The sequence below is a fragment of the Hydractinia symbiolongicarpus genome, chromosome 8 (genome assembly GCF_029227915.1).
Source record: "Hydractinia symbiolongicarpus strain clone_291-10 chromosome 8, HSymV2.1, whole genome shotgun sequence".
Taxonomy (NCBI): Eukaryota; Metazoa; Cnidaria; class Hydrozoa; order Anthoathecata; family Hydractiniidae; genus Hydractinia; species Hydractinia symbiolongicarpus.
The window spans coordinates 26,138,276-26,267,293 of NC_079882.1; the positions used below are offsets into that span (position 1 = coordinate 26,138,276).

At 33.3% G+C, this 129,018-nt stretch overlaps 12 protein-coding genes across 15 annotated transcripts; 5 read left to right on the forward strand and 7 right to left on the reverse strand.

The window, feature by feature from the left end:
• Window positions 1-1,049: 1,049 nt before the first annotated feature.
• Window positions 1,050-5,244, reverse strand: LOC130655765 (uncharacterized). The gene is made up of 2 exons (XM_057458555.1): window positions 5,167-5,244; window positions 1,050-4,339 (listed from the first exon to the last, which is right to left on the reverse strand). The coding sequence occupies exon 2, from the start codon at window positions 4,330-4,332 to the stop codon at window positions 1,531-1,533; it is 2,802 nt and encodes a 933-aa protein (XP_057314538.1). The 5' UTR covers window positions 4,333-4,339; window positions 5,167-5,244; the 3' UTR covers window positions 1,050-1,530.
• A 2,147-nt stretch (window positions 5,245-7,391) lies between these two features.
• On the reverse strand, window positions 7,392-14,355 carry LOC130654156 (uncharacterized). The gene is made up of 7 exons (XM_057456695.1): window positions 13,769-14,355; window positions 12,659-13,120; window positions 11,807-11,977; window positions 11,343-11,672; window positions 10,215-10,817; window positions 8,519-9,815; window positions 7,392-8,400 (listed from the first exon to the last, which is right to left on the reverse strand). The coding sequence occupies exons 2-7, from the start codon at window positions 13,067-13,069 to the stop codon at window positions 8,141-8,143; spliced, it is 3,072 nt and encodes a 1,023-aa protein (XP_057312678.1). The 5' UTR covers window positions 13,070-13,120; window positions 13,769-14,355; the 3' UTR covers window positions 7,392-8,140.
• A 2,181-nt stretch (window positions 14,356-16,536) lies between these two features.
• Window positions 16,537-27,447, reverse strand: LOC130654157 (ubiquitin-protein ligase E3A-like). The gene is made up of 13 exons (XM_057456696.1): window positions 27,257-27,447; window positions 26,020-26,077; window positions 25,890-25,916; window positions 25,463-25,647; window positions 24,205-25,358; window positions 23,448-23,592; window positions 23,170-23,375; window positions 22,542-22,703; window positions 21,712-21,765; window positions 21,322-21,423; window positions 20,465-20,538; window positions 17,257-17,400; window positions 16,537-16,824 (listed from the first exon to the last, which is right to left on the reverse strand). The coding sequence occupies exons 2-13, from the start codon at window positions 26,061-26,063 to the stop codon at window positions 16,704-16,706; spliced, it is 2,418 nt and encodes an 805-aa protein (XP_057312679.1). The 5' UTR covers window positions 26,064-26,077; window positions 27,257-27,447; the 3' UTR covers window positions 16,537-16,703.
• On the forward strand, window positions 17,626-19,962 carry LOC130654160 (carbohydrate sulfotransferase 11-like). The gene is made up of 2 exons (XM_057456699.1): window positions 17,626-17,945; window positions 18,867-19,962. The coding sequence occupies exons 1-2, from the start codon at window positions 17,787-17,789 to the stop codon at window positions 19,734-19,736; spliced, it is 1,029 nt and encodes a 342-aa protein (XP_057312682.1). The 5' UTR covers window positions 17,626-17,786; the 3' UTR covers window positions 19,737-19,962.
• A 1,562-nt stretch (window positions 27,448-29,009) lies between the features above and the next one.
• LOC130654153 (C2 domain-containing protein 3-like) lies at window positions 29,010-51,021 on the reverse strand. Of its 3 annotated transcripts, XM_057456692.1 has the most exons (27): window positions 50,897-51,021; window positions 46,131-46,325; window positions 45,935-46,038; window positions 44,316-44,424; window positions 43,009-43,097; window positions 42,796-42,920; window positions 42,220-42,436; window positions 41,410-41,563; window positions 40,329-41,337; window positions 39,629-40,081; window positions 39,422-39,523; window positions 36,524-36,610; window positions 35,965-36,069; window positions 35,827-35,894; window positions 35,709-35,746; window positions 35,117-35,233; window positions 34,798-35,018; window positions 34,045-34,284; window positions 33,374-33,633; window positions 33,131-33,216; window positions 32,676-33,020; window positions 32,489-32,600; window positions 31,899-32,057; window positions 30,973-31,529; window positions 30,269-30,667; window positions 29,542-30,196; window positions 29,010-29,435 (listed from the first exon to the last, which is right to left on the reverse strand). In XM_057456692.1, exons 2-27 carry the CDS (start codon window positions 46,292-46,294, stop codon window positions 29,144-29,146), a joined length of 6,267 nt encoding a protein of 2,088 aa, XP_057312675.1. In that variant the 5' UTR covers window positions 46,295-46,325; window positions 50,897-51,021; the 3' UTR covers window positions 29,010-29,143. The 3 variants fall into 3 exon arrangements, with proteins under 3 accessions (XP_057312675.1, XP_057312673.1, XP_057312674.1); XM_057456690.1 differs by having other exon boundaries at window positions 29,542-30,667; XM_057456691.1 differs by lacking the exon at window positions 50,897-51,021 and having other exon boundaries at window positions 29,542-30,667; window positions 46,131-50,874.
• LOC130654161 (octopamine receptor beta-2R-like) lies at window positions 37,449-39,419 on the forward strand. The gene is made up of 3 exons (XM_057456700.1): window positions 37,449-37,587; window positions 37,672-37,755; window positions 37,953-39,419. The coding sequence occupies exon 3, from the start codon at window positions 38,031-38,033 to the stop codon at window positions 38,973-38,975; it is 945 nt and encodes a 314-aa protein (XP_057312683.1). The 5' UTR covers window positions 37,449-37,587; window positions 37,672-37,755; window positions 37,953-38,030; the 3' UTR covers window positions 38,976-39,419.
• Window positions 51,022-51,179: 158 nt separating the features above from the next.
• LOC130654162 (uncharacterized) lies at window positions 51,180-53,451 on the forward strand. The gene has a single exon (XM_057456701.1). It carries the CDS (start codon window positions 51,292-51,294, stop codon window positions 52,087-52,089), a length of 798 nt encoding a protein of 265 aa, XP_057312684.1. The 5' UTR covers window positions 51,180-51,291; the 3' UTR covers window positions 52,090-53,451.
• A 550-nt stretch (window positions 53,452-54,001) lies between these two features.
• Window positions 54,002-61,831, reverse strand: LOC130654164 (NADH dehydrogenase [ubiquinone] 1 alpha subcomplex subunit 2-like). The gene is made up of 3 exons (XM_057456702.1): window positions 61,673-61,831; window positions 55,446-55,552; window positions 54,002-54,149 (listed from the first exon to the last, which is right to left on the reverse strand). Exons 1-3 carry the CDS (start codon window positions 61,768-61,770, stop codon window positions 54,061-54,063), a joined length of 294 nt encoding a protein of 97 aa, XP_057312685.1. The 5' UTR covers window positions 61,771-61,831; the 3' UTR covers window positions 54,002-54,060.
• A 4,924-nt stretch (window positions 61,832-66,755) lies between these two features.
• On the forward strand, window positions 66,756-80,574 carry LOC130654158 (uncharacterized). Its single transcript, XM_057456697.1, has 8 exons — window positions 66,756-66,915; window positions 74,303-74,614; window positions 75,309-75,357; window positions 75,432-76,336; window positions 76,453-76,554; window positions 76,632-76,688; window positions 78,956-79,041; window positions 80,256-80,574. Exons 2-8 carry the CDS (start codon window positions 74,309-74,311, stop codon window positions 80,311-80,313), a joined length of 1,563 nt encoding a protein of 520 aa, XP_057312680.1. The 5' UTR covers window positions 66,756-66,915; window positions 74,303-74,308; the 3' UTR covers window positions 80,314-80,574.
• A 2,173-nt stretch (window positions 80,575-82,747) lies between these two features.
• LOC130654159 (cyclin-I-like) lies at window positions 82,748-85,245 on the reverse strand. The gene is made up of 5 exons (XM_057456698.1): window positions 84,992-85,245; window positions 84,552-84,902; window positions 84,340-84,471; window positions 84,160-84,255; window positions 82,748-83,880 (listed from the first exon to the last, which is right to left on the reverse strand). The coding sequence occupies exons 1-5, from the start codon at window positions 85,091-85,093 to the stop codon at window positions 83,446-83,448; spliced, it is 1,116 nt and encodes a 371-aa protein (XP_057312681.1). The 5' UTR covers window positions 85,094-85,245; the 3' UTR covers window positions 82,748-83,445.
• Window positions 85,246-90,591: 5,346 nt separating this feature from the next.
• LOC130654154 (nuclear pore complex protein Nup98-Nup96-like) lies at window positions 90,592-112,432 on the forward strand. Of its 2 annotated transcripts, XM_057456693.1 has the most exons (37): window positions 90,592-90,764; window positions 93,005-93,136; window positions 94,570-94,692; window positions 94,768-94,866; window positions 95,547-95,587; window positions 95,721-95,828; window positions 96,395-96,518; window positions 96,771-96,937; window positions 98,695-98,796; window positions 99,020-99,326; window positions 100,285-100,354; window positions 100,520-100,646; window positions 100,773-100,847; window positions 101,216-101,278; window positions 102,051-102,155; window positions 102,250-102,593; window positions 102,668-102,825; window positions 102,916-103,058; window positions 103,137-103,250; window positions 103,521-103,649; window positions 103,800-104,013; window positions 104,091-104,486; window positions 104,585-104,946; window positions 105,325-105,463; window positions 105,557-105,637; window positions 105,736-105,851; window positions 105,941-106,120; window positions 108,691-108,827; window positions 108,947-109,010; window positions 109,090-109,277; window positions 109,373-109,528; window positions 109,635-109,776; window positions 110,244-110,367; window positions 110,480-110,619; window positions 110,840-110,943; window positions 111,016-111,079; window positions 111,858-112,432. In XM_057456693.1, exons 1-37 carry the CDS (start codon window positions 90,671-90,673, stop codon window positions 112,008-112,010), a joined length of 5,385 nt encoding a protein of 1,794 aa, XP_057312676.1. In that variant the 5' UTR covers window positions 90,592-90,670; the 3' UTR covers window positions 112,011-112,432. The 2 variants fall into 2 exon arrangements, with proteins under 2 accessions (XP_057312676.1, XP_057312677.1); XM_057456694.1 differs by lacking the exon at window positions 110,840-110,943 and having other exon boundaries at window positions 111,858-111,999.
• Window positions 112,433-115,657: 3,225 nt separating this feature from the next.
• Window positions 115,658-120,392, reverse strand: LOC130654109 (uncharacterized). Its single transcript, XM_057456639.1, has 5 exons — window positions 120,231-120,392; window positions 118,995-119,019; window positions 118,869-118,901; window positions 117,999-118,058; window positions 115,658-117,811 (listed from the first exon to the last, which is right to left on the reverse strand). Exons 1-5 carry the CDS (start codon window positions 120,240-120,242, stop codon window positions 117,483-117,485), a joined length of 459 nt encoding a protein of 152 aa, XP_057312622.1. The 5' UTR covers window positions 120,243-120,392; the 3' UTR covers window positions 115,658-117,482.
• Between the last annotated feature and the right edge of the window lie 8,626 nt (window positions 120,393-129,018).

The window sequence follows — 129,018 nt, forward strand, 5'->3', positions numbered from 1 at the left end:
ATTAGCAATAATCTGAAAAAGATAATAGCTATAATACATTATCTTTCACCAAAAATATCCAGCCTCAATAATTCCTCTTTAAATTAAAATTCATGAATAATTAATTAGTTATTATAGTAACTCGCCATAGAATAAATGCGGTAAAAAGTCAAATTTAAAAAACAAGTTTTAAAATAGCATAAGCTTTTCGGTTTAAACCATCCTCATTGCATACATAGATGTAACCGAAAAGCTTATGCTATTTTAAAACTTTTTATTTAAATTTTATTTTTTACCACAATTAATTTGTTCTGCTGAATATAGCTTTAGTATACGTGCTTGCGAAATTGTACAGAAGGAAATGACGTAATTATAAGACGATCTTCATTATGCTACACTGCACGAGCTTTAACTTTCGATAGCATAAAAACTTTTATGCTATCGAAAGGAAGAAAGGTTAGGATTCTTATTGGTTTAAAACTTATTTTAGCCTCGTTCTCAGAAAAAAATCTGTCAAAACGAGGATTTAAGCTTTAGCCTGGATAAGTTTTAGGCGTCCAGGCTCTGGGCTGTCTCTATCTATCTATCTCTCTCTCTACTTCCCAGGCGATTTTAAAGATTCCGCCTTCGTCGGCGGAAATCAAAAAAAAACTTTTTTGCTTTCCCGCTTAACAATTCAAATTTTCTCGTGTATTTTGCTGAACGAAAATGCTTCGATTTATCGCTACCACGGTTGATCCTGAAAAGGCGATAATAAAAATTTATAATAAATTCCAGGGCATATACTTTATATTTTATAAACTTAACAAGTATATGCTAACATTAGTTGGAAAAAGTCACTATTTTGGGGAATTTAGTTGGTAAAAAGTAACTAAATTATATTCAGGTAACTAATATTTTTACCGCCTTTTTTTACCATGGCTACATTCTTTCCAAATTGCATCAATGTTCAAGTATTATATTGTAGCGGCTAAAAACTAGCATAGACTCTCACACCCTGTTCTTCTTTGTAGATCATAATACCAGGAGAGAAGGGTAGGGAAGGAATACTTGACATTTATTGAAAATAATGTTTTTTAGCATAGTTAATCGTGAATATTTTGGTTTAAAAAGTGTTGACAGGAATAAGTTAATCTTTCGACAGTTCAAATGTTTTTGTTGTTGAAGCAAGGATATATTTCTCATTTAGGCTTAAATGGAAAAATAAGGTTTAGATTTTGAACATATCTTCCATCATCTTTCATCAATTATTTCCATAACGTTACCTTACTTTTTCATTTCTTTCTTTAATTTATTTTGTTTATCTTTGCGCGACTTGACAACCTCGTCCCATGGCTTTACGTCTATTACTTGCGCTGCGCTTATGGACGCCTTGGCGTCGTCAAATATATAAAAGAAGAGAAACAGATCTTGTGATCAAGGTTGCGTAACTTGATTCCTGTTAATGTGACATTGTCTCATGCCAATGTGTACATGTCAGAGGCTCGCTTGTTTCTCGCTTTGTACCTGACTAGTGCAAATAGTGTTCCTTTCAATAAAACTAGATTCTTTTCAAACGAATTGATCGATCCCATTTCTCGATTGAGCGAAAACGCTTTTTGGTTGAGTGAAATATGAATTACCTTTACTATACGTAGTGTAGGTGTCAGTATGGTCTGGAAAAAAGTTATTGTGGATATAAGGTGTTTCATTCCTCTCTTCGTATGTACCTCTTGAAAATTGTTGTAATGGAAAATCCAAACTGCTATAACTTCTTCTTCTTTTATGATAATCTGAAAAATCTTGTTCAAAACTTAGTTCGTACTCTGAACCAAGATCCATGTAGGTGATGTCACTGCTGATACTGCCAAAACTTCTTTCATCCATTTGAAAAGTCGGGGAATGTCCATAATGTTGGGCATCGTTAAACAAATGGGGTTGGTTTATCGCCGGATATCTAGGATTTTGATTTTCTTTCTCAATTTGATATCCTTCATGCTGTCCAAAACCATCTCGTATGGCAAAATCCAAATCGTTCCAACTGGGATCGTTTTCTTTTAGAACTGCTCTGCTGGTACTATTTCTTCTCTTCCGGAAGCTTTTTCTTCTTTCTGCTGCGTTGCCATTTATCCTTCGTGTGGTGAAAGGCTTATGTGCAGGATGATAAGTTTGCTCGAGTTTCATATCTACCGGATACTGTATTCGCTTAGGTACAGGATGTATTAAATCTTCTTCATAATAACCAGCCGTATAACTTTCGGAAGGATGTTGAGAGTATATTAATTCTGATGGGGATGTTGCTTTGTCCACATGGTAGTCAACAGGTTTTAGTTGATTCAAATAAAGGTGATCGTCATTCATCGTTGATGATACACTGGGACTTGACACATGCCCCTCGAGACGTGCTTGTTGTTGCCATGGCAACTCTTTATATTTTCGAGTAGGTTTGCGAAAAGCATTCTGTGTGTAGCTGGTCATGTTATCTTTTTCACTGTGAGGAACGAAATTTCTTGCGGAGTTGAAATTTTTATCATAAATAGCATTTGAGACTCCATGAGAAATTGTTGAATCATCATAGTACATATTTATGTCATCCATTTCATCGCCAATGTAAAATCGTGATTGAGACTTTTTTTTGTTTGCTTGTGTTCCGATAGGTACATCATAGCGAAAGTTTCCCGCCATCTGCCTTTTACGAGCTTGGCGTCGTTCTCTCAAAATGGCGGCAATATCTTTTCCAGTTGCAGCTAAGTTTTTCATAGAATTAATGACACTTTGACTTCTTGATCGATGAATTCCCGTAGACTCGGTAGACGTACCAACACTTACAGTTTTCTTAGGAGGCGTGATTCTGGGGCATGACCTTGAATTTAAATGGCCGAAATTTGTGCTACCTGCTTGAAAAGGTGTCGAGTGAAAATTATTATCTTCTCCATATGACTTTAACTTATCGACAGCAGTGCAAGACTGAGAAGAAAGTTTACGCCTTGTCTCTTCTGAAAAACGTCTATACGCACTGTTTTTATCGCTTTCGAACGCGGAGAATCGATTTGGACCCGATATATCGAAAAATGAAACCGATTTTCTCTTTGAATCTAGGAGTGGCAATACAGGTGAATACATCGTGGAAGAGCGTCTCAAATTTACTGCGCTCGAGGCAATGTTTTCTGGCAAATTGTCTCCATACCTATTTGTATTGTTTAGGTACGATGTAAGCGCATGCGCTCTTCCTTGATTGTTTAAACTATTTCTTAATCTTCGGTTATTTGTCAGACCGTTGGTGTTTGTGCGAATATCAAGCATTCTCGAGATCGGGTTGAGAGTCTTTTTGGAACGGGACAAAAGTTCGAGTTTGTTTTGAATACCCTGCGGTGTGTAGCGTTCAAGCAAGTTGGTAAGAAACATGCGCTTCTCATTTCTGGGAACTACTTGATTCCACTTGGGAGTGGTTGCGTACTGTGCATCCGCTTCTGTTTCAAAGCTACCATCCAAGCCACATGCTCGCTTGTATTCATTCATTTGTTCCTGAATACGAATCGACTCTTCTTTCAGTCTTTTCTCCTCTTGTTGACGCATCTTGTTTTGTCGTCTTCTAACACCTCGGAGAACATAACACGATATTGCAACTGGGATAAGAATAATACCGAAAAGAATCATAATAGGCGCAACAGTTTTTACCCATCCTATATTTTCTTTCTCTTCTTTCTCGGTCGGCTTCACGCACCCGCCTGTGAAATTCAAATTCGCAGATAGTAATTCAATGTTTGAGAGTTTTTTGATAAATTTACGCGATATTTCTTCGCCATCAAACATCTGTTTTTGTATTTGATCGATTTTCTCATAATCACAGCGTTTCTCATTTTCAATATGAAGAAAAGAGAACCAAAAACAGCCATCTTTATATCGCCTCACCTTGACGTTTTGTATGTCAGTATTTAAAAGATATTTAGCTATGTTGTCAATTAAAATATATCTCCTATCTAGATGGTTCAAAAACAAATCATTGGTTAGATTGGTACAGAGTTTGACTTCGTGAAGAAAATCATCACGCCATTCTCGTATTATAATAGGAATTTTCTTGGTACTTTTGTGTCCATTCACCTTCGAAGCGATGTAATACGTATATTTCCCTTTCTCATACAATGGCAAACCATATATTTCGTTGTGCCCATAATGTAACCTCACCCAGGTATCCTTAGGTAAAGTTTTCTTATCTTCAGTGAGCAGTTCATGGTAACCTTTTTCAGTGGAGATCAATTTGTAGCGGAAAGCAACGCCTAGAAAGCCGTTTACTTCTTTTTGAGGCGATTCAATTATAGAATTGCTAACAGAACATATTGCAGAAACAAAAAGGGTAATGCGTAACCACTCCATGTTCAACCTAAAAATTAAATAAAATAAATTATCTTTCCTAATAACTAGTTATTGACCTCCATCACGGCATCACAATTTCCAGGACTTATTTTGTTGAACTTCAGTGCTATGGTTTTGTAACTGATAAGAAATGCGATATTTAAATATCGTCAATGCCAATATGAAATCACAAGTATTCAGATACATAGTTTTTTTATAAGCAAGGGAAAATTTGAAAACAGCTTTGGATATGCTTATGCTGAAACAGACAACCAGGCTTAGCGTATGTTTACGTTATAAATAAAATTATAAACTTGCGTGCCGTTTTTCCCTTCAAAAGAACAGCAACAAAACTAAAGGTATAAGCCAAGTGGTGTTAATTCAGTCTTTTGTTATAAAGAATTAGAAAAGTCTGTGTCTTACTAAAATACTCATAACACAAGAAAAAAAACACATCACAAGGATTCATCAAGGCTTAGCAATATGTTTAGCATATATCTTACAAATTCCACTATCTTGCGTTATGTTTTTAATAAATAAAATATGTACTCGCTCTTGTGAAGAGCTGAAGAGTGAAGACGACAAATCAGTTAAAAATCGATGATTCACGGTATGACATAGTTGAATTTCCAAGGATTTAACCCCTCCTGAATGTCGAATTGTCGTTATATGTAGACTTTTATGAGTCACCCTTAGTCATCTTAATTAGTTGCTTTTATTTTTTTTAGCAATAAAAGTCGATTTAGTCAGAAGAGATTGATGGAAAGAAAAAGTTGAATTCTTCAGTGCAATCAGTGAACTTTATCAACAAATTAACGATGTTAATCAATATTAAAGCTGTAAGATAAACCATACCTTATTCATTCAACGATTGTCTTATGACACCTTCCCAAGACCAAGAACACCATAAAAATAAATCTCTCAAGCACAAACATAAATTTTTAAGAAATTTCTATTGATGAACCGTTCACAATACATTTGATTTTACAAATGTCTCACAAAAGAAAAAAAATCAGTTAAAATTAAATATTTGTTAGGACGCTGTATGACATTGAATGAACTATTTTCTATGGCTTTAATTGCAAACTGGTTTAGATAGGGTACCTTTAGAGGAGGCGGTGATGAAATTAGAACACAGATCATACTAACAGGCTAATGTGAATTAGTCACTGCTTGTCGCCTCGTCAAAAAATAAAAGCAAAAAACGAAGCGTCTTTAATCTTTTATCAAAATAGGGCACAAGCGCGAAATAGTATCAACCTTTTATACACACGGTATTTCGATTTTTCTGCAGTTTTTATTTTCGCCACTTTTACCAAATTAATAAAACGTCTCTCAAAACCTTCCATTCTCCCACGTCAATGCTGTCTCAAAATGTCTTTTTGATTGAAATAATTTGTATGAATTTGACATTGTTAAGTTGGAAGGAGATAATGGTCTAGTATCAGCAATTTTAAACATATATTTAAATGATTTGAAAATTTGTGACCACATTCTAACTTCATAAAGCAGCAGTTAAAACTAAATTCAACAAAAGATTCTTGGATTGGCATCTTCAAGCATAGTCCAATATGAACTAAAACTAAATTCAATCTAAAATACAAATACGAAAAAACGTTTAATAACACGATTCAACAATAGTGCTCAAAAACCGCAAATTGGCGAAAACATTTTAACATGTGGGTGGCGCGTGGTGAAAATCTATAGTCAGTGAACAGTCATTTAAAATAGCGAGATTTTAGCATATTTTACTTCAAGTCATCAATTTATTTTTTTAACGGAATCTTTGAAATTAGAAAAAGTATATGAGAAAAAACCTAACAAGCCTTGGGGACATGGCTGCAATGTAGTTTATGATTTTCCAACAGACGATAGATAAGATAACTTAAAGCAATAGGGTAAAGATGAGTATGAAATATTAAGTGCAAATATTTTTTTCTCTTGAACTAATTTTTCATTATTTCGTATTTCTGCTGACTGATTAAGATGTTGGAACCTGTAGTATGCGCTTAATGTATTTGTTTTTGTGGCATGTATAGGTAATTTGATCTACGTTAACTGAAGGAATAAATATTCGCAAATTTTACGCTATGATATCATGATAAAAACTGTCCCATCAAAGTACTATAGGAGAGTTGGAGACGAGGTTGAGAATTTCGGAAAAAGAGTATTTGGAAAATTATCCGGAAAATGTGAAGTTCTCGCAAATTCGAACTTTTAGGTCACGTTTTTGAAGAATTTTTACAGTTCACAAATGGGTGAACAATAACGCGTTTATTTTCTAAGTGTTATTTTCGCAAAAATTCCTTAGTTTGCCTTTAGCAAAATTTAAAAGAAAAAATCTTTCGTTTACGTTAGCGAGAACAAATTGTTGAGGAAATTTATTGCCCAAGGTATGTTTATAGCCTTTATAGGCTTGTTAAAAGAGAAAGGTGTACTTTAACTTTTCAAAAAAGAAACATAGACAAAAAACAAACTTTGCAGACCCTTTTGATCATGAGCTGAAAGTGTGAACTTTAATTCTGTTTAAATGTTTTCTGTTTAAATAAATTCTGTTTAATTATGTTTAAAAATACTGACTAACCAGGAGTTTACCAGTGGCAAAATAAATTCATATAGAGAACCCTGAAAATAAAGTTGTTGCAGTAAAATTTTTGATAATCACCAAATTCTTAACTGTTTAGGATATTAAAACCTAGATAGCTTCAGATTAAACTTTTACTTACTTTATCTAAATTAAATTAATAATCGAGGCTAAGTAATTTGAGAACATAGTTTCCTCTAAATAATCTCCAGAGCAGAGGCTTGGTATTATCACACGCCATCAGTCTCCTGATCGCAATCTACGAAGGAGTACTAAACAAAAACATAAGTGGTCAATTTGTTTGACAATGATGCAACGTAAACATGGTAGATAGATTATTTTTACGAGTTGTTTATTGAAATTGTGATCAACTTCTTGACACAAAAAAATAAAAAATCATGGATAGACGGTTTATTTTGTTGCAGTCTCAAGAAAAGAGAAGAAATGTGCCAGGTAATTTATAGAGGGATTTTATAGTACAAATAAAAATTCAATATTTCGATAAAGATTTTATTACTATAACGCCAACATACTAACGTATATATTCTGTCTACATTTTAAAATACAACCTACAGTCTTTAGAAGACCAAATTAGTCACATTTAATAACCTGTAAAATTCGCATGAATTTCCAACTGTTTTATCAACAAACTCATCTGTTTTTAGCTACCAAATTACTCGTTTTTAAATCTGCGATATTGAAATACTTTATATTTTATACATCGTATGTTTTTTTCATATATACTCTCTATACTTTTAAATATATCTATATAAATATCATTTTATGTACACACATATATCCATAATTTTTACACAAACTGCGGCTCCCAATTAGAACATAGGAAAAAATACTAAAAGGGCGCGCAACAGACAAAAAGGTTTACAATACTGACACGTTCACAGCTGTCTTAAATACAATCTAAAAATAGTACATAAAATAAATTTGGATAATAAATCACCACATATAATAGTTATTGATTCACTAACTGAATATGATAAGAATGCTTAAAAAATTCCAGAAAGAAATCTAAAAAAAACGACGTTTAAATTAGAAAATCAGAACCGTAACTTAAATGACCATTTCAAACGTCGAATCAATGTAGTATGAGAACTTATATCAAAAGCTCGATACGACTGCATTGCAACCATTAAACTGGTATAAATACGTAAAATTCAAATTTTATCCCCCCAAAAAAAAACAACTAAAGAATTGTATAAATTTACAAATACGAAGCACAAAATAATTTTATATGTTTTCACTGGATTGTTCTATTAAATAATCACCAGTTAAGGGTTGTTTATCTTCTTCCGTGTTCTCTGCTACAAGTAAAACTTCCTTTTCTTTTGGAGACTGGCTAATATTGCACACATCGACATCTTCTTCTGGAGTATTTGAAGCTGAAGATACAACTTTTCTGGGAACACATTGCTTTCTTTTACGTCCAGACTGTTTCATTGGTTCAATGTCAGGCTCAGTTTTCACGAGCGGTGGAGAAAATAGCATAGCTGAAAAAAAGAGATGACAATTTATTTCCTGATTTAGTTATGAATTCCTAAATCCAGAACTAGATATATTTTTTTGCGTAAGAAAAAAACCCAACAACACACAAATAAAAATACTTACAATAGGACTTCTTGTCACGTTTTGCAACATCCATCACTCTATGGAAACTATCGTATTTGTCCAAGTACATGCGGGATGAATGTTTATATTCTTCATGCATATGACTATGTCTGTGATGTATTGGGTAATCGTGTATGTATTTGTCCCCATGATATCCTGGAGCATCATGGTAAAAATGATGAAATTCATCCATCTCCTTATAAGATCGTGGTGAGGGATAGTAAAAGCGATTTTTGCCATGGAAGAGATAGTGTTCAGGATTAAAGCGTCCATACTTTTCATGAATGTGATGATTATCATACTTTCCCCTATGATGCACGTGGTGTGAGTGGACATCCTCTGAGTAAAGCGAGTCAGGCCTTGATGGTGTTACCTTGACCCGGCAGCCTTTTAATTGAGAATCTAAAAATGATTCATCGTGTACACCATTTGGCATTTTCAGCTTTTCTTTCATCTCATTACTTTCACTGGATGTATTTAACAGATCTGTACAATCCTCTGAGCTGTTTTGCATTTTTAGACGAGCTCTTCGTCTTCTTTGAGCCTCTCTATTTGACCTGCGACGTCTTTCCAATTGTTCACTTGTTAATTTTTCTCTACTCTTTTCCTCAAATGATTTGATAGATTCTGAACTTAACGCTTTAGGGTGTCCATTAATCTGATCTGTCTTCCCGCTTTCTTTGTTGTCCAATGAATCAACATTTGTAGTTCCATCTTTGTTTTCAAATTCTGTGTTAGGCTGTACAATTACTAACTTATCACCATCTTCATCTTCAATTTCTCCATTCCAATTGGGTGACTCTTTTTTAAGAGTGGAGCAAATATTTTCCAGAACACTCTTCTTTGAACAACTATCCGATGAAGGGGACATCTTCTCACTTTCTGGAGAAAAGTCTTGTGATTTCATATCTTCATAATCTCTAGTTTTGGGAACAACTTGAAGTAACTCTGAATCCTTACTACTTGTGAACTTGTTGTACTGTTTGTCAGATGGAATTGAAACAGCTAAGGCAGATTTTTCATTATGCATGCTTGGTATATAGTCATCATTGAAGTCCTCTGAATTACTTCCAACACAGCTTGGTGAATATTTGCAACCATCATAATGATCATCACCTTCATATCTGGGGAATACACGATGTGGTAACTTTTCCATTCTATGTACATGTGAAAGGAAATCATCATGATTTTTGTGAAGAGCATGTGGTTGATAAAGAGGTGAATGATAATATCTTGGCATACCATCTTCCTGTGAATTAGGATGTAGTTGATCGCTATGATTAGCTTGAGATTTTGCCTACAGAAAAATATATAAAATAAGCAACAAAAAACCTAACAAGATAACTATATTCTGATATTAGCCAACTGTAACAAGTCTGTTTATTTTATAACTTTGTATCCACATGCAAAAGATGTTGGATATTCCACAAAAATTAAGACTTCATTTCTATTATTGCTCATTGCAAAATAAAAACACATATAATTCTTCAACCAGGAAAGGAATTTAATTCAAGCTAAGCAGAAGAGCCAAAAAAATTATAAAAAAAAGATTTGGTGATAAAAAACGTTTCCATACTGGTGAAAAGTACACCCTTTTACATTCCATGTGCATTTAACTACATGTCAATGCCAGCCATATACACTTAAAAAACTGCTAAATTATTTATATACATATATTATGATGGCATAAAGTTACCTTTTCTAATCGTATTCTTGCTCTTCGTTCCCTTTGATAATCCCTCTCCCTTTTTCTTAAGTCCTCAAGCTCTTCCTCAGAAAGCTTTTTTCTGTCAACATTACGACTAATTAATCTTTTTTTCTCTGCCGAACTAGGTGGAGATGTGTTATCTGGGGATTTCCTTCCTTCAGGTGATATAGAGCGGTCAATGGTTGAATGTGGTTGATGAATTGGATGATACATATGGGGTGAGAGGTGATGGCTCTTGTGAAAATTATGTGGTAAGTGGAAATCTCTTTCTTTGTGACCATGTTGATCGTCAGAATGTAGCCTTGGGAGGTACATATCAGGGTAATGTCTTTCTCGGAAATAATGACTAGATGGAGAGTGGTGATGGCCAGGTGCATCTGGCATATACACGGCAGGATAATGCATGTGGTGATTTGAAGGAAGATGGTGTTGATGAGGTGACATCAAATGAAATTTCGGAGACAAATGGCTATTGGTATTTCTTTGTTCTTCTGATCTCTTTTGCTCTGGGGAAGCAGAATGGTGACTTTTGACGATTTTGTCTTGAGATTCTGTGTTTGAGTTAGGTGAAACATCATTTTCCTCCTTTACCTGGGAAATAATTTCAATGTGATAATTTCAGGTTTTATAGCTTTCTATGAAATTCATCAGTTGTGTAATAAATACATCAGGCAGGGAAACTACTAAGGGTGTACTGCTATTTAGGTGATAAGAGTAAGATGGAAGACTGAAAAGTGCCTATTTGGTGCTTCTGTTGATATTTACTAACATCAACAATTAGTTTTTTAAGGCACTTGAGTAATTTAAGGTGACTGCAACCAAAGATGCCCATGCTTGACACAGACAGAGCAAGCCTGACAGCCTAAATTCAGAATTTTTGGCTGACATAGTTTAAGGTCTGTAGCAGAATATAGGTAGATAGATAGATGGCTACCTCAAATCTTCGGGAAGATATACCCTTTCTATATTATTTCCTTATTTTCAGACTCAATTGTCCACACTCCACCAGACAATTTCCTTAACATGCAACAGCTTACAGTGTGCCACCTCACCCATTTACCTCCCAGATAGATAGACCAGCTGGGGTTGACCTGGGGCTATGGTAAAGCTACTTACAGAGAAGTTATCATTGTTTGCAAGTAGACGTGTTCTCTCCCTTTGTTTCCTTTTAGCATCTCTTTCCCGTTTTCTAAGTCTTTCTAGTTCATCAGTAGGTAGGAAATGTCTTCGACTTATTTTTTTCCCATTACTTATGAATTCTTTGTTTGAAGCATCCATGGAATTTTCATCCGAACTATACAGCATACTCTGGGTATCTTGATTACTACCACAGTTTGAATCAGTTTCATTTGATGTAGATACTTGCTTCTGAAATTTCCTATCCTCATCAATATTAACATCAATTTCACTTTCCTTCAACTTTGTTGTTGTAGCATCTGATACGAACTATGGTGGATATTGTAATTAAGTGAACAGCCAGGAAAAAAGTGTTAATTATAAGAACCATGGTGAAAAAAAATGAGATATACTAATAATTTGGAAATAATTTGTGACTTTTAACGTAAAGTACAAAAACTTACCTCATCTGTTGGAGCATTATTTGGCGACATATTACACACCATAGATGGAAGGTCGGATGATTGTTTCTTTGAAGATACTTTTTTTTTAGGTTTATCACTATCTGTGTTTTCAGTCTGGTCTAAAAAAGCTTCCCATGCAGCATCATCATCATGCCATCCTTGTGCTTGTCTCTGGTAAGAAATGTCAAAACAGTGTTATAAAATAAATTTATCTGCATAAATAGAAAATTATTCCCAAGATTACACAAAAAAAGAATGCAAAAGTAAAATATAAACTTGACAATAGTGTAGCTCAGAAAACATTGATAATATAGAAAATTGATGGATTTTTTATTTTTTATCATTTCATTACCAAATAAAATGCTAAGTTTAAATAAAAAGCAGCTGTCTTAAGTAAAAAAAAGGATTTCTCTTTTATTCTTTTGTCAATTTTTCAAACATATTGATGAGATATATAAAAAAACCTAGTACATATTCACTGATCAAAGAAAAGCCACCTGCTTCATATCTGAGAACAGGACAAAGGATTTTGATAAATTAAAGTGTTTTGTAACACAAAAGAATCACTTTTTATTGTGAAGGCCATCAATTAATGACATATGCTTCTATTTTTTGGTAGTATAAAGAAAATATATTATGCTATCTTAAGTAATAAAAGTTTTACACAATATTCACAATGACTGTTTTCTCCCACATAAAATGTCAAAAATGACTGTTGAGGAGTAACAAAAAAATTATGACTTATGCCTGTTTTCATTATTTTAGGATAAAATAATTTGGACTATCACATTTATGATGTAAATGAATATGTAACAGAATTAAATTTATAAAACAGTATATATATATATTTACCTTTTGTGCTCTAATGCGATCCCTACGACTTTGTTGGGCTTTTCTTTCTCTCTCCCTAAGTCTACGCAACTCTTCTGGGGACATGTCACAGCGGTTACGCTTGCGCACATTACGTTTTTTCTTTGCTTCTGCAACTCTTTTGCCATTGTTCATTACATCATGGTGAGTTATCTGTCTGGCAATGTTTTCTTTCATTTCATCACTTATCCCACCATTTGATAATTCATTATTGGTTTTGGATATAATACCTGACCTTTCATTATATGTGAAATTTTGTAAATCAAGATGATTTTTATCTTCTTGACAAGTTTCCTCACACACTTCTCTTATGTGATGTTCACTGATGGGGTAGGAAGATACATGATCCTTGTGAAAAGATATGGGATATGCTGAAACTGTTTCTGCTGCCATATTTGTTATGATGGTAACTGGACCCCAAACTAATATAATTACTAGCTATCCCTAAATAAAAAAAAAATAAAAAATATATATAAATAAAAATAAAAAAAAGTTTAAGTAAAATCCCACTGGTAAACGTTGAGTTTTCATTATATACAACGAAAAAATTTCTTTGACATGCTGAAGAAGTACCAGTCAACTAATAAATGATCAAAAGCTATCTTTTTTCCACATGACTGCCTCTGAGCATCACTTCGAAATATGTTTTTGTAAACAAAACTCACTAGCATCATTCAGAAGGAAGTTTTTTTGACGAAAAATAAAATTATCGCTACGAAGATTACTGTCATACAGTAGCTAATAATATAAATAACTGGCTTGCTATTATTCAAAAACAAAAATTTAAGCGGACAAAATTTAAAATAAAATCTCATAACAACCACGTGAATTTCAGATTTTTTTAATGTCAACTAAAATTAAAACAATTTTTAACGTAGCCGTTTCTCAGAAAGGTCTCGTAACATCTCCGAAAATAACCACAAATTATTGCTAGCTAAATAGCTACTATAGCTATGACTAAAAGAAGAAGTAACCAGAAATACAGAATAGTAGCAAAACTTGATATGGTCATTGTTTATGAGCAGTCAAGCTACGAAGATAGGTACAACACATATTAAACACATATTCTTACTTAAATATACATCTCCCTACCTCATCCCTCCATTTCTGTTTCTTCTTCACTTTTTCATTGGCAAGACAATATCGTATATCTAATGACACGGTCATTGTGTCACTGTTCTGCCCAGATTTCGAAAACGGCCTGTTTACAACCGGGACAGCCGGATTATGTACACATGATCCGATTATGTTTTTTTTGCACTGGTTATGTAGTGGTGACCGGATTATGAACGCTGATATAATGGCTGGCCAGGCAGGCTGTGATTGGCATTTTCTTCGAACTTTTGTGAATTAAACATTCTCTGGAAGATAGAACACCCCTAAAAACTAGAGATGGCGGAAGAAAAACTTCTCGACGTAATTCTTAGTTTAAAACTAATCTTGTAGTAAATACATTTCAGCATAATATACTTTGAAGTAACTAAATTTCACGGAACCTAAATTATTCTTTTTGCGGGAATTAAGTTTGGTGAAAAGTTATTAAACTTGCGAATCCCAAAATTTAGTATTTGCCGCGAAATTTCGTTTCATTTGAGAGCAACAACAACTTTGCCACCAGGGCTATTCGCTTTCAGAAGTGATGACGAATGATATAAAAGCGGTCGGCCCCGATTATATTTGTTCTATAAGTCCGGAATAATATTTGACTGTGTCATACATAAGTCGGCCTGCCTCGATTATGTTCGTTCTATAATAAATGAGAAATAATATTACACTGTCGTATATAAACTGGCCTGCCCTGATTATATGTCCCTTTTATAAGTGCCAAATAATATTTTTTGAGTAATAAGTTGGCCTGTCCTGATTATGTTGCCCTGATTATGTATTTTCTGCCCTGTTCTTAACCGGTGCAAGCTGCCGTACTTAATCAGGCCAATGTTCATTATCCGGGCAGAACATCACCAGCACGTCAATCGAATTCTTTATTCAGATTTGTGAATGTGAGTAACTAATAATACTGACCAGATTATGAATTAACAACATATTAATTTACGGACCTGAAACTTGGCCTTTTTTAAAAGTACTCGTATGGAATATAATGATTTTTTATCGCAATAAATAATCGATATTGTTTTAACACTATTCAAAAATACGTGTAGGCTTGTTAAATGAAATTTTTTATATATTTTTATTTTAAATTTGTAGATATTATTTTAGCTCAATCGTTTCAACATTCAAGATAACTTTCAGACAGAATCTGGTCAGTAAAATAATAATGCGTTAAAAATACAGGCGGACTGGAAACGGTTTTACACTAGTGTTGAAAGATCGAACCAATCACATGCGCCTAATTTTACAAAAACAAAGAGAAAATTGTGTCTTTGTTTAACCATGCTTGAACTTATTGTCATAAAATGCAGATTCTGTAATGTTTAAAAAACACCTGTCTCTTTTAGTTATAACGCGTTTTCAAGATTATTGATACTGGTGATAATATTTTAGTTGTCGGTGCTTTGATTACATTTTGTTATTAAGATGTCCCCGCAAAGCACATGTACGTCGAAATTGTCCACGTTTCAAATTTGACACTTTTGTCATGGATGACGCGTTTAGGGAAGATCAAAAATTTGCTACCAGTAAATCATTGCTCACATATACTCGATATATCGATGCATTTTTTTTCTGAACTATTTTAGTAACGACAAACCTGAAACAGTTTCTTTTGTGCTGCTGTTAGAAAAAATTTAAAATTTAACAACTAAAACATTTCGCTTGACATGTCACGTAGCAACGGCAGAAGTTTCCATAAAACATCTGTCGTAATCTTTACATACTGTTTTTTTTTCAAAACAAATATTAAGTCACTTTTCAGGCGCCATTTTTATTTTATTCAAATTTGATTTAATTTTTTTGTCATTGCCTAAAGGGAAGAGATAGAGAGTTTACTTCAACTATCGACAGGCGTTGACGTACATGCTCAAAAAAATGGTGTTTGATCCTTTTTCACATGGCCAACATGTATTTTCCGTTTAGAAAGTTTCTATTGAGAATAATTTTGTAATAACTTAAAAAAATATTTGATAAGGTTTGTCACAAAGCAATTATTTTAACTTCATCTGCCGCAGGAACGAAAATTTTCAGGACAACAAAAAGTAACAGCAATTCGTTTTGTCTATAAGAAATTCATACGAGGGTATTTTAGAACATAGAAAACTCCGTCATTAATTTCATCTTGACTGATCTCATCAAAAATTTAGATGTGAATTTAGAACGTGTTTTTTATTGTTCTGTTTTCTTTCCTTCGTTTTGGCGCTTGTGTTTAGCACCTCCATCACTTAGCAACACGCCGTAACACCCATTGTATTTTAAAGGTCAAGCGTTGTAGTCAATGAAGGTAGTGGGGTCCTTTAAATATCAAATACGAAAAGGTACATCTTAAGGTCATACGCAATTTAATGAAGTATTTTGTCTTTTCGATGCAATTTGACATTCTATTTATAACATTTGGAGTGCTTTTTAGTCAATCTAGAGGGTAAAAAATCTGCTTCGTAGCCCCTGTAATGGGTAGGGCCTCCCTAAATCACTTAATATGAAAAGGTCCATGGATTACAGACACGCACCTTTATCTGTTAACCTGTTACTACGACACCCTTAAATAAATCATTGTGGCTGGCTGTGTCTTGTTGCATTTTTTTTATGCCAGAACAAGACGAACCTTAAAAAACTAAATGTTGCTATCTTCCCACCAAATTTTAGCCTTTACCAGAATCTTCAATCTTGATAAAATCTGAGTCTGGAAGTTTTATAGAAATTGAACGTGTAATCGAGTGACTAATGGAGTAAGCGAATCTAACAATTAATTTATGGAAACTGAAATTATTCTAAGATATAAAGTTACATATGATTTAGAACATAAAACAAATTATTTAACCCGCTAATCTTCTGATAGTGTATTGCCACGATCCTCGTTTTTATCGCGAGTTTGTCGACTTTCCCGCGTTTTTATAGTGTTTCTTCCCGTAATTATTTACATGAGTCCAAAACCTTTTGCATTCGAAACAGCTTTGAGCAGCCGATCGCGAAGTTTTTCAACGCTGTTATATTCCGGCAGTAGTAAAACATTGAAGCATGTATGTGCGGTTGGAAGTCTGAAACATAAACAAATACAGGCTTACATAAGTGGGAGGCAATGGAAAGTCGCAAATCTTTGTATCTAGTATACGTTTTTTTGACTTTCTTTTACGTCAAACATTTTGACATTTATTTATTCTGTCATATTCAAAAAGTTTGCATCTGCTTTCGCATTGAAGTTTCTATTTTAACTGCGAATATGTTGAAAAAGAGTGGTGACGAGTTTGCTTTCACGTCATTATAATCTTTACAAGGTGTTGTAGTCGATACTGTTTTGATTGATTTCTTTTTTTATTTACGTTTGCTAAACGAACATTACCAATCCTTCTTATTGTGAAGAACGACAGTTCTGTTGTGAAAACTAATCGTTTCGAACAATAGATTATAAACGCATATCAATATAGTTGAATTTAGGAAGTGAAATGTACGAACAAAAGAGAAACAAACACCTGTCTGAATCTTCTCCATTTTTTGCAATGATCAACTTTAATTTCGCCAACCCACCAATAGGAACACGGTCACTTCCAGTCGTGAAGTTTAACAATTGTTTGAGCTCATCATGACTCATCTCATGGACGACTTCCCAAAAATATCTAGATGCACATAAAAAATTGCTAAGTTAAAAAAAAAGATGATACAAGTAAGAAATCATGGAAAACAAATAGCTTTTGGAGCGACGGTCGAAATAATCCCGCTATCCCGCTTAGAGTACCCGCGCATGAACTAATTTAAAGACCAGATTATCAGTTTGACGATAATAGTGAATGACGTCCAGTTGGTTTGTAAATTTCCGCTTTATAAAATATCTCTATCGTATTTGATTGAAAATTTTAGCGGTAAAATATATTAAAAAGCATGAATTAAAAAAACTAATAAAAAAATACTGCATAATTTAACATAGTTAAATGAGACCTGCCAGCATATTTATAATTTAGTTCAAAGTGAAATAAAATTGGCGAATTACAGAATATAATCGAAAATGAGCTGGCAAAATTCCATTCGCACGAAATGGATGACAGTTTTTATAACTTTTATAGTTTCTACGATAAGCGTACTTTATATATTTAGATCTACAGCTTTTGACAATTATTATGCCATAACTCAAAACAACTACTTTCAAGAAAAGAGAGGCAAAAAGGTGAGTATCTTAAGTTTGTGCAAAGTCTTAAGAACAGGTCAAGTTGTTTATACAACGATGTGAGTGATCAAAATTGCACCGTCACGTGACTAGTATAACTGCCATACCATGTTACCTGCATTTCGTACATGAGTTTATTTACACGTTGTTTTTATATGAGAAAGCACTTTATAAAAAACAACGAAGTCGCATTTCTTCGATTAGTAAAGTTTCACTAGTCGTAAAAATATAAAAGTTTTAATTAAGAAACTTTTGCCTCCCATTAATTTATGGCATTGGAATGGCATTTAGCTATTTCTACTTAGTATAAAAAGAGATTGGATGAAAATTGAGTAGGTTATCCGGACAAATTATTTTATTTTTTCTCGTATGTTAAAGGGGAAGTTTGGTCAAAAATTATATTTTCATATTCAATAGTCATAAAAGAAAAAAAACGGATACCATAATTCTTTTTAAGTAAAACCCTCTTTTTTTCTGAAATAATCTATGTTAAACACGCGTAAAAACAACTCCGTATATTGACCCCTTTACATATTTACGAAGACTGGGTCAAAATCATGTTTTTAATTGAACACTCCTATCACAGACAAATTTAAGAAGCTTGTTAAAAAACCACAGAATTTAAGAAACTTTTACTAATTGGCTTCTTATAAAAACAACGCAAATTACATTTGTATTTTTATTTTTTCTTACATTGTCCTGTCACAACACGTACAATGAAGTAAAAATAAGAAGATATTCACCAGTTATACACTAAATTTGGGCACAGGAGCTTGTTTTTCTCCAACTGTAGCAAGCAGCTGTTTCAGGGCTTACGCAAGAATTCACATTAACCTGGTATTATGTTCACCTCTGCTAACATGTTATGCTTAGTTGTTTAAAACTTTCTCTTATGTCAAATATTGCATTTCCCATCTCCAGGTGATTGCTCCCCGCTTGTTCACTCACAGCGCTAAACAAGAGAAACGTCTTAAACACCTGCGTGATTTCTGCATCTCAAGTCAACACACTTATGGTATCAGCAGCTTAATTCGTTTCTTACGTTCGTCCACAAGCAACAAAGCACATTTCTATGTCAGTCACAACATGAAACTGGTGTACTGCAGTGTACCGAAAATCGCAAGCACCAACTGGAAACGGTTGCTGATAATGTTCGAGCAAGCAACGAATGCTTCGTCAGTTAACTCAGTTGAAAAGAACAACGTACACGCATTACCACAAGTGAGATTGTTCAACATGATCAGTAAGGAAGGGATCAAACAGACTCTATTTCATTATTACAAATTTCTGTTTGTCCGACATCCATTCGAAAGGTTGGTGTCAGCTTATCGAAACAAATTTGAAGAAAATAATAAATTTTTCCATAAAACTTATGGATCACAAATACTACGTTTATATCGAGCTAACCTTACTGAGAAACAATACAGAAGAGGGAACGGCGTCAAATTTGAAGAGTTTATTCTCTGGATTCTACAAAAGCGAGTGTTTGATGGACATTGGTCTCCGATCGAGTCTATATGCCACCCGTGTGTGTTACCATACGACTTCATAGGTAAGATGGAAAGTCTAGTTGCAGACTCGGAACAAATTTTAAAAGATCTAGGAAGCCAAGAACACTTTCCAGCGCACTTAACTGACAAGCACAAAACATCTTTGACATCAAAACAATTAATTCAAAAACACTTCTCAGAATTAAGTGAAGAAACGATCCGTCAATTATATAAAAGATATAAAGTCGATTTTGAAGCGTTTGATTACAAACTACCGAACATTACTTGTAAGAACGGATGAAAAGACCAGATATAAGATAGATCACATTACGTCAGATGCTCGAACCACAATAAAAGAAGAGTTGTTTTAACAATCGCGCTAAAGACACAGTGTTACAATGTACTGTCATGGCACGAAAGTATTAAGTATCGACGCTAGTTTACTATTTGAATAACACTCTGATGTAAACTTAATTTAATTTTTGTTCAGGTCATTCTTTTACATAAAAAACAAAGTTTTCAGCTAATTATCTGCCTTTTGATTCTTTTTATCTGACAACTGAAATCCAACAACCCATATGTGATCTTTTAGTCTGTATACCGTTACATGTTAGCTAGCGTGTGTCTGTGTCTAATCGAACCGAAGCAGTGACAAACTAGGCCAGGCTAACTATGGACCACTGCTTGTACTATCTAATGGTAATGAACTCCTCATTTGCTGGCTGTGTATGTTATCCGAATATATTACCTAGAAGTAGGGTTTTTGGGAAAAAACGTGGGAAAAGTGAACTTTCGATATTCTTAAGTTGAAATGATGAAGGGATAGTGCAACGACGTTTTGATGGTACAGCTATTTACGTCTTCCATTTATACTTCAGAAGGATAAGAAAAGACAAGAATCCTCCAGAACTATGGCCGTTTGTTCATTAGTTTTATAAGCTTACACGACTGTTTTCCCCCCAGTACTCCATGGCCTTATAAATTTATTTAAGTTTAAATCGCATTTCATGAAAGCAGAAGTAATAATACCTTATGACTGGTGAGTCTTTAGTATAACCTCCATCATATTCAGTTGCATTTTGAAGCTCGTTTATATCAAATACCTAACAACAACAAAGTTAAATATTATTCGTATATAAGATTTGAGATACCAACACAATGTGTTAGGTATGCAATCAACCTTTACAGGCTTTCCACTGACATTCTAAATGACAATTCTCCAAAGTATAAAGGTTATATAAACTGCTTCTGATACTTTGGATAGGGTTGATACTTTGCATCTGTATTCACACAAAGGAAGTGGAGCGTGATTTAATAACGAGCAAAAACGAACAGGGGCGGGGGACAGGATGTATACGCTTTGTGCATTTTCGCTTTCTGAAAAAGATTTTTCTATTCTCTTTAATGTACTGGGTAATTTCAACAAGCAATTGAAAAAATGACCACCTATTTTTTTGAAGAGTGGCCAGTCTCAAATAGCCATCAGATTTAACCTTCGTTTTTCTTAGCTGTAATATACACATTCTAACAAATCAAGTACTGAATGATTGTGAGTCAGTAAAATACTTAAAAATTTGTTTTTTATAGCTTAGTTTTTCAGGTTCTGCTTACTAAATGGGTCAGAAATTTTAGGCTTTTTCAGGTTTATTAGGCACCCTTTTTAAGTTCCAGGCTATACAAGGTTTCCCAGGCTTAGTGGCAATCCAGCTTTAGCATTTACAACAACCTACTTTCTATGACAAAGAACGTTCACAGAGAAGTGATGGCAACATCGTGTTTACTTTTATTTATATTTTTTTAATATTTATATGTTAGTATGGGAAATTTTTGCAGTTGCAGGCTAAGAAGGAGAAAAAGGAAGAAAGAATAATAATAATAAATAATACCTGACTACCACATACTAACAACTCCAATTCATCAGCACGAAACAAGTTCTTTAAAATCGAATCACTTGTAACAATAACAAAACCTTTTTTGAAGGCTTCAAACTATAAAAAATAATGATTTTATGCACACAGATTGGAACTTTTTGTTCTCCCACAATTATCGATATGTCCGACCTTCATTTCTCATCTATTACCTCGAATTAATATCAAAACGAAAATATGTATAAATTATAAAAATGAAAGAATATAGTTAATTTCAATATAAATCTTGACTTTTCTTGGATTTGTTATGAGTTTTAGACAACTACTACTACAATGAGAAGAAATTTAATTTTTACTGCACAAACAGAACTTCATGTCATGCATACAACTTTTGAAGTATGTCAATACCTGTTTCCTAACAGATGCATTCAATAAAAAATCTGCATATCGAGCGACAAATTCCTGAAATAAACATAAATAAAGATTGACAGGAACCTGTTTCAAGAGATTACATATTTTGTAACAATGAGTTGTATTGCTTGAATGTAGTCTTGTAAATACAAGACAATAAAGAATACAATATTTCCAGATTAATTATCATGAAAAATCACATATCACAAAAATGTGAGCAACCTGCTCACATTTTTGTGAATACAGCAAAATATCTTTGCTAACACATGCAATATAATTACATAAGACTTATACCATAGCAAATATAATCACTTTAATATGCCAAAAAAATAAGGGATAGAAAATTTAGATGTTAAAATAAATTACCCTTTCCCAGCAGAAAATTAACACAGGATACAGGTTTGGACATATTTTTGGGCAGGGAAATTCAAATTAGGTCAAAGGTAAAACAAACAAACCCATATCCATACTTACAGCTCACCAATGCCACAATACTTACAATGTAGGTTTGGTATTGTATGATTTAGAAGGCTTCAATATTTTTTGTAGCATATATATTGTAGTTTAAACATTTTGCAAAATAAATTTTCAAAAAAATAACGTTGTTGTGTAACGCTTTGGGAAGGACATATTTAAAATAAAATATGTTAAATAGTTGAAAGCTTTAGAAAATTCCTAGGCAATTTTCCAAGCTCACATTATCAACTTGCTCTTTCGTAGGAGGTCTGCATAAATTAAATAATGAATGGATGAGATGTACAAAATTTTTTCATTACTGAAAACTATCAGGGATCTTCCAGAAAACTGTGTGTGTGTGTAACGCTAACCTTTCGATTATTATTTGTCACTTTAACATTCTTTCCATCTTTCACAAGTTCATATTTACAAGTTGATCCAAAAACTTCATAGCTTATCTCAAATGTTGTCATTATATCTTCGGTAACATCTCCATTATATGTCAATATCTCCTTCAGACTTTTAAAGATCACCTTTTGAAATAACAACAAGACACTTTATATAATATGAACATTAATTGTACAGGGTTAAGAAATTACGCTACTTCATTGCTAAAGGCATTGAAAATCGTTGGATCTGGTAATGCATGTAACAGTTTATTGTGATTATTCTCTCAGTGGGGGAGACTTGGCATTATCTTAATGTACCTGGCTGTTGCCAAACACATAAAGCCTAGTTCATTTACAATACCAGGAAACTCTCATCACTCTCGTCGGAGTCACTAAGGGGACTAGTGCCATGCATTGGGACTTCCTTGTATTTTACATATAAAAGTTAAGTATGCTTAATAACTTAATAATTTCATATAGATGTATAAAATATATTAATTGGAATATTGATTTGGGCTAATTCTTTTGTTTTTATAGAAGAAACTTTAAATGCAATTTTTCCAGCTGAAAACATCATTTTTGACAAATATCATATGAACACAAGACTCACTGGATGTGATTCTTGCAAATCTTCAAACTTTCCTTTTATTCCATACAATTTGCGGTACAACACAGGTGGAAAGTTGACATTGAGAATTACATTGTTATAAATTGCAATACCAAACAATAAACCAATTAATGTGAATTGATTTTCAGTTTCGAATGATGATGGATTAAACCAGCATAGATTTGTTTCCTTATTGAATTCAAACATGCCTAAAAATGACAATTATTTTATTATTTAAACTGGAAATTTTAAGATGCATTATAAGAAATTTTAACTCTTACCAAAATCAGGATTAAATAATTCTTCAATCACCAGTTGAAAAAACTCTTTACTCACTCCACCTTCGTCTATTCCCTGTTCTCCTTCAAATTCAACAAATAATTGCTTTTTAAAGTCATCTGGTTGGTCTTGTGCAACCATTTCCAGCTAGGAATAAAAATACGTTAGAAGTAGGTATTAGCGAGATAGTGTCTTACACAAAAAATCTTTAAATTAAGCAATTCGCATAAATAATTTTTTTTCTCCAGATATATACTGCAATTTTTTTGTATGCCTAACTATTTTTGGCTTACAAAAAGACCTACAAAAAGGATTTTTTACAGCAAGGACATAAATATAGTACATAAAGGTACATAAATATATAATTTAGAATTTCTTTCTTAGTTTGTATATAAATTAGAATTTTTTTACTCAGGGCTGGTCTTTTTTTGGTTGTGTAAAATAATAATACATATATATGATACTAAATTTCAGTTAAAACTCAATTTTTTAAAAATAATTTTTTTTGCTAGCTTAACTGTGATAAGAGCTTCCCTTTTAGTGTTAAATTGATTTAAAAATTTTTTTTTACTCAGTTAATCCTTGTGCATTTTTTTGCAAGTAACAAATTTTGACTGTTTACAAGCACAACATGCATTTTTGTATTATATTTTCTAAAGACCCTGCTTAGAGAATTCTCAGCTGCTAAGACACCATAATATGTGAAAATAAGATATCAATATGGTTCAGACTTTTAGTTTTTATAAATCCAATACTTACACGAACGAGCGAATCTTGGATCAAGTGATCTCTGCGTACCCGCAGTTTTAAATAAGGTGAAGGGATATGTCCCTGCATTAATCCATATAAAATAGTCATTCTCCTTTCACTATACATTCTAACACGGTTGTCATAAAATAAGCCAAGGCTTTTCGTAGTTGTACTCAAAACAAATGGATAATTAAGGAATGAAAATCTTATTCCACCATCTTTAAAGTACATAAAATCTCGATCCATTTCTATTGCATCGTTTAAACAGTCATTAACAAAATCATTATAAGGTATCTTAGGTTGACGAAATTCCATAACATTTATACCAAGCATGTCAACAAGTTCATCTTTAAAATCATTATCGTCACTCATTGCTACAGCCAGTAGATTTCTATCACGAGAATTCTCATTTGAGTCTTCCTCATCATTTATTGGAAGTTCAAGATTTTTGATTTCTTCAACTTCTCCACCCAAAATACTTGCATAATATATCAACTTCATGCATTTTACAGAGTTTGTAATAGGATGGTCATCATTCACAGGAAGTGATGTTGTTGCGTGTGGTCCAGTTAATATACGAACAGTAACCATTTGCTGAAAGACATCCAAAAGCTTTTGAAGATCTTCTGAAGAAAATTTTGACCAATATCGAACTAAAGTACATCGCAAGTCGAGAGGTAGTGCAGTCAGTGCACGTAATATATTCGGCAGTGCACTTTCCAAATATTCTGGACTGTGTAAATTAGGGTTTAAAAGGACTATAACAAATTGGTTTAAATCAGACTTTCCAAGAAGCTTATGACTTGATTTCAGCTCAATTTCAATGCTATTGCCTAAAGCATTAATTCCATTTATTATAGAATTTTCTACACTATCCTCATGTAAGCTAAAAAGCATATTATAAAACTGTATTACTTCTGCATGATTTACTGATATTTCAAAGGATGGATCGCTTTCGTCAACATTTTTATTTGTTAGAGGAAAGCTTTTGTTCAATAACTCAGGTGACGAAAACACTTTCCCAAGTATGCGTATTAATGGTTTATAATCTTTGTATTCCTTTTGGCAAGAGATAATCAATTGCTGCACGTATGATTGAGTAAGAATTGGATCTGGACTTAAAACTGCAGTTTCCACAGTTGCCTGAGACATGGCTCTCAACTCTAAAAAATTTAAAAAAAATTATAACTAACATAAAACAAAATATATCTATAAAAAATAAAAATTAAAAACATATAAATCATAGATAAAAAAATGAAAAAAGTACCTATTTGCTCGCTGCATATGTCTGCTTTGTCTATCAATAAGCGTAATGCCATAGCAGCTGCATCATCATTGCATAGTGGGACCCTTCCACCAGAAACACATTGCAGATTCGTACAATTTGTTTGTCCACACCCTACTGTTAACTGTTTAAAATAATGCCTAATCAGCACTTCGGGATTGGTATTTCTGTTAATAAAAAAATGTTTAAAATAAAACACAAACCATTCTAATCTTGTAAATAAAAATAGTAAAAAATATTTTAACCAAGTTAATAATGTCTAAGTCAAATATCTTTTTGTGCAAAGTTTAGTAAATTGTCAGATAATATCTCTGAAACATAGCTAAGAAAATTTCAATAGGATTTTAATTCTCTACTGTGTTTATACAGGTGAGAATTGTGGGAATTAGTAATATAAAAACTAACTTACAATTTTCCAGAGGCAGGATCTTTTAAACTATAAAAATATAAATTTAGTGCATAACTCATATTAGAATATATATATTATAATCATATTAGAAATGTTTTACTGTATCTACTTTAAAGACATATACATATACCTTATATTACTCTTCAGTTCTTTTGGGGGAACTCCAGATGACATAATTCGTGTTCTATCTGAAACAAAAACAGAGACGTCACCAGGTTACAAAAATGCTACATACATCCAACATGCACACAAATATAAATGTGTCAACAATTAGAGTGTGAAAAGTTATATTTAATTTCTTTACATAAGCACTTGTTAACAGCATATATATAAATTATATTATTTCGTAGATGATAAAGAAACATCATTCTCAGCTCAAAAGGCTTATTAACATAAATTTAATTATATAAAAAAATAAAAAATTGTCATTAGTTTTTATGCCAGGTGTACTTGACAAATTATCTTCAAATTACTCAATTTATTTATATATAATGATTTATACAATTTATACAAATTTTGTGCAAACAGTATATAATGTGAAAACAGGCACATATAGTAAAAACAACAAAATTCCTGCAACGAAATTAGGCTAATTGGAATTTCAATTGATGCCCAAAGTAAGTTTTTATATTTTTTGCAGTAGCATGGACACATTTTGGCCAAGGTCTTCTAGTTTACGTAAAAATGAGAATGAGATATTTGTATAAATTGCACACATGATGATTTATCTGCTTTTGTATTATACTTATCATTACAAAGAAAACATTCCATCACGATTTTAAAAAAAACATTAAAAAATGAGAGTTGGGAAAAACATTTTACAACATTGAAGGAATTTATACCTAATATGAAAATTTTGACAAGCAGACATATTGATGCATTGTTTTTACAGAAAGTAAAATTGATAGGATGTCATAAAAATCAGATCTAGCTAACTAATCAAGGAATATTTAGCAGGAAAAATTTAACTCTTAAGAGTTAAGTTTTAGTAATAATGCTTATATATGTATACAGATATGTTCAAAATATCAAATTGGATAGGTAAGAACATATTTACATTGCCAAATGCCTTGATAAACCCTCAAAATAAAACAGCACCTTATTTTATCTATCCCGTGGAATTAATTAGCCAACTTATTTCTTTTTGTGGGACAAATATATATAGTGCGTTATCAGAGCCTTTCAAACACTATGGCTTTCATTGATTTAGACTGTTGATCAGAGGGTTTAGCATGTATAGCTAGCTAGCTATACTTGTGGTCCTTGGATGTCATAAAGGAAATTTCCATCTCAGGAGAAATATCCCTGACATTTTAGGGGGTGGGTGTTTTACTAGCTAACTTATTACGCTAAAATAAACCGCGTACATGGATTTAATCTTTAACCTGTATCCTTGAATTAACCTGTTTCCTTGAATCGTGACATATATGGAACAAATTATTTAGCAGTTACGGTGGCTTTTCTCAGTGTGGTTGAGTTGAACTCATAAAAAATTGTAAACAAACTTCCCTGTTCGGCATCGTTAGAATTTTCAGATAGCCTCGTATAAATTTACGCACGCGATTGTATGAGGTGCCATTTTGTGGTAAAGTTCACAGTACTTTTTTTTAATTCTGCATATTATACGAATTCAACCTTACGACAAACCAAAAGGAAGACCGAAAACAATGTGTTTAAAAATGATGGATCAGCAACTGAAAGACACGCTGAACATTAACATCACAGAAGCACTTGAAATTGCAAAAAAACCAAAGAGATAGGCAAAACTTGCAAAATAGACCTGTCTCAAATGTAAATATATGCACGGCAATGTACACACTAACAGTTAAAGAGAAAAAAAAAAATCGAATGGAAGATGTTCAATCTTCTACCTGTAGTCGCTTCCGCTTCTTTGAGATATTGAAAACAGTATTGACTGTTTGTGATGTGCAACAATAGAAGACGAGATGTTTTGCAACGAATATGTTGTAGAGAGTTTTTAATCTAAGCAACAGCCTCGAAGCTTTAAATCTTATTTTTTGAAAGTTTCGTTCTCAAATTTTCTAGCAAAATCTCGAAAACAGCATTGTTTAAACGATGGAGATTTAGGAAAGCTTGAACTATCAGAAACAAGCCCAGAAGTTGTACAATAAAATAGTTGTAGAGATGACCGTAGAGTGTTTATCTTTACGACAGCTTCATAACAAATACGAATTTTGATTGTGACCGCAACTCTCGTTTTTCGGAAGTTATGATACATTTTCGGATTGTGTTTTTGATCCGTTAAAAAAATACAGTCCTTTTGCTTTGATAAGGTCTATTCCGCTCCTTGTGTTTTTAAGTTTCAGCATATAATCTTAACAAGCGCGAACGTGTAAAACTTAATCCCATCACTGTACTTGTGACAGTTTATAATTCTTCCTTTACCTAAAACGCCACCAAGTCAATTTATTTTAGTTGACATACATGTAAACATCTCATGAAATACAAACAAAACTAAAATCTCCCTTGAAAACGATTAAGGGGGCGTTCACATATTACGTAATCAAGTAAGTAGGAGGGGGATGGGAGGTCATCGAAATTACTTACGCTTGATTATGGGGGAGGGGGGAGGGGTCAAGTAGCTTGATGGCATAAGCAAATAAAAAAAATTAACAGCATATTTTACCATGAGGGTGAAAAATATCAACTTCTAAAGCGTTTGTATTCGACATACTCTATATCCAAATGATTACGACTGATTACATGGGGGAGGGGTGAGTAGAAAATAGGTGAAAAATTAAATACGTAATATGTGAACGCTCCCTAATTCTGGAAAATTGATTGAGATGACAGCTACTCTCAAAGAGCTCAAAAGCTGGACAGCTACCCTTAGAACCTTCCTACCAAAAAGATTGCATTTTATTGCTTTCGGACACTTGAGTCCATATGAACACTGGAAGAACACAAATTAACAAAAAGTAGAATGGAAAATTAAACATTTACTTTGCGAGGGGAACACAAACTTTATTTTATGGTTCTGTGAACATTCTATGACAAAATTTATCGCGAAACAAAGTGACAAAGCAACCCACAGACGGCCGTCCAATTTTCTTAGGCTTCGCCAAATTGTTGTCAAATTCCTTTAATAAACAAAACATGTCTAGGTACGGAACTTTTATTCATCTTGTCCTTCAATTTTTGATCAAATAATCTTGACTAAAAAACATTTATGCACAGAAATTACACGGCAACTTGCAGATAAACTTCATGTACATATCATAATTTATAACATATTAACTTGGCTTAGATAAAAATATACTGGAAATTCTTGCCATTTCAGAGGCTTCGACTGGAAGTTTGGTTCTAATACGCTCTTTAAAAGATTTATCGATGTTATGCTCAAGCTTCCGTCGCATTGGATTCTCTTCATCGCTACTTTTATAATCAGATTTATTCTCGGATACACTTCCTACTCGCGGAGAGCCTCTGAAGTTAGCTGCAATACGTAGCGCTTTTATTGAAGCTGCCATCTCCTGAGGACGCATAAAAAAGTTGGGTAATGTTGCTAAGTCATCCTGATGATTGCTAGAATCATTGTTAAAGAAAAACACACTCAGAGAAGGTAAAAAAATAAAATAGAAGGTCAGATAATATGTAATTTATGAAAGCAAGATCAATTAGAAAAAGATACAGATTTGTTGCACCAATATCCATTCCTTTCATCCCATCTTGAACATTTTTACCACAAGTACTAACTGGTTCATTTTTAGTCTCTAAATATTGGTCGTAGTGGTTGTTTGTAAGAACCTCAGTAGGACTATCAGTAGTTTTAATGTCCTCATTACTGGTCTCTTTACTACTAACATTAATCACTTCATCAATTTCTTCGTGTAGTCTATCAATGTTATGTGCATGAAAAATATTGTCAGAGTTCGACTTTTTTACCTCCCGGTCATTATAATCATCATCATTATCATTATCATCATCATCATCATCATTATGGTCACAGTCATCATCAGATAGGACAATTTGTTTTAAGTGTTCATATTTTCGTTCAAACTCTCGCAAATGTTCCATCAATTCGTCCGTACTATGCGATTTTTCTTCCTCGATTCTTTCTCCTGTCTCCACCACATCAATGAAGGAGAATTCGGAGTCCTCAGCGCTACCCTCTGCTTTAATTTTTTCTGAATCTTCAAAATTATTCACTTTTCCCCCATCTTGTCCTTTTTTAAATTCAACAAATGATTCGTTATCTGAAACAACACTATCATGTCGCGATAAATCTCTGCCAAGGTTTTTCACAGCGACAGGAAGAGATTGATCTACTGTTTTGCACCCTTCCTCTACAATAAAAGGTTCCATTTTCTTATTAACAGTCTTGTTAACACCATTAGTGTTATCATTGGTATACGCACCGTCTGTTTTTTCATTTACAGTAATATCAGCTGACCCCGATGACGTATGTGGATGTGGCTTACTTTCAACGGCCATTACCCCCCATTCTGAATCCACTCTTTTTCTAATGTTAGAAGTTAAATCACTGAGATCTTGTAAATTATGCTTCAGCTGCTCAAACAACATAGATTTTGATGTTTCAGGTATGCCACCAACAGATAAGCTATTTGTCGCATCTTGACATTTTGAAAAAAAAGCCATATCTAGGTTCACTGGTTGCATAAATTCAAACTGTTTAAAGAATTTTGCTGAACGTGAGGGTGATATCGCCACAGCGGGTATGACACCTACTTTCAGTTGACCAGCAGTTTGACCGTTAAAATCATGAATGTTATACCAACCGATTATTTGTTTCATTCCTGTTAGATAACAAGAAGAAAATATAGAAAATAAAGGACTCCACATACGAGTAAGAACATAAAGAAGTACAAAGGAATTTATTTCTGTAAAAAAGGTTTTGATTTTCACTATTTTCTTCTAACTAATAATTTGGGGTTCAATGACAAAAAGAAACATTTAAAAACGTTTTTAAATTTTATAAAACAGAACATGCACAGGTCCAAAAAAGCATACTAACTCTAGTACAAAATTTTCGGCTACTGCCACCTTAAAAAAATTCAACAAATACTCAACGTTTAAATAGGAGGTCGCAGGTCACACTTACCGTAAAAAAGGGCAGACACATCAACTTTTGCGACACCGATTAATATATCTTTTTCCGCATTTTGAATGTTAGATACACAACGCCATACTTTAAAGTCCAAATATTTATCATCAAATACTTCTCTGTGAACTTTTTCTAACTTCTGAAAATTAAACCTTGGCTTCGCTGACTTGTGATAAATATCAGTGAAGACAAGCCCCTTTTTTTCTAGTTCGTATGACACATAAACATCTGGCTCCATGCTCTCACTTTCTTTGAGGTATGTTGGAAGGTGTAATGCTTCTTCTATTTGGAATCGAATTGACAGTTTTCCGTCATCACTTTCTGTCACTTCTTGCAAGCCGTCATTTTGAGTTATTTTATTTCCACTGGTCTGCGTGCAAATATCGTTAAGTAGATTGCTTTCGTTCAACAGTGTAGCATCTTCAGAAGAGGAATCTAACGAGCCATTAGTCTTTGTATCCACTTCGGTGTATTTTTCGTTAAATGAAATGGAAATTCTTGCGCTGCAATCACAAATATTTTCAGCACCAGGCTTGAATAAGTTATACTCTCCACTAAGTTGAAAAAAATTTGCTTTAAAGAGCCAGTGTACGATTTCACACAATTAAGTTTTTAAAAGTAAGTAAGTAAGTTTAGTGTGGCTAAAAAATTAGCAAACATTTGTGTCGCAAATCGAACGAATTCATATATTTCGCTAAAATATATTTTTGCGAATAAACATTTTCTTTTGCGAAGAAAAAAAAAACAAATTTTATAAATGCAAGCAGGAGTGTCCACATTGAAACAAAACATGCTATTTTAACAACGGATTTAGAATTGAAAATTACTAAATAGTTGATGTTACTTTTAGATGTTTCTCTATGAATTAACGAAGGCCGTAGCAGCTTATGGAGCGCGTTTTCACAATAAACTTTCACACTTACCTAACTGAATGAACATTGAAAGGTGAAGTCGAAAATGAGCTCATATCGACATACACAGAACCGAGATGTTTATCACAGGATTGAGGTTGAGCACGTCTCGTCCACTCAGTTGCACAGCTCAACCAAAACTGAACTTCAAGTTTCTCTTCACGCAAGTACCTACAAAGAATTGCATGTGGAGGAAATTAGCACGATGGACCAGTTTTAATAAAATTTAAGCTGTTATAACAAATATATTCCATGGAATTAACGAAAAGTTAACCCTTAGAATACGCACCCATTTTTGAACCCTTTTTCGGCTAAAAAGTAATCAGCTGTCCAAAATTTGTAAAGTCGTAATTGCTGGCTAACGAAAAGACCTAGATATTTCATGTTTAGTACCGCTGGGTGGCCCAATTGATCCTCTTTATAAAACATGGTTTTATAAAGAGGATCAATTGGTTTAAGTGTTATGGCGGTGGCACAGTCGGGCTTTTCGGCACAGTGGGGATTTTTGCGCTTGTTTTGACCGCAGATCTACGTAACCCGTTGTCTAAGAGATGAAGCATTAGTGAATTTTTGCAGAGATATAAGAAACAAAAAAATCTCACCAAGCGAACGACGTTGTTGGCGAAACTTCATATGATTTCACATTAGACAACTTTATGACGTAATCTCTATCTTTATGTTGTTTGATAGCAAAATATTGACTACAAATGGCGGCTAAATGAGATAATTAAATAAAGTAAATAAAATTACCAAATCAAAATCAGTTAAACACACGATATATTTTTACACCTTTATTGTAAAACTTGTATCGCGCATAGACCTTCGTATACGGTATCTGCATTTCGTTAGAGTGTGTAAAAATACTCTTGAAAACATTATCTGGTAACAACAACTGATGAACAAGAATACGGATGAAGCAAGCGCCACCGTCCTTAACATCTGCAGGTGACAACCATTCTTCGTCACAACACTGCACATCAATTGCAGGGCGCCACCCGCATCCACGACCAGTATTAACAACAAGCTCACGATCTGTGTTTTGAGGAAATTTGACTTCGATTTCTATACCCCCAGCGCATTGTTTCATTTTTTGGTACTTTGAGGGTAAATTTAATGACCACCATCCTTTTAATCCTACAGAATGTAAATATATATTTTAAAACTTCGTGTACAATGCCTTCTTCAGAATCAAAACGAAAACACGTACGGTGAAAACGATATGAAATATTTATGCTTTCTCATACCTGTGGTGTGCGACAAGATATTACGTAAAGGAATATTCGTTTCGCCAAGTAATACATCATCTAATCCTTTTTCGCTATACGCATGGCTAAAAGTAAAAAATGCATAGATTAATTTGATTAACACCAAATGGCATTAACCCCCTTTGTAGCAAGCGTCGTTCTTTAAACAGCTTTGAATCATGAGAAGAAATTACTCGACGAGTGATTCGCCCATATGAGAAAACAGTATCAATCTTAACTTACAAAACATGACATGTGAGAAATCCATTCTCCATCAGTTCTGCTAAGCTAACTTCTTGGTTGGGATGATTTTCTTTTCGTACAGGTAACGGGAAGTCCGTATGATATGAAAATGCTGGCGCAAAACATTTCGCTGCGATGCGTGTCGAGCGAAAAGATGTATCACCCAGAAACGATAAGAAGAATTTTACGTAGACATTTAAACCAACGTCTGCGTAGTATGTTAACTTGGAATTGTACTGTGATAACTTTGATGCAGCCGTCTATAAAATATATATGCAGATAATTGATGAAATTGTTATTACCTTTTCTAAGTTAAAGTAGAGTTACTTTGTTTATCACTAACATACTGCCTTGCAATGAGCAAGATCAGATCGGCGGTTCCTAGTAATGGGAGTCGCAAGAGAATCCACTACATTAGGTGCGGTAATATGTTAACGACGCTTATCCGGGCGTATATATTCTCTACTGAGAATGGTCACCCCAATCGAATATCCGATCGTGTCGGGTGGATGTAAAAAAAAAAGTTCCCAAAATCTAGCAAAATTTTGTGAAATTAAAGTGAAAATCAGATGCATTTCCCTATTTATTTTTGTTAATTTACTATACAAAAACCACAAAAATAAGGACTTCTTATGAATATGAGAATATCAAACAGAAAGACGAGGTTTTACCTTTAATCCACACAATTTCAACACTGAAACAGACAAACATACGAGATTTCGCGGTTGTTCATACGTTACATCCATATCTCGGTCCACTTGGTACTTCACAAGCAAGTTCAACGCACTGCAGGCTTGAGCTTCTTCTGTCAAAATCACTGAGTTTAAAGGTAGATGGAATGTTTGTGTTGACAAATTGTTTTGACCGTGAAGTGTGATCATCGCACAAAGCTTTGCGAATGGTAAACCTGCCTAAAAGAAAACCGTAAAATGTGACAACTGATATAAAGTAGCGCCACTCACAAAGTTGTAACTTATTCGTACATTTTTCATAGACCTGGACGAAAAAAAAATTTCAAGTAAAAAACAAGCGAAATTTCAATAGACTTAACTGGATTAAAAATATCAACTTTTTTTGCCAACGAATCCGCCATTATTTTGCCGGAAAAAAAATTCTCAAAAACCTGACCGAAGTCATTTGGAGTCAAATGTGATTATTTTATGAATATTTTATTTATGGGCCTACCTATACCAAGTAGGTCCCCATAAATAAAATAAACATATGCGTGAAAATTATTAAAAAAAATTTAAGAGTACATTTTAATTGGTACAAATAACGAAAATTCTCAATTTTGATATTCCATAAAAAAAAAGGAAATGTTGAGCAATTCCATTTCTTACTTTTGAGTAATTACATGGACATTAATAGCGTTGGTCCATGTGATAGCAGCGGAATTTCTATAAGAACATAGAAACAAATCTTACCTTCGCTATCATTTGATCTCGCACATTTGGATAGTAATGTCTTTTCCACAGTTCAAAAATAACTTCACCGGGTGAAGAAGATGAATTAAACCCTTGCAATAAAATCCCCTGCAGGGGAGAGTGATTATCCATAGTAAAAGTATGGTTAGTGGAGTGGTTAAAAACAGGATTGGGTGTACATAATGTTGTCTTTGACTGGAAGCAGCTCAATTTTATGTCATCTATACACAAAGACAGTTTAAATTAAAAAAAAACATATGTCCACAACATAAATTTCAAACAGCAGAAAGTTGAGTACTTTATAAGCAGTAATAATTACCTCTTTTTTGTTCAGGGAAATAATATTGTATGTAACAATCTGTCTCTCCCCAGACCTCTTGATTCCCATGTAGCATACCATTGACACGTTCCAAAGTGATTTCTATTTGATGGTACACTAAGGAAAACAGAAGTTAGTTTCATATTTCAACAAACGCGTTATACTACGCCTTAGATGTGTATAAGCATTCTCGACAAACATTTAGTTAACAAAAAAATAGTTTTTTCCCTCATTATTAACTATATAATTTACCAATGTAGCATCAACACTCTCAAATATACCGAAAAAATTTAAAAACGATTTTTGAGAACAACTTTAGCCAATATTTAGGCTGTTTTCAACTACAGTGTTCGTGGCGACATCTTCCAGCGGTTAAACGTGGACGCTTAACATACTTAATTTACATAACATTAAACATGGCAGAGTTTTCTAAATTTTTATTGGTTGTTATAAAAACGCTTAGAAGTTAACTTGTCTCGACTTTTAAAGCTGCCTAAATACAGGCACAAATTCTAATAAGCAAAGACAGATACTAAACGCTGAAAACTGCTGTTAAAAACGCCCTAATGTAAAACAATCTTTCAGCACTTACTTTGATTAGGACCGATGTTCAACTTGTCTTCCACAGTTCTAGATGTAAATAAAGTTTGTACGAACGTTAATCCGTTGTGTGTTATCAAAAGTTGTCATTAAGAATACGATAGACATACCTTTGTCCATCTCTAGATCTAGATATTGTGTTTTTCTTCATGTTATGCATGTGTAGCAACTCCATTACCTGCACAAGACAATTGTAAGATTTACTTCTTTAACATAGGGATAGAAAATTATACAAAATGTTAACCGACCTGATCGTAACTTCCAAGTGCAAATATAATCTTTAAGCTTCCGTGTCTATCTCCAGTAAATAAATTAATAACAGGTATCCAATCATCACGTGATATTACTGGAAACTAAAATCAATCCAAAAATGTCAATGTGAAGTGGGATGAATCTTCTTCATAGAGACATTGACAAAAAAAATAGTACTTTTCAACAAAACAAATATATTCCCATTACATTTCTATTATAACTAGTAGAAGATAACACAAATAAACAGTGCCATGCCTTGTCATAGATCACAAGCTGGTTACATGGTCCATAATTAAAACCGTGTGCGTGATTACTGATTTTAGTATTTAAGAGCATAAACTCCCAGGAGTAAAATGTTTCGTTAAAATATCTTGAAAGATATAAATTAAACTTAAATGTAAACAGATAAAACGCCTTTTACGGCTACACTTGCTTTGGACCATGGTACAATAACTTAATAACGCCCGGGCGCAAATCTGTGGAGGCAGTCCTAAGAGGAAGGACAATAGTTCATGGCAAAGCCCGCCTCTTTATTAGATAAAACGCCCTAATTACCTTTGATTTTAAAATGGTTTCTGCCAATACAGGATCTTTAAAAGACATGTAGTAGTGGTGCAATGATAGTTTGCACATTCCAATTAACTATAACAAACAGTAAGAAAGTCAAATAATTTTTACAAAACTCGGCGTGACCATGGTATATGCATACGTGCAGCTTTTTGTTTGGAATTACAACGAAAACTTTTATTCAGAGAGCAAAATCTCAATTGTGCAACCCATTCGGTGAATGAGAATTTGTATATGAGATTGTAGATGAGATTATCAGGAACGTGAAACTGTGAGTAAAGGTACTCCTCCCTTGTGTTTTTTCTGATTATATTTATAAATTGTTAGTTTTGGGTAGAATTGTGTTGTCAAGGCAGAAATTCTTCACTGTAAAATATATCTTAAAATATGTTATATCTCCATTCCACAGAGCTCAAGAGAACATTTTTTTGTTCGAAAATGTTCTAGTGTTTAATCAGGTGTTGTAAAACGATAAAACTAATATTATAAATGTGTACGTTTTATACGAAACAAAAAATTACAGACCATTTTATGATAAAAAAAGAACGAATACATTATTAAATTTTTAATCAATTTTCAAAACCTATTAGCTTCAGCTAAGCGAGATTTTATATTCTACTCCCAACTAATTTTAAAGTACCTTAAGCAAAGAAATTTGGCGTCGATTTATAGTAAAATAAACAATAATCGTAAATACAAATAAAAATCACAAAGATAAAATAAAAATACGAAATAAAAGAACTAAAAAATAATTATATATGAGTTATGGAATTTTGGTAAAAATTAGATGTGAGTCACAGCAGATAAATATGTTGTAGATAACAGATGATTTTGATATTCTTATAGAAATGGAATAACCGTTTTGCGCACGAAGTTAACGAGTTTATCCTCTTGCGACATCAAATTGAATATTGCATTGTTACATTTTATAACATGTTGTGTATAAGAAAAATCTGTAAACCATTTTCAGCTTAATAAATATACACCCTATTTTTGAATGGTTATTTTTATCACAGTAAAAAATAGTAATCGTATGTAAAGACATTTAGTATGTAAGTATTTTTCTCAACTTTTGCTCCTTTTTATTAAGGTGTAACATGATATTTTAGTGGAATGTTTGTTTTTGTGTTTTTTAGTAATAACCTTGGAATATAAAGTTGGATATTTCGACATCAGAAAATATATTGGAAATAAACGTATTCTATATAAAAAATCGTAAGGTAAAAATATGATGTAAAACGATATTTTACAGAACAGAATGAGCTAGACTATTTTTACAAAAATGTTTTTCACAAAAGAAACTTCTTCGTGTTTCATGATTAATATTACATGAAGCATCCGTTTTTATTTCAGTTTAATAATAAATAATTGATTTTTTTCTTGAATGTTAATTTCATATTTTTTTTTAAATTTATAGGTTAAGCTTCCAAGGAAGAGATACAGTCGAATCATTAAAAAATTGAAATATGCTTTTTCAGATTGAAACTTTATAACAATGATGGTTGTACAGTCACCAGTATTGGGCACTTTTATATTTTTATTTGCTGTCATAGCCGCGACACTCAACATATTAACTTTATTTTTATTCATCAAACTCAAAGAATACCAACATGTCTCCTGTTATGCAACCATAAATATTGTAATAGTCAACATATTACAAGCTTTAATAACTATCCCATCCTTTGGTGCATTGCAATTCGACATAAGCAACAAAGCCAACGCTGTGATATGTGATATTTTCTCCTTCACCTACTTTGTCTTCATGCATTCAGTTATATTCAGCTTATTACTGACAACATTCGAGCATGTAGTGAGCATTGCAAAACCTTTAAATTATCGCTACATTATGAGATCAGAATACATCCTAAAATATATATTTGCTTCATGGGTATTTATTATTTTATTCGACGTTATCCCATTTTTTAATCAGACAGATTACTTGAGGTGTCACTATATACCGAGAAAACAATGGAGCGATACAGCACATATTGCTATGAGCTCCATACCCATGCTAGTTATTGTATTTTGCTGGATCTATATTATACAAGTATCTTTAAAACAACATCGCAAATTGTATCCAGAGTCAGTGAAACGCAATGCAGCTTATATAAAGGAAAAGACTACAAAATCAACAATACTGATTGTGTCAGTTTATCTACTTTGCTATGGAACAGACTCTTTGTATAACATGATGTATATACTATGCTATACTTCTTGTTTTCCGTCAGATTTTAAAGAGTCACACACTGATTCAAGCATACGTTTTGCAAGTAAAGTGTTAATACTTTTCTTTTCATTGGTCACACCAATAATTTTTTGTTGCAGAAAGGAACTGTTTCGAGAATATACAAAAAACTTGAAAGGGAAGATCAAAAGAGTTGAATTTTCATCTGTTTTTAAGTTCACTGAAGATGTCAATGCAGCGAGCACTAACGTTTAGTGTTTTCTAATCCAAACACTTTTATAAAGTAAAGTCACATGATAGAACAATAAATAAAAAATTTAAAAGAGAAATAAATAAATTAAAACAGAAAATGTTAACATATTAAATACGTTTTTTTGGAAGAAACCTAAGCAGTCAGTTGAGCCTAGAGCTTTTTTAACATTTCAATAATTTGAGTCTCATGTTTTTTAATTTTCCTTATTTGACCCAAAAAATCCCTTTTGTTTACAAGGCTCTTTTGGAATATAGTTTTGAAATATGTGAAGGATATTTGTTATGTACATATTCATTCTGTTATATGTACAAGTTTCTTAATTAGAGTTTTCTTAGCCTAGTAAAGTTTCTTAAATGTTGGCATTTCTTAGCCTACTGGTTTCTTATAAAAAACGTGCAAGTGTTATATCAACAGAACAAAAATAGCAAAAAATAAAAGTTAAGGATACCTTATCTCTATCTACTGTTGTTGATTTATTCCAGACTTCTATAATCATCAAATTGTTTCTCATTTTATTTATAGATTGTGTTGCCATAGAAACAGGTGTTACCTAAAAAAATTGCCCTCTCTGATAATTTTAAAAGTGTAGTTTATAATTAAAATTGAGTTTTCAAGAAATTTAAAAAAAAACTTTAAGAATACACTGAAAACTTACTTTCTGATATTCAAAAACAGGATTACTGGAATTCCAACATATCTTTGATTTCATCTCTTCTGTAGCCCAAAACACCCGACAAGCAAGATAAATATTACCAGTTTGCGAATCATTCATAGAAGAAGTAAGTATGTCCCTTCCTTCTTCAACTAAGATAATATTATACAAAGTTTTACTACTTCCATCACTTTCCATATTTGCCTCTCCTTTCTTTTCCAATTTGGAAAGTTTATCTTTCTCGGTTGGGTAGATTTTTTGGGGTCTAACTGTTTCTACTTTGACTTGTATTTTAGCTTCTTCATTTGTGCGGTTATTTATACTTTTTGTTTCTCGTGTCGATAAAACATTTGGTGTTAGTTTAGTTGTTTTTACTTTTGTTGATGGAATGTTTGATGCTCGATTGGTTGCGACATTCAAATTTTTTGTGCTATCTTGAAGCAGTTCAACAGTAACCTAGCCAAAGAAAATACATTACTATTATTATCATGATATGAAATTCGCATATCTACGTTACATAATTCTTCATTGGAGAATAGGATAAAATATTATAATAGAAATCGATAAAAAAACAGGTAAAAATATTAAGTTAAAAAAGGTATAAATATACCGAAATAAAATTATGTCTGAATAAGTCTGTCTTATTAAATTAAAACTTTGGATTCAAAGTAATAGAAGAAAATGGGGATAAAGCTGTTCATACCCAACATTTTCCAACAGTTCGAGATGGTTTATGAGCTTGACCAACAGGAAATATGGGCAGACTAAAGGTTGTGGAAAACATTTCATCCATTATCACTTTTCGAAGAATTATATGTCCTTCTCCAATTACCATCGGCTTTCGTTGCTGAGAAAACTTTGCCATAAGAGTCAAAACGACATGATTGTTCCACCAATATTCTACCATCTTTTCGTCAAAATAAATTGGAAAAATTGAGATCCTATCAAAGTTAACTTTCTCTCCTGATATATTACGACAAACCAATCTCACAATCTCCAGAGCTGGCTCATTGGAAGAAGCATTTGTAGAGACTGGAAATTTTAATTCTGTAAAATAACTAACAGCGTTTACTTTATGTAAATTCAATTCGTGCAGTGTAAATTTAACAGATTTAATACGACCTAAAGTTGTTAGCTGTTCAATGGATATTTGCTCCAGTAAAAGTTTCTTATATGAATCCTGCACGCTGCTACCAGTATTATCGACAGAATATTGCTGGGAAATTTCATCACTTGTTTCGAAAACATGATTAATATTATCATCCTCCTGTAAACTTTCTTGACTCTCTTTTTCATTCCCTTCAGTTTGTTCGTTGCACTTTTTGGGAGCTTTCAGGTTCTCAATTGATGCAGATTTAATAATCTTAACATCCTCATCATCAGAAAATAGTATTGAGCTTTCATCTATCTTTTTGTTTATTTTAGTGGTGTAGAACAAATCAGAAAGAAGTGACGAATCACGTAGGGGATCATTTTCATCACTTAATTCATCATTGTCATCATCGGAAATATTAAGTTTCCTCAAAAGGTTTTCAATCTTACTTTCTTCTCCCTCTCCCAAGACAATCTCAACAGCTCTTGCTTCAATGTTTTTATTTTCATTAACTCTTAGTCCTTTTTCAGATATATCTATTGTTTCTATTTCCTCATGTGTTAAATGACCTTCATCACGTAAAAGTTCTTTAATCAAATCACCAGATCCTGTTTCTTTTCTAAATGTAGAAAAAACATATGGTTCAACCTTATACAATTTCAGGAAAATTGTGCAACAGATAAAGTATTACCTAGACCGATATGACTGGACACCAGACTTAAGCATGGCATCACGTAGTTGCTGTCCTTTTAGTAACAAAGTGGAGAGAATATTATGTTGTTTCTCCTTTTCAAGGATGTCTTCTTGAACAGGATAATGCAGTTCATTTTCTAACTCCAGTTGACCTAAAATCGAAATATAAGAATCAGATAAAAGGGTTGAGTTAAATACACATTTTTTAAAAGAACTATTCCCTTTCAATGGAAGTGCTCTGCCAAACTAATGTTAAGCAAACTAAAAGACGTTTTTGTAGAGTGTGATAATAGAGAAAAACTATGTTTGTAAGAAAATATGTCCTTTACTTTCTACAGTATTGCATAAAAAGTTGAAAAGTTGTCAGGGTGGCCACAGATTTTAGGATAATTTTAGAGAAATTAGGAGGTTTGGGGGTCAATTGTATAAAAGGCATTCTATAGTTTAGGGTTTTTTGATTACTAGAATCAAGCCTTTCTTCATATACACTTTTCTGACACGTAATAATAAAAAATAGCTAATTAAAAATATTATTGTAGAAGGAATCAATATTTTTGCTTCAAATTTCAAGTTATTAAGAAGATTATAGGAGCTGTAGCAATCTTGAAAATATATTAAATATATTTTAAAGATTTTAACAGACAGTCTAAAAATAACAATAATACATATTAATTTCTGAAATCAATCCGAAGAACATAACACTTAAGGAAATTGATACAAGCTTAAATAATCTTTGTGACTTCATTGTAATCCTTGTTTAGAAAAATCTTTAAATTATATGTATATTTTTTAGGCTTTTAAAACATACCATACTTAGATGGTTTATCCACCTTCGTTTTCAAATCATCTTCTTTTGTATCTAATATCAAGTCAAAATCATCATCACCACCAATTGTTAAGGAAATTCCCTCCTTTATGTTTGTATGTCCAGGACCAACAACAAAACTGATATCTTTATCATCTTTTGAAATAGGACTAAGTACATTGTATATGATTCTGTCAGGAGAATCGGCAATCTTTACATGCTAAACAAATAAACAGGTAATTGCTCCTTATATTATTATCTGCTAACTTTGCCTTTATAAAATTTGGTCAATAACAAATATTAAACAGTAGGTATTGTGCTCGGTCTCAGGTACAATGATAAAGGGGAATAATATGAAAAATAACAGAAAGATAAAACCTACAAAATGTAAACAGTGCCATATTATACGTCATTGTGAAATTGTGAAAACACACTCATATAAAGATTTATTATCATCGTAATATGTTGCAAATTATGAAAATTTTACAAGAATGATTAAATTAAATGTAATAAGTATTTTAATATATTTTATATGTAGAAGACAATCCCCAATACGTAAATTTGATATTAAATTTTAACCTTCTGATTATTTAAATTTTTCTTAGTTTGTACTTTTTTCTTTGTCTTTTTCTTTTTGCTAGTAACATTTGGCATCGAAGTTTGATTTGTTAATTTAACTTCTGGAGCTGAATCATTATGTACATCTAAACAACACAACAATATATATAAACCCAATTTTGAAAAAAACGTTTATACCTTACAGATGAAATAATTTGAATCATACATATATACCTGATATAGATTTAAAACTCAGCAAAACAAAGAGTTTTCCCACTTCCTTGTGTTTAAAATCAGCAGTTGTACAAACAACAGGGTGATAGCTATAAGAAAGGTGTTGTATTGTTCCTTAAGTAAATATAGTAGGATGGTCCTTCGGACAATTCATTGTAATAATGAATTCAACAGATAGTATATATTCTTATGACTTTATTAATGACACAGTGCTATAATCAAAATTTGTCTTCTGCTGTAAACAGGTAAGAAGGCATTATATGAAGTCATTTAACCCAGATAGATTCTAACAAAATTTTAATTTCACAATAAAAGTAAGTACGAGAAGTTTGATTGATGATGGCATTATTTTATTTTAACGGATATATCGTCTTGTTACTACAAGACATTATCAACGTAAATTGTTACAATTATCTCACAAGTTTTTTATATATAATTTTCAACAACTACACAATAAAAAAAGGAAGTATAAAACAATACTTAACAAAACATATAACACATAACCGCAAACCCAAGGGTATATAAACTATATACCGTTGGTAAGGGTAACGTCTACCGCGCGGAGCACAAATGCACTCCTCCCCTTGTTGACTATAAATAATATTTACCTTAAAACATTTTTAATGGAACAGATAATTCCTGTACATTAAGCGTGGGACTGTTATCACAAATATACATGGCCTCAGCTGTTTTTCTCTTTTTAAAGTGGCAAACATTATCTATTAAAATACTAAAGTTCTTTGGTTCAGCAAGGGGGTGATGCTCAGTGACTGGATGTCTTAGGATGTGAGAGTTCTTATCGCGCTTTTGGTGATCTATCATTCTTTCATTCAGCCTATTCGCTGTTTCACCAATGTATGTAGCATCGCACGATTCCACCGGACAAGTATATTTGTGCACAACACCATGTTTATGTTCATCCTTGGTTCTATCTTTCCCAGAAAATAGCGAAGAGAACTTTCAATATTGATAAGAAATGTGTGGCTTGACATTGGCAGGTAGAAACTGTTTGAAAGTGCTATTTAGACGCTTTACTAAGCAGTTACCATGATGTCCTTTGTATGGTAGAACCATGAAAGGTGTTATTAGAGGTTCATTAGTGTCTTTATTAGAAACAGTGTCAGCATTTTGAATGTTGAAATTTCGCCGTGCGTCATTAATTACATTAGATACAACTGCTTCAAAATAATTTTGTTTGCCATTTTTAATTTTTATTTGCAATTGTGACCTGTGGCTCGAGGTTACAAAAAACAAACGATGAGAAACAAAACTATTGAGCATTTCCCTTGAACGACAAAAAGACATACCCTTGCAAAGATTTATTTGGAGATAAATTACCAATGTGGGGTACATCAACTTTTGCAAACTTCACACATGAAGGTCCATATAACAACTCAAAATGAAGCGAAACCATATCTTAAAAGAGTCATAAAAAATAAATATTAAACTAAGAAATACCTACATTATTAAGGTTCCCTAGGTAACCACCCATCAAATGTTCGGTTCCTTACTACAGGTGCTTAAAAAATTTTTTAAGTGGTAGGTCAAAAAAACTTTGTTGGCCATTTTCAATTTTATAGGAAAAACAGTAAAAAAACTTTTAGAAGAAGCTTAATATCACTATGTTTTGTTACAAGGTTTTCCCAATACATATGTCTTAACTTTTAATATTTAGCAAAAAGGTACTGCTAAAAATTTGATTGCATTTGTTGCTGGTTTTTGTGTGGCCAGGCCAACCTCCTTTTGCTATGCATCTTCCCACGAGCTAGAAGTGTGAGCGTACAAAAAGAACAAATGTATGCCAAATTTAAAGGGACACTGACGCCACACACCGAGACACCCAAATTAAAGTTCATGTCACTGTTTTTGCCAATGTGAAATTGTGGATTGCCAAGACGATTTAAGAAAAAAACAACGAAAATTCACAACAGCATTGTTTTTGCCAACATGAAAAGACTAAATGCTGACGCGAAACAGTATAATGAAGGTTAAGGATGCAAAAAAATTGGCTGTAGCTATATTTTTATTTTTATTTAACTTATGTGATTTAAGAAAGCCAACTGGAAAATAACTAAACAAAAACATGAAATAACATTGTTTTAATGTAAATTAGATGTCCTTGTAAACGTGCACTACCTAATACAAAAATATTAGTGTTTTTTATCATTGGTTCTCCCTGGACATCCCTAAGTGTAACCCAAATGGCTGGAACATTTGTTTACACATTTTTATTTCCATGAACTGTCACATAAAAAGAAATAACTCTCGGTTTGGTGTTCATAGCATTAAATAAAGCCCCTCCCTACAAATTCAAGAGAGAAAATTGCATTGGTACTAAACATGTTATTACCAAGTAACTTAACAGAATGGAGACTGATAAGCAATAAAATTGACAATTCCATTGCAAGAAAACCCTTAAACAATAACACACTTGCCATATTCCTTAACAAAGGTTACTAATTAAGGGTAAAGAATGTTCTTCACAATATTTTATCTTGGAAAAAAAATACACATATACAGTTTAAAGACTTAGCAAAAGCATATTAGAGTTAAACCAGTTTCACATGAAGAAAGAATGATACGTCTTCTTAACCATGGATTTCAGTTTTGACCTTGGACGCACAAAATATGTTTCAGGCTACGGTATTTATTTATTTTTGGTATTTATTTTAATAAGTACAGCCAGCACTAAATAGTGCTGGCATTGGGTGCAGTCCATCTTCATTACAATAATGTAATAAGGATGGTTTGTACCCAATGCTTTCACTTCAAGCTCGTAGGAAGAAGCATAGCAAGAGGTAGGTTTTCCTGGCTAATTTTTCTATAGGAATAAATTCACCCAGCCAGAAACAGAAAACACAGTCTGGCCAGCTAGTGCAACTTTAATGAAACAACAGCCACAATCCAAGTGAACTGTAATACTAACCTTCCAAATATGAAGAAATTTGATTTGGACCACAACGCACAGGAAAATTTGCTTCTGTTTTCTGTTTAGAAGCTACATAATTAGGGTCATTTACAACTTCAGGCCTAAAAAAATATTGCTACAAGTTCCACATAAGGCAAGGACAATGAACAGCTGCCACAATGATTTTTATATAGAAAAATGAGCGAAGTATTACCTCAGGAAAACTCCTTCTCCCTTTTCACCCCACCAAATCAGCTGTGTTTGGACATCTTTTGGAGGAGAGGGTATTGACCAAACTAATTCACCAACCTTAACAGACAAGAAGCAACGAAGCTGACCTTCAACCAATGGTGGAAGACTTGCTCCAATGAGGGACATAACTGAAATGGACTGAGATGATGAGTTTTAGCTAAAAAAAATAAAAAATTGACAGGTGGCAACAAAAAGTGAAACCATGGTAGTCATATTATTACATTTTACCAGGTTGAAAATAAATAAATTTAAAACAATATTTCTATAAAGTAATTTTTTATTGTCATGGGGTCAAATATTTTGATATTTTTTTGTGTTGCTGATACCAGTAGCTACAAGTCTTTTTTAAATGCTAAAAGTAACCTATTAGCTAGATATTGTGGTAAATACATCAAAATAGGGATAAACAACATTTGTGAAAAGTAAGCAAAAAATGATCTCTAGCTCCATATAAGCAGAAATTATTCTACAGTATAACACCAAAAGCTTCAAAAAACATTTTGTATTGATACTTTGAGAACTGATATATAGAGTCACATGGCATGCTTGTAAGATTTTTAAAATGAAGATGATATGACTGTGGCTTGGTTAATTCTTTAGAATAAAATTATTAATTATTATATAAATAAAAAGTAGACTCGTTAAAATGGTCCCTGTGTACATGAATGGTAAACTCAGAACGAAAAAAAACAAGAGCATAAACTCCTTATTAAAGTCTTGGAAAAGTCATACAATTCCTTTGATTGGGAGCAATACAAGAGAGCTCAAAATCAATTTCTACCTTTAGCAATGACAGAACACCTGACAAGGAAACGTTTAAAGGTACAGTACAGTGTAGGGAATCTAATAAATTTCGCCTTGATTTACGACGGCAACGCAATATTTACAACAGCAATTTTTTTTAGAGTGTCTTATAATATGCCTTTCTCCTCCATAACAACTGATAATATACATGTCAGATGAATTAAATTCCGATTGACCTACCTTCTCCTGGTGTACTTCGTTAAGTAAATAATAAGTTAAACAACTGTTATTTACGAACTGCAGGTCAGGGCACATTCATATCGTTTTGTTTGAAGGGCATACCAGTTGTTTAGTAGAGTTGTATACCGCAAACGTTGTCAGAGACATGCTTTAGAAATGCTAGTCGGGACACAGTTCCACAAAATAGAACTGTATAGGAGACTCAATGATAGAGTCCTTAATAGAACGTCTCCATGCAAAGCTGACGGCAGGTCGGACTCGTTGCCTACTGTGCAGTACGGGAGATTGAACTTTAAGGAGTATATATCATCCTGGACCTCTTTATTATACAATATATTGTATAAAAGAGGTCCAGGATGTACGAAATTTAGAGAAATTTCTCCATTCTTTTCAATTTTCATTGTGAAGTTATAGTGGTCTTACATACCATGAATTTTCTAGACCTTCAAAAATGCTTTTCACTAAGTGCATTTAGTCTCACATTGGCTGGAAACTGAAACTGCATAAAGTAAAAGCAATCAGAGATCCATAATGAACTTTGTCCCCAAGAAAGAGGACATGATATATTTATGGAATAAAGCAATATTTTTACAGTTTTCAATACAGTTCTTCATTTGAAGATGTCACTATGATGTTACGCACAAACGAACAAAACAAAAAAGGAACAGAAAGGATAAAGAAATTATTTATTATTCCACTTGTTTGCGATTTTGCCATTTTTTGTCTGTATTTTTTTGCCATCGCTGTGTTAGATTAGGTCAGCATTTACCTCGATATTTGTAAGGCTAGCCATGTATAATATGCACATCTACCCATCTATCTTGGTACACAAAAATCCCTAAAATGCTGAGCTTATGAATCAATGTTCATTACAAATTTACCTGTGTGAGAGATTAAACACTGTTTTTGAGATATTCTTAAACAATTTTAGTTTATTTTGTTTTAAGTTATAGCAATTTTCATATGAGTAGTTTCTTTTTCGCCATAATGTATATTAAAACAAAATAATAGAAGAAATAAACAGAAAGAAACAGAAATTAATAAACATGACTTATTACATGAAGCACTCAATAGTTATCACCCAAATATTAAATTAACCGTTGAGAAGAACCCAACGAAATTTCTTGATACACACATAATTAGAAAAGGTAATACATTTGAAACAATGGTATATCGAAATTAAATTAAATTAGCTACCTATTGAAAGTCGGCAGTCCTGATAAGATATAAAAGAAATGCTGTAAGTGGAGACCTTCACAGAGTACAAAAAATCTCTAGCAACTTTGGAGAGGAAGTAAAGTACATACAAGAGAAATATAAGAAAGCAAATTTCCCTTGCAAGTTTATATCAAGTGTCATTGATAATTTTAAAAATAACGAGGAGGTGGACATTATTCCTGATTGGTTATTTGAAGAAAAGAAAAAATTGTTTTTCAGGTTACCATTTTGTGATCAAAATGAAAAGGATTTTAAAAATTTATTAACAAACTTAATGAGTTTAATAATAACCGTTTTATTTTCATTGTATTATGGTCAACAAAGAAAATAAAATCTTTGTTTCATTAAAAAGACAGAAACAGATATCCATCCTGTGCTCGTGTTGCAAGAATTACATTGGCGAAACAATCCGTAATGCAGAAATCTGCTGGAGAGAGCATGATTCGATGAAAGAAAAGTCAGAGCCATCCATGCATGTTGTTACATATAGTGGTCACTCGTTTACGTGGAAAATAATTTCAAGGGCCTCAGGGTTTTCGTAAAAAGCATATTTATGCAGATACAGAACCCAACTTTAAATGAACAATTAGACTATAACATATTAACACTTTTTCATAATGGCATAACTTAAAAAAGTATAATTTTATGACAAATTAGATTTTATAAATCCCCTAGACGATGTTTTAATTATGTAATTTTTGTATATATATGAGCACACATTTTTAAGTTTTATACCTGATGATGTAAGCATACTTACGAAAAGCTTCGTTTTAATTTAATACAGATATATATTTTAACATGTCATTTTATTATACAATTTTCAAATGTTATTATAGTCAACCTAGGCCAAAATAGCCCTTGGTAACACCATATATCCTGTGAAGAATTCAAAATGTTTTTGTTACCTGTGTATATATCATTAAATTTACTATCAAGCACCTTTCGGGAATATGTGTGATTTATGTTACTTTTATTCATACCTCTTCCTCCAAAATTAAGAACATTTGAGAAGATTTTCAAAGTAATGTTATGAGCATAGAATAAATTGCTGTACCCATGTAGCTTTTGTACGTATTTTCCACACAGAATAAGATTTGAGGATGTATTTAAAAACCAAATTAAAAAGTTGTTTAGATGATTCTCAACTAGGCAGATATAGCTTCCCTGCTTTCTGCTTAGCTTGCCACTTTTTACAATGATTTATCATTTAGTAGTTATTTTCATTCTCTTCCCCCAACAAAATGCTTCTCCTGGATGCAATGTGTGATAGCTTGGTGAAGTGCATTCAACTCAATAATTGACATGATCTAGCATAATATATAGAATGCATATCTTACTTTTTATGACCATTGCTATTTAATGCAGCTTTTTAAATACCTTTAGTTATGTGTTTCTGCCTATTTCAGTCTTGATTACTGCTGTATTAAAAAAGACAACTCCCTGGGGGCGAGGTCTCTTGGCAGTGGTAAGTGCCATAAAGAGACACAAGATAAGTAGTATATAAAAGACGGTCCAAACCTGTGGATTTATCTACGGACCACCAACTAGTTTTATTTTTATATTTATGTACTATATTATACTAGTCGGTGGCTCGTGGAAAATCCACGGGTTTGCCAGTTCTTTTTAAACCGCATAACGTGCGTCTCGCTACTTTCGGTACCATTTTGCAGGACAGACGGACAGACGTATACGGGTATTATAATATAGATATTTATATTTGTGTATTTATAAAGGAATGATATGAGAATGGTTAGTTGGATGTGTAACGCCAGTCTGAGAGACAAAAAGAGGTTAGATGAGCTAAGAAGCAGGCTAAGTATCTGTAGAATTAAAGATGTTATCTGGATAAGAAGATTGAATTGGCTGGGGCACTTGGAAAGAATGGAGGAGGATAATTAGGTAAGAAAGTGTAGAGACTTGATAGTTTCTGGGGCCAAGCCCAGAGGCAGACCGAGAAAGACTTTTCAGGAGGTTATAAGAACAGACTTGAAACAGAGGAATTTGAGTTTAGATCTAATACAGTCTAGAGATCAGATTGGAAGAGGGTCATTAATATAACCATCCAACCCATGCTAGCATGGAAAAGGGACGTTAAGCCGAGAATGATGATAATGATGATGTACTTGGTCATGCAGAGCTCCTAAAGCCTTGTATGGTGCGCTGTTTCAATCAACGAATTCTGGGACGAATACTTGACCATAAAAACCTCTCACATAGACAACAAGTTACGAATAATATATATTATTTTCCTGCATATTTTTGACTATTTTTAGGTCAAGAAACTGTGATGTAATTTTCTTTGGGCTGATATGCATTCAACAGAGCATCTTTGAAAACAGTTAAGTCTTGCTCTACTCTACTACACACAATGTTTTAAAAAACTAAAGTCTGTTTCCAAGAGACTGCTGTAGCCTAGCTTTTAAAAAAACAAACTGATCTTCCAAGGCACAAAATGTTTATAAAATCAGCAATGATGCTTAACAACATCCTAAGTTTAGTATATGGTTTCGATATAGTTTTTGTTACCTATTATGTGAACACGTTTGTTTTGTTTACATTTTCTCGACTTCCGCGCTAACTGTTCTATTCAAGACCCCCATGGAATCAAAAGAACTATAACTATCTCAATCGGTCAGTTTTGTCATGTTTTCGCTTAATTATACCAAGTCGTCATTATTCAAGAGATACTAACTTTTTATATAAAGTAATTTTCTGGGTAAAAAATTAAACACAAGTTAATTTTATTGCCGTAAAACTTAAAATACATATATTTTTTGACAAAAATAAGCGGTTTCAGGTCATTGTTATTGTTTGGTGTATATCTACCTTGCTTTGTCGACAGAATTTCTTGGAAATGGGCCGTACTGTCCTAAGAATCTACACAGAGCGGGACGTTTACTCATGCCCCAAATTGAGCGGAGATGGTAAAATGTCTCGAATGTAGCTGCGCGTATTTACCTCAAGAAGGGCTAAAGTACCTAAAGTACGGTAGAGCAATTTTTTTCAAGACTTCGTATAAGTGTATTTGTGTGAGACCAATAGCACAGCTCACTGACTGGATGGATAGAAGACAGACGAATATGAATGAGGAAAGGCGTCCACTAATAGCTTCAGGTGGTTTACATACCACAAGTATAACCTTAGAAGAGTATGGAAGGGCTATTCGTATCAACGATAGTGCTTTTGCAGCCACGAATCACTTTATTCGTCAAAGTAGACCATTTTTTCCAAAAAGAAAATTGCGCGAATACTTTTACTTTAAGCGGATGAGATGGCTTATTGCTTTACTTTTTCTTGCTAATTTCCTCTGTTTTGACAGTCTTTACATGGCATTGGCAATGGATACCATGAATCTGCTCTTATTGTTCATATTCTTACAGCATCAATTTGTTAACTGTTGCACCATGACCTATGTTCGAAGCCAACCTGTCATCGACAGCCAACAAGCATGGAATACGTTTTACAAGTTTTCAGTTCGTGAGCTACATGGTGCTTTTTTACACATCTATGAAAGTGGCTTAGGATACGTAGCCCTCAGTGAACAAGAGGTACAAGTCCAGGTTTTTAACAAAGTGGCTGATATGTACATGAAACATGCACAATGCTACTCAATATGGTTTCTTTTGCTTATCATATTAATGGCAAGCTACAGTGGCTTCTGGTCATATGCACATTGGGGTGAATGGAAATCATGTCAGCAATTTAAACACTTTAGATAAATTGCCAATTTTTGCCTTTCATACTACTTAATTTTATTTTAAAGCTTAGCATTTTAGCTAGATATATAAAGAAAGTATATATATAAGAAATTTTTTAGCTTATTATTTTTTAGCTTATTATTTTTGGTGATTTTCTTAAATGTCTTAATAATGGAGTCTTTTAAGGTTACTGAGTTGTGGTTGCAGTAGTTGAAAATTTAAGATTGGTACCCAACAGAATATTTAAAAACACTAGTCGTTAGCCCGTGGAAAATCCACGGGTTCGCCCATCCTTTTTATACCACATTGCGTGCTTCTAGCTATTGTGCAGCTAAGCTACCATTTTGCGTGACATACAGACACATGTATACGGGTATTTTAATATAGATAATTGTAAATTATTTAAACATAGGAGACTGAAAATACAAATAATAAATGTCCCCTGTAGAAAATAAGCTGAGTAATGTATGTGATAAATGTGTGTTAAAATTTAATGTACAGTGATATTGATTTTTTTCCGTAAGTCTATAAGTAATCCGGTTAAATTTTTACAAAGTATATTCAGATTGTTAGTTGTAAATTAATGTATTTTCTTAAACAGAATTTACACGAAAAAGTGTTGCAGGAATAAAAAAAATTATTTTTAGTTATTTTTATTTAAATGAGAAAACAACAAATCATTGAAATTACGATCTCATTCTCAGTGCTTCTTTTTCCCTTTCTGATGTCTGAATGGCAGGAAATAATTATCTCAAGTACTATTTATTAAAAATACCTTCCTCTCTGCAGTGTTTCCCGTATGTCATCTCGAACACCAGATCTCAGAAGAATTTCATTTTGCGAATAGAGTTTTAATAATAATATGATAAAGTTTCAATGACCGATTTTTATTACATAATTTGGCATATGTTTGGCATTTCAGATCATTATTTTGTTGTTCTAAACAATTGAACTAAATTGTTCTTAACTTTATATTGTAGTCTGATATTCTTATTATTAAGCATGTATTTTAACTAAAAGGTGCAGCGCAAGTTTACGACTATCCTCAGTTTTTTAGGTTTTTTCTACGTTAGGAAAAAACCCAAAAAAAAAGTCCTGTAAAACCTATATAGTTACCCGGACGAAGTTGCGATTATACAAATAATTAAAGGCGTTTTTTGTCCTTCATCAAAGTCGAAGGGGCAAAAATGGTTAAATTAAATGCACACACAATGGCTTACTATACTCCTGAATTTCGCGAATAATGAAATTGAAAGAAATTCGATAGAATACATTTTCGCCAATGGCAACTGGCAATTAAAGCATTTAGCGAACAGTACAAAAATTCGCAAAGTGGCGAAAATTTATATATTAAATCCATACAAACCTGGGTTAACAGCAAAATTAATTCCATACGAATTTTAATCACAAGCTGTCGTATGTTTTCCAGGAGTCTGCTAAATTACATGACTTGTGTGCCTTAGCATTAATTTTGATACACATTTAGTAGCCAAACCTGTCGCCCCTCCGTTTATTAATACCCATTCCCACATTGTATAATAATCCGCTAAATATTAACAAAACATCCTTAAATTGGTGCATAAACAACGTTTTACAATGTGTTTTGCTTGTCTAACAAGAAAGTAATATTTCACATTGGTCGTGTAAATAAGATTACATTTATTGATGTGATATATGTAAATATGCTTATCATTCTTTTCAAAAACTTTATATCGGAAAATATGACATAAATGCCACTCGGCAGATATATTTAAGTTATTTTTCTTCTTTTTTTCCCCAATAAATGCATGGATAGTTTTCACTAAAGTTTATCAAAATACTAAAAACGTAAAGCACTGACGGACGAAGAGACACATGACACGTCGGCTCGCAATGCACTTACGTTAACAAACCGCATTTGCTTTTAATCTACATTCAATAAAAAACAATAATAAACGACTTTTTCATTTAATTTTTGTACACACACAAAACTAATTATTTACAGAAAGGTATTTAACTGTTTTTTACTAGCGTATCTAAACTTGATAGTACTTGTTCTGCAGTTTGGTCAGCTAATGGCACGCTCTTCTCGACACCATGCTCTATAAAATGATTAATAAAGATAAAAAAAATAATTTCTTCAAGAACACAAAGAACCTTTGAGGCAAAAAAAGTTAAAATTCCAGATACAGGAACAAAAGGCTAATATATTACATTCCTAAATAACTTCTTTCCCTAACTTTTCCTGACAAAATGTGGGAAAAATTTCCTTGATTTTCCTTTTTAAACATAGCTGGCGTTACGGCGCGAAGTCAATAACACTAATTTAACGTCAATATCATATAGTAAATAATTAAAGCCATTACATTGCACCTAAAACTTTGAGGCCAAATAACTTAGAAACGAGGTGGTGACGTCAATGGTTTTTCACCGCGTGGGTAACTAGGAACAACCTATTACCAATTTGGGTAAGCTTCCCAAACCTGGGTCCTTAAATCTATTTCGGAATCGACAGGTTGATGACGTCATCAAAAAACTTTCAAACCCTAATATCTCTGCAACCGTTTGTTAAAAGTACATTATCCTATACATTATCTTGATCAGCGTTTCAAGATCTATGCGATGAACGCAACAAGTTTAAAAATTTCTAAAAAAATGTTTCGGGTTTTGACGGGCCATTGTTGACGTCATCAAAATTTTTAAAACCTTATATCTCCTTAGGCGTTTGTTGAAAACATATGGTCCTATACATTATTTTGATCAGCGTAATAACCTCTACACATTACAGGCAACGAATGAACTAAACTTCGCTTTTTTGTATCTGCACTGCTGACGTCAGCAAAAAATTAAAACAACGTATTTTTTTTCTTCTGCCTAAGTGGATTTCTGGAGACTGTGGAGACTGTGAGCCATTACAGTGCACCTAAAATTTTGAGGCCAATTAACTTGGAAACGAGGTGGTGCCGTCAATGATTTTTCACCGCGTGGGTAAGTAGGGACCACCTAGGACCAATTTTGGGGTAAGTTTCCCACACCTGGCTCTCAGAGTCCGTTTCGAAATGGATGGGTTGATGACGTCATCGAAAGAACTTTAAACTCCAATGTCTCTGCAACCATTTGTCACAAATACATAATCCTATACATTTTCTTGATCAGCGTTTCAAGTTGACGTCAGCTGACGTCAGCAAAATATTTAAATACCCTTATATCTCATTAACCGCTCATCAAAAGCGCCTGATCATAAACATTTTGTTGATCCGCTACACAATAGAGGCAACGTGAAAACAAGGTTCTAATTTATATTTTTTAGTGGGTTGCTGATGTTTTTTTTATCCTGCCTCATTGGATTTTTCCACAGGCTTTATCGACTAGTAATGAATAAAAAAAGGTTAACTTACCATATCTTGCTATCAGCCTTGGATGAACTCCACTACATTCCCGTATAAGAATTGGTAATGTTGGATTATTTCGCTTCATTTCAACATAATACTTTTCAATGAAGTTCCTGAAGTGTAAATCATATAATTTCACACAATAAGATAATTAGAAGTTAGGTACTTCGTAATCTGGAATTAAGATAATAAACTTATTTAAACATCCAGGTATCCACTTCATTCAACATTTCTGTTTGGGGCTTTAAAATGACAATGAACAAACCTCCAAGCATGAATTATCTTGATAACTTTTATTTGAGTAATATAACGCCAACTAAATGTGACACTTTTATTGAGTGTTGAATATTATGCCTTGTGATATATTATGAAAAACTTTTCTTCTGTAATTTGTCTTGAACCTTTCCTCTAGTTCTTTTTTTATAAAAAAATATAAACGTTTTCTTTTTATAACAGAAAACCGTTTTTGACCCGAGCCTCAATTTTCTAGCAAAATACCTGAATATAGCCTAAAATTTTCTTAAATATTTTGTTAATTTTTATTCCTCTATTTTGGCTTTCTCGAATTAAACTAGTTGCATGCTTTTATTTGAAGTTACAGTTATGTATTTTATTGAAGACATCTTTTATTTTTTAAGAAGAAAAAAGACTTCTTTTGTTATTTTTAGGATAAAACTTTGTTAGAATTTATGTTTGACTGAAAAAAGACTTGGTTGTGTTGTGTTTTGAAATTATGGCGATTTAAGAACTGCAATAACATATCACACAGAGGCATAAAATTCCCAAAATTTTCTTAAGTTTTTGAGTCTATAAAAAAAACGTATAAGTGGACACAGGCTCCAGGAAAACAACAAATAATCTCACCTGTTGATAGATCATTAAAAGATGATAGAGTATTTCAGACTTAAAGAGGAAAAAATGATTCTATTTTAGCTTTGGTTGAGTTGTGAGAACACATGACACATACAGTATACGAAAGTAATTAGTAAGAAATCGTAGTAGTCAGTGGGCAACCAAAACCGCTAGTGTGGCAAACCTCTTTTGTGCAACAACAAGTCCCTTAACCAGTCAAGAAAATCTTTTGGATATGCTGTCACAATATAAATACACTACACCTGCGGATTCAGTGTCAATTACATTCTACATTACATTCCAAGGGCGCGTAATCACCTTTATACAAAAAATTAATATATATATATATATTTCTTCGATTTTTTTTAAAGTCTACAACGGGTTACCATAATGATCCGATTAAGCGCTCCGTTGAATAAGCGCCCAGGTAAGTACCTCAAAGTTTAATAAGCGCCCAGCAATTATAAAGTGCCTAGCACTTATTAAGCGCCCCCTTTGAATAAGCGCCCACCTGATAAAAGGGGGTGCTTAATCGAAAACTACTTTGAGAAACTGGGTGCTTATTTGAAAATTTCACTATGGCTGCAGGAGTATCAGGTATTGTTGCAGAGATGGTAAAAGCATCTGGATATATTGGAGTTGAGCTTATTACAAGGCTTGCTAATCAGATTATAAAGGATGGTGCTATTCCGAGTGAGTGGCAGTCGAGTGTAATAGTGAAATGAGACAAGGGCAAGGGTGATGCATTAGAAAGAGGTAACTATAGATGTTTGAAGTTGGTTGATCAAGTAATGAAAGTTATTGAAAGAGTGATTGATAAGTTACTTAGAGAAAGAATTTATATAGATAAGATGCAATTTGGTTTTGTTCCAGGGTGTGCCACTACAGATGCAATATTTTTACTCAGACAGCTTCAGGAAAACTATTTAGGAAAGAGAAAGAATCTCTATTTTGCCTTTGTAGATTTAGAGAAAGGTTTTGATAAAGTGCCACGTAAAGTTATTTGGTTGGCTATGAGAAAATTAGGTGTGGATGAGCGGCTAGTTACGGTGGTACAGTCTATGTACAGCAATGCTAGAAGTCGTGTCAGGATTAACGATTCACCTAGTGATGAGTTTAGTGCAAATGTTGGTGTACATCAGGGTTCTCTACTCAGTCCTTTGTTGTTTGTTCTAGTCTTAGAAGTGCTGTCGATGGAGTTCAGAACAGGTTGTCCATGGGAGTTATTGTATGCAGATGATTTGGTTCTCATAGCAGAGTCGATGGAAGAATTAGTTGAAAAGTTTGAGTAGTGGAAGAAATGACTAGAAGAGAAAGGGCTAAGGGTGAACACAGCAAAGTCATGATTAGTGGCATTGCAGCCAAGTGTGACCTGTGGAGTTTGCAGGAAAGGGGTTGGTAGTAACTCAAAATTTTTTTTAGACTTGCAAGCATTGGGTACATAAGAAGTGCAGTAGTATTGGTGGAAGGTTAAGAGCTGACATTCAGTTTGTATGCAAGCGTTGCAAAGGTGAGATTATAGAGAATGGAGTATTTCCAGCTTCAATCAACAGTGGCTCATTAGAAATAGTTGATGTTACTTAGTTATGTTACTTAGTTATGTTACTTAGGTGATATGTTGGGTAGTGAAGGGGGTGTTGGAAGAAGTGTTACTTGCAGGATAGGTTCTGCTTGGAAAAAGTTTAGAGAGTTACTTCCTTTGTTGACTAGCAGAGTCTTGTCAATTGAGTTAAAAGGTAGGTTGTATGAGGCCTGTGTAAGGAGTGTTATGTTGTACGGTAGTGAGACATGAATAGTGAAGCAGGAAGATCTTGACCATTTAGAAAGGAATGATATGAGAATGGTTAGGTGGATGTGTAACGCCAGCCTCAGAGACAGAAAGAGTTCAGATGAGCTAAGTATCCGTAGAATTAAAGATGTTATCCAGATAAGAAGATTGAATTGGCTGGGGTATTTGGAAAGAATGGAGTGGGATAATTGGGTAAGAAAGTGTAGAGACTTAATAGTTCCTGGGACAAAGCCCGGAACCAGACCGAGAAAGACTTGGCAGGAGGTTATAAGGACAGACTTGATACAGAGGAAGTTGAGTTTAGATCTAACACAGTCTAGATCAGATTGGAAGAGGTTCATTAATATACCCTGTCCAACCCATGCTAGCATGGAAAACGGACGGTAAGCTGAGAATGATGGTGATGATGATATTAAGAACCCCAGAAAAACAGAAATGCGGAATTGTACATCGAAGGTTATACCCTTTACAGAATGGACTCAGCTCGAAAAAAGGCAAAGAAGGGCCATCAATTTGGTGGTGTAGCAATCTATGTTCGAGATGATCTAGCTGTCTCATGTGAGGAGTTTTTTACTTATTCCTCAGAAGCAATCCAATTGTTATATCTATTTTTGAAAGAAGAAAATCTTGCCCTTGCTGTTTTATACCGCCAACCTGATGACAAAACCCATGGCCACCCATACACTCCATCTAATTTTAAAGCTGCATCAAATGTACTGGCAACTAGCATTCTTGGTATTCAGAATGCGACTCTCCCCGAAATAATTTTTGGCGGTGATTTCAATCTACCCCATACTGCCTGGCTCAGTGGAACTCCATCAACAGGGGCCAATACCAAGGAGAAAATCATGATCAAATATCTCAACGAACTTGTTGTGACTTGATGTTGAATCAAATTATCATGAAACCGACAAACAAAGATGATAACACTCTTGACCTGGTATTCTTGAACAACATTGATATGTCTTTTGATTATCAAATTATTCCTACGCTACTCAGTATATCTCATCATAGCTTTGTTGAAGTACTAACTCTCTTCAAGGTAAAACAAAGCTTTCAAACACCCCCGAAGAGCGCCTAACATCTTTCATGTCACTTAATTATTTTAAAGAAGATATAGACTGGGAAAAACTGAACAACAATCTTCACGAATATGATTGGCATAACAAATTTCGAAAAAAAGCTGTGAGTGAAATACTATCTATATTTTATGCTATATGTTACGATATGTCTTCAGCTATAGTCCCAAGCAAATCTGCAAAGGAAAAACTAGTCAAGGAACTCCTGAAATTGAAAAAAATTTACAAAAATCTTATTTAAATGGAAATCTACAAAATGAAAAAACAGCTTTAGAAGCTATCAAAAAAATCCTAAATACTTTTATTCATACACAAAAAAGTTTTCTAAAATAAGAACAAAAATTGTGCTGTGATCTATAAGCGGACCGCTTATGGATCACAGCAACAAATTAACACATCATAGCAGAGGTATGTCTGAAATCCTTTCCTGTCAATATCAAATAGTATTATTCAGTGAGTCAAAACATGTAATCAACCTACCCCAACACATATCAGAAATTCTAGAACTCCATTTTTCCCAAAAAGACATCATCAATGCAATTGATGAACTCTCCGACAACTCTGCACCAGGCCCAGATGGCTTCCCAGCAATTTTCTGAAGAAGTGTAAAACATTGGTATCTGTACCACTTCTTCTGTTATGGCAAAAATGTATGGACTGTGGTGAAATTCCCCTCATTTCAAAGGGGGAAGAAATCTGATGCATCCAATTACCGCCTAGTAGCCTTGACATCTCATATTATCAAAAGTTTTGAAACATGGTTTTCGTTATGGTCAATCATGTCTAAGCCAACTCGTAGACCACTTTGATAATGTGATTCACTTTCTGGATGGAAAACTAAATTGTGACATTGTATATCTTAACTTTGCGAAAGCCTTCGACAAAGTGGATTTTACTATTGTCTTAAAAAAACTTGGAATCAAAGGAAAATTATTTAACTTTGTTGAAGCCTTTCTGACAAACCGCACCCAATCAGCCATTGTCAATGGAATGGAATAATGCGGGAATGTGCGAGTTCGAGAAATTGTGGGCAGTTTTGGAGGACAACTGCCAATTTAATTCGAAAGTCACCCAAACTCGCCCTTATATATGCAGGCATTGTGGCATATTGGCACCCTTTTAGATTGATGCCTTCTGAATTCATTTAAAGTCCTTATAATGCCTTTTTGTGATGAAATAGACTGATAATACTTTGCTTTAGCCAGCGTCCCTATCTTATTCTTGCCACACAAATGCCAAAGCCAAAAGAGCTTACCGCTGAAAATGTAAACAATGGAACTTATCTATGTAACTCTCTACTTACAGGTTGCAGAGGCCAGGGAATAAGACCTGTATATTAGCATTCAAATTTTACCACAGCATAGTTACACTGTGATTCTCTTATTTAAGCTGTATTAGACATTTTATTTAATTGTAGCGTACTAGTTATACTGTAACAGCATACTTAAAAGTTCTCCCTGACTTTTAACCCAGATCTTATGGAATACACCTTCTCAGAGTTAGCGCAGCCATTTTTAATTTTCCTGCAAGTGGTGCAAGTTGTACTTTAAACCCTTCTCGGTAACAAAGCATACAGGAAGTACCAAAAAGAAAAGCCTCTTTTGAGAGATTTATTGCCTATTTTGGCACGTCTTTGTTGTAATTCCAAATTTTCAGTACACCTTGGATTTGGAATGTTTTGGAATATTATAGCTATAATTTTGCTACAACTGAGGTTTAAGAGGCTTAAAACAGTCAGGGTAAACACTTAATTTGGTGAGGGTAGGCTAATAATTAGGGCATACCACCTATTTAGGCGACTCATTGTAGCCTAGTTAGGCCATATGCGCAACTAAGAATTATGTTAAAATGAAATATATATATATATAAGCTAATTAGGTTACGTGTCACCTATTTAGGTGACGTTTTCGTCCGCCATATTTATTTTTTCCCTGCAGCATGAATGGCTGAAATCCATTATTTAAAACAACAAATAGTGCCACACGAGGTTTGGGCCATAAGTTACCAATGCGCGATGCAAATAAGACGATAATTGGTCAAAATTATCTGCAAAGTGGACAGATTTGATTCACATAAAAATTGTAGTGCGAAACGCAATGATTTCAACATATTTACAACAGAAAGTTTTTGTTCGCCTAGTTAGACTATGGGTAGCCTAATTAAACTACATCACGTCGCCTAACTAAACGACTCGCCTAATTAGGTCATGCCGCCTAATTAGGTGTTTACCCTCTGACTGTAAAATACAATGCTGATATATAAAAATAAGGAAAACCATCTCAAGGTAAACTGTAAATCTCTTAAAAGAGCCTCTCCATTTTAGCATTGTTTGTAGGCTTTGCTACTGAGAACGGAAGGTCAAAGTCTAACTTACACCACTTTCTGTAAAATTAAATATGGCAGCGCTAATTCCGAAATGGCATTCTAGCTCTAGCTAGCTAACTTAGATGACTTTTTATGTTAGCTATATGCCAAATAGATAGATGGCCTTAGCTAAATTCAAGAGCATCTACCTAGTTCCAGTACTGGAAGCAGACTTCTGACAAAGATGCAGTCTCAATTCTTTGACATGCTGGGAGATGTTTGCCAGCCGTGAAGCTTTCGACGCCATTTTCTTTATCCGCGTATGGTAGGACACTACCACGTAGTTACCACTTCATAAAGAACTCAACACGATCCAAAGGATATCGGAGAGAAAACCAATTCGAACTTCGCATTATTCGTTAACTTTGTCCTTTTTTTTGCAAAATTTTGTGACTCGAAACTTTCCTAAATTTAGTGCAAAAATTCTGTATTGTTTATAATAACACCTTGTTTTAATGGAATAAAACTTGGGAATGGAGTTTTTTATTCTCGCATGCGTTTATTCTCGACGCGTGTTTGCATGTTGATAATTATGATGTTTTAATAGGAATATAAAGTGGATAATTTTAATTTTTGTATATACCCGACGATGTTACTATGTAACGAAAAGCTTAATAAAGAACAAAATATTTTATTATATACGTGTTTTATGTTTTTATTTGCATTTGGCTGTTAAGAAATGAAATTCGAAATCGTTGGTTTGTGAAAATTTATTTACTAATATTTTTATGAAAAAGTCTGTTTTTTTTTCAATCTTTTGAAGGGTTTTTTTTTGATATTTGGATTACTTTACAAAAAGTAAAAAAATAGTTCTGGGGACGAGATTGTGTTTTTATTTAAATGTTTTCACCTTTATCTACAGGAATTTTTGCCTTTTTAAAGACGTGGCCCCGTTTTCTCTTCGGTTTGGATCGTCAAATTTGGCTGGTATGTATGGTCTAAAACATTAATATGGCCACTTTATCTGGAACACCAGGATGTTGTTACATTGCTTATTTATAACCGTGGGTAAAAGTTCATTATGCAACCTCGACCCGAGGGCGCTTTTCTTTTTCTTTTATTAATCTCGGACTGCAAGAGTTCTTGGTACTCCAGGTCTACTGGGCAAATTTATCACGGGTAGCAAATGTTAATCTTGCAAACACTTTCCATTTCTCAAGATATAGTGGAAGTTTTTCTTGCAAAAAAATTTCGCGAAAGGTTATGCGAAACATTTATTTCTTCAGTACACATACTCTAACAGTTTCCAGTGTTGCATAACCTTTCTTCGTCACAATGTTTTTTCTTCCCTTTTCAAATTAATCAGAGATAAAAAAAAAGAGTAATGATAATGAAGAAATTTATTTGCTAAAAAATCAGGTGCAGAGCTATTGCCCAGTATGTTAAATTAAAAATGTTTGGGCAATTATATGGCGGCAGCGATCAGTATGACATGACACAACCTTCTTTCGGTATTAGGAAAAGAGACACACACAAGACTAAAAATTACTAAATTCTTTGGCGTAACGATAAAGTCATAACTCTGCGCCAATAAATTCTGAACAAACAGCAAGTACATTCATTCAATCGCTGGCGTGAAGGGCTTTTAACAAAGCGCCTTTCTCTAGACAACGCCATTATTTCTTCCTTAACTCATTAATTTTTATGCATTTTTTCATTTCTTGGGAAAAAAACTAACAATTTCTATTGTTGGATTTACTCTTTTTTCGTGTTTACATTTCTTGTCTCTTTTATTCTCTACCTAACCATACTACCTGCATAATATTACTCTTCATCAATCAACCAAACATTTTTTAATTCTTTCCAAATCATTTGCAACAACACCATACCCATACCACCATAAGGCGACCGCAAATCGAGAAAAATTTTGGCAAACATTACTCGCAAACATCTGTTGGCCAATATGTTGTCTCGATTTGCTATTATAGCCGCCAACATGTTGGCAGAAAAAAGATATCACAAAAATGTTGGTCAACATTTAATTTTTTAATAAATGTAAATATTGTTGGTCAATTTTGTTTCTACGATTTGTTATACCCACCCCAACATGTTGGCAAACTGTTTTTGTTGGAATGTATAATGTATATGGTAAAAACAAGGCAGATACCAGAGACATTTTCAAAATGACTGGAGTCAGCTGCTACGTCTGAACCTTCAACTGCTTCCATGTCTGGAAAAAAAAGTTTCAAATAGGAAGATGAAGTTGTGGAAAGACTTATTCAGTTACATATGAAGAACGACCTTGCTTCTAGGTTATTTCGAAGAGAAGCTATTCAAAAAGAGATATCAAGAAAAAAGCGTGAAATAAAAAACGAGTTAGACATCGATTTAGGCGCAATCCAAGCAATAAATAAAAATCTCTATGTATACGGTACGAGAGGGAACAAAGAAAACAAAATCAAGAGTGGCTAAGGCTAACCAAAAGTCTCCTGATTGAGGATCAGTTCGTACTGTACATTTCAGATCATTTGAGAGGCCTCGGAAAAAGGCGGCATCCTATTATATTGCCAAATAAAAGATAAACGACTTTATCTTTGATCTAACAATCTAATAGTTTGCAAGAGCTGGTTTCTCTGGTACAATCAGCAATTTGATCATTGTCAACCTGCTCAACCTTCACATAACCCCTATGAGGTACAAAAAGGATCATCGTATACTTCAATGCTTCAAAAGACTACAATTAGAGTACTTTTGTATTGTAATTATTCTGAAACTTATAGTATAATAATATAACAAAACGTAATACAAGTATTCAACTAACGAAATTGAATTGTTTTTCATGCTTTTTCATATTGCCAATCCACATTTTCTTCATCCATAAAATATACCGTAAATGTATGTACACTTCTAGGTGCTTTCCTCCCTACTTGTGATGGAATCGTTATTAAAAAAAAACAGTTAGATTATCTCGCCTAACGCCAGCTTCCATGTACTAATTGGCCATTTTCAACGATATAATCTATTAAACCAGGTGGAGTGTATACATTTTTACTATTTTTCCGTAGAAAGTTTTGTATAACCAAATACTTTCCCGAAGACAAACTCAAGACCTGTTGAAAAATGCGCCATTTATTGGCCAGAATTCCAAACAGATTCCCTGAGATATGTTGGGTGTTTTGCTTTATCATGTGGGATTTGAGTGCAAATACATTATCTCCGAGAACACGTACGATATCTTAATCCATCCTTAAGGCAGTGGCGTAGGTAAGGCAGTGGCGCAGGATTTCTCAACTCATCATCCTTAATCTTTTTTTGTAAATCATTCCACATACCCGAACGTTCATACGACTATTGCAGCTTATATCTGCACAAATACACTTAGGTCCAGCAGTAGCCAAGAAAATGATAAATGCTTTTTTGTAAATTGAAATATTTAAATCCAGTATCAGAGGGAGATCTTATCTGGATGTGTTTTCCATCAATTGCACCTAAAAATTTTAATAAATTCAATCATGGATAAATTCAGCCATTTTCGCGAAGATAATTATATATTCCTTGGCGATGTAAGATACAATATATGATAAAGTCCTTTCTGACATGCGAAATTAAAAACTTAAAGAATGAAAACTTTCAGCTGTTGCGAGAAATCAAATGGTGAAAACCAATCTCTCTGCAGGGGTTACTACTACACGCTGTCGAATTCTATTCTCATCATTTCTCCGCATAAACGACATATTCATTGTTATATTTTTTTTTCTTGCAAAACTTTGCGATAATGATGAGAAACTTTCGATGGAAGATAAGTGGGCTCTGCGCACTCTATCATCACCGGATTCTTTAAGGATGTCAAAAATAGTCGCTGACAACCGATGGAGCAGGCCTTGCTTACAACTGTTTTGGATAGTGGGCAGTTTTAAAAATGAGATAGACATAGAATTGGATCCATTGTAACAAACAATGTAATAAGAGTAGTGATTTTTAAAACTATTTATTATTTAGGTGGAGGAATTGCACGAGTTAAGTCTTCGCAGTGATTCTGCCATCGACGAATTTTACTATCCCCACTTATTTGCTGTGAGTCTCGTATTGGTTAAAAAACTGCATTAGCCTTCCATGGCTGTATGGGATGTCGCATATAAAACGTTTGGCCACGAAGGATCAAGCTGCATATAACATAATGAAATTGATGTTGTATCTGATATGCTGCCGAGTTGAAATAAATATATTTCAATATAACCCACGTTGTATATAGACTGAGAGGAGAATCTCCGAATCGATCGATTAAAAAATATATTATTAAAATTGAACAGACTACAAAGAGACCTCATCTTGAATGAGATAAATTAATGATGATTTTTGGCTGTCGGACGGATCTGTTTTTTTTGTCTATAGATAATGTTCACTTTTGATCTTGAAGCTTCTCCGTTTGCCTAACTCCTCGAAGTAGAATAGTTGTTTCGCAATGTATTATACACGCTTAAAATGGATTACGTCGTTACATGGTCGGCAAGCCCCAAGAATGAAGATGAATCGAGTTGGGACCCACTGTCAATGTCTTTGCATGATTGCTCTACCGACTTTGTCATTGGTGCATCATATTCGATGCAAAAACACTTTTAAGATCGGAAAGATTTGACGCTTAAAAATCTAATACCGTGGAAGAGGGAATAATTGTCCAGACGTCAGCTTTGTCCACCAGGGCTTTTGACCTCATACTGTCGGTTCGCTTATCGTCTTGCTGTCAAATATATAAAAGGGGCAACTTGTCGTGAGATCAAGGTTTTTAGATGAATAAGCGCACGTGCACTTCTTGTGACGGTATATATGGTGGATTTACATTCAAACTGCTTACCACGTTTGCACATGTCAAGGCTCCAAATTCAGGCGTAAAATATTATTTTGTACATGTTATTTTTGTTGTTTACGATGAAAAAAATTGAGTTGCGTGTCTGTCAATTTTAAATTGAATCTCCACGCTTGAATAAAATAATGTCATCCTCACCTCAGATAAAAGATTAAGCAGGTAGGGCGGTTTCCATTGGAGAGTTAGCTGCATGCAACCTTCGACTTATTAGCGTTTATCAACCTTCTACTACAACAGACTCAACCAAAGACAAACTTATCCGTTAGATTTGTCAATATAATAATAAGCGCAGCTCCATTGAGAGGTTGCAAAAGCCTACCACCCCGGAATCCCACCCGTCCGAAAAAACGGTCTGGGGCGGCTGCTGGGTGGGCAGGCTACTCTTCCGTTGGCGATCAATAAAAATTAATACAGAATCAGCCAAAAGACATGTTTTGAACGAACGTCACAAGATTTTTTTAGTAATTTTTGACCAAGTTATATTTGCACAAATCTAGCTATAGCTATGTACCTTGTTTTGTAGTTTCACGACAGCAAGCAAGTATGTTGTAATCATAGAACGAATGTTTGGTGGTTTAGCTAACATAGGTAGGCAATGATAGAGGTAGCAGTTGTTAAAAGTATTTTAAATGAAATGGTATTCAATACATCATTAGCTAGCTACATTGCAAAATCAAGTTTTAGGACAAAAAAGATCCTTTCAAAGTCTGTTGTGTCCATAAAAAGAGAAGTAAATCTGAGTGTAAGAGCTACTGACCCATATGTTTTCTTCACTTACCTCGAAAAAAAGGGTGTTACCTCAAAAGGGCATTACCTCAATCCTTGACAAGCATTTGTGGCGCCGTAGATTAGTGGTTATAGCTCTCGTACTCTGTGCGGGAGACCGGGGTTCGATTCCTCTTGACGGCGATTCAACATGGGCGAGTGAATGTTACCATAGCCCCGGGTTAACCCAAGCCATGTGAGGGAAATTGGGAAGATGGCACACTGTGTGGGCCGTTGAATGTTGCCAGGAGTTGTCTAGTAGAGCGCGGACCCTAATTGAGTCTGCGTCGCTCAAAATGAGCATTAAATACTCTAGGACTCTCCATCTAAGCCATGGCCCCGCCTGGAAATAATAGACAGGGTATATCCCTCGATATTTGTGAGGCTAGCCATGTAAAATATGCACATCTATCTATCTATCATGGTTTTTAGTAGGTAGCTATTATAGTGTAACACAAACTGCCAAAACAGACATCAGGGTTTCAAAAAAAAACTGAATTTTTCGAATAAAACAGAACACAGGTGACTGTAGGTGCAATAGTGGGAGTTGTGCTAATCAATTTAAGCAAAGCTTTTGTTAGTGTATGTCATGTCACATTATTACGTAAATTGCAAGCTATTATTGTGACTTGTAACTTGGTTAATTGGTATACAAAGATGACCTTCATATGACAGTACTAAATTCACAACTGTATCATGCCTTTGTCCTGTTGACTAAGGAGTATTGTTTTGTTCGGATTACGAGCGCCGCCCGGATTATGTATGGCAGCATGCCCTCTTTATAAACAGGGCAGAAAATACATAAGCGGGCAACATAATCAGGACAGGGCGGCAAATTGTACAACAGTTATAAAATATTATTTGGCACTTATGTACAACAATTAAAAATATTATTTGTTACCTATAAAACGAACATAATCAAGCAGGCCGGCTTATGTGTGACACATTTACGTTATTCCTCACTTATAGAATGAACATAGTCTGGGCTAAATGGCTATCATATCATTTGTGACAAGCAAATAGTCCTGGTAGCAAAGTTGTTGTTGTTCTCAAATGAAACAAAATTTCGTGGAAACTAAGTTTTGGCATTCGCTATTTACGTCAAGACTTTTTTTCGCTGTATCAAGTTTTCAATGGTGTTTTATCCTGCAGAGAAAAATTATGTCAAGACTTTTTTTTCCTTCGACATGCCTAGTTTTAGTGTTCTATCTTTCAGAGAAAAATTACATCAAAACTTTTCTTCTTTTGAAGTTTTCAATGGTGTTTTATCTTGCAGAGAAATCTATCATTCTGTGACAATGATTCGTCAATGTTTCTTTAACAAAAATTCGAAGAAAAAGCCAATCACAGCCTGCCTGGCAAGCCATTATATCCAGCATTAATAATCCAGTCACCACAATATAATCAGGGCAAAAAAAACATACTCGGGCCGTACATAATCTGGCCGTCCTGTTTATAAACAGGCCAGTTTTGCAATCTGAGCACAACAGTACACAAAGTTCATTATTAGGAATAAGCTTCTTTAACTTTCATGTTAATTGTTACTGTTGTGAAGCAACAGCAAGGATAACATCATGCTATGTAAGTATTTGTCTCTTGATTCATGTTAATTACACTTGAGTTTGAGGAAAGGGGGAGGATGTCAGGTTCGGAATCTGGAAGCCCCAAACCGGAAATAACCAGGTTGTCAATAACATTCAACTTATGGCAAAAAGCATTTCATGTTGCGGGAATAGATAATGTAACTGCTGATAATGGGGGACATTTTGAATCGTGAACCCCAAACACGATGATTGAGTGTCTACTGGTATAGTGCCTCTCTCAATTTTGACTTCCTTTTCTACATGTCTGAAATAGTATGCATGACTATACTGTCATTTTATATTTATTGTTTATTTTTCAGGTCATCATAAGCAAATAGGCAAAAATATGCTTTGTTTTCAAATTAAAAAAAAATCTTTATCCCTGTGGCTTAAATAAAACTTCAAAATTCATTCAGTAAGTTCAGCTTCACTTTAACAAAATTTTTACAGAAAAAAGGGTTTCATTTTTAGAGGCATAAAATCCATTAAATTCGGACCTGCTATGGTTTCCAATTGTTTTGCCAAACGAAGAAATTATGTACAATTAAATCCATGATAAAATGTCTATTCCGCCTGTAAGTGGAGTTTTGCATACTTCTTTCACCCGTGCTCTGTCGGCGTTCACCTCTGCATTAGTTAAAAGCCGCATGGCTGGATTTCTTGTGTAAAACCTGGTTACCAACGACGAAGGGGCCAGACAATAGAGATTTATGTCTACGTAGTTCTTTTAACTAAGTTAGGAGTCGTTGAATTAGCTAGGATGGTCAGGTTGCCTATGAATAGGCTTCCTCGTGGATTAAAAGGACCAAGACTATTCAATAATTTCTGAGATCTAAAAGTGTCCGACCAAGACAGAAATCTATGGAACGTTTTGTCTGACGAGTCTCCAAAAATTATTTTTCAGGCGTTAATAACATGCCTTAAACGATTTAGGTGTGTGTCAAGGCGTGCATGTGCGATTGCACGTCTCTCCTGAAAAAGACTGCACTCTTGGGAAACCCATCTCACAATGCAACTTGGTTTTAATAACAGTCTTAAAGGGCATACAGTATACTCTTGGTACCCGTGCACAACCCAAGTTGCCTGTTTTGCCTGATATGCTTATTCTTATACATTCTCATCTTAATAGACCTATTTCCAGTTCCATTTTCATTCACTGGAATATACGTACCAAAATACCGAAAAACATGACAACGAGATTAGTTATGGTCAAATTTTTAGTTTGCAGCGAAGTAGTGCAGATATGGTTTGTTTACTTGCAATATTTGCAAAATTAATTTTTCATACAGATTGTTATTAACATTTGGTGATATGATAAAATAGTACAGTACCGATTAAACTACGGGTACAAGTAATTTCTTCCGTGGGTATTCCACGAGTACGCAACGAGTATAATGCGCGTACGAGTACGTCAAAAATACTTGCACATTTTTGCTACTGTACTCACACAGTACTCGCTAGCATGCTCGAAAGGCAAACGATATAATTAATCGAGAAACTGGCGGAGAATGCACTTACAGCTAATATGCTTTTATGTTGGTGTTGGATTTATTGAAAACACTATTTTTACAGTGTTATTTTCTACGTTCGTTAGTTTTCTATGTTCAATAGTGAGTTGAAGCTGGCATTGAGATTACATGCTAACACTTTAAGCCCTGGCGTTTTGTTGATTTACGATCGAATCAGCAGTCCTATTTGGAACCATGCCACAGGGACCTGACACTCCCAAGAGCCAGACGAGTCTAAACTGATTCGCGTTATATTATACTCACCTGCGGGAAAGCGCGCACCAACACAAGCTAATTATGATAGCCAGAACTTTCAAGCGAACTCTTTTGCTTCTGAACAAAAAAGCAAACAAACCAACGTCACTTCTGAAAATTTTATTATGCACACTATGATTGGTAAGATGAGAATGGATAATAAAATTATAAAAGCATGGGAAAGAAACGATCTGTAAAAATTCATTATTTTGTTTATTTTTATTCATTTTAACTAAGATGCATATCCTTGATACACGTTATTTTTTAATATAATATTTTTCATATAAGAACATAAAACTTCATAGAAACAAAATTTAGTGCTGAAATTTAGTGCTGAAATGCTCCTTTAAACTTTCAAAATGGTGAAATGCTGATAGCTACACAATAGACTTGAAAGCTACTTATACTTTAGGGAACTCACTCAAAATTTGGGTGCACATCATTCTCACTTGATCCAAGATTTCCCTGCTGGGCACATTTTTACTTATGGTTACTTACAAAACAATTAAATTAAATGCGATTGGCTTAATTTAGTCTCCAGAGTTCATTGTTTAATTCATGCTTGCGAAGAAAAAGTAATAATGTTTGAATGTAGCAACAAAACTTTTAGCTAGGAGAAGAAAGCATTTAGATAACAGATTTAAAAAGCAAAGGGTTTCCTCGTCGGAGAGAAATTAACTAGATAGTTATAAAAGAGCCATTACAGCAACGTATACATTTTTATGTAAACTAAAGAAAATTTGTTGCAACATAAAAAAAAATATGTAAAATAAAATGTTATTTCTTACGACTCAAATACGAAGTAAAAGTTTTCACAATGTGTAAGGTAGAAGACAAATGTGAGCTATCGATAAAAATTATGCTACAACGAATTCCCTTTTTTTAACTTATACTCGCACACACACTCACAAATCATTCACTTACTGTACTCGTATGCGCAAGAGGCTATACTCGAGGGTATGGAGTAGTATACTCGCCGATTACTTGTACTCGTCTTGCACTTTACTCGGCATTTAATGTACCCGTAGTCGTATAGTTACTCGCGATCGGGACTGTAGTTGAGCTGACCTTGTGGGTGCCTTACCCTGTTTATTTTTTTTCCAAATGAGAGTAATTTTAGAAGTATTTATAACTCACATTTTACACATTTGTGATTTCAGAATTAGGATACTAATTTGACTTGGTGGCAAAAGTTGGTTTTAAACTTTCCTTAGAACGCTTATTTGTGTCACATTATAGGCCTCTATCATAGATTGTATTTGGTAAAAAAATTATTTAATGTAAGGTTGACAAAAGGGATGATATCTTAATTCTTAAATTTTATTTTCAGAGAGTTACTATCTTGGTATATAAATTATCCAGTGGTTTTACTCGGTCGAAAACAAATTTTTCTTTGAGTTGATCACTTCACAAAACAATTTAAAAGTTTCTGCTTTAAAAAAAACACAATAAAGTTACTAACATACTGCATAGAAAAAAAATTTGTGTAAAATTTTCTCCGCAAAATGCTTGCCATGTCGAACTTTAACAAGTGAAAACAAGGTGAAATTTTTGGTGAGGTCAAAAACAAATTTTTTTGCCAAAATTAAGCACATTTACAGCTGCAATCCAGACATTCTTTTATTTACACATGGCTTGGGTTAACCCAAGCCATGTGAGGGAAATTGGGGAGATGGCTCGCTGTGTGGGTCGTTGGATGTTGCCGGGAGTTGTCTAGTAGAGCGTGGGCCCTAATTGGGTCTGTGTAAATACTCTAGGACCCTCCATCTAAGCCACGGCCGCTCCTGGAAATAATAGACAGGGTATACCGCTCAATATTTGTAAGGCTAGCCATGTATCTTGAATATCATTTTACGCAACAAATGTTAAAAAATGATTTGTTGATTATTTATGCAGCTAAGCTATAGCTACAACTTTGCAAAGAATACTTGTGAAAATGCTCTAAGAAAATCCAGCATGTTCAAGTCAATGTTACTTTTCTTTTGAACTCTTGGTTTCTGGGGTTCTTCTGTTAGCATCAGCCAAGCATATTTAGTATTCAACATTGGTTTTAGGGAATGGAAAGCTCAAAATGAAATTCATATATGTTTTCCAGGGTTGTAGCTTAACTGGCTAGTTACCAGCAAGCTAATTTTAATTTTTTAAACTGATCAGAGTAATATGAAGTGCCACTGAGAGTTAATAGACTGTATACTCAGTTTCTCTTTATAACTACGTTAACAACGATTATGTGAAACTGCTATATAAAAGCTGCAAAAGTGAACATTTTGTTGATACATTCCTTGAACTTGCATGTAAACAACAAGCATCCAGAAATTTGCTCATAACTAATCTTGTTTTCATTACAAAGCAAATTACTCTTGTCTTGTATTTATGGTATTTGCTAGATTGTGTCAGCCTCAACCTTGACGAGGTCCCATGGAATAACAAAGATTGACAATGCCAATGCAACTGCATGCCATTGCAACTGCATGTTATTGTGCAATACAATGCTGGACACATTCTCATATATGTGTGTTATTGATCAGAAGCCTCTTTCATATATGGGAGTGAGTCATTGCATGATAGTTTCTAGCCACAGCCTGCATAGCACTAGTGTTAAAAAAGCTCACTAGTTTTGTCATCTTCACTCTGATAGAAATTGTTTCTGTTGTAGTATTTAGGGAATGAAGTACATCACCCAAGATGTTTTGAAGAATACGCATGACCTAATTTTTCCATATAATTAAAAGATGATGGATCGGCAAACTAACCAGATCAGTACGCCACCTGTAACTGACTGCATGGCAACAACCAATAAAGAATACAAAAACATTTTTTCTGCCGAAAAAACTGTCAACATAAATTCTTTATTTTTACCACTTCAGTTATTGGGAAACAAATATTTCTGAAATTTGAATAAATAGTAATTTCAAGTTCAATAATAATATTAAAATCTTTTAAATTGCAATTTTTGAGTTTTTTTTTCTGCTCTGAACACAATATTAAATGTAAAGACGAACCAGTAAATTAACCAATCTATGACAAAACTAAGCATGGAGAATGGAGTAAAAACATCATCCAACATTTGTTATGGTTCTAAACAATTATGGTTCTACATCTTAGGTCCTAAAAAAAGTCTTAAAACTTTGAAATTTATGACCAACGAAAAGCTTGGAGAAATCCTTGAATATGCAGCATGCAAAAAGTTATAATACCTAATGTTCCCATAGAACATTGCAAGTCTTCCAAAGCAACATGTAGATTTGGAAACAAGGTTAAAAAAGAATTTAATGACTGCTTGATTTTTAGAAGGTTCCTTTTAAAAATTTCATTTAGTGGGTGGATGATGTAATTCTAGCGTAAATCTTAAATATTAAATATTAGTGTAGATTTTACCCTTGATGTTTATTTGAGCATGTAAGAAGGGTTGTTTGTATAATAGATTTGTTTTCATTTAAATATCTGTGCACTTTTGAAAATCTAGGAGCTCTAGAAGAGTTCATCATCATCATCATCATCATCATCATCATCATCATCATTCTCGGCTTAATGTCCGTTTTCCATGCTAGCATGGGTTGGACGGGGTATATTAATGACCCTCTTCCAATCTGATCTAGACTGTGTTAGATCTAAACTCAACTTCCTCTGTATCAAGTCTGTCCTTATAACCTCCTGCCAAGTCTTTCTCGGTCTGCCTCTGGGCTTTGCCCCAGGAACTATCAAGTCTCTACACTTTCTTACCCAATTATCCTCCTCCATTCTTTTTAAGTGCCCCAGCCAGTTCAATCTTCGATCATAATAATATATATTTAATTTTAAAAAATGTTTTCCTGTTTAAAACAAATATTTTTTCATTCTTTAAATAATGGTATTTCTATTTAGAAAAAAATGCCTAAGATTATAGGCAAAAATGGTACTTCAGTAAATGTGATATGTGCTGATTTAACAACGTTGGTATATTTACGTGATAGTGATACCTGGAAGTGTGAGTATAGTGACTGGGCGTTTGGGTTGTTTGCAATTTGTTCTGTGGTGGCACTACTCTTACCTCTACTTCTCATCATCTATTGCTGCATCAAATACAATCACAAACATTCTAAATTACACCACATACCAGAATACAGCAGACAAACATCTTACTCATCTGTGTATCCTGAACAAAATGGACGAGATCTTCACACGTTCCCAGAAGATGTAGGTTAAACTTTTTGTATGTCAGATTTTTTAAATTATTGTATTTTGTACTTGTGTGAAGTGGCGGTCAAAATCACTTTTTGTCATGGATGCACTAAAAAGCAATGCACAAAATATGAACAGTGAACAATTTTTTCTGGTGCAACTAGTTTTTCCACAACTAACAACACTTTCTTTGTGCAATGATAGCTTAAAAGTTTTGCTTTTAAAAAGAGTTTTTTCTTATGTCAAAAATAATTGTACAGTATGCATAACCTTCCTAGAACTATTGAACTTTCTCAAAAGGCGATGTTTAGAAGAGTCATGTTAAACAACAGTAAAGTAATAGCCTGTGATGTAATAGGCAAACTCAGTTATAACAGCGAAAACCAATACTTACTGTTTGGTTTTTTTACTGATATTGGGTTTTTAACATATTGACAAACAAAAGACGCTAAAACAAATTATAAACTAAATATTAAAAAAAGGAAGAAAAATAGGCGGAGTACGACAATTTTTTGTTGAAAAAACAACAGCCCTAATGCCACAATGCAGTTTACACGTGCTACAAATGCTGCACCTTGTGACTCTCCTGGATAGCCTTTGTATATATTTATTCATTGACTTTATACCAGAAGGATGTTGATATATTTGCTATTTCTTTTTTTGTTACAACCTATTTTTTGTTACTATACCTCTTTTTGTTAATTTTCAGGAAACACATGAACCAGATGTACATCATCATCAACCAAAACGAATTGGAGGTAAGCATGCAGTTACGAGTTACTTTTATGTCGAATCTTGGCACGGAGAATAAAATTAAAATATCTTAATTTAGGTAAATTATACTTTCCATATCCAGCGTATGGTACTTTTGATGAAGCATCACTTCCTGGCTCCACAAGTACTCTTTATCAGGATATCCCAACTACTCAACAAAATGCAATATCTAACATACCTGCTCAGCAACAAGCACAATTGGTACCTCCTTTAGATCCTAATCAACCATTTATATTGCACTTATCTAGCAGTGCTCCAATTGTGACTTCCATGCTCAGGGATACCAGACAATATTTACATGAAAGCCACAATTCAAATTCAAATTTGCAAGATAATAATTCTTTACATGGAATTAATAAAAACTCACACAACAGCTTAAATGATTTTAAAGAACACAATGAAGTCAATTCATTTCGTCCAAGTGTGCTGTCAACGTCATCCTCAACAGGCTCACCAATTTATATTAAGCATAAAAATGACGGCCTTCCACCCGCTTATACCGCCGTGACCTCTCAAGATGAAAAACAAAATGTTGGTTTATTAGACCAAAGAACTAACCAAGGGACTAGCCTTAGTTCTACAAATTCTTCTTTCAGTTGTAATAGGACAGAAAAACCTTCGAGCACAGAAGGATATAACGCAAACAAGGCTGCCAACGCAGTTGGTTCTAATAGTGATGATATTAGCAAACCTCTTATAGATTTAGACCCTGAAACAACTACAGTAGATTCTAATATAAATAATGACTTAACAAAGCAAAGATCAGATGAAATTAACGCTAATATAAATGAAAATATACAAATACCAGTAAAAACAAATGATCGTAATGATAGTCAAATAGATGATTCGTTAAATAAAAGTAACTTAGCAGACATTCCAGCCAATCCTGATCGATTGTTGGATGATTGTGAGAAGAACAGAATTTTATCAGCCACACCAAATAAAAATATGATTTCCAGACAGGTAGCTCTACCACTATTTTTTTCAGTCCGATAAGGCTGCAAAACGTAACGTTGAATTTCTCGCGAAACGCGAACTAATACAAGTTAGTTGCTCGAATACGACTTTTGTTTGTATAGGATTTTGATGACTATTTGGCTGATTGTGTGTTGAAACTTCCAGAAGACCAACGTAACGGTACCTTTCTCATTCGAAATTCGACCTCAACACCAAATTGCAAGGTATATTTCACAGCTATTTCTTCTTCACAGTAATTGTTCACAAAAGGTATTTGTCTAAGAATTATCCGTCTTTTTAGGTATTAACGTTGTATTGCAAATCGATAGAGAACAGCGCAAGTTTGTTTTATTTCAAGGTAATTAATTTGTGTAAAGAGATATCATTTGTTTTAAAGTACTTACTTCATTCGATAGCAGTAACTAAGTGCACTAACTACTTCCTACGAATGATGTAACGATATAAATTACTCAAGGAAGAAATCTTAAAATAAATTAAAAGTATTTTCTACTAAAGTATACCTATCAGTATATATTCCTCTTTTTAGCGTTCATTTTCTGCCTTCTCAATTTGACCTACGCTAATTAATTAAATGATGAATTTATTTTTAAAGTCCTGGCTAATATGGTTAGCATTGTTCATGTCTAATACTTTTCCGTAACTAAGTAGAATAGAAGTTTTGACGAGTAGCATCAAATTTCAAAGGATTGACAGGCTGTAGTTATTTTTTTTTGCTAGAAATATGTAATGTTTTGAGATTGCTCTTTTGGATGTCTAACAAATCGAGAAGTGCACACGTCAAACCAATGTTTAGATTTAATCCCCCTTTCTTCCGCTTATTGAGGGCATATGGTGGTGGTGTCGAAGGGAAGACATAAAGTGCCTGGATTTTGCTAGTACTCATCCATTTTAATCACAAAAATCGGAAGATATGTTATAAACAATTTATAAACAGAAATTCAAAATAGAATAGCAAAATATTGCTGAGAACGTTACCAAACTCGGTTTTAATAAATAATTTTTTTCCCTGATTTTATAATTTCTGATGCAGTCAAACTAACGCAAGCAAAAAAATAATTTACGAAAAAATGATTTTTTCTTTTTTTCTCATACTACAATTGTACCTACTTTTGTGTCATAACTATGACTGTGTCAGACGTTGTGGACAGCGAGGACTTCATTTTACCCCCAATAGTGTCAAATGTTTAGAAAATGTAGAAAGAATCGACAATCCATGAAATTACAAGCACATAGGCTACTATAAATTATGTGGGCAACAAATCAGTTCAAAATACTTCCTACCTTAGGAAAAGAATTTTTTGCGGAAAGAAAATTGATGGAAAGTAAATTTAGTGAAATTAGTGGAAGTTGATTTGAGGGCTGACGAAAAAATATTAAATTTGGCAGAAGACCAAAATAATAATTGGCAGGAATTTTTTTTTAAACCGGGCAATGGCTTTATTTTTAACAGCCATCAAATCAAAAATTCTCTTATAAAACCCTATTTTTTTACCGAACATTCTTTTTATAATTGTCGGAGAGCGAAAAATGTTTGTCGCGAACGCAATATCTGCTATATTTTCTTTTCGCCAAAATGTATTCTCAAAAAAGTATTCTCTAAATGTTTCACAGACTGTTTGTACGTCAAATGTTTTCTCTTTACTTTTTTGTAAGCCCTTGGTTTTTGGGTTGTTATTAAATAGATTGTTACGATTGGTTCGGGTTAGGTAACCAACAAAATATTTATTTAATTTTCAGTTTATTTACTGTCTCATGTGATTTTCGAAGTTGTTGAAAAACTACTTTAATGGGATAAATTTTCGCGCGGATTAAATTTCACGCATTTCGCGGATTTGGGTACTACCGCGAAAATATGTCCCTTCGAAAATTTGGAATCAGACCATCCGCGAAAATTTGTCCCCGCGAAAGTTTTGAAAAATTGCTCGATCGAAATTTTAAATTTTAGTTTTTCTTTGTTTTTAAAGTCCCTGAGGCTTTCTTTTTTGTAGGCTTAATTTTTCAACCGAGTACTGAAGATGAAAAGATAAGAGAAAATTGACAAAGGTTTCTTTTAAGGATATCGATCCTTTGCTCCCAGCTTCTAATGTAGATGATCAACCGAAATTGAGTTCTCTTTCCAGCCTTCGGATGAACAATTGAAAGTTCCTTACATCCCCCACGAAGTGAAATAGTAGTAGTGGATGTAACGGATGAAAAATCACCTTTTTTGAATTCAATCGTTTCGTTTTTTATCTAGTTGTGTTTATTCTACCCATAGTTGATATGTTCTACCTGACGTTATAGTTGTGTTGAAAGAGCTTTGAACTAAAATGCAAAACTACATTTTGTCTCGGTCGGTGTAGAAATAACAGGTGTAACGAGGGTCGATGAGACAGTGTCATTCGGCCCCGAACCCTTTTAATAACTTATTTTTTTAAAAATTGCTGTTATGACCTCATCCGCGAAATTAAGTTCCCACAAAAGATTAAAACATCCCTCATCCGCAAAAAAACGTCCCCGCGAAATGCTAAAATTTCGCGGAAGAGTACAAACGCGAAAGTTAAATCCCCGCGAAAATTTATCCCATTGAAGTAGTGTACAGAGAAATTCACGTCTTTATTTTAGATAACTTATACCGACAGTAACATGATGTATATCGAAAATACGGAAAAAATGTTTTCCGCGCTGGAAGATCTAATCGCATTTCACAAGTAATTATTTCACCGATTATTGAATGTTCTGTCCTCTCTTCCTGTGTTTTTTTACCTGCTCACCTAGTTAATTTCTGCCCTCAGAAAGAGGCCAGTCATAAAACACTAAAAACAGAAACGCGTCACAATATTGTCATCCAAACTGCTTTTTATCAAAACCACTCAAATAGTCATAAAATACGCATCAAACATAAAAGTTGAAAAAGTTCTACAAGTTCAGACATTGCATGTTGCAGATGAAACAACAGTGTGATCACAATTTTGTACACTCACAAAAATAGAACAACTCAGTTTTTATTAATACTAAAATAAATAGTTATTTGATCCAAATGTTGATTAAAGCCTTTTCTATCCGTATGTCATATGCTGCTCGCATGTTTTTAAAACGTGATAGACAGATTAATTGATTTAATAGATCTCGAAATATATCAATCTTATGAGTGTCAGTTTTTTTTAATTATGATATTGAGCAGGCCTTTTGGCGTCCATCGTATTTGTTTTTTTAATCTGATTATTTCTCATGATTTGTTTTTATCGTTCTCGTGACCACACCACGAGTACTACTTAAACCACTTTTCATAATGATAGTCACACACAACTTAGTTTCCATGTCTACTATAAATAAATAGGAACATATTGTGGCAAATCTGAGAACGAAAGTAATAGTCACGAGTGGAATAAAAGGGACATTTCAGGACAACTTTCTATTTCGAGGGAAAAACCAAATGAACTTGTTTGTCATTTGTTTATTATTGTTGACTCCCTGTAACTCGAACTTCGGATAACTCGAACCTTATCACCACTTTCTTGTGAAATTATGCACTAACCCGAACTTCGGATAATTCGAATATTTCGAACCATTTTGCCCCAAGTTTGTTTTTTATATCTGGAAATATTTTTAGCCTCCCTCCCTGTGCCTAATGCCTAGGACATTTTTACTTTTTAATAAAATCGAAAGATAAAGTTAAATTTCTTTCGCTTTAATCATTTTCTTGACGCAGACTAAGAAATGTGTCTATCTGAATATATTTAATGTGTTAAAGACTTCCATTTTGTCTTCCATCTCCATAAAATTAGATACTTGCACGCTAGGTTTAATATTTTAAAAGAGGAAGTAGTTTTAATTCGACTTAATTTTTTTCACCCATATGTGCCCCTAGTCTCTCATAGTGTTGGATTTGTGAGAGTTCACTGTGTAACATTTTCTATTTTAGAATAAATCGTTCCGTGCTTCCCTGTTTACTAGGCGATTGCTTGGGAAAAAATTTCTAGGATGGAAGTTGACTTACTTAAAGTACTCCGGAATGAACTTTGCAACAAAGTTGTTGTTTGTTGTTATGGTTAACTTTTTTTTTGTTTGATTTCCGAACATTTACGGATATAGTTTATTATTTGGCTGAAATATTTTTATTTGTAATCAACAGCACTCCACCGTCTTGTGAGGTTTTTTATACTTTGAAATTTGTTAAGTTTTGTTTATATTTTGTTGAATAAATTGATGTATATTAAAATAAATAAATTCTTTTTATGCAACTTTTATCTTTTTTCTTCCGAACAAGCTGAATACCTGTCCTGTTTGGTTTTTTTATATTCCAATTAGAAATTTTTTTTTTGATCCAGCCTTTTTTTTCTCAACAGTGTGTCTGCTGAAGAGAATTATGTTAATTTTGGCCGGTGCGGAACAAGTGAAAGTGACAAAATTACGTCATATGCAGTAATGTCAAACGACACGAATTATTAAATTTTCATATCAAACTCGCTCGAAAAGCCTTTTTTTCAGCTCTTTTATATCAGAGACTTCACACTTTTTTTGCCTGCATCGCAGCAGCTTGTCCAAAAGAATTCCATGGATAGAAACTGACCAAATGTGAATTCGAATGCAAAAAATGGTGTCATTTTTTAAATTTAACCCGGTATAGTATCACTGGAAAATCTTTTTACTGTCCCCATAATCAAACAAAAGCCTCCCTGTTCACAAAATTGAACCGGATTTTTGGTTGTTTATTTAAAGCAAAACTATTTTGTGCTGAAAGCTTTTTAATTCGTTTTATAACTTTGTAATTACCCTTTTTAAACATTTTTGGCTGATTTCTAAAATAATGAAATACCAACATCTTTCCCAGGATATCTTAGTCATACTCTCATATCTGGCAGGAAAAAGGATCAAAAAGCTCCGGGGACGAGGTTGATGAAATACTTTGTTTGCTATGACGGTTAATTTCATTTATTTGAATTTAATATTTGATAAGAAGTTTGCATGGTAACTAATTGCTATGGTAGAATTGATTAAGTTGCAAAGAATTTATTTGTTGCACTCGACCATGGCTGTTTTAAAACATCGCAACAAACTTGTAGCAAAAAAAATTATTACGGTGCCGTGAGGGCGATAATTTTTAATGACGGTATTTAAAAAAATAAAAATCTACCGAAAGGGTGTGGCTGAGAACGAAAAAAAATTGGCTGAATATATTTTTATATAATTGGCACTATACATAGGAATTGTAAGATATCTCTAATTCGGTAAAGGGTAAGAGAAGTCGCGAAAACTTCCAAAGCTTATCCTGGAAAATCTAAACTTTGGGGGCGATTAGACTGGTTGAACATACCCTGGAAAAATCCAGTGTATAATGGAAATGTGGGGCAAAACCAAACTAGTTTTAGTAGAATATCACGTAGACAAAATATATTGAAATAAGACGGGTAATTTCGAGTGCGCGAAAGTTTCTGTCAAATACAAAATGTCCTGAGGACAAGGTTAGTAAATATGAGACTTTCTCAAGCCAAGTTGAAAGGGTCAATGATATGCAATTATTACATGTCCATGCATTCAATGACCGATTCCCAAGAAAGAGCTATTTTTCTCAATTGGATTTCACTTTCAATTTATCACACTTCTCCCCTTTAGCTGCGATCATATGATTTGTAAACATCACCAAGTTTGAAAACGCAGTTAAAAACTTTGCTGTTTTCTTTCATACAAAAAAAACTGCCTCTCGCAGTTAAGTGTTCGCATAAAAAAAAGATTAACACGCCTTTCAAAAAAATTATCTGATGTTATTATTTCAGCGTATTTATATCTTCTGATGAAACTTCTTGTAAAACTTATATAAACGGAAAGTATTATTCCGGTATTAATCTATCAAACGAGTTGCGGAAACTAGGATAAACTACAATGTATGTCGTCATAATACAACAAAACAAACATGGCTTCCTTGAAAGAAACATTTTTTTATAATGTCGGGAACATTCTTCCGTGACATACTTAACCTCTTTTCTTATGACTCATGCTGCTGAACCGATTCCATCATGTTTTGATGAAAACACAATGCAATAATCAGTCTCTTAAACATTCTGCATAAAAACAGAATAATAAAAATAGCTGCACACGAAAAACTGCTTGTCGGAATTAAAAAATTTTTGTTCCATTTTTAAAAACTTTAGCTTTTTATAAGCTTGAATGGGCATAACAAGTGCTATGAATTTGTAACGTAGACACGGTTGCATCGTTATAATGCTCAAAACAGCACAGTTAGAAATAACTATTTTACTGTGAGTAGAAGGAAATACATGCCAAAAGAGTTTTTTCTTGTGACTAATTTGTTAGCAAATATTTACACAAATATGCTGAAGTGTACTATTAATACCCAACATACAAGACCTAAATAACTGAGGATGAGTTTTCAGGGGTTGGAAAAAATAACATCCGTTTTGGTTTTTCATTTTATTTCTTTTTTCGATATTTTTCAGTATTTTACATTTTTTGTTTGTATTTAAAAAGCTTTCATGTTTTTTTTATTTCACACATAAGCAAAGATACTAATATACAACTGAGCAAATATTAAACTAGTAAGATGCAATAGGTAGCAGTAAGTATACAAGGGTGCACCTTCGCTGTAAGTTTTCTTTGGTAATGTACAATATAAACCTCAACAAAAATTTCAAATTCAACTATCTACATTTTTTAAATTAATCTTAACTGTGTATAAAACACACGATGACCATATACACTGTGTTTCCTTTATTGACATAAAAGAAATAATAAAAACTTGTTAGTAATATATAATATGTAATATAAAAAGTATATTCTCAAAAACATAAAAAGTATGTGATAATCAGCTCCTTAAAACTGTCTAACCATGACCCAGCATACAAGAACAAGGTCCTGAAAGTCACACAACAACAAACTGTAATAAAAACTTTAACAGTAAAACAAATGCCTTAAGCAAACTCGTGTGAATTACACACAGAATTGTACAAACGAAAATTTTGCTGTAAGAGGTTATGCACTCAACGAAGGTAAAAGAAACAATAAAACAAAATCAACAAATTATTCAAACAGTAAAACCAATGAAATAAAAAATGAACAAAATAGATTTAGATTATTTGTGACACAAACATTTTTATTTAAACTGGCATAGCTTTGATGGGACTTGTTAACAGTGTACAAACATCTTGCTTGAATTTACATTCAACACCACAACTGGTTAATCTTCTTCGCTTCACTGGTGAAGGCATTTGCATTTCATCCAGAGAAATTTGACGTAACCTTTTTAATTCTTCATTAAAAAGATCAGATTCTGCTGGTTTTTTGCTCTCAATAGGACTTCCAATACTACTTAATGTTGTTTTTCTGTTGCCAAGTAGAAGAGATTGACAATGCCTCATAACATCATTCTCAAAAGGATTTTCCACAATAGGAGAAAGAGGTGATCTCCTTTGGGCCAACACTGAATGACGTTTTGCAAATTTTTTTAATTTTGGAGCCCTTGGTTTTTTATGTATACCAAACACAACAGTTTTAATCACATCTCTGCATTCTAATAGTTCTTGTACATCAATCTGGAAGGACAAAATAAATAGTTTGATTTAATCTCTAAGAAGTATATAGATCAAATTAAAATTTGAACTACCAATTTTGTATTGTCCTAGAAACAAATGTGGAGGAGAACTATAATCTAACAATAATAAACTTAATAATAAAAACTGGGTTGAGACTTTGAGTAAAAATATATCTCAGCTGATTATTTAAAAAAAAATATGCATACAGTTTTTCAATTTAATTTTGTTTTCAAATAAACATTGCATGCCATCTAAACTATAAAGAAAACAAAATCTTACTTTTGCTAAACGAGACACTTGTTCAATATACAGAAACCAACGAGATGTAATTTTTTCCAACGTACAACTAAGCAGGGCTAATGCTTTTAGGGAACCCTAAAAATTTAAAAAAAAAGAAAATTAATATATATATTAATTAAACAATTAACAAGACTGAAGGTAAATGTAAAAAAAACATACTTTATATTGTAATAAGCTAACAGTGCTGATGCAGTGTTGAGCCTGGTTTGCCAAATTCCTGTAAATACTGTAAGCCAAGGAGTCACTTCCAAACAATGTTTTGAAGTGTTGGGCACATGTATAACTGAAAAACTAAGAAAAAAATCAAAGTTTTTTTTTGACAAATAATTTTTTTATTTTGGGGTGAAAAGGAGACTAACAAGCTGACTTACAATTTCAAGGAAAGTGAAAAGTGTAACATGATTTAAGTCCCAATTTGTTTTCTGAAGTATAATCCTTTCCATACGAGTGATATCATTACATGTAAATTGGTTTCCAGTGATATTAATGAAACTAGTTAAAGATGGAATGAATTCTTCTTCCTCCATAACTTTGACTGCAATGTAATACGCTGACAATGTGGCACACTTCAGGTACTTTCCACGTACCTTCACAAATCCTAGAAAACTATCTAGGATGTGCACAGACAAGGCAAACGTTTCACATTGAAATCCACACTCTTGGTTAAGTTTTATTAACCATCGCACATTTTCCTTCCATTCCTCTGCATCTTGAATGTTGTTCTATTAGAAATAAAGACACTTAAAAAATGCATATAAACTTGACTATTATAAAAAATAGTACATAGCAAATACTGAAGAAATTTACTTACAAGTTTAAGCCAGTCAAAGATTTTTAAATCTTTTTCTTCTGCCAATTTAACTTTCAACTGGCGTTCAAGATGAGAAGGATCGCGACAAAGTTTATCGAGCATATTGTAAAACTTCTGAAATCATCACCAAACAACTTCTGGGGGGTTTATGACCCTTTTCCCCGCAAAAATAGAAGTTCTACAGTTGGAGTAAAATTTAGTTCTTTGTTGCCAGATGTTCTTGAAAAGATTTTTTTAAGGATGGAAATAAATTTTTGTTTTGATGAAATTGAGAACACAACTATGATTTAACTTTCTAGCCTGGCGCGCTGTGATTTATTTTAACAATACTCTTAGTATATCTGTACAGGGAAATTGAATTGCCTGCTCTGAACTAACCAATCAAATGTACCGAATATCTTATATAATTTTCGAGTTAGTTTAGGAGCCGCGTCTTTTTAACTCGCCTTTTTAAAAGCTTTCTATTCCATAAATCCTGTTCCATGAATCAAACAGTCTTCTTATTTGCTCCTTTAATATAATATTTGCTGAAAAAAAACAAATACTTATTTTTATCAAAAAGTTCAAAAGCTTTGTTTTTAAAAATTTAATGATTTTATTCCAGATCATTCAAAAATGAAACTTGAAATTACATCCCCCTGAAATCAGAACTAAATTTATTCAATACACATAGCTAGATGTAGCAAATTTAATGTTCTTATGAATCTTTCATAAAATATTTTGATCTGGAAATTTGTCCACTGCTGGTTCATTTACCAAAAGCGGGAGGTGTCCCAAAGTACCCTGTACATAGCAAGAAATAGGACGGCGGTAAACTCGCACGGCGTCAAAACTTGACCGTGTGACCGTGTGTTTCTGAAAAAAGGTTCTAGCAGAGTAGAGTGGAAATAATATTTTCTATGTTATAGCCTTATTAAAAGGTTGCTCGCCAAGTCCTTTAGACATTTTTTATCATCTCTTTCTATTTTCAAGTTATTCAAGGTTTAAATCTTTACTATGCTTAAAAGTTTTGATGTGTTATTTTGCAGGTATTTCAAATATGAATTTATGCTTAAATACATCTGAACTTATGACATCATTATTGATGCAATAATGATGTCATAGGGCAATAGGTTAGCCAGCTAAATATCTTAAGAAGAATATATTTTCAAATATTAAAGAGAAGTCAGGTAAACAACGCTTTATCCAGCTAAATATCTTGAGAAAAATATATTTTCAAAAATTAAAGAGAAGTCAGTAAACAACGTTTTTGTTAAAATATTATTATCCCTGCTGGCATGACGAGGTTATAGGCTAGATAGCAGGATATATTCACCTTTCCTTTTTGGAATATGCCTGCAAGCCTATCTGAGTTAGTAGGTTAAATATAGATATCGCTATTATCTTAGCAGTCTCAATTTTTGTGTATGAAAGCATTATGTTTTGTTTCCCCAAAATATGTTGCATCACCAGGCACATAATACGTATATAAACTTGCTTGTAAGTCTTTAATGCAAAATAAAAATCTTAGTTGGGTGGTTTTCTAAGAATATATAGACTTTAACATTGAAAAAACTCTTGATTGATAACACGTTTCTAACTACTATTTCTTTTTTTATACAAAATAGTATTTGAAGATCACCTTGAGTTTTCTACCTCGAATAAATGAAGGAGGTATGATTTGTTCGTCATTTGATGACTCGAAATTAATAATTTAAGCTACAATAAAGCTGCTCAAATAACATGCGCCTAAATATTTCTATCTTATTCCCTTGAGTTCTGTGTGAAAACAACTTCTAATTCTAAAACGCCACGAGCCTGAAGTTTTCTTCTAGCAGTGACAATATTGACGATGAAGACAAGTATAAATCAAGTAGGACAGAAAATCTGCATTGGTGCAAATGTATGTTTGTACAATTATGTAGACATTTATAGAATGTAAATGCTGCACAGAATACGAAACTTCACTTTCTAATAAACTTGATTCTGGATGTGTAACAAAACATCGCAACTTTGACACATTATTCCTCAATATATCCGGTGTGGAAACTTCTTTCATCAGACACCGTTGATATAATATATACAACTTGACATTTTACGTCCACAATTGAATTTTTATTAGGTCTGAAAGACAGATGATTTTTGGCATAGGACAGATATTTATTCTTTCTTAATTTATTCGCTCGAGTTAGAAAAAATCTAAATGCCTTGATTCAGAAGGTATATTAAAAATATACAAATAAAATACAAATGTTAGGTAAGAGACAAATCTAACAAAACACACTAAGTATAAGAAATCAACAATATTTCTATGTGACAGACATCCTTCTTGCTGCTCTATTTCAATATAAACATTTAACTTTGTGTTTTGTGCGCTTCAGCCGCTCTCGCACTTGTGACATCAAAGCCAAATGACTTTTTAACCTCATATCTCCCTCAAAAATTCATAAAATTGCATAATTTTTTGGGAATATTTTTGTTTTTGTGGTATGAATGAAATTATTAAAAAGTCAATTTTGACCTCAATTCTCCTTTAAACCTCCCACTTAAAAAAGTAATCGAAAATCAACCCTAAGTATTGTACTAATTACAAAAAAATATTATTTTGTGGTTAAAGTTGCAATTATTAGCTAGAGGAAGAAGCATGCCAGTCACCATTGTGTGTCCTAAATGTAAACAAATTTCTTCGCAGGAAAGCTTGTGACTCCAACTCCTAGAAGGATTTTATACAAGTATAAAAAATAGTACATAGCAAATACTTTTGCTATGTACTATTAAAGTATTTTTATTTGGAAGGTCAGTAAAACCTTTCTTCTATGACTTGACTATTGGCAGCATTGATTATCATAATTTCATGAGTAAAAACACACAAAGAACCAGTGAAGCTTAAAACCTACTGGTCATATTTGCAAAATGCACTGGATGCACCTAAACTTAAAATCCACACAACCTTGTCCCAGAGGCCCATTGTCTTTTTTGATATGTCGATGAAACATGTACTTAACACAAAAAACAAATAAAAGTAAATTTATATAAGAAAGGAAAAAACAACAACAATTATTCACTTCATCCTCAATAGGAAAGAAGGGTTCCTTTCATATTGAGCACGAAATGAATATGCCCTGTAATTAAGGTTAAAATTCACGCAAACATGCAAAGATTTAGATGGACGGTATGACGAGGAGGAAGTAGCACAGGGGATGATCCAACTCAATTTGGACATGGGTATACTGATTATGCGGGCGTCTAATTTGGGTGCTCAGAATAGAAACATGTAATTTTAAAATTTTTGAGAATCGCTTTATTTTCTGAATATTTTTAGGATCTTTAATCACAGAAAAAATATATTTTCATAAAGAAATGTTCTAACTAAAGAAATGTTCTATACTGAAAAAGAAGACGATGCATATGCCTTGTATTTTTGTTGTCCAATTTTTGTAAATACTCGGAAATACTCAAAATCATTGTTATCAGAAATACAAGAGACGTGTGATCAAAACAACAAAACCATCTACATAGATACCATTTTATAGTGTGTTTAGATTATGTAACCAGAACAACATGCAAAGATTTTTTTCCAAAAAAATCACCACTGTTTTTCCTGAGCAAAAAATATGTCTTCAAGGTGAAATATTGAGGTGCATTATTTTAAAGTTGTCTACGATCTCCTCTAATTGTTCGTTGCTGAATGTTGGTGGCCATCGTTTATGATTTTTTTTATTTTGAGTGGGAAAAATCAACAGTTTTATAGAGTCATTTTGTGTTCCTAATTTCTCTGTAAGGCTGTTTTAGCCGATCTAGAGACCCCCTGCAAAGTCTCAAAAAAAATTGACGCCCAAAATAACTTTCTGAATCAGCGCCTGTAGTGTCCATAGCATCTGGGGAGAAGTGTTTATCTTATATATTAAAACTTGTTTTAAAAGAGTATTGACTCTGTTAATGAGTCCACGTAAGTTGTTGTTTCTTACCCATTGGAAAGCTAAAAAATAATTTCTACTGCTCCTATTATTGCTATTGCAAAGAAATGTTTTCGTTGTTATTTGAATTGCACTTACTAAATGTTAAAGGAGAACTAAACGTCCAAAATAGGTGATATATTTAAAGAATAAAGTAGTGACCTTAATTATGTCTCTTAAATATCAGCAATTTTCTCTCCTTTCTTTTCTGTTTTTTTTTCCTGTTTTTTTCACTTTCTTTTTTTTCTTTTTTTTCTCCTTTTGTAACTATTGAATCGATGATTTTCTCGATTTTGTAGAATCAGCGTAGCTTTAGATAAGCTATTATGGAAATTTTTTCAGTAGTTGCGTGCTCTATGAATTAGATTGTATTAAACAACTGAATTCTTATACTTGAGGGGTGCTAAAGCATGGAAATTCATAGTTAATGCTGTGTCAGTTTTCTTTGTAACCCAGTTTGAACTAAAAGAAGTGCCTGATTGTGCAATTTTTATATCTGCATCACCTTTTATGGTAGCATCAAACTTCTATCAAAAATCAAACAGGATCATCCAACCTTTCACTTCTGCTACAGGAGCATTATGTTTAAGAGACCATTGCCAAATTTTGGATAAATGATTCTATGGCTATATCAATTCCTTAAAGGACAAATTAATTAATTTATTTTATTTACTTTGTTGTCAAAATTGTTATGTTGTGTTTTATCAAGAAGGGTTTGTTTGTGTGTTTCAGGATTTATATTATTGTGGAAGAATAATGTTTAAACTATAAATCAATTTTGCGTGTTTCCTGTATAAAATATTTTGATGTGGAGTTGTTTGTATCAGCAATTCCATTTTCTTTTTTATTTATTTTGAATGATACAAGGTATTGTAAAAAAAATCACTAGGAAATAAATTCTTTGTTTTTTAATTAACCTTAAAAAAGTAAAAGAATAGATTTAACTAAAAAGGTTTTCATTAATTGTTTATATCTTTTCCTAGAAATATTGTTCATTAAAAACTGATTTCGAAGTACATTAATTATGTTTCTATACATACACATTTTTTATAATCAACTTGAATTTTGTTCATGTCTAAAGTTGCTTACTTTTCAGTCAATATCTAGATCTGAAGTTGCTTAATAGTTGCCTATTTTAATTCAACTATTCATAATTTATATAAGAAGGAAACAAGAAAAGAAGTCATATTTTTAGTTAAAAAAAGTGCTTGAAAATAAACTTGAGTGTGCAATAGAAAGTTATTCTAGTTTTTTTTCTTGGAGTTTGCTTTTATTTGTTTTGACAGAGTGTCTTTTATTTTCAGAACACAGATAAATTTTTACAGAACTGAAGTTGCTTATTTTTTTTAAAATACAGTTCAGTTGCTTATAAACGAGTTGCTTGAGAGAAAACTTGTCTAGTTGACATGCATATGGAGTACTGGTACTGAAACTAGGTCAGAAGAAAAAAAAGAGAACACAAGTCTTGGAAGATTATTGGTCCAAATGAGATATGCCATATTGGTATTGACTTGATTTACCCCTGAGTTTTTAAGCTTGTCAAAATAGATTGGCAATTATAATGTCTGTAAATATCTAAGCAGTCATGTACAGATAAAATTGCAGATGAAATTCAAGTTGCTTTGTTTTTTAGTATATTGTTGTCATTTCTTTCTTTGTATTTAGGTTCTGTATACATTTAAAATTAATGAACTTAAAACAGAAAAAAAGAGAAAAGAAAAAGTATTAAAGATATTGAATTGCAATGTTTGGTGCAAAAACTCCTTTTGGTGGTGGGGGTTTTGGGTCTACTACCACAAATGCATTTGGAACTCAACAAACACCATCATTTGGAACAGGTATCTAATATTTGATTATTTTAACACTCAAACGAATAACCAGCTAATGTGATCAGATGGTACATTGAAATACTTATTGACAAAAAAAATGAAATGTAAGGAAAAGCTAAACATTTAGTCTATTTCGGTCTCCACACATATTGTGTTTCGTATCGCTATCAGAAAATTACATAAGAATAATTGTAGTAGGATAGGTGGTGACTCTAGTTTTGAAGAACGAATATTACATTTAATGTTGCATTGTTTTGTCTATGTATTAAGATCACTACCAAATCATTGCTTTATGTTTTATTAACATTATAATTCTGCAACTAATCTTACACCACGAAAATTAGGATTTAATAATGTTTTTTTTTCGACTGCAAATCTCTGCCGCATACAAATTGATCTTATGGTCTTATGGAAATTCTACCAATAAAACCTAACATTACAATAACAGTACTGCATACTCATTTACTAGATCTTTTTCCAATTGCTGGTTTCACATATTGCCTCAGTCATTCAAGAAGACTATTTTGGCCAGGTTCAATTACTACTAAAATCTGAGGGGTGCACATTAAAGTGGTTGATATAATCAGGTAGTCTTTATAGAGAAGTGGCCGTTAACACAGGTTGAATGTAGATTCATTAACAACTTTTTTTCTTAAATCTCCTCGATTTTTATTTTGCAAAATTATATGGTTTTATGCATGTCTCTATTTTCAAATGCATAAAAATACTACATATTTAAAACAATAAATTGTTTTGCACTCATTACCTTTAAAATCTTAAATTTTCTCAATTTCCTCGGAAAAATATGGAAATAATACATCTCCCCAAAATTTATTGAAAATTGATAAATGTCCTTAAATCTCTTCAAATTTGACTCAAAGAGTGGCAATCCTGTGTGTCAAACAGCACAGTCAGTATTTTCATAATGTGGATTGATGAGACAATCTGTGAGGAAATATGCGCAGTTTCAGTTGTTTTAATTTGAAAAGTTTCGGTGGCTAACAAAAAAGTAGAAACAGTTTATTCTTTTTAGCATCAAAATATTTGCAATTAACTTTTAACCAATCAGAATGCAATGTTCATTGTTTATTTATGGAAAACGCATTACCAGAAAGAATTCCACATTTTTGCTTTGCATCAACTATTTTTAATTCACCATATTTTTTTATTTCCTGTGGAATTCAAAATGCTGTTTTGCAGCTAACTTACCACAGGATTTGCTATTACAATTTGTTTGAGGGAAACTCTGGCAGTACTGTAACCCTTTTAAATTATCGTCCTCCATTCTTTCCAGGTGTCCCAACCAACTCAATCTTCTTATATAGACAACATCTTTGAAGCTATGAATACCTAGCCTGCTTCTTAGCTCATCTGAACTCTTTCTGTCTCTTTGAATTATGTTACACATCCACTTAACCACTCAACCATTCTTTTACCTCAATTGACAAGACTACAATAATTAATAATCCTTCCATCAGCTCCGCTATGAGAACCAAATGATTTGCATACAATAACTCTCATGGACAACTTGTTCTGAACTCCATCGAAAGCACTTCTAAGACTAAAACAAACAACAAAGGACTAAGTACAAAACCCTGATGTACACCAACATTAACGCTAAATTCATCACTAAATGAATCATTAATCCTGACAAAACTTCTAGCATTGCTGCAAATAGACTGTGCCATTTTAACTAGCCACTCAACCACACCTAATTTTCTCATAGCCCACCAAATAACTTCACGTGGCATTCTATCAAAAGTTTTTCTCTAAATCTACAAAGGCAAAATAGAGGTTCTATCTCTGTCTTAAATTCGAACAAAACTAAATCACATCTTATCTTTGTCAATTTTCTAATTAACTTATCAATGACTCTTTCAATAACTTTCATTACTTGATCCATAGTTACCTCTTTCTCATGCATCACCCTTGCCTTTAAAACAATTCACTGTTACACTTAACTGCCAGTCATTCTAGATAACACCAGTATATAAAAACACTTTTACCATCTCTGCAACAACATCTGATACTCCTGCAGTCTTAGCAATTTTCATTTTCCTAATAAATAAGGTAAATATGGTAATGTAATAAGTCAGCCTTAATTCACATTTTTTCGCATCTGCAAAAAATTGTTGACATAATACGTTATATGCCTCTCTGCTTTGTTACCAGGTTCCCATTTGCATTTGCAATTGCAAAAAGCCAACATAAATTAGAAATGCTGTAAGCATTGTTATTTTTTCTATTAGGATTATTTGGTAACAAAACTCCAAGTGCTGGTGCATTCGGAACACCTAGTTTTGGTACGCCTTCATCTGGAGGTTTATTTGGTGGTACTAGTAGTGGATCAAACATCTTTGGTGCAAAACCTGCACAGTCTGGTAAGTTTAGTTGGGTTGTGGATTATCTGTTAAAAAGTGGAAAAACAGATATAGATAAATTTTTATTTACCTATATTTATTCTTATCACCTTTTTTTATTTATTTTCAAATTTGAAGTATAATTAGATCTGAAAGTTTTCTTTTTTCTACTTCACTCATGTAATGAAAAATCCATTTTTAAATTTAATGTTTTTTCTAAGCACCTGTCAGCCATGGAAATTAGCAATAACATTAGGCAATGCCGTCATAATTGCCATGAGAAAAAATTTGTAGATAGTCTCTTATCCATTTACAAATTTTGTCTTGTTAAGCCATTTACAACAAAATAAGTTATATGTTTCATTTATCAGAAAAACTAGAAAAATCACGACAGCATTCATCTTGTCAAACAAATTTCAACATATCTTTCACGATTTTAATTTGTCTTCGTATTTTGATTTTTTGATTTTTTTAAATTTTGTATATATAGTTAAATTAGCATGCATGTAAATTTTTATCTTGTTCGAGCTTGACGCAACCTCTTTTTGTGGCATAATTACAGTCAAAAGATTTAATTTTTGATTTCTCTTAAAAACCCAAACCTACTTTCAAACAAGGATCAGTTATAGCATAACTTAAAAAACTTTTGTAGCACATTTATTTATTTGCATTATGATTTTTAAATTGCAGTGCAAGAATATTTAAGTTTTACAATTGAGTTTTTTTAGTTTTTTAGAATGAAGTAAAAACACGACCATATAAAGCATAGAAATCATTGACTTCTATGCTTCATATGGCCTTGTTTTTGTCAATTTGAACAAAATCTGGCAATTTCTAAGCTTTATATGGCTGTGTATTCCTTTTTTAGGACAAAATACAGCAATGCATGTTACAACAAAAATAAATGATTTCAAATTTCATTTCAGACTTGAAATAAAGCAATTTTCTAAAATCCTTGTATGGTTGTGTATTTGTCAGCTCGTCTGATCTAATAATTACACAACCGAATAACTTATATTTGAATAACTCACAGAGGAATAACTCATTCATCAAATAATAATTTTTCTTCTTGTCACCTGTTATTTTGATGTTCTGTGAGATAAAAAATGCTTTATTATTGCAGCGTACACAAAAATGAAGAGCTGATAGTATCTAAACATAATCTTTTGTGTTGTATTGTTATTGCAGGACTTTGTTTAGAAATGATATATTCTGTTAAAAAATTTTATACTTCATTCCCACAAGGGCAATTTTGTTACAGAATTTCTAGCCTATATTTCATCTATAAAGTTAGTAGCAACTGAGTGCATTAAAATTAACACCCTTCCTCCCTTTTTCAAATAGGGTAATGTGAAAAGTAAAAAACTCAGTGTATTGGTATACTGAATCAATACTTAAATTATAAAATTAAAAATTCTGTTAGACATTGTAAATAATGAACCAATATTTTTCAGGTTTTGGATTTGGTGCTACTGGAACTTCTAGTGGTGGTTTGTTTGGTGCTAGTACAGGATCCAGTCTATTCCAAAACACTCCACAAACCAGCAATGCCTTTGGTAAGACATCTGGAATTTCTGGTAAGCCAATTATCATTTGTTATAAAAATAAACTGTTTTTAAGGGATTTAAAATTTTTCCAAATATCTTATCTAGGCTTTGGTAGTAGTAATAGTGCATTTGGTGCAACGTCTGGATCATCATTATTTGGTGGAGGTACTTCAACATCTTCCAACATGTTTGGTGGTACCACTGGTATTTATATTTTTTTATAATGTTTGTTTTTTAGCAACATCTCTCAAAATAACAACCAATTAGCAATTAGTCCTTAGTATTTTTTTTTTATTTTTGCTAATAATGTTCACCACATTCCAAAGTGTTGTAAGAACTGGTAGGCCATTCTTTTAATGGCCGGTAAAATTGCTATAATCAGTGTCTTGTGTCCAATATTATAATAAATGCATATTTTTGTTGTTTCGTAAATTTTCTGTCTGGTACTTTTTATGAGTATATTGTTTTTGAGCTCAGCCTTATATGAATTTGATATTAAATCTGAGACTAAAATGTGTTATACTATGAACATGTTTTATTAAACATTATCATTTGCACAAGAAATGCTTCATATTTTAGCCACAAGGTTATTTTAAGTTTAGCCTTTATCTGCTTAATATTGTGCTCAATATGGAAAGTTTACTATGGGTCTGTTTTTATGTTGATAATCTTTGCAAAAAAATACTGTTTGACCATCACGGGATAATTTAAAATAAATTACTAAATGTGTAGCATCTGTCCACAATTTTTTTTACTATTTACCAAAGTAAATGCTACTAATAGCGAGTTAACAAGTAAATTCAATATATAAACTACAAATAATAGCAAATTATGTTCCATCACAATTTGTGGTAGCAAATGAATTGAGTTTGTTTATTTTTTAGCCTTTGGACAACCATCTTCAGGTACTACTACAAAATTTGTGGTAAGTGTTCCTAGATTTCAATATCTGTATTCTGTACTAACTGACTTTCAAATCCTCGCAAGTTTTTCCACAGGCTAGCAACTAGTTTTTTTTATATATGTTACATCTAATATTTTTTATTTGATTTCTGTAGCCAGTAACAAGCACAGAAAGCACACAAAAAAGTGGTGTCTCAATGACTGTAAAAACTCAGAATCAGTGCATAACAATCATGGATGCTTATAAAGATAAATCTGTTGAGGTAAGATATGTGATATGTATTATGTTATATTACTCTATGTGTATATGTGTATGTGTTGTATGTATTATATTATAACAGTCTTTATTGTTAGTAATAGGACGTATATCTTTTAAACATGTCAAAATACCACAGTCAATATGAATCACATTCACAACCATCCTACATAATATTTTCTGAATTATTAAAGTCTCTTAAGTTGATAAGCTATTAAGAGGGTTAAGATGTTTAAAATGTTTTAAATTCAATTTTTTTTTTTTTTTTGTGATCCAGTCTAAAAATTTTAGATAAAAAAACTCTGAAATCAGTTTTTAGTAAGTTTACCTGATGAAACTGATAACTCTTGCAACCAAGATCATATATATTTACTTGGAATTTACCACAGAACTTTTTTATGAACGGTATATGTGGAAAGTGAAACTCATTGTACAAATTTTTATTATTGTATTTAAGTTAGTTAGCATTTTGTCATATTTTGTGAAAATTAAAGGTTTTGGTGTGATAATCACTATTATTTCTTTGATTTATTTAAAAATTCCTTTTTATCTCATTTTTTTATATTACACTAGGAACTGCGGCTGGAAGACTATGCTGCTGGAAGAAAGGGTAGCGCTGGCTCAACATTTGGTGCTAGTACTGGTTTGTTTAGCAACACTAGTGCTAGTACAGGAACATCAATATTTGGAAATACAGGTAAACTTTCTCATTTTGGTATGTGCAATAAATTTGAATAATTATCACATGGCATTGTGTCTTGCCCACTCAGATTAAAAAGTCTTTCTGGGCATATTTTACATAAAAATTAGCTATGTGTTATGTTTGTTTTAGTGCAGTTGTGTTTTTATTGTTACATTTTTGTTCGTGAAATGTTTTTTAACATTGTAGAATTAGAGGATATTTCTGTCTGTCTAGCATTGGTAATTTGATCAGTATATTTTTTTATAGCTAAATTTGGTCAAAATACTAGTACAGGGCTATTTGGAAATACATCAAGTGGAGGCTTGTTTGGTGCTAAAACAACTTCCTCTATATTTGGATCAATTCCGACTACTAGTACTAGTGGGATAGGTGGTTTCGGAACTGGATCTACAAATTTATTTGGAAACACACCAGTAAGTAAAACTTTATGTATTTAATATGCTTGAAGGCGTTGAATAGACTCTCCTTTCGATACATTAATTCAACAATTTTTAAAAAAGCCCTTTGTGTTTTTGCAAAAATCTCCCATCAATTGCTAACTATAACTAGATTAGTTTCAACAATATGTTTTTGTGTTGAAGCACATTGGTATTATTATACTTAAACGTTGTACAGTTGTCCTGCAAGTCAGTTATTGTAAGGGTATCTAAAGCTAAGATTAAGAAAAGTGGAGCCTAAGAAAGTGACAGGGTGGAAGTCTTCAAACTTCTTGAAATTTTGGCCCGCTGTTGCATTCCATTGGTGGATCAACTCTTGAACATTTTAGCCAAAAAGCTCTTTCTTTAGAAAAGTTGACCCAATTTTAAAAAAAGGCTCAGCTGAAAATGGTAATAACTCAGCCTATTTTATGGAAGTATAGGTTGAAAGGGAGGATGCTGATGATTCAGTTTCCATAGCCAATTTGATGAAAGAATTATCTAGGAAAGTTTAAGAAGTTGATAAAAGGACTAAAAGAGAAAGCGTTGAGAGTGACTACAGCAGTCTAGTCTCATGATTAGTAGCAAGTGTGAACTTGAATTTAGAAAGTGTCCTTGTGGCGTTTGCAGGAAAGGAGGTGGCAGTACTACAACTTTTTGCTTGACTTTAAACATTGGGTACATAAGAAGTGTAGTGATATTGGAGGAAGATTAAGAGCTGCAAAGGTGAGATTATAGACAAGGAAGTATTTCCAGCTTCAATGAAGTACAACAGTGGCTTGTTAGAGATAGTCTGTTAGTTAGATGATATGTTTGGTAGTAAAGGGGGTGATGGAAGCAGTGTTACTTGTGATAAGAAGGTAGGATGTGTAAGGCCTGTGTAAGATGTGTTGTATGATACTAGGACATGGCCACTGAAACAGGCAGATCTTGACTGTTTAGAATGGAATGATATGAAAATGGTTAGGTGGATGTGTAACACTAGTTTGAGAGATAAAACGAGTTCAGTTGAGCTAAAAAGCAGGCCAGATATTTGTTAGAGGATAATTGGGTAAAACCCGAGAGGTAGAGTAAGAAATACGAAAAATTTGATTGTAACATCAGCACGTTTATATCAGAGTGTAAGAAGTCTGCCCAATCCGTGCTAGTTTGAAAACAGATGTTAAGCCAAGAATAATCATGACAATGAATTTCTGAAAAACATTTATCTGTTGCATATGTAAGAGTTGTACCCCAACAGCTTAGAACAGGCGTGTAAAAATTTAATTCATAAAAATAAAGGAGAGTAAAAAAAGAGAGTAAAAAAAATAAAGAAATATGCCTGTACAAATGTCTTGTTTGCTCTGATTTGAAAAAATGGTTCAAATAATTCACAACATTTGTTAGTTGAATTATCAAGGAATATCCTTGATAAATCACAGCACAGAACATTGCATAAAATTGATTTTTTTCTTTTCTTTTTGAGGGCTTATGTACAAGCATTAAATCATCTATAATTTGTTAAAGAATATTGTCCTCATTACCTTTAGTAGATTATGAGATATTGATCAAAAACTAGTTTTCCCCTGTCATTTCTGGAGTGCAGTATATAGTTTAGTGATTATGATTTGTTGCCTGTTAGTTGTGAATCGAAGGAGTGTAACTCTGTTAAGTATAGTAAAAAAAAAAACTTTATTTAGGTACTGTAAGATGACAGCGGTGTTTGCACTTATAAAGTTATTTCCAGAAATAATGATTTTGATATTTACTTTTAGAGTGTCTTTGGTCAAGCTGCGACGTCATCATCTGGTAGTTTGTTTGGCAACAACAATACTCTTTTCGGTAATACTTCAACCGGTTTTGGCTCTACATCTCAGGTATAACTTATGAAACAATTCAGAATATGTAAAACAAGTAAAAAACGTTAGATGTTTAAAGCTTTGTTGAAATTTGCTTTTTGTGATGTCTAAATGATGATATTTTATTGAGTAAATAATTAAAAATAATTTTGTTTGTCTGCAAAATATTTTGTTTTATAGCCAATATTACTAATACAAATGATTTATATATATTTGAAAAAAATATTTTTTCAACATACAGGGGACTGGTCTGTTTTCCGCAAGCAAGCCGTTAATAGGATCTAATACAGGATTTGGAACAACAGGTGGTTTCGGCAGTGCAACATCAACAGGTGGAGGCTTATTTGGAGCCACATCCAAACCAGGATTTACATTTAGTACAGGGACTACAGGTTTTGGTGCTACATCAAACACAGGACTTTTTGGAGGTACATCTGGAGGTTTGTTTGGAAATAAGTCTACTGGTTTTGGTACAACAGGGTTTGGAACTTCCACTGGTACCACGGGAAGCTTATTTGGCGGCTCCACTTTAGGTGGTGGAACCACTGGTGAGTAAGAAATAAATTTTTTAAAAGAATGTATAAATGTGTTGTGTATGATTAGTTCATGAAGAATTTGTTATACATAGAAAAAATTAAAACGATTTTAAAAGTTAAAAAGTATTAGTAAAGCTTTTCGTACGATAAGTACATCTTCAGAATATATAAACAACTAAAATCAAATTTACATACGTACAGTTAAAAAGGTTTTGAGAAAAGCTTAAGGGACCTCATGTTACACCATTTCTGAATCATCATCATCATCCTCGGCTTAACGTCCGTTTTCCATGCTAGCATGGGTTGAACGGGGTATATTAATGACCCTCTTCCAATCTGATCTAGACTGTGTTAGATCTAAACTCGACTTCCTCTGTATCAAGTCTGTCCTAATAACCTCCTGCCAAGTCTTTCTCTGTCTGCCTCTGGGCTTTGCCCCAGGAACTATCAAGTCTCTACACTTTCTTACCCAATTACCCCCTCCATTCTTTCCAAGTGCCCCAGCCAATTCAATCTTCTTATCTGGATAACATTTTTAATTTTACGGATACTTAGCCTGCTTCTTAGCTCACCTGAACTCTTTCTGTCTCTCAGACTGGTGTTACACATCCACCTAATAAGCGTATAAACTTAATATCAATTGATCATTATGTGTGAACTTTTTTATAAAAAATGCCTCCAATCCTTTACGTTTTCTGTTGTTAGATGGAGCCGTGCTTAACACCCTCCGAGAAAAAGCATGTCCAGCTTCAAGCACCATGTGTCTCGCTGGCTTAGATTTTCCCCGAAGTTTGTCATTCCCTTTTCTGAAAACTTTTTTAACTTTACATATGTAAATTTGATTTTAGTTGTTTATATATTCTGAAGATGTACTTATCGTACAAAAAGCTTTACTAATAAATACTTTTTAACTTTTAAAATCGTTTTATTTTTTCTTAATTAATAAACTATGAGTGTTATTTTTACATAGGTTTCACAGGTTTTGGAAGTACCCAAAATACAGGCCTTGGTGGATCAAGTTTAGGGGGCCTGTCCAATGTGTGAGTATATATGTTAATAAATTAGCAGTTTATTTTGTTTTCTGCAATACTTTATCAGAAATGCCAGAATGTAGTGTGGTTGATTGTAAATTTAGTTTTAATTTTGAGGATTCATTGAAGAAGCTCCTTAAGAATTTCTGTTTAATAGGGTATTGTTTTTTTCAGTGACCAGAATACATTAGCAGCCATACGACAGCAGCAGATGATGCAACAACAATTAAAAGCAATAGCAAACACGCCTTTCGGTGATTCACCTCTTTTTCGCAACTTAGCAGCAACAGGGGACAAAAAGGTAATCCTTTTCAAACGATTTATAGTGTTAGTGTTAATCCATACAATGCCAGTCATAATGTCTATACATTCCCTGTCAATGTACTGTACTAAAATGTTCTGAAGTGATGTGATAAAATCTGTTTAGGATGCCAGTAAGAATCATGGGCTGTTTTCAGTTGGCGTTGCTAATAAAGAACCAATGAATGCATCACAATATAAGGTGTGAAGTTTTGGTAATTTAGTAACCGTATATCTTCATTCACATTGCCATTCGCTGTTGTAACATTTTAATAATAGCTGTACCTCCATTACCTAAAATCTGCAATATAATGTAGTAGCATCGGTAAAAATATCTCTCCCTTAGGCGAAACACTGCCATACCCTAATGAAACATTTGAGTAACTATATCTTTATCAACTACAACGCTGCCATACCCTGTAGTGACATTTTATCAACTATATCTTCAACTGTAACACTGCCATATAATGTAGTGTCATTTGACTAACCTCCATTTGCTAAAACAGAATTTCTCGTGTTGGAAGAAGTGTGTACATAGTGCTTTTATGGTAAGTTGTACTTTATTATTAGGTATTTTCAAGGCCTGCAGCAAAAGTAAAACTCCACCCTGTTTCATCACCATCTCTTGGAAAGGTAATTATTTTGTTTTAAAATTGTATTGGATAAAGTACTATGTATAAATATTTATCATTTGAATTTAAAAGAACAGGGCTGTTTGAGCAAATCATGGTCATGTAAACAGATGCGTCTGTGACAACTAGCATCATGACTCATCTGACACAAGTCAAAAAATTTGATGAACCAATGAAAAAGCATGAGTTTTAAAGTTCTTAAAAATATACTATGTGCCTAAAATGACAAAGCTGCTGGACGAAAGCAAGATAAAAAAGGAAAGAATGAGAAAATAATTTTAAATTAATTTTTATGTACGGAAAAGGTAAATGGCATGTATGCTTTTGTATAGAATTTTGTTTTGTTTTGTAGTGTTTTCACTTTGACAACATACACGTATGTAATGTAAATCTTAGATTAAAACTTCTCAGTAACCTAAATAAACGATATAAAGGAAAATAAAATTGCCCTAATTTTTTAAAAAAAACTTTCTTCTGCTTAGAAAAGATTGGCAGAAAAAAGAAACATTACTTTTGGCTTATGGGGAACATGCATACCGCATAGTGTTCTCTTTGATGACAGCTTAGTATGACATAACGTTTGATATTAAAATCACTGAAAGCTCATTTTATTTTATGACTAAAAGAGCGTTCTTAAAATAGGGAAAAGAAAAAAAGTTACTTTATATAATATCCCTTAAATAATATCTGATAAGTACTAGTCACAGTAAATAAAATTGAAACAATCTAATTTTTTGTGCAGCACTAACAGCGAATAATTTTTCGTGTTATAGTCTCGCTTGTTTGATGGTTTGGAAGATGAAGGAGATTTTAGTCCGCATCCACTTAATCCACGCAGAAGTGTGAAAAAACTTGTCATCAAAAACAAACCTTTTCCAGTAAGTATGCCTGGTTCTCAGACGTTTTGTAAAAGAGTTCTTCGATGTAGTGTTTATCTGTCAGATTTTAAGTCAACTTGACATACACTTTCAGGAAGTGGATTCTTCATACGAAGAAGGTCAGCTGAAATTGAGATCATTCAATGATGCAGACGATGATTTAATTGCTCCCTCTCCAGAGGTTATCAAAACCAAAAATATTAATGAAACCGGTGGAAGTCAAATGTCAACAGATGGAACAAAACAATCCACAATGTTTGATAACACTATTACAGAATTGAACGCAGCTGAAAAGACCCCAATATTTAAAAAGCAGGCTAAAAACTATGTTTTGACGCCACTCTCCGATTCGGTTGAAGAGGCAGTAGAAGGCAGAAATGATAAAACTGAAGTTGATGATGAATATAAAGTTCCGAAGTCTGGAATCATTTTAAGAAGGTATTTTTTTAAAATTTTAATTATAAAGTTGTGAATAAACAAAAATAATGTTTTTTTCTTTCATTTATTTATAGAGCTGAATATTATACTAAGCCACCACTTGATTCTTTGGATGATCAAGTTCGCGATGATCAATGTTTAGTCAGAGATTTCACAGTTGGTAGAGAAGGCTATGGCGAAGTCAAATTTTTGGGAGTCACAAATGTTTATAATTTGGATCTAGACAAAATCGGTATGTATCTTACAAAATAAAAATTTCATGTTAGTAGCTCCACACATATTGTACTGTTTAGTTTATTTTCTCTAATGCCTTTTTTTATAGTGTTTTTTCAACGTAGAGAGGTTGAGGTCTATCCAGATAATTATGAAAATAAACCCCAAGTCAGTGAAGAATTAAATAAACCCGCTGAAATCACATTGTTGAAAGTTTGGCCAAATGATAAAAGTTCGCACACACCAGTTAAGGTTAGAAAATTCGGTTTTATTTATTTATTTTCAAGAAGTTAATTTTACATTTTCATTTTCTGAGTTTTACTTTTTTAGACACCAGAGAGGTTAAAAGCTTCAGGTTTTATTGATCGCCTGGAAGAAAAAACTTTAGCAATGGATGCTGTATTTGTGGATTACCGTCCCCAAGAAGGGGCTTGGGTTTTTAAGGTAGCTCTCATCTTATATTTATATTTCTTCTACTTATATATATACTTCTTCTACATACTCTCGCGCTGCAATATTACAATATTCTCGCTTTCATATGTTTATAATGCAATGTAATGCGAATTATAATAATGCACATTATAATGCCATCGGAAATGAGAATTTATATCCTAGCTTTCCTATTAAGTGAATACAGTACAGCTGCAAAATTGGCGAAAAATGGCTAAGAAGTTTAGCCTTTATAATCATCATTTTACAATTATGTCGTTCTAGGTCAATCATTTTACACGCTATGGAATTCAAGAGCAGTATATTGGAGAGGGGGTTAATGTAGAGCGTCGAAAGAAAATATTGCGTGAGAAGATTGTTGAAGATAACACAAATTTTGTCGACTTTCAGAAGGTAATTTCTATTAAGATTAATTGTTTTTGTGTTACGGAATGCATGAAATTGCATCAAGCATTACACGAACTATGTACAACGACCAAATCCTTATAAATTTTTGCACGGATTTGCTAGAGTTATTCTCACCATTTAATTTTCTGATTTAAGGATGACGAGGATATAGTCGTTCTCACAAAAGATGAAGTGAAAATGAAGTTGAAACAAAAAATTGCTCAAATCCAAAGTACCCGAAAAGCTGCAGAAATGGAAAATCAACTTGAAAATTCTGATAGTGATATTGTGGATGATGATGATGATGATGGGGAAGATGAGAATGATGAGGAGGGGGATGATGAGATTTTAACAGAGCCAGAAAATAAGGGTAAACAAATGTGTTATTTATTTGTTTATTTGTTATTCAGTGTTTGATGTAAACAATAATTTTAACTTCCGGTTTAGAAAATATTATGGACGTGGCTGAAGAAGACTTTATGCCTTTGTCTCATCAACTGGGAAGGATAGCGCATGTACAACCATTTCATCTACAGGGAATGAAAACGTCTATTTTATATGATGATGAAGATGAAGAAAACAGGCCGACTCCAAAAACCATGCTTAGAAGCAAAAGCTTGTTTTCCAATAAATCGATATTTAACAGTTCTTACATCGAAAACAAGCAAACTACGTTTACCAAGCTGGACACCTCCAAAAGCACTTCCCTTGCTCAAGATACATTGAACAATTCAGTTTTTCTTAACGTTACTTCAGAGAAGTTGACTAACGTTGGTAATTCTGCAAAAATACAGAAAAAATCTCACTTGTTTAAATCTGGATTGTCGTTGCAAAATTCTTTTGGTATGAAATAATTTCTTTACATTATTCTTATATATCTGTTGTTTTGTTGTTGTTTGCTTTTATTTTTGTTCGAACAGTGTTTTATCTTTCCATTTTAGCTCAAGAAGAAACAAAATCAATGCCAGATGTTGAGCGGCCCGTTGAGAATAACATGTTCATAAAATGCAGGACATATAGTTTGGTATCTCATGAAAAGTCTTTACTATTTGGTAGAGCTTCAATGCTTGCAGATTCTGGCTTAGTTCATGGTCGTGAGTTTAATATTGGCTGGACAAATAAACTAACATTTCTTCACAGTGGAGAAAAATTGGGTTTAACTACAGATGGAACACGAAAACATTTTAATATATTTCAAAGTAATTTTACGCAATCAAACTCCTCTTTTGGTTTAACAGATAACAATGTATATATGGAAGCTTTTCAGTCACCAACCAACGAAGGATTGAATCAATATATTGAAGTATGATGTAGTTAATTTTTTATGTTTTTTAAAAGCACATTGAAATTTAAATACAGGCTAGGGTATTAGTACCAAGCTTTTATTTTTCGGCTGAGAATATGCTAACTGTATGCTTAGTTTTAAAAATATAATTTTACAACTATAATGTGTTTTTAACAAAAAATGTCAATAAAATTAAAAAAAACTCTTTGTGTTAGGAAAATTACTTACTTGTCATAAACGTGACTTCTAAACGATATAGCTGGACCTCATCACGCTTGACACATACTTATAAAAATAAAAAAGTTCAGATATGCTCTAATCGGAAACCGGGTTACCTCACAGCTTTTAAACTTTACAATCTGTTATTTTGTTTGCTTCTTTGCTTCTTTGTTTTAGAACTGTCTATCTGCGGCTTTAAAACATACACAATTTGAAGAAAGAGAGGACTCCCCTCTTGGTCTGCTGAAAATAAAATCTCCTACGTCAGTTATTGCAGAATATGCAGAGATAGCGAAAGGATTCAAGCAAGGAACAGGTATGAGTAAAAAAGACGTTTAAAAAGGTTCAATTGTCTTTACCATGAGTGAGAGGAAGTGTGTGGAAAAACTTTTTCTTGTTTTTTTTTTAGTTGGGAGGAATTCTCATGAATTAACGTTGCAATCTTGTGTTTGGGATTTGGTATCAGCTTTGTGGGGTCAACAAGAAACAGGTACAAACGAGATTTTATTTTTCATTTTTATAAATGCAGAGTAACTGTGTTATACATCTAGTGTTGTGCATGCTATTTTGACCATACATATGTTTTAGATGAGACAGGTTCAATGTATGAAGTTCATTCTTCACGTAAGCTTGCATTATCTAAGTGGTTGGCGACTGCCGTAGAAAATGACGTAAGGGCTGAGATTGAGGCGAACAAAACTAAAGTAAGAATATGTTTTTTTTTACTAAAGATATTTTTTGTACAGACCTCCTTTGCGTGTATGTTTAATCTACTTTTGCGTTATTTTTAAAGGATGATGGTCACTTAGCTGTGATTTTCAACTTGCTGTCAGGGAACCAAGTTCAAGCGGCGTGCGAAGTAGCTCGAGAAAATAAAGAAATGCGTTTATCTTTTTTGCTGGCGCAAATTACGGGTGATCACCATTTGAAACAATATATTCGCAATCAGCTGAGCCAATGGGAAGAAAGAAACGTAAGACCATTCTTCACTGACATTTTTTGAGTTTTATCTGATTCCAATTACTTGTAGTTACTGAGCTTTTTGTTCACTTTCTCATACATTTAATGAAAAGATAAACATCTTTGCACAAAAATAAAGAGAGAGAGCAAAAAGTAGGGAAGTATAAGTCTTAAGCAAAGTTATGTTGAAAATGGCTTATACGAGATTGATGGTTAATTCTGCAAGATCTCAATTTCGAGGCTTAAAATGGCTACTGTTAACTACGAGACTGCTAGAATAAACAAATCTCTTACATAAAACATGTATCAGTACACAGGATTGAAACAGGCCATAGTCAAATACAAGTAAACTAAATGTAAGGTTAAGAAGGGGTGATGAAATAGAAGGCTATCTGCTGCAACAATGTCCGGAACAATACAAAGTAAATCAACTAAATCGATGTTCCACATTTGTGTATCGTCATTCCTAGTCCTACATCATAATCATTCAGATTCGTATATTATCGTTCAGATTCGTACATTATCGTTCAGATTCGTACATTATCGTTCAGATTCGCACATCATCAGTCAGATCGTACATCACTAGTCAGATTCGTACGTCACCAGTCAGATTCGTACCTCACCATTCAGATACGTACATTATCGTTCAGATTGTTACATTATAGTTCAGATTCGTACGTCACCAGTCAGATTCGTACATCACCAATCAGATTCGTATATTATTGTTCAGATTCGTACATTATCGTTCAGATTCTTACATTATTGTTCAGATTCGTACATCACCAGTCAGATTCGTACATCACTAGTCAGATTCTTACATTATTGTTCAGATTCGTACATCACCAGTCAGATCGTACATCACTAGTCAGATTCGTACATCACCAATCAGATTCTTACATTATAGTTCAGATTCGTACATTATCGTTCAGATTCGTACATTATCGTTCAGATTCGTACATACCAATCAGATTCGTATATTGTCGTTCAGATTCGTACATTATCGTTCAGATTTGCACACCATCAGTCAGATTCGTACATTACCAATCAGATTCTTACATTATAGTTCAGATTCGTACATCACCAGTCAGATCGTACATCACTAGTCAGATTCGTACATCACTAGTCAGATTCTTACATTATTGTTCAGATTCGTACATCACCAGTCAGATCGTACATCACCAGTCAGATTCGTACATCACCAATCAGATTCGTACATTATCGTTCAGATTGTTACATTATCGTTCAGATTCGTACGTCACCAGTCAGATTCGTACATCACCATTCAGATACGTACATTATCGTTCAGATTGTTACATTATAGTTCAGATTCGTACGTCACCAGTCAGATTCGTACATCACCAATCAGATTCGTATATTATTGTTCAGATTCGTACATTATCGTTCAGATTCTTACATTATCGTTCAGATTCGTACATCACCAGTCAGATCGTACATCACTAGTCAGATTCGTACATCACCAATCAGATTCGTATATTGTCGTTCAGATTCGTACATTATCGTTCAGATTCTTACATTATTGTTCAGATTCGTACATCACCCGTCACATCGTACATCACTAGTCAGATTCGTACATCACCAATCAGATTCTTACATTATAGTTCAGATTCGTACATCACCAGTCAGATCGTACATCACATCACCAATCAGATTCGTATATTATCGTTCAGATTCGTACATTATCGTTCAGATTGTTACATTATCGTTCAGATTCGTACGTCACCAGTCAGATTCGTACATCACCATTCAGATACGTACATTATCGTTCAGATTGTTACATTATAGTTCAGATTCGTACGTCACCAGTCAGATTCGTACATCACCAATCAGATTCGTATATTATTGTTCAGATTCGTACATTATCGTTCAGATTCTTACATTATCGTTCAGATTCGTACATCACCAGTCAGATCGTACATCACTAGTCAGATTCGTACATCACCAATCAGATTCGTATATTGTCGTTCAGATTCGTACATTATCGTTCAGATTCTTACATTATTGTTCAGATTCGTACATCACCCGTCACATCGTACATCACTAGTCAGATTCGTACATCACCAATCAGATTCTTACATTATAGTTCAGATTCGTACATCACCAGTCAGATCGTACATCACATCACCAATCAGATTCGTATATTATCGTTCAGATTCGTACATTATCGTTTAGATTGTACATCACTAGTCAGATTCGTACGTCACCATTCAGATTCGTATATCACCAATCAGATTCGTATATTATCGTTTAGATTCGTACATTATCGTTCAGATTGTTACATTATCGTTCAGATTCGTACGTCACCAGTCAGATTCGTACATCACCATTCAGATTCGTACATTATCGTTCAGATTGTTACATTATCGTTCAGATTCGTACATCACCATTCAGATTCGTACATCACCATTCAGATTCGTATATCACCATTCAGATTCGTACATCACCATTCAGATTCGTACATCATCATTCAGATATGTAGATCACCAGTCAGATTCGTACACATGACTACAATAGTACCTTAATTTGTATTAAAAAACGTATCGGTATCATGCTGCTTGCGTTTAGATCGATGAATTTATTAGCGGTGATCGGCTGAAATTGTACGTGCTATTATCTGGCATGATGGTTTGGAAGTCCACAACACATCATATCAATTTATGTGATAACGTCAAATGGAAAAGAAGTTTAGGACTTCATTTATGGTATGGTATACAGTTTTGAACACTTTGTAGTATTATAAAGTACATAAATATGTTTTTCTTTTTACAGTGGATTTAACTTGTTTTTACTGTTTGACCAGAATTCTTCTTATCCTATCTAGGTACTACTGTTCTTCCACTGCTACCATATTGGATGCTTTCACAGAATATCAAAATTCTTTTAAGGTATTTAAAAAGTAGAAATTGAGAAATAGATGTGAAAATTACTAGATATTAGTTATACATTCTCTCAACTTTTATTTAGGGAACAGACACGTATGAAGCTTATGCAGTTTTTCCATCGCCAGACTATTCTTCTGATGCTGCTGCTGATGATAGGACAAAAGATTTATGTTACCATTTGTTGGCCTTGTATTGTAAACGTTCGCATTCATTGGAGAACATGTTGACGCCAAAAACATATACTTCTAACCAGCTAGATTATCATTTGAGGTGATTATTAAAATAGGCTATTTTTATCCCACGATGTTCATTCTCATAGTTATTCTCCCAATTTCTCAGTAGTTAACACATGGTTATTTTCTTAGTTGGCACCTGCACCAAGTTTTAGATGAGCTTGGTTATAATCATATGACTGAAGAGAGGCACAGTTTCCTGCAATGTGAATATGCTTCTCAACTAGAAAACATTGGCTTGTGGCATTGGGCTATCTTTGTTTTGATGCATTTACAAGATGACGTCAGGTAATAAAAAACAATACTTGAAATAAAATAAAGTATATTTCCCTCTACTTCGATAATTTCTATTTTTTACAGCGTTATGCATCGCACATTTTGTTTTTATTTTCAGGCGGGAATACAGTGTTAAGGATATTTTAAATCGAAACTGTCAATCAAACGATGACGAGGAAGCTGAATTTAATCTGTCTAAAGAAGAGGAAATGATCGTTGATCAATTTAAAGTTCCAGTGCAATGGTTACATGAAGCTAAGGTGAAAAATGTTTTTACGAATGCAGCATTGTTTTCAATATTTAAGTTCTAAAATATTAAATATCGCTTCATGTAACATGATTACTTACGCGCCCTTTGTACCATGTTGTTTGCAACCCTTTCATTTTTATGTCTTTTCTATCAACGGTCGTTATATGCGCCCTTTGTACCTTACACGCCCTGTGTAGCATGTTAGTTTTATGTGCAACCCTTTCATTTCAACATGGTATTTCGCTACTCAAAATCAGCTTAATTTAGCCAGTTTAGACCAATAACAAAAAACGTTGCGGTTGCTAAAGCTCATCGCTGTAAATAGAATACCACATACTCAGAAATACCCCGATGAGCAGACTTCTTGTCAAGCAAGTGTTTAAATTTATTCCCAAGAAAGGGTGATTATATTAAGATAACTGTCCTGCATTACTTGACCATGCTTTTTACTTGATGTTAATTCAATTAAATTTTTAGGCGTTACATTGTAAGTACACAAAGCGATATTATGAAGAAACAGTGCATCTGATCAGAGCTGCACAATGGGACAAAGCACATGTTGTTCTCCTTAATCATCTTGCTGCAGATTCCATCATAGAAGGTAACTTTTTCATAATTTTTGTCAACTTTTTTAACCATGCCTTTCCGCCGAGATTCAGTATATATAGGAGTATGAGTGCATGTGATGAAAAGTAGTGTTGTTGCTCTTTTAGAGGAATATGAAACGCTAAAGAAATTACTGCAAGATCTCAATTTACCTGAGCGATGTTGCACGATCAAAAATTGGAGGATTGGCGGCCAAGTATTTTTGGATTACATAATGTTGAATGAAAAATTGGAAGATATACGAGAGGTACATGTCTTCGCCTTTAAAATTTCTGTACAAGTTCTGCATGCTAGGGAGCTCAGACTTTCCGAGCCTTTTTCGCGAATGTATAATTTTTCACGAGCAAAAAAGCATTGAATTTTGGTTTTGTTTGTGATTACGACAAAGTAAATGATGTACTTTAAAGACGCTGTAGCAATTATCCAAAAATTGAGAAGCAGAATTTCAACTCGGATTTTTCTTACAGAACAAAAACACAATGACGTCATACCACTTAGAAGATATGGAGGCAGAGATCGCCTCCCTTATTAATCGCATCAGTCTAATGAAAGTAAAAAATTCTCGTGAAAAGTTAGTGTTCTTTTTTCACAATGTTTGTCCTTACAAACTGTTAGCTTGTTTTAAAAACCTTTTTCTCTTTAGACTTTGCCAATCGGAGATGGCTAGAACTTGTTCAAACATGTTAAAAATAGTTTTCTCCTTGCTGGTAGGTGATACAAGTTATCTACTTTGTCAGCGATGACATCAAGTTTTTGGTTTATATACATTGCGTAACATTTGATAATTCGTAGTTTACTTAATTTAAAAGTTCTATGTGGGGAATTTTCGCGAGGAAGCGATCACTAAGCATATTTAGCAGAATAACTAGATAGACATTTTGACATTACCACATATACCTTCTCAGAAGGAACATTGTCAGCTCTAATTCCTGAAACTTTAAGAGAGCAAGGAAAATTAATACCGGCGAATAATTTGGACCAGTTATTTTATTTGTATTTATTTTGTGGTAAGTCCTTACCACAAAATAAATTTGTCCCTGAACATGCTTGAGAATTTCCGCGCCCGAAGGCGTAGGTTATCTTTAAAACCGTTTCGAAGCATTTTTTGAGAAAAAATTGACCCTGGGATTTCACGTATAACTGGTATAACTGACTAAGTAACCCTGTCCCAAATGGTCAATTGCAACTTTACATAATTAAACTTCGTACCCAAGCTCCCTAAGTACTGGGAAGTCATCTAAATGACCTTTCATGCCAAAATTGGAAGTTAAAAAAAAAGTATGCTGAAAATGATGGTGAGATCAAAATTTTGGTTTTTTGCCACCTTAAATGTCATTTTAGGCCAAAATTGGTCTAAAATTTACTGTAGTTTACCGATACAGTGTTCCTTTAACAGAGCCGCGCCTGCAAATCCGGACTGTTTGATTACCGCCATATATCAAGCATAGTTTTCAAAGTGTTTTATCATACGCAAACTTTTTTTAGAAGGAAGAAATGGTAGACGAAGAACATCCGAAATGGTCATCTGTCAAAGTTGTACCGTACGTCGTCGATTTACCGCTACCTCCAGACTACTATTTGAAAGAACTTCGGGAATTGTTAGCAAATTTTGCTGATGAAATTGAAAATCCTTCTTAATCTGTTGCTGGCTAACTAAGTAAAATCATGTAACGTGAATTATTCAGAAAAATTAAATTCCAATCATAGGGATGTAAACGGGATGTAAAAATAATAAAGTTAGTGATGATTTTGCGTGAACACGAGGACGGCAGGAAAGATTGTTTACCGTGTTTAAACTTTGACTCTATTTTTACGGCGACTTCATAAGAAACAGTTATGCAATAAAGTTTCAAGTATTTTGCTATCACTAGATGTTTTTAAATGTGTATTAAAATTTGTGCTGGCACATTGGCTGAGTGATCAAGTTTTTATAAACCATAATTCTGTCTGCGTGTAATCTACCTTCGTCGTGAAGAAATTCTAAGCTGTGTTTATCACTCACCAATGTTTCAACGAATCTTTTGTAGTTGTTTTCGTATGTAAACGCATCAAATACAGAATCTGAGTGTTGTTGTTTGTTTCTGTCGCAAGACGAAATGACTGCTTATATATTTTTGCAGTCAAAAAATTTTAAACTCTTCAGGAAATAATTTGCGTGTAAAGATATTCTCAGGCAAAAAAATCCACAAAACCTCTTGGTAACCGTATTGTAGGGGAGGGAGCAACACCAATTTTAAGAAATTTTCCAGCCGTGTCAATTTATTATCCCCCTCTCTCTATATTGATTTTTTTTTAAAAATCTACGTACTACATTTTGTTAGAACTCCCCTTCCACTCAAATTATCCAGATTAAGAAGCATTTTTGGTAGAACTGGGAAAAAGTAGGAACTGCTTCTACTTTTCGGCGCAAAATCAAAACAAATAAAACTGCGCATGCTCAAATACATTTCGCCTTCCAATTTGCTTCCTGAAAATTCCTCTTAAGAGGTTCGTAATCCTCTTCCCGTCGGTAGAGGTCTAGTACCATGTACGATATCTATATAGTACGATGGCCTGTATGGCTCATCTCTCTTCCAATTTAAAAAAATGTCTCTTTATGATCCAAACACTTCTCTTCTTTATTTTCACACTTCTGCATTTTGAAACTTCTCTTCTGCACTTTAACACTTCTCTGCATGTGGCCCCACAATTTCTCTTTACAACCAAATTTAAAAATTTGGTCCGCAATTTTACATCTATTTATTTTTCACTTTTAGCAAAAGAAGAAGTATTCTGGACTAACACGTGCTCAATTTGCCAGCAGCTTTTGTAGCAGGTCCTGAAACAGGTGCATTAATAAAATAATATCACGAATCAATTCAGATCAGTAGCAGAGTAACAAATTTTATTTATTAATAGACACAATATATTGGCAAAATAAATGACTGCCTAGAGTCCTCAAACTCTGGTGAAGTTCACCAACAAATCATTCTTGACAATGTGCTTTATAAGTATATTAGGCGGAGATTTTGGTTAGAACAATAGTTCTTTTGTTTAGAACAATAGAAAAATCAGAATAATGATCAGCCTGGATAGAATTTATTCTTGTAAGGAAGTGTGTATTGAAAAAGATAAAGAAATGCCTCAAATGGGATACCACAATAAATTTTTATCTAAAGTATGTGTAGTGGTCCACTACACAAAATTTTTGGAGAGTTGTCAATTACCAAGAACACTTGATTTTATTCATAGCCAGGAGCCGTTATGCCATTTATTCACCCTTGTCCTTACGAATTTTTGACGTTATATCTCTTATATTTGGAAAAAGGCAAATTCTTGTGGAGGAGGGTTGTCATTTATACAAAAACGTGAGTTATCAATTGATATGTCGCGGACCAAAATTGAGTCGGGTTTTTTTTAATTCGTGGAAAAAAAGTGTTTCGAACGTACAAGAAGATGTCGGAGGAAAGAGGAGAAGTGTTTTACTAAGAAAAAAAGTGTTTTTATTAAGTAGAAAAGTGATATAATACCAATCTAAAAAATTAAAAAAAAAAAAATTTAACTGCGTTTCCAGTTCCATCACTTGCATGTTGTTATGACCCACCTTGTAATAATTTCCCCACTTGTAATTATGTTGCCCTACTAGTAATTATGTTGCCCCACTTTGTAATTATGTTGTCCCACTTTGTAGTTATGTTGCCCCACTTTGTAGTTATGTTGCCCCATTTTGTAATTATGTTGCCCCACTTTGTAGTTATGTTGCCCCATTTTGTAATTATGTTGCCCCACTTTGTAGTTATGTTGCCCCACTTTGTAATTATGTTGCCCCATTTTGTAATTATGTTGCCCCACTTTGTAGTTATGTTGCCCCACTTTGTAATAATGCCTTGTCCCACTTTGTAAATTTTTATGATAAATTTTCATGATAAGAAAGGAGGACGAACCCGACGTCAAAAATAAACACGTGGGCGGGATTTTTATCCTAGGCATTTGCATTTAATTTACATGATCACAGTATAAATAGAACCTACCTCATTTGCAGTGACTTGTTTAGGAACTGCTTTGTTATTGAATTTCACAGTGAACTTTAAAAACTCAGCATCACCATCAGCTGATTTTATATTAAGAATTTTTCTGTCACTGATTCCCGCATATCCGTCTGCAGCTCTGTTCCATAGTTTTTTATACCCATTGGATTTACTTTTTACATTTTTAGCTACTACTTTATTCAAATCACATTTTTTCGCAACTCGTTTACCTTAAAAAAAATCCATTTGAATCTAATGTCATATTCTTTAATCTCCAGTATTTAATGTACGCGCTTCCGTGAGTGACAGTACTGTCTTTCACTGGGATTTTAAGTTGCCTATCGTTTCTTTTGAACTCCGCTATAGTCTCATACTTATCTTCTCGCATGGAATGAATATAACTCAACAATACGAGCCTTAAATGACATTAAATTATCAGAATGAGAAATTTGCGGAACATGTTTTCCTTTGAATGCCAATTCTGGTTTCACAAAATGTAGTTATAAAAGAGTGTTTGGTGTTTGGTCAAAAAACTATTCCTAAAATAAAAATCCGTTGAAGTGAGTATATGACGGTGTTCAAAAGCTCATCCTATCCAGTCTAGAGACCAAAAACCAAGTGTATTTGATGTAACTAATTGATAATTATCTTTTTGCTAATAATATTTTTTAAACCTCTCTATATCCTGCAATCCAACTAACTTTATGAAAATTCACAGCAGCGTGATGGTTATCATGCAGAAGTTATTTCATTGTATCGACACCTTGAATAATAGTGACGCGTGTCGTTGCAGAACTCATGAGAGAATACTAGCTGGTGATGAGAAATTTTCGAAAAATACAAATGCAAAAAAACAGGGTTTTTTTTCCCAAAAAAAACATCTAACGACAGCTATAATTTTTATATATACTTTATCAAATGTACAATATACTCGGAAGCAAATTTTTACTTTATTACTCATACTAACTTTCATCTAAGTCCCCTTTCAGTGTGCTTCGTTTTGAATTCATAGTGTGCGACCCCCTTCTAAAGCTATTCTTGAGTAAAATAAAATAAAAATTGCAAAGTGGGCTAAGAATTTTTTCATAACAATCAGTGATGTCTTTTACGATGTTACTTTCTTTGATTTCCACCAATAAAAACGCTCTGCTGGCGAAAGCTGTCTTTCACCTGTTAGTTCCGTTCTCTTTTCTCAGTTGATAAACAGCTTGTTTCCTTGAGATGCGGCGCGCACATGGTAAATCGGGAATAAAATTAAATTATTCTAACCCTAATGACACCGTACGGCTTTTAAAATAAACGAAATAAAATTCCGTGTTGCAATTTTTTTAACGCTTTGAGGACAAAATGCATAAGCCATAAAAATCACCCGTCATTTTAGTACCGTAAACTCACATAGTCACATACACAAGCGTATTATAATATACGATTAGGATTAAAAAGAATAAAACCAGCGTTAATTATTATCATTATTGTTATTAATCGATATATATTTCAAGCATCCGTAGATTGCAATGGTTCTTAATGCTGATATGCGTAAATAATAAATGCATGTGCAAACGTAATATTAATTCAATCAGAAATAAAAAAAACAAAATGAACATGAGAATATAGAGCATAGACGATGGGAACAGCCAAATAATCAGACGAAATTCTTGGGTTTTGAAAGCATATTTGAACGGCATCAGGATCATTTATCCTGATGCTATTATTAATTGATTAAAGCTAAAGGAGGCTTGGTAGTCTAGATAATGCAAATTAAGGAATAAATTGAAGCGTCACGAAAAATAAAAATAAATTAAAACAAAGTAAATAAACAAGACAAAAAAAATACTTGTGATGGAAAATACTCAATATGATAAAGATATGATCAACACCCAGGCCAGAAATTAGCGGGAAAAAACGATTTAACGCTAGATGAAAACCAAGCCTTAGAAGTTTTGAACCTCGGTTTGATGTTGAAAAATTTGTTATATTAGATATGATTTTTGACCCAACACAATAGTAACATGACAATCCAGTTGGATATTTATGTTGAACTTTCTTAAATAGTGTGATAAATATATTTGGTGCTATTAAATTTTCAATCCTATACATGAAAATAAGAACTTGAATGTTTACCTGTCACACAATAAAGTTTCCAGTGTGCGTATTGTTTATCCCCGGCTCTTTTAACAGTGGGCCAGAAAGGGAACATATTTGTTCTGTCGTAATATAATCCTACTGGTATGTTTAAATGAGTGTGCAGTTTTTTTAATGTTATATTAGTGCTACCCCATGCCACGTTTGCATAATTTAAATACCATTGTGTAAAGACAAAATATATGCTCAAAGCGAAACTGGCTTTATAAAAGATTCACAGCTTTTAGAAACCTCGTTATTAACTAATTTAATATGTTTATCCAAAAGTTAAATTCTCGCCCAGCAGAGCTACGAATAAGGGTAATTTTTATAAAATATCCTTCCTGGCGTGTGCGAATTCTCAAGAAGATTCTAAAGAGTCAGCAACTTCGCAAACAGGGTTTCCTAAAATTAAAATCTTAATAAAAAGATTAAAATCCAGTCCTACCCTTTCTTTCAGCGCCTTAGTGAAAATACCATCTAACGTCCTGCACAGTTCAAAATCCTGTTCAAGTTTAAAAAATTATCCAACTTTTAAGATTTCTCTATATATTTCCCTCAAGATATTTTTTGGTTATGACTCTTTTTATAGCTTATTACCTAGCTAAGACACGAATTTATTTTATAGTTATAGTAGTAGGCGAATTATTTCCTCAGAATAAGGTGTAGGAATAGGCTTTTAAGTCAACTACGTATTTTGGATAGAACTAATTTCAGATGTCACTTGACACCAGGTGTTCTATCAACAACCTTATTTAGGAATATTATATTACCTACACAGTGCAATTCTTTACATTTTGTGCTGCATTCTAAAAGCGAATCTACAATGATCACCGATACATGTTTAGTACCTCACTGTTAGCGTTTCTTGAACGGCTCAACTGATTATTGAACGCCATTGCTCTAAGCACTTCTTGTTCATCATCATTTGAATGTAATTTACAGCAGTAGTTACAGAAACTAAAAAATATGCCGAGGTACGTTAAAATGATTGCCGAAATGGCGAATTTATACGTCGTTTCGTCGCAATAGTTCTCTGCCGATACGTTGTAGGATGGCTCGTATTGTCGAAATACCCATACATTGCCGCAAATAAACCAAGCCAAGGAAAATATATCGAGTATACCATACCAAAGAAGAATGGGCTTATGCAAGAAAGGCGTTTTCGAAAAGCATTTCCCTCTAGTAGGGCTTTAAGACTTGACACACACACGATTGAAGTAAGGAACCATATAATAGCTATGGCACCGCTAACAATTAAATAAATTGGAATAAGATCTTGAGCAGGACAGTTGTGAACATTTCTAGCACCTATAAAAAAAAATTGGTTAGTGAGGAAGCTGAAAAGAAAAAGTGGTTTCTGGGAAACTTCTCATCAACTAGTTTTGGGGAGCATTGTTGGTTCTCTCCAAAACTAGTATATGATAATATGGAAAATAATAAATGTAGAAAAATAATATTCTATTAGATTAAACCCTCTATGCATAATAATACATACCTATATATATAACGACAATGGGTACACTAAAGCACACGATGATTAGAAACAAACCAAGAACTAAAAAGTGAAAGGATAGATTACATTATATTACAAAGATTACAAAGATTACAAAGGATATATTATAATATCATGCACCTCATGCAGCAGCGGCTTACAGAATATTTTTGGATATTCGTGCAGTCGTTAGCCGAGAGTCGAATATCTCAGCAGATATCAGATATCGAATATCTGCTCGAGATATTTGATAGTTTATCTCCGGCACTTATATTTTTTTGTATATCTAGTTCCTTTAAAAAATTACATGCAAGTCAATCAGATGGAAAGTTAAAACTAATTAAGAATAAAAAAGTTATCAAACAAAGAATGTATTATATCGCACTGAATCTTTAATTGTTCTCAATAGAAGTACACAGAGGATAAGCAATCAGATGGAGAGCTGAGAATAACTGAAACGCGAACGTTTTAAAACAACAAGAAACAAGAACAACGAAAAAGACAGAAACAAAACAAAACAAAATAAAATAAAATATGAAGAGGTTAGCCGCTGTTGATAATGATTCCTTTCCAATGATAAAACTGATACTCTACGCGGTAAAGTCAGATATCGAAATTATTAAATCTTGCTTTGTTTATATTCGACTCCGCTGCGCGTTGTCAAATATTACAAGCTCGACTGAATAATTACGGATATCTGATTTTACCTTGCTGAATATCTGCTTATTATAACACTGGAGAAAAAATAACCAACCATCAGATGCAGGCGGCTGGATGAAGTTAAACTTTAAGGTGGTAAGTTATAAGGGGAGTTACGGTAAGGGAGTTAGGTTTCTACAAAAAGATTTGTATTGCAAATAACATGAAGCCTACCTATTTTTCCTGTATCAGATTCTTCTACGCCACCTTAAAAACAAGAATATTGTTTAAACTTTTAAAACAACATAGACATACTTCCTAACGAACATTCACACCAATTAAAAAACAAACAAAGAATACCTTGACTGCTCCGTATTTCTGCACCCTAAAAAATGTAAATTTTTTGTTGCAGCGTAAAGAAAATGAAGAAAAATGTATGGATAAGTGAGACATTGTAAAAATATATATAAACGTTTTTCTTATAAGAACAAAGTTTATGAGAACGGAAGGCTTCAAAACCCTAAAAATTAAGAACATGTTAAGAACATTATGAAGGCTTCGACGCGGTTGGACAAAAAAATTAAGGTCAGGAAAAATGAAGAATATTAAATCACAAATACATTCTTTTTCTAATAATCCTATAATATATAAACATAACTTTTATATCACGTTTTAAACTTTACAATATTTTTACTCGAATTAGAGTGTTTTCTGTTCGCACATGCATGAGTACATTCTTCTTTAAATGTGCGCCAAGTTAAATCACCCGAATTTTTTGTCATGTAAACAGACGTTGATTTTAGCCATCTTTGAAAACTCACCACGGATAAATTTCACTCATGTAAACGCTGCCTAAGTTTTTATTTTCATTGATATATAAAAAAGGTTAAAAACATTGTAGGAACAGTTCTTGGTTATGATGTATAAAAATTAAGAACATTGGAAGGCTATCCCCTATTTTTGTGTTCTTATAAAAAAAAAACGTGTATATTGTCTGTTTGCGCATTTTCGCGAGGCTGTGTTTACCGTAATGCTTCGAATAAACGCCCCCTTCTTTTAAACGCCCCTCGAATAGACGGCTCTCCTTTTCAGTCCTTTCTTAAATAAACGCCCCCTAATAGACGCTCCCTCTAATAGACGCTCTTCCCTCAAAAGGGGAGTTTATTCGAGGCGATAGAAAAAGTATACTTACTTACTTAATTTTTTCCTAAATCTTAGATTTAAGGTTGAAAATTTAGTTTTTCGCTTGTTCATTGTCTAAAACATGTGAAGATGTATATTATAGGTATCCTTAATAACTGCAAAAGAGACGAAGTGTAAAAATTTAATAAACGCCTCCCTCTTTTAAACGCCTCCTGCGAATAGACCCCCAAAATGTCAAAAAATTTAATAAACGCCCCGGGCGTTTATTCGAAGCATTACGGTATTATCTGTTTGTTTGAGCGTAGTGGACAAGTCGTTTATTTCAGAGCTTTTTAATTAGCTTGTATTATCAAATTATCGAGAAAACATGCTTTCAGAAAGGAACATCAGATGACTCATTTATTTATGAAAGCTTCCATAACTAGTAAAGTTTGGTAAATATAAAATACTTACATTAAACGCCATGTTTTTTAACAATTAATGATGGATGTAGCGCAGATTTCTTGAATAAAATGTAGGCGTTTTCGACAAGCCCTAATTTTTTTTATTTACAAATTTACCACTCACCTTGATTACGTACAAAAATTTTTTCTAAAAATTACATGTCGATTTATATAAAAATTGACTATCAGTAGAGCATTTCATGCTAGAATAGTTCTAAAGGGAGTGAAGTAATGGTTTTATTTAGAGCAGGTTTATTTCAATTATTGAGTACGCTCTCCTTCAAGGTTAACTTAAAATCATTACTGTCACTGCGTAACACGAAAAAATTACAAAATGATGGAGGAAATATATGCCGTAACAACATTAATTCATGTTGTTACGGCATATATTTCAGGTAAATTAGGTAATTACCTTTTGTAAAACCAAAGTAATGCTAATTTATACAGAAGCTTGTAAACCATTCACGGAAATTTTTGCACCACAAGCTATAATATTTACTAAATTGATATATTTCGAAATAAGCACGTTAAATTTATAGTCTTTTTGCTAATCTTCCTAATTGTTGTTTCTGTTGTCTGCACAAAAGAATAGTCATTCCTTTTTTATTTTGCACACTGGAACTTTACTGCATTTTAAACGAAAGAAAATTCCTTGAATCCAACTCTTTAACTTTATCAAAAAACATATTTTTTCATCTTTTCCCAGCATACGATGTCTTTTCCCTTTGAAGTTTACCGTGTTGTGATAAAAAATGTTATACTACGAACATCAAAATTATTTTGCTCAAATAAATGCAACAGTGGTAAAAAAATAATGTTTTAAATAATGAGAAAAGACCGGCAAAAGATAAAGGTAAGCAATTAAATAGTAAATATTCACAAAGTAGCTCTGTCACGATAGCCCAGTTGGTTAGCGCGTTGCACTTGATGCAATTTTCTGTGCAGTGCTGGTTCGTAACTCCCTAGGGGGGCGTTTTTCTAAAATAAAACTTTGCGTATTAAACCTTGTTGATGACGTTACAATTGACCATTTGGAAGAAACCAATACTATCCTCGCAAGTGAGATAGTAATAAAAACCTAAAATATATATAAATATAGTTAAAATATTAAATATACATATTATAAAATATTAACAAGAAGCCCTGGGGGCTCTAAGAGTTTCCGCTCGCTACCAAAATATTTGATGACAACCTGCTAATTCGTTGTGCATGCCAAACATTAGAAGAGGTTTGGTGCATGAAGCTTTGAAGATAAAGCACACAAGTGACTTTATATCTTACAACAAACGCAAACAAAACGAAACGTGTCATAATAAACTCACATTTTAAAAGAAATTGCTAACAAAAAATATAGCCTATCATTCATGGTTGAAAGTCTTGCGATTGAAACGTTTATGGTCCTAAACGCCATTTAGTTGATAAAAAATGAAAATTTTGATGTAACCATCATTTTCAGCATACTTTTTTGTTAATTGTGGCAATTATTGTCGAAAATAAAGTAGTTTTAATTTTTAGACAAATTTTGGCCTGAAATAACATTTAGTTGACAAAAATTCACACTTTTGTATCATCATCATTTTCAACATACTTTATTTGTTAACTGTGCCAAATTTTGTAGAAAACAAATACCAATTTTGGCCTGAAACGTCATTTAGATGACTTCCCAGTACTTAGGGAGCTTGGGTACGAAGTTTAAATCTGTGACGTTGCAATTGACCATTTGGGACAGGGTTAGTTAGTTAGCCAGGAGACCCAGCGTAATTTTTCCTACCACCGGGAAATCGGAGTAGGTAAGGTGGGAAAAGTTAGTTTGAGAGAAACTCATTTTATCAACTCGAAGAAGAAAGCTTAGTTAAATAGGCTATTAGTTAGTCAGTTGTTCCAATACTATCCTCCTTTCAGAGGAACATAAAATTCCAGGGTTGATTTTAACGGCGGTTTTAAAGAATTTCCTACGCCTTTGGGCGCGGAAATTCAATAAATAAAAAGATGTTTAGATTTCAAAATATTTGAGTTTCTTGCTTAAGTCCGTTTCGGCCAATCGGATTTCTCTAAGTAACAAATTATAAAGCTTTACTTCCATGGCGAAAAAGGCTGATTTCGCAAACTTCATCCTGACCTTAGGCACAGCAAGTAGAATATCTTTGTTTCTTGTTGTTTTTCCATGATGGTTTGCTTTACAAACACGTTTCCTTCAATGCATTTTCTTATAAGCTTGATTGCATTCCTATATAAGTCATTTTGTATAGAAACTGTTTTTATCGCCATGGTCTTATCCGCTTGTCTTTCGAAATTTTTCAGTTTCTCTTTCTGAGTCGATGTCAAGTTCAATTGGACAATACAGTTATATCTTAATGCTTAAAAATTATTATTGCAACAGCAGCTTCTGGTGTTGGAAGTACGATGCAATTCCTTCGAAATCTTCGTTTAACAATTTCTGCACTTTTTCTGTCGCTTTTGCGGAAACACTGCAGTATCGTCAGCAAATTCAATAACGTTGCAAATGATCAGGTAGTCTGTAAAGTCATTAAAATGAATTTATAATGAATAAAATTGGTCCCAGTATTGATCCTTTCGGAACGCTGCATAACAGTGGCAACTGGTCTGACATGTCATTTTGAAATTTTACTACTTGATGACGTTCAAACAGGTAGTTAGCAAACCATTTTATAGCAAGTCCTTTTATTCCATGATTTTCTAATTTCCATAATAATATGTCATGACCCGTATCAAATGCCTTGGATAAATTAATAAAAATAGCACGTGATATTAGTCTTTTGCCGCCCGCTTTTCTGGTCTGGTCGCTAGCTCCGTTGAACGCTTTCTTCTGTAATCAAACTGTTTGTCGGTAAGAAGGTTATTTTCTTTCAGGTAGTTCATAAGTTGGTGTTGAACAGCCTTTTCTAGTATTTTAGAAACAACCGGCAGTATAGATATAGGTCTATAATTACTTGCATTAACAACGTTGCCACTTTTGTGCACTGGAGTTATTTGGGCAGTTTTCCAATTTTTGGGAACAGTTGCTGTTTTGATGATGTATGTTAAAGGTTTTGCTATTACCTCCCTACAACCCTTTAAAATCACATTCGGAAAATAATCTGTGCCTGTAGCTTTTTTACGTTCAGGTTTTTCAACTCTTTCTCTACAAATAAATTTAAACCATACCGAAAGGCAAAAACAGTTTTTGTTTTAATATTACTTGGATTCGCGGAATACTCCATACAAATTCTTTCAACGCAAACGCGATTTTCTTTAGTTTGCTTGGTCATGTGGCAAAAAACTTGCAAAAAGCGTTCTCCTGTTATAAAAAGGCATAGATGCGTTAGGTATACAGGTATTCTTTCCTGTGAATACTCTTTTCATGGTTTTTCAAAATTTCGGTGGGTTGTTCTTGTTTTTTTCTGTTAAAAGATTTTGGTGGTAATCATTTCTTGCTTTCCGTATTTGGTATGCGCAAGTGTTTCTTAGCTGTTTGTAAAAATCCCAATCAGCAGAACTTTTCGATTTCTGAAAATTACACAGAAGTTGATCACGCACATTCATATTCTTCTTAATATCAGCTGACAACCAGGGGCATAAAGAACCTTTGATTCGCTTTGTTATAATGGTTGCGTGTTTGGTAAATAACGTTGTCAAAATCATTCTCAAATATTTCCAAGCCTTGTTTACATCTTTCGTTTGATACAAAGGTTCGAAATCGCATAACGAAAGATGTGCTTTTAGTGCATTTGGATCATACAGTCTATAATTTCTGCATATTATGGTTCTAGGGCTGAAACGATTGTGATTTAGTTTTCGTATACAACCAATAAGATCATGATCACTCATGCTTAAAGCAGCTGTTATAGTTTTTGAAATGTTTTTATTATTACTAGATAACACTACATCTATCAAAGTACTTGAGTTATTCGTAACCCTTGTAATAACATTTTTTCTTTGTTGACTGTTTTAACGAGAAAATTAACGTTTATATCCCCAAGGAGAATTATCTATTATTTCCACGTTATTTAATCATTGTAAAGAGAACTTCGTACGGAGAAAAAACCTTGTTGGGAAAGGCCTCCTTTCCAAGTTATTTACATTCAAAAATAATTGCTAGCCTCGTGTCCATGTTATTTGGTCACTGACGGAGAACAGTATAACCAAAAGATTTCCTAGAACAGAATCTAAAGTTTCTTTATAGGCCAATAAATAAAAGTACTTAATAAGGGGAACAATACAACCGCCGTAGTTTTAACACTTGTATCCTCGAAACGTCCTTTTAGTACCGTAATTATTCTAATTTAACGCTGCTTTTAATTAACGCAGATGGACAAAAATAACCAAACGTTTGTAATTTATTGCTTCTAATTATTAACGCGGGTCGAAAATTTGGCGTGTTTTATTTTCCTCTAATTTAGCACGGATCGTATTTTTTTTAAAAAAACAAGCAGTGGTTTAGATTAAATAAACATATATATTTTCGTCAGTTAAATGAGCGAGAAAGCATCAAATGATAACAAGGAATTTTCGAAACCAAGCTTTTTACATTCAGTGCGTACATGCTTTAGCCAGATCTCTTCTACCCAGATCTTCATCAATTCATCATCCATCTAGGCTTTACTCTGCGTTTTGACAACAAATCCAGCAGGGATTTCTAAATCACGGATAGTTTTTTCAGTTTTACCTATGGATTAGTTTATTTGCCTCTAATTATTAACGCAGGTTGACCGTGCTCAAAAGTTTGTAATTTATCGCTTCTAATTATTTTCGAGGGGCGGTTAAAATAATTATTTTTACCGGCGCGTTAAATTAGAATAATTACGGTAAATCAGATTTAAAACAGGGTTAGTGTTGCCATATATTCCTTTTAAACGACATACAACACTGGTATTAAGTATCATCATCTAAGCATTTTTTTTTTACGTTTTACGTATTTAATACGAGTGTAATCGGCGAGTTACAAATTCGGTAAGTTGGGGAGTCACAGAGCTAACAATGTAACAAAAAATAGCTACATTACAAGACGATTTTAGGAATAGATACAATCAACAGAAGTGCAACGTAGAAATATTGTTTTGGAAAATTGCAGCTAGTGTTAACAACCTGTAAATGTAAAAAGAAAAGCAGCATATAAAAGTATGAAAGCTTTCCAGTTAGACTTCCAGTGTAAGATAGCAATTCATAATAAACGTCTACAGAAAGTATAAAGTAATTACCCATTCACATATATATATATATATATATATCTTCCTAACAACATTTTTACAGGTAATTTAGGTAATTTTCTGAAGAAAAAAAAAATTAGAAAGAACCCGACGATGCATACAGTTATTTTCTAATTTATCAATGCTAGATATTTAGATCTATTTTTAGTTTTTTTTCAGTTATTTTACTTATAAAAGGTCAGAAAAGAAGTTTGCTTTATTTATATCCCAGACCATTCGAATCACAAGTTTAGAATTTATCGAATTCCAGTTTCGAATGTTTCGTCTATTTAGTGATTAAGATAGTTGGTAAAAGACTGTGCACGTAGAAAACGGAAGAATTGATAGATAAGAATAGAATATAAAAGAATAGTTTTTTAAATAGAAAACTGAAAAGTATAGATGGAACAATGGCTTCAAACATGGAATCTTCATACACGTCAGTCTGGTAGATATAATTATTCTATTATTGCATGATATGAAAGAATTGATTGAAAGTGAAATCAATCCTGGCGACAAGTATCCGTCTTTTTTTTATAAGATTTCTTAAATTATCTCAGAAGCGAGGATGAGGTGTTCTTAATATTTTCTTCACTTCGACCTGCGTAAACATTGAATTCTCATTAGAAAAGATTCAAAAAAAAGAAACTTTGGACATACGAGCCTCGTGATTTTCTAAACATTTTGGTTTTTTGGAGTTTCGTTTTCTTAAACTTTGTTCTTATATAAAAAAACGTGTAAAGTAAATTTATTTTTATCAAGCAGGACCGAAGAAGAATGTTCGTTACACGCTGAAGAAGAAGGAGAAAGATACTGCGTTGAAAAGTGTGTCATCTGTTTGAAAGGATTTAACTCATCTATGCCTGAAGTGAATGTCTTATCGAAAGGACTCGAAAATTTGCTTAAACTTAGTAAAAAACGAGAAATGCCTTCATTATACAAATACCTCCTTGAAATGCGAAAAAGTAGTGGAAGGGTTTCGGTGCATCATGAATGTCGGAGAAAATTCACTGATACCAGGAAAAAAAACTCAAACAATTTGCCTGCTAAGAAGTTGCGATCATCTTTAGATCCACCTAAGTTCGATTGGAAACAAAGTTGCTTTCTCTGTTCTCAAAAGATAAATAAAGTTCTAGCCAACAGAGAACCATTTTTCGAAGTTCGGACAGTGCAAATTCGTGAAAGTTTGATCGTAAGAGCAAATGAAAGAAACGATGACTGGGGTAATCAAGTCATGGGTAGATTGTTAACATGTAACGACCTTATTGCTGAAGAAGCTGTTTACCACCAAAGCTGTATGAACAGATTCAGGCTTGAAAAGATAAACCCTGGGAAGAAAGGCAGACCGTCAATACACCAATGATGGAGGCGTACGAGAGAGTTTGTGATTGGCTTGAAAATGAGACAGACTGTGACCTTTATACTCTAAAGGAGCTCCATGAGAAAATGTGTAGTCTTAGCGATGGTGGTGATGTGTACACCATAAAGACTCTTAAGAACAAATTGCAGGAGACGTACAAAGATCATATTTACTTTTCGCAACTACCGGGACGAGAGAATGTAATTTGCTTCCGAAATATGTCGGATAGAATCATATACGAAATGAAGAAGTCCCAGCAAACAAAGAAAGATATTATCTTAGCAGCTGCAAAAATTGTCAAGGCGGATATACAGGCAATTGAGAAGAACATAGATTCTTATCCACGTGTAGATGATATTAAGAATAATAACTGCCTACAATGGATTCCACAGAGTTTGCAGACATTTCTTGATACTTTAATTTCGTCAACCCTGAAAAAGAAAACATTGGGACAATGCATAACCCAAGCAGCACGACCAAGGTCATTGATATGTCCATTAATGTTTGGACTTGGAGTTGAACTTGAAAAGACCTTTGGATCGAAATGGCTGATCAATCATCTTTCAAGGCTCGGATTATGTGTCTCCTACGACGAGGCCCATAGGTTTAAGATATCTTCAATTGAATCCACCGAAGGAGCAACTGATGATAACAAACCAGAATTCATACAGTGGGTAGCAGATAATGTAGACCACAACCTTGTCACCTTAACTGGAAAGGGTACATTTCACGGCATGGGAGTTATATCCATTGCACAACCAGCAGTGAAGCAACAACACAATCATCGAGTGCCTCGTTTGAGGGAACGAAAGAAAATATCTGAAATGACCAATAGAAAAGGTATCGAGCTTCACCATTTCCTTGGTTCATCAAACAAGGGTTTATCAAAATTAGTTTTAAAATCCATTCGCGAACTAAACACCAATCCTACATTTTCGAACGAAGTAAACTATAATATTCTCTGGCATGCTTCATGGTTTTCAAGTTCTTTAGAAAACCCAAGGCCTAATTGGAATGGGTTCATGCAATGTGCGACAAACTGTACTCCACCTGAAGAAAATTCAACAGTGACGTTCCTTCCAATCATTGACTTGAATCCTTCTGATGAATCGTGTATCTATTCCACTCTACTGTTTATTATCAATGAAGCCAAATCACTGAAGATCATGGTACCATGTGTCACCTTCGACCAACCGCTTTGGTTAAAGGCAACAGGAATAATCGAAGATGCAAACCTTCAGATAGTATGTCGTCTAGGCGGATTCCACACCTTAATGAGTTTCCTTGGTAGTCTTGGGCATGTAATGAAAGGATCTGGTCTGGAAGAATTGTTTTCGCACGTGTATGCAGAACACACTGTGGTCCACATGATTTCTGGAAAAGCAATTTCAAGAGCATTGCGTGCACATTTTCTTGCTGAGTCTGCATTGGTGACAATACTTACGGAAGAGATTAAACTTAAAAAATATTTGTCATGACTAGCAACAATATTTTTTTCATGTTTTGAGTCCCTTTTTCACAACATACTACGATCTTCGAACGATGGAGTGTGTTCTGATAAGATGGCGCCAAATTTAATAAATATACGGACCGGGAACATTCAACAACAAATTGAACGCGCAATATTGTGGTTTTATCTTTATTCACGAATCTATACATTCTTTACCTTTTTCCCAAAAAATTGTTCAGTAAGTTAAAAATATGTTCGTCACATGTTGTTCAACATTTTTGCCAAGATCTTCAACTTTATTGTTTAATTATTTGGTGTATTGATCCGTGACCAACACAATAAGGAGAAATATATGCTATTGTTTTTTAATTTATCCACCCATTTGGCAAATTTAAAAATACTGTGTTATCAATAATTTAGTACTTACAAAGATGTAAAAAACTGGTATTTTTAACAGACTGTTTCTTTGTTGGTCTAGTGCGTTGTCGTTCTCCAAGGTTTAGGTTAAAATACCGTTTTTATGTGAGAAACATCAAATTAAAATCTACGAATACGAACTCTACGAATATTTTTAATATCAAAACATTCTTAGTCTTTTTTTCAGGACTTTTTTTATGATGGCTGTAACATGCAGATTAATTTATTATAGAGCAGCAGACCAAGCCAGTCGGCCTGGTCTTCAAAATCAACACTGCCATTTATACTTTTGTTCACCAGCCGTGCCGTGTACAGTTCGTATCACCACATTCTGAGCCTAGTTTTTGAGCAACTATTTTCCCATGCGCATAAACCTTAGATCGCT

Bases quoted from the DNA above. Each gene is read 5' to 3' on its own strand.
- LOC130655765 (XM_057458555.1), bottom strand. From the start codon at position 4,332: ATGGAGTGGTTACGCATTACCCTTTTTGTTTCTGCAATATGTTCTGTT.
- LOC130654156 (XM_057456695.1), bottom strand. From the start codon at position 13,069: ATGGCAGCAGAAACAGTTTCAGCATATCCCATATCTTTTCACAAGGAT. The intron at 11,673-11,806 runs GTAAGTTTTTGT...TATCCACCATAG, and splicing joins ATAATGCTCCAACAGATGAG to TTCGTATCAGATGCTACAAC. The intron at 10,818-11,342 runs GTAAGTAGCTTT...ATTATTTCCCAG, and splicing joins CAAACAATGATAACTTCTCT to GTAAAGGAGGAAAATGATGT.
- LOC130654160 (XM_057456699.1), top strand. From the start codon at position 17,787: ATGAGCTGGCAAAATTCCATTCGCACGAAATGGATGACAGTTTTTATA. The intron at 17,946-18,866 runs GTGAGTATCTTA...TCCCATCTCCAG, and splicing joins AAGAAAAGAGAGGCAAAAAG to GTGATTGCTCCCCGCTTGTT.
- LOC130654157 (XM_057456696.1), bottom strand. From the start codon at position 26,063: ATGTCATCTGGAGTTCCCCCAAAAGAACTGAAGAGTAATATAAG. The intron at 25,917-26,019 runs GTATATGTATAT...ATATTTTTATAG, and splicing joins GAACTGAAGAGTAATATAAG to TTTAAAAGATCCTGCCTCTG. The intron at 25,648-25,889 runs GTAAGTTAGTTT...TTTTATTAACAG, and splicing joins GATCCTGCCTCTGGAAAATT to AAATACCAATCCCGAAGTGC.
- LOC130654161 (XM_057456700.1), top strand. From the start codon at position 38,031: ATGATGGTTGTACAGTCACCAGTATTGGGCACTTTTATATTTTTATTT.
- LOC130654153 (XM_057456690.1), bottom strand. From the start codon at position 46,294: ATGTCCCTCATTGGAGCAAGTCTTCCACCATTGGTTGAAGGTCAGCTT. The intron at 41,338-41,409 runs GTAATACTTTAT...TTCTACATTTAG, and splicing joins GTCCAGTCATATCGGTCTAG to AAAAGAAACAGGATCTGGTG. The intron at 29,436-29,541 runs GTATCTTTTTCT...CAATGATTCTAG, and splicing joins GATATTGGTGCAACAAATCT to CAATCATCAGGATGACTTAG.
- LOC130654162 (XM_057456701.1), top strand. From the start codon at position 51,292: ATGGTAAAATGTCTCGAATGTAGCTGCGCGTATTTACCTCAAGAAGGG.
- LOC130654164 (XM_057456702.1), bottom strand. From the start codon at position 61,770: ATGGCGTCGAAAGCTTCACGGCTGGCAAACATCTCCCAGCATGTCAAA. The intron at 55,553-61,672 runs GTAGATGCTCTT...TTTACACTTCAG, and splicing joins GCTTCCAGTACTGGAACTAG to GAACTTCATTGAAAAGTATT. The intron at 54,150-55,445 runs GTAAGTTAACCT...ATCATTTTATAG, and splicing joins AAGGCTGATAGCAAGATATG to AGCATGGTGTCGAGAAGAGC.
- LOC130654158 (XM_057456697.1), top strand. From the start codon at position 74,309: ATGCCTAAGATTATAGGCAAAAATGGTACTTCAGTAAATGTGATATGT. The intron at 75,358-75,431 runs GTAAGCATGCAG...ATCTTAATTTAG, and splicing joins TCAACCAAAACGAATTGGAG to GTAAATTATACTTTCCATAT. The intron at 76,689-78,955 runs GTAATTAATTTG...TCTTTATTTTAG, and splicing joins CAAGTTTGTTTTATTTCAAG to ATAACTTATACCGACAGTAA.
- LOC130654159 (XM_057456698.1), bottom strand. From the start codon at position 85,093: ATGCTCGATAAACTTTGTCGCGATCCTTCTCATCTTGAACGCCAGTTG. The intron at 84,472-84,551 runs GTAAGTCAGCTT...TTTTTTTCTTAG, and splicing joins TTTTCACTTTCCTTGAAATT to TTTTTCAGTTATACATGTGC. The intron at 83,881-84,159 runs GTAAGATTTTGT...TTGTCCTTCCAG, and splicing joins AAGTGTCTCGTTTAGCAAAA to ATTGATGTACAAGAACTATT.
- LOC130654154 (XM_057456693.1), top strand. From the start codon at position 90,671: ATGTTTGGTGCAAAAACTCCTTTTGGTGGTGGGGGTTTTGGGTCTACT. The intron at 98,797-99,019 runs GTATAACTTATG...TTCAACATACAG, and splicing joins GTTTTGGCTCTACATCTCAG to GGGACTGGTCTGTTTTCCGC. The intron at 109,777-110,243 runs GTGAAAAATGTT...TTAAATTTTTAG, and splicing joins AATGGTTACATGAAGCTAAG to GCGTTACATTGTAAGTACAC.
- LOC130654109 (XM_057456639.1), bottom strand. The intron at 118,059-118,868 runs GTAGGCTTCATG...TTCACTTTTTAG, and splicing joins ATCTGATACAGGAAAAATAG to TTCTTGGTTTGTTTCTAATC. The intron at 117,812-117,998 runs GTATGTATTATT...TTTTTTTTATAG, and splicing joins CATTGTCGTTATATATATAG to GTGCTAGAAATGTTCACAAC.